This window comes from Mastacembelus armatus, chromosome 13, assembly GCF_900324485.2.
Source record: "Mastacembelus armatus chromosome 13, fMasArm1.2, whole genome shotgun sequence".
Classification (NCBI taxonomy): Eukaryota; Metazoa; Chordata; class Actinopteri; order Synbranchiformes; family Mastacembelidae; genus Mastacembelus; species Mastacembelus armatus.
In genome coordinates, this window is record NC_046645.1 from 6,415,238 (window position 1) to 6,555,532 (window position 140,295).

General features: G+C 39.2%; 12 protein-coding genes across 20 annotated transcripts in view; 6 read left to right on the forward strand and 6 right to left on the reverse strand.

The window, feature by feature from the left end:
* Window positions 1–378: 378 nt before the first annotated feature.
* Window positions 379–4,287, reverse strand: folr (folate receptor). 2 transcript variants are annotated; one of them, XM_026315734.2, is made up of 5 exons: window positions 4,143–4,287; window positions 2,389–2,524; window positions 2,073–2,261; window positions 1,621–1,756; window positions 379–1,422 (listed from the first exon to the last, which is right to left on the reverse strand). In XM_026315734.2, the coding sequence occupies exons 2-5, from the start codon at window positions 2,518–2,520 to the stop codon at window positions 1,154–1,156; spliced, it is 726 nt and encodes a 241-aa protein (XP_026171519.1). In that variant the 5' UTR covers window positions 2,521–2,524; window positions 4,143–4,287; the 3' UTR covers window positions 379–1,153. The 2 variants fall into 2 exon arrangements, with proteins under 2 accessions (XP_026171519.1, XP_026171512.1); XM_026315727.2 differs by having other exon boundaries at window positions 2,389–2,656; window positions 4,143–4,180.
* Window positions 4,288–4,970: 683 nt separating this feature from the next.
* Window positions 4,971–7,328, forward strand: anapc15 (anaphase promoting complex subunit 15). Its single transcript, XM_026333293.1, has 5 exons — window positions 4,971–5,061; window positions 5,338–5,459; window positions 5,642–5,701; window positions 6,011–6,151; window positions 6,295–7,328. The coding sequence occupies exons 2-5, from the start codon at window positions 5,340–5,342 to the stop codon at window positions 6,340–6,342; spliced, it is 369 nt and encodes a 122-aa protein (XP_026189078.1). The 5' UTR covers window positions 4,971–5,061; window positions 5,338–5,339; the 3' UTR covers window positions 6,343–7,328.
* A 191-nt stretch (window positions 7,329–7,519) lies between these two features.
* Window positions 7,520–8,942, reverse strand: tomt (transmembrane O-methyltransferase). The gene is made up of 4 exons (XM_026298661.1): window positions 8,681–8,942; window positions 8,390–8,586; window positions 8,124–8,246; window positions 7,520–7,944 (listed from the first exon to the last, which is right to left on the reverse strand). The coding sequence occupies exons 1-4, from the start codon at window positions 8,940–8,942 to the stop codon at window positions 7,747–7,749; spliced, it is 780 nt and encodes a 259-aa protein (XP_026154446.1). The 3' UTR covers window positions 7,520–7,746.
* Window positions 8,943–10,230: 1,288 nt separating this feature from the next.
* Window positions 10,231–13,061, reverse strand: sfrp2l (secreted frizzled-related protein 2 like). The gene is made up of 3 exons (XM_026294873.2): window positions 12,434–13,061; window positions 11,638–11,718; window positions 10,231–11,437 (listed from the first exon to the last, which is right to left on the reverse strand). Exons 1-3 carry the CDS (start codon window positions 12,957–12,959, stop codon window positions 11,019–11,021), a joined length of 1,026 nt encoding a protein of 341 aa, XP_026150658.2. The 5' UTR covers window positions 12,960–13,061; the 3' UTR covers window positions 10,231–11,018.
* Window positions 13,062–14,367: 1,306 nt separating this feature from the next.
* On the forward strand, window positions 14,368–18,974 carry lamtor1 (late endosomal/lysosomal adaptor, MAPK and MTOR activator 1). The gene is made up of 5 exons (XM_026298851.1): window positions 14,368–14,621; window positions 16,198–16,343; window positions 16,461–16,538; window positions 17,036–17,159; window positions 17,296–18,974. Exons 1-5 carry the CDS (start codon window positions 14,580–14,582, stop codon window positions 17,386–17,388), a joined length of 483 nt encoding a protein of 160 aa, XP_026154636.1. The 5' UTR covers window positions 14,368–14,579; the 3' UTR covers window positions 17,389–18,974.
* Window positions 18,975–19,126: 152 nt separating this feature from the next.
* lrrc51 (leucine rich repeat containing 51) lies at window positions 19,127–21,474 on the reverse strand. 2 transcript variants are annotated; one of them, XM_026298849.1, is made up of 5 exons: window positions 21,200–21,474; window positions 20,957–21,031; window positions 20,559–20,764; window positions 20,130–20,278; window positions 19,127–19,784 (listed from the first exon to the last, which is right to left on the reverse strand). In XM_026298849.1, exons 2-5 carry the CDS (start codon window positions 21,006–21,008, stop codon window positions 19,649–19,651), a joined length of 543 nt encoding a protein of 180 aa, XP_026154634.1. In that variant the 5' UTR covers window positions 21,009–21,031; window positions 21,200–21,474; the 3' UTR covers window positions 19,127–19,648. The 2 variants fall into 2 exon arrangements, with proteins under 2 accessions (XP_026154634.1, XP_026154635.1); XM_026298850.1 differs by having other exon boundaries at window positions 20,957–21,081.
* Window positions 21,475–21,580: 106 nt separating this feature from the next.
* numa1 (nuclear mitotic apparatus protein 1) lies at window positions 21,581–36,281 on the forward strand. 6 transcript variants are annotated; one of them, XM_026327249.2, is made up of 25 exons: window positions 21,581–21,706; window positions 22,025–22,093; window positions 22,174–22,259; window positions 22,395–22,468; window positions 23,089–23,177; window positions 23,257–23,331; window positions 23,452–23,545; window positions 23,655–23,814; window positions 24,183–24,322; window positions 24,530–24,641; window positions 25,820–25,937; window positions 26,100–26,240; window positions 26,570–26,683; window positions 26,782–31,251; window positions 31,464–31,673; window positions 31,844–32,028; window positions 32,505–32,645; window positions 33,150–33,255; window positions 33,571–33,766; window positions 34,104–34,240; window positions 34,472–34,741; window positions 34,895–34,969; window positions 35,056–35,289; window positions 35,829–35,862; window positions 36,101–36,281. In XM_026327249.2, the coding sequence occupies exons 2-24, from the start codon at window positions 22,055–22,057 to the stop codon at window positions 35,838–35,840; spliced, it is 7,278 nt and encodes a 2,425-aa protein (XP_026183034.1). In that variant the 5' UTR covers window positions 21,581–21,706; window positions 22,025–22,054; the 3' UTR covers window positions 35,841–35,862; window positions 36,101–36,281. The 6 variants fall into 6 exon arrangements, 5 of the variants coding, with proteins under 5 accessions (XP_026183034.1, XP_026183042.1, XP_026183049.1 ...); XM_026327257.2 differs by lacking the exon at window positions 35,829–35,862 and having other exon boundaries at window positions 26,782–30,108; window positions 30,946–31,251; XM_026327264.2 differs by lacking the exon at window positions 35,829–35,862 and having other exon boundaries at window positions 26,782–28,473; window positions 29,311–31,251.
* A 1,073-nt stretch (window positions 36,282–37,354) lies between these two features.
* On the forward strand, window positions 37,355–46,535 carry nlrc3l (NLR family, CARD domain containing 3-like). Its single transcript, XM_026299212.1, has 12 exons — window positions 37,355–37,720; window positions 38,249–38,407; window positions 39,053–39,145; window positions 39,587–39,764; window positions 39,972–40,119; window positions 40,457–40,549; window positions 41,217–41,569; window positions 43,437–43,646; window positions 44,215–44,390; window positions 44,655–44,928; window positions 45,330–45,542; window positions 45,695–46,535. The coding sequence occupies exons 1-12, from the start codon at window positions 37,695–37,697 to the stop codon at window positions 46,061–46,063; spliced, it is 2,292 nt and encodes a 763-aa protein (XP_026154997.1). The 5' UTR covers window positions 37,355–37,694; the 3' UTR covers window positions 46,064–46,535.
* A 3,753-nt stretch (window positions 46,536–50,288) lies between these two features.
* naalad2 (N-acetylated alpha-linked acidic dipeptidase 2) lies at window positions 50,289–61,191 on the reverse strand. Of its 2 annotated transcripts, XM_026299311.1 has the most exons (20): window positions 60,964–61,188; window positions 60,357–60,468; window positions 59,174–59,360; window positions 58,134–58,235; window positions 57,456–57,581; window positions 57,223–57,303; window positions 55,870–55,975; window positions 55,683–55,776; window positions 55,384–55,479; window positions 53,916–54,001; window positions 53,580–53,699; window positions 53,420–53,502; window positions 53,270–53,333; window positions 53,124–53,191; window positions 52,921–53,012; window positions 52,634–52,724; window positions 52,033–52,297; window positions 51,846–51,927; window positions 51,622–51,714; window positions 50,289–50,750 (listed from the first exon to the last, which is right to left on the reverse strand). In XM_026299311.1, exons 1-20 carry the CDS (start codon window positions 61,043–61,045, stop codon window positions 50,561–50,563), a joined length of 2,220 nt encoding a protein of 739 aa, XP_026155096.1. In that variant the 5' UTR covers window positions 61,046–61,188; the 3' UTR covers window positions 50,289–50,560. The 2 variants fall into 2 exon arrangements, with proteins under 2 accessions (XP_026155096.1, XP_026155097.1); XM_026299312.1 differs by lacking the exon at window positions 60,357–60,468 and having other exon boundaries at window positions 60,964–61,191.
* Window positions 61,192–63,804: 2,613 nt separating this feature from the next.
* On the forward strand, window positions 63,805–80,532 carry nox4 (NADPH oxidase 4). The gene is made up of 18 exons (XM_026333565.1): window positions 63,805–64,001; window positions 64,394–64,489; window positions 68,052–68,162; window positions 68,359–68,443; window positions 69,744–69,841; window positions 70,079–70,106; window positions 70,553–70,625; window positions 71,931–72,011; window positions 72,546–72,705; window positions 73,456–73,620; window positions 73,872–73,934; window positions 74,542–74,602; window positions 75,932–76,013; window positions 76,737–76,856; window positions 76,948–77,056; window positions 77,472–77,540; window positions 78,863–78,963; window positions 79,048–80,532. Exons 1-18 carry the CDS (start codon window positions 63,945–63,947, stop codon window positions 79,166–79,168), a joined length of 1,680 nt encoding a protein of 559 aa, XP_026189350.1. The 5' UTR covers window positions 63,805–63,944; the 3' UTR covers window positions 79,169–80,532.
* Window positions 80,533–82,225: 1,693 nt separating this feature from the next.
* tyr (tyrosinase) lies at window positions 82,226–86,319 on the reverse strand. Its single transcript, XM_026333480.1, has 5 exons — window positions 85,492–86,319; window positions 84,599–84,815; window positions 83,664–83,811; window positions 83,198–83,379; window positions 82,226–83,112 (listed from the first exon to the last, which is right to left on the reverse strand). The coding sequence occupies exons 1-5, from the start codon at window positions 86,317–86,319 to the stop codon at window positions 82,865–82,867; spliced, it is 1,623 nt and encodes a 540-aa protein (XP_026189265.1). The 3' UTR covers window positions 82,226–82,864.
* A 13,291-nt stretch (window positions 86,320–99,610) lies between these two features.
* grm5b (glutamate receptor, metabotropic 5b) overlaps window positions 99,611–140,295 on the forward strand; it is a 45,280-nt gene continuing 4,595 nt past the window's right edge. Inside the window, exons 1-16 of the mRNA XM_026328649.1 lie at window positions 99,611–99,769; window positions 100,390–100,827; window positions 101,042–101,156; window positions 107,613–107,687; window positions 108,140–108,314; window positions 131,487–131,722; window positions 132,590–132,711; window positions 132,827–132,951; window positions 133,108–133,276; window positions 133,573–133,699; window positions 136,694–136,811; window positions 137,003–137,189; window positions 137,515–137,673; window positions 138,001–138,126; window positions 138,849–139,031; window positions 139,805–139,971. Of these exons, the coding sequence (XP_026184434.1) occupies window positions 99,611–99,769; window positions 100,390–100,827; window positions 101,042–101,156; window positions 107,613–107,687; window positions 108,140–108,314; window positions 131,487–131,722; window positions 132,590–132,711; window positions 132,827–132,951; window positions 133,108–133,276; window positions 133,573–133,699; window positions 136,694–136,811; window positions 137,003–137,189; window positions 137,515–137,673; window positions 138,001–138,126; window positions 138,849–139,031; window positions 139,805–139,971 (2,681 nt within the window). The remainder of the gene's footprint in view (window positions 99,770–100,389; window positions 100,828–101,041; window positions 101,157–107,612; window positions 107,688–108,139; window positions 108,315–131,486; window positions 131,723–132,589; window positions 132,712–132,826; window positions 132,952–133,107; window positions 133,277–133,572; window positions 133,700–136,693; window positions 136,812–137,002; window positions 137,190–137,514; window positions 137,674–138,000; window positions 138,127–138,848; window positions 139,032–139,804; window positions 139,972–140,295) is intronic.

Genomic DNA, 140,295 nt, shown 5'->3' on the forward strand with positions numbered 1-140,295 from the left:
TTAGTTTGTCTACTTTTACACTGACACTTTTACACACAGTCTGGCATTTTATGTTTATTCTGTTTATCAAACTATTTTCTTTTTATCATCAGATAGGAGTTTATTAGTCCATCACCTTTTAATATTTCTTCAGGTTGAATTTAATTTCCTATACATTTACACATTTGATGACTGAGTGGAAAAGAAATTAAGAAAATAAGAGGAAAAGAATAAACTATAAAAAACACCAAAACTAGAAAACATAAAAAGCACAGGAATCATTTAACTGGTAACTTGTTTTCCACCCTTGTGGTGGTATGCACCCAGTCCACAAACAAAAGAAAACATAATCAGTGTAGTCAACACAGGCCTGGAGAGGAAACTATGACAAATTCACACTTAGAATGTAATAGTTTCTTTTTATTATGTCATGCTCATTGAAGGCTCAGTATAAGCTGAGATACAAACAACAAAAGGACAGGGCAGTGGTTTCACTTAGGGTGCAGGTAAAAATAAATGGACAAAATTAACTGCAGCACAGGGTGAAATAACAACCATATACACACAACAAAAGCAAAATGGCTGAACAATGTGAAGTTGAACAATAGGAGCAGTCAAGCACAGTTTCTATCTTTGGAGCATGCTGGGAAATCTCAGCAGTCCAACACCCCAACACACAGTAATAACGTGTTGAATGCTGTAAATGAGCTTATAGTTACTAGCTACACCTTTGCCAGACCAATGGGAACTAAAAGAGCAGTCATTAGTCATTTCACAAGTCCAGTGTTTCAGCCAATGATTTATATATTAATAGACTTGCTGATTCTGCTACTATTGGTTCATTTCCACCCATGTACTATTTACTCTAAACTATTCCACCCCAAACTACAAGGGAGATACTTGGGCACATATATATAGATCAAAAGATTCAGCACAATTTAGACTACTAAGATACTTCATTTCTGTATTCTTGTGAGCATAAGTATACGTGGGTATAATTTGAGTATTCCATCCTATTTTAAGTTTAAAAGAATACTAATAGTACACTTGAAAAAACATTTTTTTAGGGTTTGGAAACTTCATGACTGAAAAGGGGACAGGAAAGGAGAAGCAACATAAGTGTATTTGAACTGTTTACTTGGTGCTCCTAAGGTGATACAGATTAGGTGAAGAATTAGAACATCATTACAGAGAAAAATGAGACAGCCAGGGAAATTGTCATGGCAAAGCTTTGGCGTCGCTGTGCATTGTTAAGGTAGTACTCAGCTACCTTCTTGTTGGGGTTTGGTCCAGTGAACCAGAGCTGCATGCAGTGTCCAGAGGTTTTGGAGTGAGTAGTATAAAGATAAGAATTGGACCAGATTTGTTCACACATGGACTTGGGTGTGGGGTAAACTTCGGTCCACTTTCTGCACTTGCTGCCTTCAGGACATTTGTTAATACCTGTGAGAGTGAAAGATTGGGATTTAGACAGAGCTGTTTTAGTAAAAAACAGTACAGTTATGAGTGAATGTTGCATTGTGTTTCTCATAAATTTTAGGGTTTTTTTGTGTATACATATAGATGTAAATGTGTTATTTCTTTCTGTAGTTATATACGAAAATGTGAAAAAAGTTTCTGTTTGCATGTTTTTACAGTCACCTGAGCTCCAGTCCCATCCCTTGTGCCAATTAGTCTTGCAGGTGTAATCATTCTTGCAGTCTTCCCACCAGTTGTGGCAGTCTTCCACACAAAGAGGCACATCCAAGATACGCTCCTTGCGCCAGTTCTGATCCACCTATACACAAACAATTAACTAGTTTGCACAAGTAACATACACAAGTAATTTAAACTCTTCTCTCTCACAATTGCAAATATTTCCACAAATTGGATTGAGGTATTGGATTGGAGTCTTTTTATGAAAATCTCTAAAATTACATATAAGGTGAATTTTTAATAATTAAAATTACATGTAATAATGGCAATATACTATACATGTGGATTTAACTATCCTGACAAGCCCATTAAGTCCTTTTAACTTCTCATGCTGCCATCTAGTGTTGTAAGAACACACATACAACAGAGACAGAGTAGTACTTGTGCACAGTACAAACCTTTTGTATCCATGGTCCCAAGTGTGGCGAGCACTCATAGAAGCAAGTGTCCTGGATGAAATGTTTTTTGCATTCAGGGCTCATAACACCACAGTGGTTCCAGTTGAAGCTGTACAGGTAGGAGTTATCGTTGTGGGCTTCTTCAGTGGTGTTGGCTGTGCAACATGCATTGTCACGCCAAGGAGCACACTGGAAATAGGGCAGGGAAAGATGAATTATTTTATGCTGTTAAACCAAGAATATGTTTTTCCTCACCCCTTCTTATATTTGCGAATGTCGGGATCAGATGTGGTAAAATTATACTTGTATTCATCACCTGAGAATAAAGCTGTCCTTCAGGGCCAGGCTCTGTTTTGTGGTGTTTGGCATCCATACACATGTTGAGTTTGTCCAGAGACAGAGCTCCACTCATGCTGAAGACTAGCAGCAAGGAAAGGACAACCCACATGGTTCTACAGGAGGGAGGCATCAACATACATCATCCATCCATCCATTTTCTATACCCGCTTCTTCCTGAATCAGGGTCACGGGGATCTGCTGGAGCCTATCCCAGCTCTCTCTCGGGTGGAAGGCAGGGGTACACCCTGGACAGGTCACCAGTCCATCGCAGGGCCACATATAGACACACAAAGACAGACAACCTCACACTCACTCCTACAGAGTCACCAATCAACCTAACATGTTTTTGGTCTGTGGGAGGAAACCGGAGTACCCGGAGTAAACCCACGCAAGCACAGGGAGAACATGCAGGGAAGACACAGAAAGGTTACGAGGTTACGAACCCACGACCATCTTGCAACCACTCAGCCACCATGCTGCCCCTCAACATTCATCAATTTGTTATAAATAAATATTTAGGAAAACAGGAAAAACAATGGCATGATAGTCCACATAGACAGTTAAAAACTTTATGCTGCCATTGTGTTTGCCCTGAAACCTCTAATCTAATCTGAGTAAAACTCTCACACTCCTTTGTCCACCTCAAGTACTTTTGTGCAGTCTAGTCACCAGGTGTCTATGTTGTTTCATAATAAATGATAACTGATAAATGATGATTGAGGCTTGTTAACAGTATTTGGTTTGTTGTTTGTGTATTGTCAGCAGAGCTCTTTTAGTAACACTACATAGATATTATATTTTCATATATTTAGGGGGTTTCTTACGTTTCCATTTGACTTGGAAAGACTGTTTTGGACCAAGAGACTAGCAAACATATCCAAATCCATGTGAACTCCTTTTATATTCAGGTTTCTGAGAGAACATGCCAATTATGGTACAAATGTAGAACATGATGACTTTTGGGATTAACTACTGATTTTTTTTACCAATATTAAGACTTCTTTACTGCTATTATATTTACCAGTAAATTATAAATTAATCACTGCTATAAATGTTAATTGTTATTTCCTTGAGTAAAAGGAGCAGCAGGTGAACAATAACGTTCTTTTGGTGTTTTTCTCTAGTCAACTGTTGTACAGTTTAAACAAAACTTAGTGACAGTAATTGCCAGTCAACCTATGATTGCAGTTATGGTTCACTCACTATCATGTGATAACATCTGATGAGCTTTGACCCAATGAGCCATTAAAATATGTCTGAATTAAGTTCTGATATACATACATATTGATAGACAAGACACACTGAAATACTGTAATCACTATGTAAACTGAAACAACAAAACTTTATAAACTCATAAAATCTTTTTTTTTTTTCATTTTAATGTGAAAAAAGAGAACAAACATGTATCATGTATTACTACAAACACACAATTCTACTACTAATGACTACACAACTACTGCTTCTGAATGCAGGCTAAAAAACACAATAGAAAGCAATTAAACTGCAAATGTAACACAACTAGTTGTCATTATCATTGTATATTACAGCTATATATTAAAGATCACTTTACTGTGTTAAATTCATGATGTTTCCTTCGTGAAAGGAATATCCTACAAGAGGTGCCTCCTGTCAACTCTTACCCACTTCTCAAGACTAAACAATATTTAGAAAATAGACATTACTGTGGAAAAAATAAGGTTACTTCTTTAAAAGTAAAATGTGAAAGCTTACCGTACTCTCAAGTAATATGTTTCCAAAGTCCAAAGTCTGCTTCACCTGCGCATGTGTTTTTGAGAGAGAGAAAAAACAAGAAAGATAGAGTGTGTGTGTGTGTGTGAATTTGTTCTTCAATGTGTGTGTGCGTGTGTGATAATCTGAGCTTTATTGCATCTTACTGTGAGGGTGGTTGGCCTTATCTCAAGGTCTATCCTAGTCTTTCACCCACCCACACACACACACACTTGGTGCTAAATGGCAGTGTGACCTGGGATGGCAATGAAAGGAGTAAAAGTGTGGCAGTTGTGATAGATTTCTGCTGCATGTGTGTTGCTGGTCTCCTGATTCAAATGAAACACTGCAAATACATTAAAGAAAGGGGGTTGTTTTGTGTGAGTTCAAATGAGTGTGTATTTCAGAAGTTACAGTTCCTGTAATGTTACAAAAGCTTTGATGAAGATTTGATGAAACATCTAAAAATTTGAGCTAGACAGTTAATTTCATCTCATGGCTTCTCATGAAAACAATAAAGGACATATTAGCAGGTTTAACTGCTTTCTAATGTTTAGAGAGCAGATTGTGAGAATGTACTCTTTGATTTTGTCAATAAGTAATTAAATAGGAGTTGACCTTTTATTACAAAATACACACTTATTCTTACAGCCTCCTATGAGGCTTATACAAAAGTCTTTGCGTTATTATAATTACTAGCAAATCTTTGCATTACTTCATACACAGATAATTTATATCACTATCGCACATCGTGAATCAAGCTCCGGTCTTGCTTTTTTGTTTATTTGTTTGTTTTTTTCACCACCCAGGCGGACACTTTGTAAAGTGACCCCGGAAAAGGGGACTCTATATAGATGAACACCATCTATTTCCGGTCTAGTTTTGTTTTGAATTTTTTAAAGCCGGAGCGAGAGATCCTCAGGTATTTACACTGTGTGTACTTTCAATGTGGGTTAGGAGTGAAATGTTATGTTATTTTACGTTTTTTTAATCTTTGTATAATTTAACGTTTGCTTGTATAACAGTTGACGTTAAGCGCCTCCATCAGTCCTGTGTTGTTTTAGCTGCTGTTTGATGCTATAACTCTGACAGAGTATGGATCAGTTTTCTTTGTTAAAGGGCTTTGATTTTTTCATGGGCTAAAGAAAGCCCCCAGCTTTGCTGCTTCACAGTGTGCGTTGTTGTCCCCGTGTGACAGACATGTCCACGCTGTTCCCGTCTCTCCTCCCCCGGATCACCGAGTCCCTGTGGTTCAACCTGGACCGACCGTGTGTGGATGAGACGGAGCTGCACCAGCAGGAGCAGCAGCACCAGACCTGGGTAAACACCTCAGCTGAAACGTTATGTTACGATAAACGTGTGAAGATGTAGACAGGTAAACCTGTGTTCTCGTTTAACTGGGACGGTGCCTTTACCTTTTCTTACACCTTTACTTTACCTTTGCAGCAGTTACTTATTGTCCACATACGAATAAATAGGGTGATTTTTTTTTCTTACCTCAGTTGCAGAGCATTGCTGAGAAGGACAACAACTTGATGCCTATTGGGAAACCTATTTTTGAGGTACTGTGTTTTTGTAACCTCTGCTCCTATCATCCTATCACCTTCCTAACACTGCACAGATGCATTTTTAACTAAAAGAGTAGCTCTGATTTTTTTTTTTTCCTTCAGTATGAAAGAGACACTGGTTATATAATTCTGTATGCTGTACCAATAAATAAGAGTTTCATCTTGTCAGTCCTGTATTTGATAGTTACATACAATACTAGTGTATAGTAGTAACCTATGCAAAAAAATTACTAGTTACTCCTAAAACCTACTTCTTTTAGAGACTGTTTAAATAACTATGTTGTCTGCTTTGACTGGGTGCAGGCAGGATATGAGGAGGAGGATGAGGAGGATGATGAGGATGAGGAGGATAGCGAGGAAGACTCGGAAGATGAAGAAGACATGCAGGACATGGACGAGATGAATGATTACAACGAGTCACCTGATGACGGCGAGATCAACGAGGTGCTTTAATTGCTTTTACTGTTGAAGGCACAGTTACTACATATCTACAATAAGTAGAATTACTATTAATCTGATCAGTTTTAGCTTCCTTTCCTCAAACAGAAAAGATCTGGTTTTAATCTGGATGTGCTTCCGCTTGTCAGGTGGACATGGAGGGACCAGACCAAGACCAGGACCAGTGGATGATTTAGAACAGCAGACAATTTTAATCTCTAGCTGACATTGGATTTCTACTCCCCATTTAAAACACCACTGCCACTCCCTTTAGTTTGTGACACACATTTAGTGTGTAAAGAGGAAAATAATCAAACCATGTACCATGATCCCTATGGAGGGAGGGTGGGTAAATCCAGCACTCGTGTCTCCTTTCAAGGTGCAGTCAGCCTTGAAGGCCCTGGACATTGTTGGACATAGCTGTGAGTTTTGCTGTGTGGCACACATCCACATTGTTTGAGAGCAAAAATAATGCATGGATGTATGTTTAAGCATCTGTGCACATGTCAGGTTTTCTTTTTTTTTTTAATGGCAATCTGTGAACCTGTTACACAAAATTAACTATTCAATCCTTTCAAAGCAGTTTATACCATTTCCAATGCTCTACAACACACAAGGTCACAAGATACTGCTGATTGGTGATCATTCAGGCAAACAGTGGCAGTATGCATCGGTCCAGTGATCTTTGTCATTTGAACTCTGACCTCGTCATACCTTGAGTCATGTGCCACTTCTCAGAGATTCTGCAAACAGCTGACTGAGCACTAACATTTCAGTCAGCTAAATAATTTGTTACCTATGAAGTAAACAAATACTTTACCATAGAGTCCGATTCAGTTTCATAGCAGTGTTGTGTATATTGATAATCTTTTGTTATCCTTCAAAGGAATTTACATAAAAGCTTGTGAAATAGTATATTCAGACATTCTAATTATTTTAATATGTTTTAAAATGTAAAAGCATCTATTACCACTGAATACTTTTAGCTGAAATGTGAATACACCGTGTTCATCCCAATCGCCTTGTGTTATCTTAAAGGATTGCTTACAAAGTTTTCATTATTTTTACTGAGATAAAAGAGGCCTTGACAGTTTGTATTAAATTAAATTATTTTGATGAAAACGTGCTTTGTACATTTTAGTTTCTTATTCTTATTAATAATAAAGAGCAGAATTAAAATGTGTGTGTTGGATTTAGCTTGACTTTCTGTTCAGTGAGATAAAAATTTATGCAAAGTTCAGCACTGATAGTCTTCTGAATTTAGTGTAAAATTTATATTGTGTGAGCTTACTAAATTGCTACATGGTGGTTTATTTTCCTGAATCCTCTTTTTTTTTTTTATCCAGCGGAGGGCACTGGCAGTGAGATCTGCTGGAAGACATTGTGCAGTTCCTTGAGTTGAGATCTCCTAAAAACTAGATACTGAGTTTTCAGAAGAATTTCACTTTTTAGAAAAGATCTTAGCTTTGAAATTTGTTTTAACCTAGAGTATCGCATCATCAGCTCATCCCTTTCGACCCCTAAAATGTACATTTGTGTAATAGTGTGTATGATAATTGTAGTCTGCATAATATGTAACAGTATGTCACAGTCTGCATAATCTATTTGATTCCCTGGTACACCAGCTCAGCCATCCCATCCCTGATGCCCTTGCTGTACTCCAGTGTGGCCCGGTGGATTTTCCATTCATACAGACCACTCTTGCGAATGTGCCTGAGGAACTTTGGAGCCCCTGGAAAGAGCACATTGTCGGCCACAATCACAGATCCTTTTCCCAGAAGACCAGAGCCCTCCAACATCTGTAACACAGAAGCTGTGTTTACGTCACATTTAAATGCAGCTGATATTTCACTCAGGCTTCACGCATTCTCACCACACCAACTGCTTATACAGTCATGGTTCTGTCAGACAGGACTATAATCTATCAAACAGGATTTTTCATTATATGTAAATGATTAATAATGTATTCTCTATGCACCTGCAGATCAGGAAGGTAGCATTTCTTCCAGTGGTCCATGAAGACAAAATCCAGCCTTTCCAATCCATAGTCAGATTGCAGCCGAGGGATCACCTCATCAGATGGGTTCACGATGAGCTCCACCTGGAAAACACACAGCATGAACATATTTAAGTTATAAGGCTCTCTATATTTGATACATTAAATAAGAATGTCGCACATTTATAAAAAATAACTGTGATGTCCTGTAGGATGGTATTTAGATCAGTGCATTTCCACTCTCTCACCGTGTCATCATCAAAACCTGCCAGGCGGATGATTTTCTCAGTGATGGCAGCGTTCCTCTGATCCATCTCGACACTGTAGAGCCTGGCACCCAGGGGCAAAGCCCGAGCAATGCGCACAGTGCTGTACCCACAGTGGGCACCCAGCTCCAGCACCACCAAGGGACTCTGCTCCATCAGCAACCGGTCCAAGATCTTCCCTACAAACACAAAAATCACATATATAGGTACAGTATATATATATATGGTAAATTTTAAAGGTCATTTAGTTTGTTATGTAAATGATGTCTTTACCTTTCTTAGGTCCAATGTTGCTGATGAACTCCACTTTGCTGCACCAGTTATCAAAAGTGTCCAGGATGCTGTCAGGGTCTCCAGGGGTGGCATGAGTGAGAACATACTGGTAGGCACGCTCCTCTCTACTCAAACCACTAACACAGTCCTTCCATATCCTCACCAGCACCGCCCGGTACAACAGCACAAAGTAGAAGCGATACCTTATAATTACTGTTAGCAGGAGGGGGACAAAGGCCAAAGCAATAGCAGGAGACACCATCCTAGCTCACACAGTGAGAAATGCACAGACAAAAGTAAATTCGTTAGTCACTTACACTCAGTTATGAAGAAAGAGAGAGACTTTTTTCAGTTACTTGTACTTCATCAAAGGTGGATGCCATATGGGTTTGTCATTTTTATCAATCTGTGTTGAGGCTGCAAGAATTTGATACTTAAAACAAAGTTTAAAAATAGGCAAACCTATTTATTGTTAGTTTCTGATTAGGGTGAATAGTGCCTCCACACTTTTTCCTTGGCATCAAGACTCTTGCCAATTTGGTTAGGTTTGAACTAAATGAACAAAGCTCAAAATAATTACTGCAAAACTAGAGAAAATAAATACAAATTTTACTTTTGGCAATACGAATAAAGATGAATAAATATGTATGATTGTAAAACAAATCAGTGAATAGTACTGGCTGTAACTGTTATAAGACAAATAATAGTGACATTTTTATTAATGGAATCATTCACTTAAAAGGTTAAAGACATTTTGAGATGAATGTTCTCCTAGTTTCTAATAATATAAACAGGGATCAAACAGGGATCTACACGGGGACAGTGGTTCATGCGTTTCTCATGGATGTTTCTATTCCCTCAGGTAACTGTAGACTCCACTGACTTTCTACACCACACAAAACAGATGCTATAACCTATTTACGTCAACAGAAAGTCTCCCTTGCTGTTAGCAAAAAGCAAACAAACTCACCTGTTTTCTAAAATTGTTTGGGGAAAGCGGAGCAGCAGGTCTGATGCTGACAGAGATGACAGTGGCTGAGCTGAGTACAAAGGTGTGTTTGTGTAAGAGAAGGTAAGAGACCTGGGGGTATAAATAATGTATGTATCACGCGCATGGCAATATATGTCCTGTAATTATTTCCAATTAACAGACACTGACAGCAACATAACTACCTCTGTAGCTGTTAAATATCAGTTTTGATTAGACGCAGGTAGTGTCGTGTCCATATATTTAATATAGGACCCACACTGTGAAAAGGAGCAGACACACACAGAGAAAGGCAGCGTGAAGCTGACATTTGATATGTCAAGTAAACATCAACAGGTGTGTGTCTGTGCTTGGGCGTTCCAATTTCACAGAGTCATGATGGAAAGATCAAGAAAAACATAACACCAAGTTATTTTCTAAATTATTACCTAATGCAATTCAATACAACATAATAGACAAGAACTTACAAAAAGCTTATTTGAATTTTTAAAAAAAGCAACAAAATATTTGAAACCTACAACAGAATCACTTTATGTATTGAAATGCCACAATAGAGAACAAACCCAAATCTAAGTGAGTTATTGTTTACATCAAGTTTCATGTCTTTTTTTTTTTTCAGTGCTAAAATATGAATCACTCCCTTGTTTTCACTCATCCAACTCCCAAAGACCCTGGCTGCTGTAAAAGAAGATAAAATAAGAGACAAAAACATGCATGCTTCAGTAGTGTAAATCTACAACACACTGTGATATTAGGAACAAATAGTAAACAATAGAAAACACCTGTCTAACACCAAAGCTATGACCAAAACCATTGTCTCTTTTATACACAAATATACACAATAATTCAAAAAGTACACAAATATCACCCCATTTAGAATTACATTGACCTTTGCAGAGCATGTTTAGTAGTAACTGTAAAACTGCCTTAAGTGATAACTTTACAGTAACATACATAAATACCAGGTCTCTGTCTTTATACTAAAGATCTAAATCCACTGTGAGTAAAACTGTTTTGGTAAAATGATGCTGTATATTATTCAAGCAAAGGCACACATGGTGAATAATAGTAATCATATGATGATGATCATGATATAAAACTAAATAAAACTAAATATGACGCACTACTTTACTTAGATGCACGTTAATATTTTCTGTATAACAAAGCTTTGAAAGGTTATTGATTATGTGGCATTTAGCTTATTATTACATTTAATGAAGAGCAATTCATCAGGGAAGTGGCCAGTATGCTGATTTACAGATGAATCTTTAAACACTAGTTCATTTACACAGTATCTAACAATCTCTACCCAAGTGATTTATTCAGTGGTACTTGGGAACTGTTTACTGTTTATTTCTCTGGACATGGCTGTTTAAGAAGAGCTCTGATGAACCTCTTGAGCTCCTTGTCCACTCTGGTCCATCTCATCAGGCGAGTCAGCACCAGTCTTCCCTCTTCAGCCTGAGCCAGGGCCAAGTACCAGTCACCCTGTAAACCATTTCCCAGCTTTCCTCCTTCTCCTGCTTGTCTCTTAGCTTTGCGTTCCTCCTCGAACCCCCGCTCTTCATTTGTCTCTGTAGGGTCTAATCCAGGGCAAGTACAAGTGCCTCCGTCCTGCAACCACAAAGCGCTGTGGGCCATCGCACCACCAACCCCTTCTGCCCTTTCTGCATCTCCCCCTGCCCACCTCAGGATACGGCTGCGGGCCACAGGCACCAGCTGACGGTCCCCTCCCACTGTCGACACACTGCCCAGGCGCATCTTGAATGCTGCGACAGAGACGGATACCATTTAACAGGTGTCATTTCAGACACAATGTAAGGAAACATCTCTATCTGCATATCTGTCCTGTGGCCTAGCATGAGAGAATCACAAGTCTTTCATTTAAGCAATAATGCAAAAGGTCATGGTGTGCACAGCTCTATATTGTAGCCGCCATAGTCTACAGTCACTATCAGTTTGTTCTCACCATATGGACTGTGGCAGAAGTTTTCCTGAATGTCAGTTTCTCCTTCAGCAGCCAGACTGCAGGCATCACAGATAACACTCCCTGGGGGAGGAAAATGAGAAGGGATTAGGTGACTGCAAGTGTCAAAAAGGTGTATTAGTGTTAGTGGGACTTTCGTCTTTGAGCTGAAGCTCTAGGGTGAGGCAAACAACTTTAAGATAAGACTTAAAGAGAAGAGAAGGTCAGTTGTTACAATGGCCTAACAAACAGGCTAAAGATTTTTAGGAACAGATTAACAGTTTCAAATTAAATACATAGAACACAATAAAACAAAGAAGTTACTTTCAAAGCTATATACGTTACATACATCCCAATATTATGACCTGTTGAATATGACACCAAGACTAAAATCTTACATATTGATAAACCATACTGACTTTTCTTATTATCAGCAGAAATAAGCACTAATGACTATTGTTAATGTTGATATCAGTGCCAAAATATACAGTACATATTACTGATATTATAGTGATGTGCCACTGGAGAGTCTGAGGAAGGTACTTTTTTCTAGTTTACGTTTTTGCCACAAGCCAAAAAGTGAATAAACCACCTGTTTAATCTTGCATTCTGCATGGTATTTTAATAATTGTATTTTGTAAAGCTTCAATCAGAAAAGTGCTGTCAGGTAAATGCAGTGGAGCAAACTGAATATTTACCTGTCACTCTTTAAAAAAAGAGTTTGATGGCTGAAAAGGTAACAGTTCATCTGCCTAACTTCACTTTATTATGCGTGAATTTTTAATCACTGTCCACTGACCTTTCAGCGCCTCCTCCTGCCTCACCTCCTCTGCCGTCCCCCCCTCCTGCTCTCCGGTTGCCGGGATACAAAGCCCGGTCCCGCTCGGGAACCGGGTACAGTTGAACATCTCCGGCCAGGGGAACCCGAAGGCGCTCATCACGGGCACGCAGCCGTCCCGCACGGCCTCGCACAGGCTCCTGCAGGGGCTGATGGGCCCGCTGAGCTCCGGCAAACACACCGGGGCGAACAACGAGCACAGGAACTTCTTGGTGTCCCGGTGGCAGAGCTTGGAGACGAGGGGCAGCCAGGCCGCCGACTGCTGCTGGGCCTCCTTCAGTGAATCGTGGCCGAGCAAGTTGGGGATCCGCATTTGTCTGTACCCGATCCCGTGGCACAGAGACAGGGTGCTCGGGATGGGTTTACACACCGACCGGACCGGGGAGCTGAACCCGAGAGACGGTGGGCCGAGCTGGGCCGGAGCCGCGGTGTCAGACGCATGTGAAGGTCCGAACAGCACCATGAGGCCGAGCAGAAAAACAGGCATTGTGTTGAGTCCAACAAGCACAGAGTGAAGTCCACAGCGCTGCCGCACCTCTGCCTGGACTTGACCGGCCTGTAGGTGTAAACAAAGAGGTGTGCAGGAAACGGGGGGTAAATTAGAGGAAAGGCGCCTCCCAGTCATTATCCCAGCCCATCACACCGCTGCGTGCCCGCACATTTAACGCCAAACTGTTTGTCATTCAGAGCTGACACGCTGATGCAGTGAAGTGCATCATTATCATTCACACTAAAGCCAGACTCTTGGCTTCAATTTCTTTATTTACAGCCCAAAGAGATTCAGTAAGTTAAATAATCATTTCCAAGAACATTTGCTCAGTACAACTTACAAACACAATGTTGTTGCTGCCTGGATAAGTTGTCTTGTGTTATATTAATACAGTCTCTGAAATAAGTACATGTTTTTGAATAGGATATGCTTGAGGTCTGTACAAAGCTTTGAGAAACATTTGCTGTCATTATTGTGAGTTTACTAGAACTGAAATAAGCTGTATTGTGTGAGGGAAGCAGAGGGCCTGGTACTCTGTAATCATACAGAGCCAGAGGGTGTCCATGACTCTTTCATCTTCTTCCAGGGAGACTGCCTTATGTGCACCAACAAGCCCCGTCCTGTTCTCTTCTCCTGTTGCTGCTCTTTGTTTTGCTCAGTTATAGCTTATTATGAAGTAAGATGGCTTAACGATATTTTTTATTAAAGGCATGGAAAGAGGAGCTATTGTTAAACATATGTAATGTTATGTCTGCAGTGAGAGGCCCACCAGTCTTTTTTGTTATAATGATTCAGGGACCGGGACCACTATGAAAATATGTTAACAAGTTAGTTTTACTACTCTACTGTAAATCTTAAAGTGCATCTTTCATGTTATATTGACTCTTTTTATCTCTTTGTGCTTTTTGGAATTTCCATCCATTTATTATTTATACCAGCTTATTCCTTAACCAGGGTCACAGGGATCTGTTGGAGCCTATCCCAGCTCTCTTTGGGTGAACGACAGGGGTACACCCTGGACAGGTCACCAGTCCATCACAGGGCGCTTTTTTGAATATTTAAAGTATATTATGTGTGGGTTGGCTTATGACAAAATAACACCAAAGCAAACCTCTCAAATGTTAAAGTTAATAATAATCATTATAAATAAATTACATTTGCTAATATTGCAGTGTTTGGGTTATTCTGTATCACACACATGAAAACCAAACAGCACATGTTTAAAATACAAATGAACTCAATGAAGACTTTGTCTATTTTCAACTTTATTGTGTGTCAGGTGTTTATGAGGTAAGCTCCAGGTTTTGTCTGTATTAATTACGCTAATTAATACATTTTTTAGAAAGCTCATGTTGCCTCCACTCTTATCACGTGACGGAGGCCTCTCAAATACCGGACGTGATCGTTATGTTGTTGCACCACAGCTGTTGTCATGTGATAGCTCGTCGAGGAGCTGCTGTTGCTGCTGACAGTGGCTTCTTAGATTTAGATGAAGCTCGGGTAAACCACCACGCAGGAGAAGAAGTTGTATGTTTGCCGGAGAAGATCAACACGGCTGGTTTCTGACGGAGAACAAGGGACCCCGGGGTTGTGTAGCTTCGCCCCTCGGACGCTGCCATGGGTTGTTGTTACAGCAGCGAGAACGAGACCCCAGAGGAGGTGAGTTAGCTGCTAGCTGGCTAAAATGTCCCGATAAATACAGGATGTTACGTTAACATACACAATACGAGTCATTGTTTAGGTCTTCCAGGGTGTTTTGGTACATAAAATGCATTTATGTGTTGCCTGACGACGCGGACGGAGATGATATGAGTTTAACACAGGAGCTTGAAGCTAACAGGTTAGCCTCAGGCTTCGGGGTCAGGCCTGGCCCAGAGCTCTGCTGTTATCACTTAGCTGGAGTCGAGCTGTGCAGATGTGAAGCCAACGACACACATTTGGCAGATTACTGTGTATTGTCTATTTGAATAGGTGCATGAAGAGGACACACTGCATCCAGCGGTGTTCACATTCTTATGTTTTGTCATATGACCCTTAGCTATCTTTAGCTTACGGAAATAAGTCTGTTCTTGTATGAAGAGTTTCTTTACTCATACACAGCTGTCCTTAGATTAATAATAGCGAAAGGACTCGCGTAGAAACAAATACTTAACATTGTGTTATGACCATGTAGTACCAGGGGCCATTGTAAGATCAGACTATTAGAGGTGATCATCCTTTAAGGAAAATGTGCATTTATACTTGGCCTTATGCCCTCTCCCCTTGTGTCCATCACTGTCCTCTCTCCTTCTCTGTGCTGTCAACCAAATAACGAACTTAACATCCAGTCACAGAATCTATAATCTTATAATAGACACAAATTGAAACATACAGATTTATACTACTCTTAATTGAAGACTGGGTTGTTTTGGATAATGGAGTCGGGTAATTTCATTTTGACCTCACTTGCTCATCTGAACCTGGGTGTTTTCTTTAAAAAAAAAAAAAAAAAAAATCTACCTACCCTTAATGTAAACATAAAACTGAATTTTAAGAACTGAAAGAATGAAATGCATCAGTTACAGTGGCTTAGCAAGTGCACAGCTAAGTTGGCTAATAACAATATAAACACCATGGAGCTGTAACCACACGCTTTCTAATTCACAGTGGTAACAACCCAATGTTCAGTCAGAACAGTTCATCTTAATCTTAATCTCCATCATGAAATGCATTGCTACATCCTTCTTCTCCTACATTGATTATGTGTGGAGGAATAACATATTTGTGAAATCTAACATTAGTCAATAATAGCCCCAATGATTAATTATTATTTTTAAGGGTGCTGAGATTAAATTTAGGTGAGCTTAAGCGCCTCTAAAAGGGTCTAAAATTGCCCCTGTATTGTACATATTATTTGAGAAGTGTAAGGTTTCTCAATACAGTGTGTGCTGTTGGTTCAAGTCTGTGTAATAAGAGTAAACTAGTAAAAAATTTGATTGAAGCTTCTGAGGTCATTTAAAAAAAAAAAAAAAAAAAAAGCCAAACTGAGCTTAGCACAGTGTAAGGCTTCTAAAAATGTCCTATTACTGGATGCTCTAAACTATTAGGATATATAATCATATTTAATGTCATGCTGAATTAAAACACCAGCTCCATCCTGCTTTTATTAAATTGCTGCACACGTGTCATTGTTTGTTAAATGTTATACGCTAAAAATGTCTATCATTCAGTTTTTATTCTGATTGACCTGTTCTAGGGGAGTGACGATTGTAAGCCGCTCATCACCCATTCAAACCCTGTCAGCAAACCCCCAAATGGGACAGACTGGGTTAATACCAGTGTCTCCTCAGCACGGGCGGATGAACAGGCGCTTCTTACATCCATCCTCACCAAGACAGCACAGTAAGACACTACTTCATGCAGTCATAGATGAGTCAGATTCAGCATGTGTGCTTCTGATAGTAGTACAGCAAAATATGTGATCTTATAATAAACCTACCCTTATTTCCTGTGTGTCAGGAACATCATTGATGTCGCAGCAGCTGAGTCTGTCATGATGGAGCAGCATGAATACATGGACAAAGCTCGGCAGTACAGGTATGGTGGGTTAGCAGTTATGTATGCTGCTTTGAGATGTGCTGTCTGGTTGTGAATTTAAAGCATGTAGAAAAGTAAGTAATTTAAACTAGTGGGCTGTACAGAAGACTTAAAATACTATTAAAATGTGACCCAGCTGCATATTCTCATTAGTGTGGGGCACCTATGGATGATGTTGACTATAATGTAATTGGGAAGAATAAAAGAGTTGAAAATGTGTTGAGATTTCTAAACCCAGTGGCTTGAGAAGGTGGTGGGGGAAGTGACTTAACCAAACAATTGCAACAGTTTTGCCTTTTCCCTTAGATTTTTACTCTGAACTTAGATGCAGTGACACCTAGTGGAAATTTAGTGATTACTACCGGGCCCACACAAGTTGTATGTGGTTCTCAGGGCACAGCAATCCTCCTTAGGGAGCAAGTCTAATGTGTTGAGGACAGACTGTGATTTAAACCTAAACTTTAAACTCAACCCATTTTGGTTTTGTGTTGTTTCAGTACAAAGCTGGCTGTATTAAGCAACAGTTTGCCCCAGAAGAAAGCCCTTGCTCTCCCTTCCCTCACCAGCCAGCCCCACCAAGTGCTTGCCAGTGACCTGGTGCCATACTCAGATGTTCAGCAGGTAATCATGCAATAGCAAATTGCTACTTCTTTTCTGTTGTACCTTTTTTGTCCACCTGGTTGTCTGATCATACACAGTGGATTAGTTATGGATTTTAATTATTTTGCACACTTGAACTGTTCTTTTTTCTTTGCAGGTGTCCAAAATAGCAGCTTATGCTTACAGTGCAATCTCTCAAATCAAGGTGGATCCTAAAGAAGAACTGGTGGTCCAGTTTGCTATCCCCTGATTCTGCGACTCTGGCCTGCATATTGTTCCTCCCATCTCGCTCTCTGTGTCTCTCTTGCATCCTCACTCTCTAGCCCACCATTTATTACAGCATCTTGGTCCTTGTGCTTCTTAGCTATCCCGCTGCCAAGACAGAGACGATGTAGAATTGCACCCTGTGGCAATCCTTTGTCCTTTATTTATCCTTTTCAGTAATCTCTCAAATCTTTAAATGGTTTGTCTCAGTATCCTTTTGGGCAGCATTCACCTGGGACAGGGCTGTAAAATTTTTGGATACACTCTGTACTGGAAAAGAAGAAATGAGGAGCCTTTGGGTCCAAATGCAGTGGTTGAGTCCTTTAAACATTTACCAGCATAAAAAAACTAGCAACTTGGCTTAGTTTGCACTTCATATATATTCAATTCCTCTGTCATCCTTGACACTGCCAACTCAGTCTTTCTCCATGCACAGCAAAAAATACAAGAATTTTTTTTTTTTTTTTAAGTTTAGGTCATTATACTGTAGTCCTGACATGATGGAAAAAATTGGATATCAAACATCCCACAGTAATCTGGTGTAACCCTGCCTCAAGAACCATGGCTCACTAAAGACTAAAAATGCACCAATAAACCAGCTGGACCTGAGTAGGTTTCATTGACTTTTCACCGTAGTGATGATTAAAAACCAACAGTGAAACAGGTTGGGTTTGTAATTTGTTGAGAAATTGGTTATTTTAGTTGAGGCCAAATCATAAGTGATTGGTGTTCTCTGGTGGGTGAGGATGCAAAATTAAGCAGCAGAGGTGCTGGGTGGGTCTAGCATTGGCGCTGGAGGTGAGAACGGGTGGAGCTTTCTTGGGGCACAGGTTCTCAAGTTTACAGACAGTAATATGTCCTCTGCAGTTTCTGTAATAATGAACTGGCATACTCTTTAAATCAAATCCCAGAACTTCACATATTTAATAGCAGTTGAGGACTAGAGAGTTGAAGTGGATGTGTGTATGGTGGGAGAGATCTCGTGTATTCATGCCTTTTTTGTACAGTTTTCTGATTGAATATAAAAACAGATCTTGGATTGTACGAAGTTGCTCTTTTTGTGACGAGTTCATTGGTCAGGATTGGCTAAAAACTTGTGATGAACGTTTTTATGAAACACAAGAACACTTTGAAGGCCTGCATTTGTTAGCTGTTAAAGCTTATTGCTGCAGACTCTAATATGATTGAGATGTTCATATTCGTCAGACTAACTAACCATTGTAGCAGCGTGGGGGTGTTAACAATTTCTGTACCATTGCAGATAAAATGACATGAGACCTTTTTTTGTGATTATTTATTTGTGTTTTAAAATGTACATTTGCTCCTCAGAGGAGAGCACGGCCGTATGGTTGCTCTGGAGTTTCTAAAGGGATAATCGACAAGGCTGTGATTATTTCAACCACACAACTGATTTGAGCTTTTTGCAATGGGTTCTTGGCATTTTTGTCTGTTTTGAGTTGTTGCTCAGATGTGTAATACTACCTGAAATGTTTGTAATATCTTAGGCTAGTACCAAAAAGTTTTAAGTTTTTCTTTTTGTTTTAATTACTTTATTAAATACTTTAAACATAACCCCTCATGTCTGATTAAATAAATATTCCACATGCTCATATCATGGAAGTAGTTAATTCAGCAGAGACAGTCAAACATTACTAACTCGTGCACAGCCAACACAAATGTCTGCAACAACATGCTTCAGAATCAGTTTTAGTTCATATGTTGGACAAACAAAGAATTTAACTCCTGCAATCTCACAGAGCTAATATCTTATGATCATTCAGTGTCACTTTACATTGATTAATCAGTCAAACGAAATAAATGAATAAATTGTTCATATCCATCCATAATCTATACTACTTGTGTTGGGAGTTGCAGGGTAGCTTGAGCCAATCCCAGCTCACTTGGGCAAGAGGAGGGGTACATCCTAGACAAATCACCAGTCTATCACATGGTTGACAGAGACTAGAGAACCACTCACGTTCACAATCACACCTACGAGCAATGTCTTTGGACTGTGGGAGATAGCTGGAGTAGCCAGAGAAAACCCACAATGAGATGGGGAGAACATGCAAACTCCATACACAGGCCCATGAGTGGACTGGGATTTGGACACAACCTTCTTGCCCAGAGGTGACAGGTTCATCTCAGCAGATAAATATTAAAAACAACGATTTCACTACAACTGCACAGCATATTCCATATTTCCAACAGTATATGATTTCAACATGATGGTGTTGAGCCAACAGTCACTGGAGAATCCTCTTGGCAGTTCTGCTGTGGTTATAGCTGTGATGCCAGATCTTTGCCATGACTCGCTCCTGCTGTGTCACAACATTGAAGTCCATCGTCTTTATCTGAGGCAGAACAGAAATCACACGATTCCTAAAAACATTTAAAAAAAACACATTTATCCATGTGCACTGAATTGTTCATGTACTTTTTGTACTGCATTTTTATATACACAGAAAAATCCAAACTGAATGTTTATAGGGTCTCTTGCTGTGCCAACTCTGAAAAATACACCTTATCTCTACTGGTGCTATACATAAAGTATACTATAAATCGATGTATATTTCAATGAAATAGTTTAATTGATCATGAGAAATAAGTAAATTAAAACAATAGCTGAGAACGAAGGGTATTGCATATCCAAACATATTTCAGCTATGCAGCTTATCAATGTGATGTGTGTTTTAGATAGAGTTAAGATTGAAAGAAAGTCTTCACCTGTAAGCCTTATTGATTTCTATGGCATTTCCATGAAGAGTGATGGAGTGTAGATGTGGTAACACTCCAAGCCTGTCCACCTCTGACAGAATAAAAATGCTGTTGCCATGAAGATACAAAACACGCAGTTCATGGAGTTCGCACAAAACCTAAAACACAAATACACATACTCATCTATGTTAGATGTTAGATGTACTTTAAGACACATTTAATCTAATAACAGGCATTCCTCATTAACAATGTGATTTGCTGCCTATATGCAGAAATCTCTTTAACAAACAATAAAACATCTGTATGCTTGCGGCCTAAATAAGAGCATGCAACAGAAATATCCTGTTACAACTGATTTAACCAATGTTGAAGACCTTGTGTGTAAATATATTTGTGCACAAGTTAGAAAGAAAACAACTAAGCAAAAAAAAATCTCACTTGATCTATATGTGTGATATTGTTGAATGAAAGGTCCAGCCATCTTAGCTGGGATGGCTCAGCGAGGAAGTGGCTAACAGTCTTCTGGAGATCAGAAAGTTCACTGATATTGTTATTGTTGAGACGCAGGGACTGGCTTAGGTACTTCGTCTGTGAATTTCTCTTTAAAGGCCGTAGACCACTATTGGGTTCCTCTGTCCATGCATCTGAGACCACAAAGAAAATAAATACAGAGAATACAAAAGACTAGGTTGTTGACTGGTTTGAGTTTGTGTAACATTACATTAGTGGTGCATTCTGTTTCAAGGGCATCTATCAATATATTAGTATATTAGTGTAAAATACCATAAAAATAGACAAAGTGAAAACCTTTAGTTTAATATAGTGTTGTAGTCTACCTGCCAAACTGCTGATGTCTTTAAAGGATAAATCCACTGGAGCGCCATACATATTCACACCAAAGATTTACTCACCTGTGGGAGGGAAGTGACGTCAATACAGGTGAATCATGATAGCCAGTAATCTTCAAACACCAGAAATGTGATTAGTTAGTTTCTTTATGAAAAACGTAATTATTTACATAAATCACCATACACATATGCACAATATTAAGAAACATTTATTAGAAACACTTTACTTACTTCTATTTTATGTTGTTTAAACCAGCCCCGGAGTATTTAGCTAGTTAAACTTTTAACTAGCTAACGCTTCCTGTCGAAGAGACAACAACCCGTTTCCAAGGAAACAAACAGATACATCATGGGATTTGCAGTTTGTAGTCTTCAAAATGCCCCACCCCACAGGATTCAATCAGTATTAACAGAATTGGGAAGTAAAAGTAAAAAGTTATATAAAAATAAAGTACTGAACAACTGTGAAAACTGGATTCACATTCGTACATTATTTCAGCCGCCTGAATAACAAACGCAACATTTGTACTTCCGGCCTATAAACCAATCAACTTCGCCTGTTTTAGGAATCATTGATGTCTGGAAGCGGATTGGTTGGTTCAATCTTTAGCCACAGGTTTGAATTGTACAGTGTCAGAGTCGGGCTTGTTTGTTTATTTAACGCTAGCGTTAACTGACTACACTTCTGTTAACAGTAACGGAGATACAGGAGGGCGTCGAAAGTCGTTGTCTTTTAAGGTAAGCCACCGCTCCTTACTGGGATTTAAGAATAACACATGCTTAGTTACTGTTAGCTAACGCTAAATATATTAACGGTAACGTAAGCGAGGTTAGCAATGGTTTGACCTCACTAACGCTAAACTTGCTAACTGAGTTTGTGTTATCCAGGCAGCTCACCATGGTTATTGTTATCTTTAATTTATTCCCTAGCTAGCTGGGGATAAAATGTGTAAACATTAGTGAACAGAGCTAAGTCGACGCGCTCATTTGTAAATTTAACGAGGCTAATGTTAGCTGCCTCCATTTGTTTAGACTGTTTTTTGTTTTCGTTCGCAGAAATAATCTTGCGATTGATGGTCAGCCAAGATGGCCATCAATCTGGGCGTTAAAGCTCTCCTTGTATGGGTAAGTATTCAGTAATATTGTTTATTATGTTCAGTTAGCGTTTGATGGCCATGTTTAAGCATTAAAATATCTCTTTACAGGTCAACAGCATTAAACTGTCTGACCGTGAACTGGCTGTCGACGATTTACAAGATGGAACAGTCTTGTTAAAAGTTGTGTACATGCTGTAAGTAGGAGCAAAATGAAATGTTTTGTTTGTGTAAGCATGGGCAGGTCATTACATTTAATTTGTGATTCATAGGGTTAAATGATTTTTGATAGTTATAGCTTAATTTTGTTCTTTTTGTTTCTGTCATCTCAGAAAAAAGCAGCCTGGCCCTGGTTTTAGCAGTTCAACTGAAGATCGACACCAGCTTATTGCAGACTTTCTGGAGAGTGAGTTTATATAACTTCAAAAAGCCACAGACCTTTTAAACTATGGTTTGGTTATGTTTACTAAACAGGTGTGTTAAAGTTTCTTCTTTTATCTAAGATGCCCTGTTCAAAAATACTGCTCCATGTACTAGTCAGGTGTCAAAAGGGGAGGTTTCCACACTGTGAAAGCCTTCACAGCACAGACAGACGTTTTGCCTTCTTTGGCATAAACAACTCACAGTACATTTGACTTATTTAAGGTGATCAACAGAGATGAGATGAGATCTTGATCTTTTTATGTGACTATCATTATGATAGCAAGAAAGCATGCAGTATTTGTGAAGATGATAGTGTTGGGTTCCTAGTTTAGAGTAAATTAATTTCCATATTAAAGACAGTTTTCTGCAACATCTTTGCTTGAAAAATTCTAATCTTTTCCAACTTTGACCACACTTTGCATCACTGTTTGGTGTGGTCTGTGCTCTGGAGCACCTGTAATTTTGCCAGGCAGTTGTTAGAGGATAAAGAACACGCCTTGCCAACACACTTTTCTGATTTGTGTTATCAGTACTCTTTTGAATTACTAACAGTTGAGTATTGCTGTCCTTTGAGAATTATCTTGCCTCTGTTTTGCTCATTAGAGGATTGCAGATTTAGTGTAGCCAATGGCACTAAAGTATCATGGGACAACATAAGAGATGACATCAACTTAACAGTGGAAATTGCAAAGGTACAAAACAAAGACAAAAAAAATATTAAGACAATAAATTCAGACCTTCTCTGACTTATTATTTGTGGTATTTTACCAGGTGCTTTTATTGCTTGTGTACCATGACATGATGAATGACCGCTTAACTCTAAACACGTTGGACTGTGACGTGGAGGTAAGCAGAGAGCTATTTGTGAAAGCGGTGCATGCCCACTACTGATTATTGTGCTGCCATTTTGTTTATTCATTTATACATGTATATATATATATATCCCTTTCTTTTTTTTTTTATTAGCAAGAGATAGCAAACCTAACTAGTAACTTTGTGATGGAGAGCCAGGGCTACGTTCATCTGAGCAATGATGTTGATGCCTATTTGACAAGACGATGTAAGTTACAAATTTTCTTTATGATGCCATATTAAGAGGCGTTAGTGTCTGTAGATAATACTGTTGTGGCAAGCTGTAAACCTATTCAAAATATCTTCATAAATTACAGATTTGCCTGTCTCCCGTGAAATATTTGAGCGAACAGCAACCACCTCTTCATCCAGTGTGTTGACTTCCTCCTCAGTTTCAGATGATGAGTCCCCAATTTTCTGTCGCACACAGAAAGTCAAGTTTGTGGACATGCACACTGTTGCTTCTTCCTCAGTGAGGTATCTGCATAAATTTGAATGTGACCTTAATGTAGTCATCAAAAATTAACAGAACCATATTATGGACCATGTTAATTCAAATTTCACTTTCTTCAATTGTAATATTAAGTAGCAATAAGATACTTTCCTGTGGCATGATGGGATATTGCTCCATCATATTTGAGTTATGTGGTCTGACAGACATTTTTCAGCTTGTGAAGCTGCTTGTCTCAATTAAAAGGCTTGCAAGAATTAATCGGTGTTACTTTGTTTGTTACTTTAAATGAAAACTTGTAGTTTGGTATTAGAGTAGTTTAATACATATGCCATATATGCATCAATGCAAATCTATTAAATTATGTACACCTGGTCTGCTTTTTCTCCCACAGCAAGTCTCCTCTACAGGAGATTATGAACACCCCAAAATTTCAGCTGAGGAAGATGCAGCGACAGATGATAAAGGAGAGAGACTACAGAGATAGCTTGGAGAGGGAGCTGGCCAGCAAGCTTGCAGTCATTGCACAGAGAGGTATAACACGTATACTATACGTGAATACACAAGATCGCGAGTATTCGCATGTGCATGAGGAAGTATCATTTCTTAAGCGCAATGGTTAAAATAATTTTAAATGTAACTAAATTTTAAGAAACCTGAAAGCATTTGGTCTGAAAAGTGTTTCAAATTTAATGTCTGTTTTATACAAATCTGAGTTTCCTCTCTACCTGTTTTCTTTAGAGTCCTACATTAACCAGTTGAAGTACCACCTGGAAAAGCTGAAAGAAGAGCACAGTGATCAGGAGCAGGTTACCAGGGACCAACTCAATGAACTTGAGACAAAGAACAACACGTAAGTAACCAAAGGCAGAGTTAAACGAAATTTAACATTAACAGGTCTGTTTATTAATGAATGAAAACGCCATTTATAACAACGACATGCTTAAACTGAGTTTGTCAATAGAATTTACTTTGACAGATCATCAATCAATAGATTGACCTTATATAGCTGTAAATTAGTCATTCATTTAATTGCCCTATAATCTGGTTCCTGCATTCTTCAAGCCGCTGCATATTTATCTATAACAAGTCTCACATTTTTTATGGAGAAGAAAACATTACCTAATACATACCTAAATATTGCAGAAAACATTGCGTAAAAATAGCAGATTTCCACCATGGGAAGTTAATAATCCATAACCTGTAATTTCCCATACTCTTAACCTGACTGAACTTGAAGGGCTGATGTGTTTGGCTGCACTTTGATTTTCTACTGTATTTGTCCCTGTGTTGGTTATTATTTACCTGAGAGCACCACAAACACACACACACAAACCTTTCTTTATTTTATGTATTCTTTATCATTATTATTTTTATATACCATGTGGACATTACACTGACTTACATTTGTTTCCCAGTGGTTTACCCTAACTTTACTTGCCTAACCCTTACGTTAACCTAAACTGAACCTTGAACTAAGTCTCCACCTTAGGATTTAATGATCTACATGGCATTCAGCGTCTGGTCCCCATGAGGAAAGCTGAAATTTCACAAGTGTAAGTGGGACCAGGCACATACTCAGTGCTGAGCAGAGGATGTCGGGTCATGGATTATGATGATGTTGTACATAAATTTGCAAAACTGTGATTATGTTGTCACTTTACCTGTTTCAGTTTACTGTAGTTCCCATTTTGTCTGTAATCCATCATGAGTATATGTTTACACTGTGCTTGTTCTGCTAAAACTTCAGACATGATGGCACTGACATTTAACCGATCAGGGGAAACAGCCCTGTAAAAACCTACTTGGTCCTTCTCAAGTCCCTGAAACCTGATTTAGTACTATATCTTATGGGGTGCCAAAATGTACCTCGAGGAAGTTGTCTCCACAGCAGGTGGCGGACAAAAACAGTACTTGGGACAAGGGGTAAAAGTTCAGTGTTCAGTTATGGCTTATTGAGTTCCTGTTGTGGAGAAGACCAAAAAGTGATTGAATAAACTTTGATTTTTTTAAATTTTTTTTTTGTCTTAGATTACAAATGCGTCTTGATGAGATCTTAAAGAAAAATAAAGATCTCAAGAGCCTGTCCTTGCTTATGGAGCACAAAGTGGATGAGTTGACAGAAGAGAATGGAGTACTCTCTTCCCAGGTAATGATACATGTGCAAAGTTTCTCTATTAAAAACTGACTGAAATAAATATCTTTGTGTTCTGTCCTATCAGGGTATTGGCTATCATTAACATGGGTATGCTACTCCTGAAGCCTGGCGTCTCAGTGTTTTTTTTTTTTTTCTGACTTTTCTTTTTCGCAGGTGAGAGCCGTTTCTTTGCAACTAGCCACATTTGAGGCGGAAATCGTCCAGCTGACAGAAAGTCAAGGTACAGCTCAGGTGGAGTGGAGGAGCAAAACAAGCTACCTCCAGTCTGAACTCAACCAAGCTACTGCCGAAAAGGTAAGTTATGTCCTTAAAACATAAGTTGTATAACAAATGTTTTTGATTTTAGTCTTTAAGATACAAGGCAGTGCTATGTTGTATGGCAATGTTAATGATTTAAATGTTGCCGCTGGTGTTGAAATACTATCAAATGTGTCACTTCTGTTATGGAATAATTAAAACGTTTTTTTTTTTTACCCTGGAAAAAAAATATTCATGGGCAAGGACAGACTGGTACCCTTCATGTTTAACAGGCATGTCAGGTTGACACTGTCACTCCAACAGGCGAACAAAGAAAAGGGACTTTACAGAAAGGGTTGTAATGTACCCTATGCTGTGTTTCTCAGGACCTCCTTTCTGAGGAAATTCAGATTCTCCAAGGAAAGATTTCCATTTTGGAGGATGAAATAAGCAGGGCTGCAAATGAAGAAATAGGAGAGAATATGGGGCCTGTAATGGAGGTAAAGTACTTAAGTAAATACTTACTGAAGTAAAAAAAAAAAAAAACAACATTATTATCAAACTGAGTACTAAATGACATCTCTTCTTTAATTGCCAGAGAGAAAATTTTGAGGCTGAAATTAGTGGTTTGAGGAATGAACTGGTGACCACATCTGGCCATCTGAAAAGGGCTGAGGTGGAAATTGAGGCCAAAACACAACAGCTGGCAGAGTACCAACAAGAAATTCATGATCTCAAGCTTCAACTTGAGCAAGCTGAGGAACAGAAAATTGAGCAGATGACCAGGCTACAAGAACATATTACTGCTTGTGAACAAGAAATCAAAAAACTTAAAGAAATTAAAAAAGCGAAGGAAGATCTTCTCAACCAGACTGAAGAAAGAGTCAAAGAGCTTGAGACAAAGTTATTGGCTGCTTATTCTGTCTTAGGTGATAAAGACCAACAAATTAATAGTCTTAAAGAAGAAGTTGACCTACTTATAGATGAAACTAAGAAACATAAAGAGGATGTTCAGGCTAAAGAGGAAATGCTTGCCACATTACGTCTTCAGAAGTCTAATGAGCAGGATGTTCTTCACAATCAAATCCAAATGCTAACAGTCCAAATGGAAGAGCTTAGCTCGTCTCTCAAGGAGGCTGAACAGCATATTCAGCTTAAGCAAGACTTGTTGGCTAAGACCCAACAAGAGAATATCCAACAAAAGGAGGTACTCCAGCAACAAATTTTAACCCATCAAGAAGAGGTTCGAAAGCTTAATGCAGAGATGCAAGTCAAAAATGAACAGCTTGTTAAACTGAGGAATGACAGCGTTCAACACTCTGAATTTCTGGAGCAAGAAATTAAAGATCTAAAAGATCATATAGAAAGTCTGAAAGACTCTTTCAAAAAAGCTGAGGAACAAGTTCAAGCTCAGCAGGTTATACTTACAAACCAGGAGCAGGAGAGTGGTCATCAGATAAAGCTACTGCAGCAACAACTGTCAGCTTCTGAAGAGAGGGTAAGGAGCCTGGAGGAGGAGATCCAGACTAAAGAGAAACAGATGGAGACACTGACAAATCAAAGTTCAGAGCAGGCAGAACTACTAGAGCAAGAGATCCAAAAATTAAAGAAACAGGCTGAGTGTCTTGGTATGTCACTGAAGTCAGCTGAGGAGAATTTAAAATCTAAGGAAAGTCTGTTTGTTGAACAGCAACTACAGAGCAAACAATGCATAGAAGGGCTCCAGGCACAAATGGTAGTATCTCAAGATGAGGTGACAAGGCTAAATGCAGAGATTAATTCCAAGGAGGAGCTGTTGGTTCACTTAAAAACTGAGAATTCTAGGCACTCAGAATCACTGCATCAGGAGATTGAAAGTCTGAATAAACAAATACTAAGCATGCACAATATTCTTGAGATTACCAAAGTCCAGGTTCAAACCAAAGAAGATTTGATAGTCAAGCACAAACAGGAGAGCACTTTGCAGATCGAGGCTCTTAAAAAGGACAGTGCAGTCCTCGAGGAAGTGGTTAATCAACTGAAGTCTGATATCCAAACTAAAGAGCGAGATCTCAATATGGTAAAGGCTGAGAGCTGCAAAAATTTAGAAGTGCTTCAGAATGAAATCCAAACTCTCAGAGATCAGGTGCAGACTTTGAGTGAGTCACTTAAGATTGCATCTGAGCAGATTCAGACTAAAGAAAACCTGCTGGCTCAGAAGGAATTGGAGATTTTTCTGGAAAAAGATGCATTTAAAAACATGATGACAACCACTGAAGAGGAAATACGAAAGCTCAAGGAACAGCTTCAGGCTAAAGATGAACATCTGATCACACTAAAAGAAGAGCACTCTAAACATTCTGACATGCAACAGCAAGACATCAGATGTCTAAAGAATCAACTCGATAATATGGGTCATTCTCTCACAAAGGCTGAGGAAGAAGTTAAGGCACAGCAGGTTATGCTCAACAAACAGGAAACAGAGAGCACTCTACAGAAGGAGCTTTTGCAGCAACAACTGTTTGCCGCTGAGCAAGAGGTGAGGAAGATTAAAGAGGAGATCCAAACTAAAGAGGAACAAATGACACTGCTGAAGGCTAACAACAAGGAACAGTCAGATTTGCTAAGTCAGGAGATCCAATGTTTAAAGCAACAGGTAGAGACACTTGGCTCTTCACTGAAGAAGGCTGAGGAAGAAATGAAATCTAAGGAAGCTCTTTTGACTCAACAACAGCAAGAAAACGCTCACCAAAGGGAGGCCCTGCAAAGCTTAGGGGAGAAAGCCAAACAAGTAGAGATTCTACAGCAGCAGATTTATTCACATGAAGAAGAGTTTGAAAAGCTAAAACGGTCCCATGATGAGAAAGAGAGCCTCCTCCTGAAAGCTGAAGAGGAGCTTCAAAAGGAGGTTGAAACCATTTCTTTGAAACTTAAGGCTAAGGAGCAGTTGTTGTTTGAAGCTAAACAAGAATCTGCTGAGCAGATGGATCACCTTCAGCAGCAGTTACACTCAGTAAATTCAGAACTGACCCAACACAAAGAAGCTGCAGTCTTCAGAGAACAACAAGTAGTACAGGAGTTGCAGGATGCCGCTTTAAGAGAAAAGGAGGCTCTTCAGGAAAAAGAAGCACTAAAGGAACAGCTTCAGGCTAAAGATGAACATCTGATCACACTAAAAGAAGAGCACTCTAAACATTCTGACATGCAACAGCAAGACATCAGATGTCTAAAGAATCAACTCGATAATATGGGTCATTCTCTCACAAAGGCTGAGGAAGAAGTTAAGGCACAGCAGGTTATGCTCAAAAAACAGGAAACAGAGAGCACTCTACAGAAGGAGCTTTTGCAGCAACAACTGTTTGCCGCTGAGCAGGAGGTGAGGAAGATTAAAGAGGAGATCCAAACTAAAGAGGAACAAATGACACTGCTGAAGGCTAACAACAAGGAACAGTCAGATTTGCTAAGTCAGGAGATCCAATGTTTAAAGCAACAGGTAGAGACACTTGGCTCTTCACTGAAGAAGGCTGAGGAAGAAATGAAATCTAAGGAAGCTCTTTTGACTCAACAACAGCAAGAAAACGCTCACCAAAGGGAGGCCCTGCAAAGCTTAGGGGAGAAAGCCAAACAAGTAGAGATTCTACAGCAGCAGATTTATTCACATGAAGAAGAGTTTGAAAATCTAAAACGGTCCCATGATGAGAAAGAGAGCCTCCTCCTGAAAGCTGAAGAGGAGCTTCAAAAGGAGGTTGAAACCATTTCTTTGAAACTTAAGGCTAAGGAGCAGTTGTTGTTTGAAGCTAAACAAGAATCTGCTGAGCAGATGGATCACCTTCAGCAGCAGTTACACTCAGTAAATTCAGAACTGACCCAACACAAAGAAGCTGCAGTCTTCAGAGAACAACAAGTAGTACAGGAGTTGCAGGATGCCGCTTTAAGAGAAAAGGAGGCTCTTCAGGAAAAAGAAGCACTAAAGGAACAGCTTCAGGCTAAAGATGAACATCTGATCACACTAAAAGAAGAGCACTCTAAACATTCTGACATGCAACAGCAAGACATCAGATGTCTAAAGAATCAACTCGATAATATGGGTCATTCTCTCACAAAGGCTGAGGAAGAAGTTAAGGCACAGCAGGTTATGCTCAAAAAACAGGAAACAGAGAGCACTCTACAGAAGGAGCTTTTGCAGCAACAACTGTTTGCCGCTGAGCAGGAGGTGAGGAAGATTAAAGAGGAGATCCAAACTAAAGAGGAACAAATGACACTGCTGAAGGCTAACAACAAGGAACAGTCAGATTTGCTAAGTCAGGAGATCCAATGTTTAAAGCAACAGGTAGAGACACTTGGCTCTTCACTGAAGAAGGCTGAGGAAGAAATGAAATCTAAGGAAGCTCTTTTGACTCAACAACAGCAAGAAAACGCTCACCAAAGGGAGGCCCTGCAAAGCTTAGGGGAGAAAGCCAAACAAGTAGAGATTCTACAGCAGCAGATTTATTCACATGAAGAAGAGTTTGAAAATCTAAAACGGTCCCATGATGAGAAAGAGAGCCTCCTCCTGAAAGCTGAAGAGGAGCTTCAAAAGGAGGTTGAAACCATTTCTTTGAAACTTAAGGCTAAGGAGCAGTTGTTGTTTGAAGCTAAACAAGAATCTGCTGAGCAGATGGATCACCTTCAGCAGCAGTTACACTCAGTAAATTCAGAACTGACCCAACACAAAGAAGCTGCAGTCTTCAGAGAACAACAAGTAGTACAGGAGTTGCAGGATGCCGCTTTAAGAGAAAAGGAGGCTCTTCAGGAAAAAGAAACACTCATTGCTAGAATACTTCATGCAGAAAATGATTGCAAGGCTCTGAAGAAACAAGTTGAAGCCATGGTCTTGGAGAAGGAGGGACTTACTGAAGCCAAACAGGCCATAGAAAGAGAAAATGCAGCCTCACGTAAACTGGGATCGGTGCTACAGCATGAGTTGGACAGTTTGAAAACAGACAATGACAAACTCATGAAAGAGAGACAAACAAGTGAGGCGACAAGGAGAGAACTCCAGGAACAGCTCTCAGCTAAATCAGAGGCTGCAGAACACTACAAGGCACAGGTCAGTGTGACCTCAGTCATCAAAAGCATAATCTAATTCACTTTTAGTGCTTGTTTCTGTGTGCCTATCAAATTTTTCAGTCAAAAATACTTCTGTCAGTTTTATTGACCACTAATATCAGTTGATTTGTTGCTGTGCAACACTTCCATATGAGTATAATGTAGTCTGGACAAGGGGATTGATAAGGTATTTGTTTTATCTCAATTCTGTAGATGGAGAAAGCAGTAAGTCATTATAACAGCAAGAAGCAGCTCCTACAGAAAAGCCAAGAGGAGATGACTCAGCTCCAGTGCTCCCTAGAGGTTAAAGAGTGTGAACTAAAGACTATTACCATGGATAACAAGCGACTTCAGTTGGATTTGGACAAAGCCCAAACCAATATGAACAAACTCAAGACAAAGGTGGCCACTCTGGAAGCAAAGGTTGGTATGGCTTTTTAAAACATGAGGGGAGGGATTCGCACATGCTCACCAAGATGAAAATGAAAAAGCTGCGTTTTTGCTGTTAAAAAGAAGAACATGAGTTCAAGGATTTTGATAGCACATTTCCCCTCATTTCAGTCTGAACTCTTACTCTGTCTGCTTACCTTTAGCTGGCCTTTGTTAACCAAAACCTCCAGGCACAGAATAAGATAAATGGTAACGAAGACAGAACAACGGAGTTGCATTACTTGAAGATTCCTAATGCAAATGCTGACACTAGAGCGCTGGTGAAGAGGAGTATAAGCTCTGACAGCCTGGACCAGAGCTCCCTGGAAGACTCTTTGAACACCAGAAGGTAAAGTTCTCCAAATATAAAAGTAATGCAATCTTTTAAGGATCTACCATTATATATATGTTGCTTGCCAATCTAAAGAAATGGACTCATACAGAGTTTTTTTTGAGTGTTTACCATTTGTATTTTCCTTAGGTATGCTAGCTGTCAAAAGCTCTACACATCGTCCGCAAGTTAACATAAAAATGTGCAAAATGACTGCAATCTGTAGTATGTTATAGTGGTACAGGTGAGAAGAGCAGCAGTGGGTTAAATGTATCATTTGTTTTTATCAGTTTAAAACACATTTTGCAGGTCCAGTACTCAGATCTCTATAATTTTCACTCAACCTAATTCTGAACAAATTGAGTGAAGCTGTGTTTTGCACCAAACCAGCTGCTTTTTATTAGTGAATTATATGAAAAAATAATATTTGGGTAATATTTGAGAAAAGCATAAATCTTTCAGCAGAGAAGTAGTGGAAGTAATGTTTTTCTTAGCAGGAAATTTTCAGCTCCTGGTGAATCAAGCACACCGCTTGTTCGCAGTTCAGAACGTCTGGCAGCAAAACGCCGGGGTCTACAGGCTGAGTCGCTGGAAACCTTGTACTTTACACCTATAAACACCAGGCAAATCAGCAGGTATGACACTGAGTTGTGACAATTATACCATAGTATTTACAGGACAGGCACCTTTGAGGAGGTTTTACAAAGTAGTGTGGACAGTTTTCTTTTAAGTACATGTTGAATGTTTACTTAAAGTATTTTAGGTTTTTTATTTATTTATTTGTTTTCCCAGCAAGAAGATGTTAAAATCACTCGGCTGTCATCTAAAGTAAATAACATTTGTTACTGCAAAGAGAAATAAATGTGGAACTTTTATAATGTATAATTCATAGAAATACAAATGTAATAATGCTAGAAACAGTAGTCTGGACTTCAGGCATATTATGGTTAACCATGCAGGACCTATTACTGAGTTACCTACCATGCAGATTCTCTAAAGGTATTGTGACTTGTGGTATCTGTTTTCAATTATTTTTTCAATTGCTAGCCAGTTCTTCCTTCCCTATAGACACACAAATAATTTCTCTTCATACTCTATTGATATCCATGTTTTTTGTTTGTTTGTTTGTTTTTGCCCAGGACCAGCACAGAGCAACAAATGGAACTGGATTCAGCCTGTAAAAATCCAACTTCATCTGTCAAACGCCGGAGAACCACACAAGTAATAAACATCACGATGACCAAGGTGGCGGACACTCACCTGAGCACTTACAGCCTTTTTGCACATTTTGCATATCACACAGAAGTGCGATGACGTAATCATCATAATAGTGACACTTTAGAATTTGTGCATTTTAAGTTCAGATAAGCATATTTTGGGGTTCTTTTAACTTGGTTCTTAATTTATTTACTAATACTTTAATTAGGACTTCGTTGCCATAGTTTTAACTACCACAAAGATGGTTAGTACATTCCAATAATGTAAAGATGCATTTAAATGGCTCACCACACTGACTGCAGTTGTTTTAACCATTAGTGATTGTTGAACTCTGATCTGTAGAAAACCCCACAATGCACTGAAGGTGATGAGACTTTTTACAGTCTGGCCTCAGCTCGCTCTCAACCAAACCTTACAAGTGGCGATTCTGCAAGACCCATGTCCATGGACCTGTGTGATACACCTGCTAGAACTGGTGCTGCCAGTGATCAACTCATTGGTCTTCCAGGGTTCAGGCGGAAAACACTACATTCACAGAGTAAGTAGATACCTGGATGAGTCAAAGGAGGTTGTATTAATGGTGAGGTGTCAAGCTATGACATGCATACCTGGGTCCTACAATAATAAAGTTTTTTTTTTTTTTTTTTCCCCTGCAAGTCTTTGTATTTGTGTGTTGATATATAGAAATGTGGCCTCTGTCCACTTAACAATCCCCATAGGCTAGTGGTTATTTACTGGGCAGCCCGACATATTAGATATTGATAAATGCTGTCTGAACACACATGAATATCACACTTTAACCGTTACAAATAACTGAAACATTTTTAAAGGATTGTGATAAATTTTTTTTTTTTCCTGCATGTCTTTATCTTCAGCCACTAGTACATTCTGTGTGGGGGCAGAAAATGAACCAGAGGTTGCTCCTGAAGACTGGATGAGGATTGCTGAGCTCCAGGCCAGGAACAAGGCCTGTCTCCCACACCTAAAGAGCAGCTACCCTGTTGAGTCTGAGGTGAGATTGATCAGATTCATGCTTTCATATAACATCTTATTCACTGACACACACCAGTGGTACTACCATAGCAGATGCTGTTCTAATCATTGGGAGCAATTTGCAGTTCAATGTATTGCCTAAAGCATTTTGCTGAAATTTTATGACTGTAGCCTCAAAAAATAGTTTGACTGTTAATTTGTTACAATTGTTTTCTCACCAATAGTATGAAATCCCTCTGTGTTCCTCTAGACTGGCCGTAGTAGTACTTTCATGTTCACAGATGAAGAACTACGTACAGGTGACCCATCTGAAACGATCCGTCGGGCGTCCATGATGCCCTGCCAGTTACGGGACTCTCTCGCCTCCCGTCGCCACTCCCTCATGATGGGACAAACCCATACTCTCCCCTTGATGTCTGGTCAGTTGCCATCAAGAACTGTCAGCTCCACTCAACCAAAAAGCCCAAAAGGCACAAAGCGTCCTTCAGCTACGTTGTCAGTACATCCAACTTCACCCGAGGTTGGTCTTCATTTATGCATTAACTGTATATACACAGGACTGTTTGTTACATCTTATTTAATTTTTGATCCTGACTTGCGTACAGCTTGACTTGTCATAACCCTGTGACCACTAACCATTTTTTCCTGACCTTTTGTTCCCTTACTTTGACAGAAAAAGGTGAAGGCCAGCTGCTTCCCCCGTCCCCTGACTCCCAAAAATAAGAATGACAACAGTGGACCTTTACCGGTTGGTTTAAAAACTGACAAAAATGTTTATTAAGCTGTAGATGTTTGTGAGCTTGTTCAACAGTTTACACTGTACTATTCTTTCAGGCTGAGCGGAGGGAGTCTTTCATGTTTGTCATTGAAAACACCCCTAAAAGTAACAATTACTTAAAAAAGGGGCTGAACAAACCACGCAGTGCCAGGAAAAAATCCCCAGGAAAAAGTCTAAAGAAGTCGCCTGCTCAGACAACTGCACGCAAGTGCCAGGAAAACCTCCCCCCTGGATCGGGACAAGCTGGTAGAGCTGCCAAATCTCCTGGGATAATGGCCAAGACTCGCAAGGTAAAGACATTACTTGTATAACTCAGCCAATTGTTCATGCAGTCCTTCTGAAAGTTGTACAGGCTAGAGCTGATAAAACTGAAGCCATATCCTCAGCAAGGACTGCAACCCAAACCATTTTGTCTTGCCCATTAGATTTAACAGTGGCATGTTTTGCTTTTGACACTTCTTTGAAAGTTGTTGTAGTCACCATGATAACGTTTGAGTCCACGGCTAGATTAGGCTCCCACTGTCACATTGCAGTGTTTTTGTATGATTTTATTAGGTTTTACTTCCCATTTGCACATGAAGGGGACAGAGCAATATTCAGTCTAACATACCACCTTAACTGCAGCCACAAAAATGATTGTAGAGCTCAATCAGCATGTCTGTGACAAAAACTAAACATAAGCTATGATTTGTAGCTTGACCAGTGTATTCATTTGTTTTGGATTATTAATGAATTAATAAATTTGTTTATATTGGTACAAACATTTTGCTTAGAATATGTGTTCAATCAGTGCAGCATTTTAACTACTACATTTGAACACTGTTTTCAGAAGCATCAATGAACTTCGCTGGAAGTCTTAAAAGGTCAATAGTAATTGTAATTTGGTTATTTTTATTGTAAAGGCTCTTTTAAAGACTAGCGGTTGGTTCACCTATTACAACAAAACTCCGGGTGTCTTTGTTTCTTTTTTATACAGAGTAAGGGGTGTCTCAGTAACACTTAAGATTTCAGCTTTTACCTAATTTTTATTCATAATGTGTTTAAATGTGTTTCTCTGTGCTTTGGATTAATCAACTTTTTTTTTTTTTCTTTGTCCCACAGATGATGAGAAAGATAAATGGTTGACTGGTCTCCACAATCAAATGATGTCCACTTATGCTTAATTTTTTTTTATTTTTTTATATATATACAAAATTTTAATTTTGTTATCCCTCAGCACATTGTAAAATCTTATTTCAATCTTCCTTTTTTGTCTTAAATAAAAGTATTTTAATGAAAAGTCCGATGTTTACTGCAACTCATTGATGCTCGAAGTGTTCGTGACAATGTCTTGTGTCATGTTAAGGCTGGTGTATTGATTGATAAGGAGCCAACTAACAATGGTTTGAAGAAGGGCATTCCTCTTGACATGGGTTTCAGTCCTTTTTTGCCTACTTATTAGCATGACCAAATCTAGATCTAACTTTTTAAAAGTAAAGGCACTGAATATTATTGTTTCTAAGAATATACCATTCCAGTTTTAGTGATTATTCATCATTTTATTTACAGTTCATTATCTTGTCATTAACTTGCCTAATTACACCTGCGTGACTAGGATTTTTGATGATACCACAAAACAACAAACGCTGCCTCTTGGCACCATATGAAACTGTCTAAAATAAATCAGTCTAATACAGCAGTCCTGCAACAGAAGCCTTTCAGTTATTTAGCCTGGCGTCATTGTCACAATGTGGTGGTCAAATTAGAGACATAAGTAATATAATTCAGTAGGGTTAAGCAGCACCATGCTGTATTAATGGCTGAATTAGATCACCTGATAAACTGCCCACTGAATCATTGTATGTACCTGACCTAACCTGTTTTCTCAGTGCACTTCCAAGCTTGTACCTGTGTGCAGACACCTAGACTCTTATAGTAAACCTGGTGGTAAAATGTAACTTTAAATAATAGCAATAGAGACAGTAATCATACATACATTTATGTATGTAGTGAAACAATTATGATTGTACAATCTGATTTTGAGGGTCTAAAGTTGTTTCTTTTTTTGTCACCACATGGCTCCAGGACGTAGGTTACAGGCCAAGAGAAGTGTTTAGTTTGTTTTCACAGGAATATTTGGTGGACAGTGAAGGCTTTAACTATTTCAGTCCTACATGAGGCTTACTGTGAGAACATATTTTCCCCATACACACCTACAAATGAAATGCTGACGTGAGGGTAAAATATTTGCTAAAATGAGCATCTGATACATAATCTGTGCACTTAGCGCCGGCTGGCTGTGGATGCTTTAACATGTGCTGCTGTGCTTTTATTCTGAAGGATGTAGTCCGGAAGTATTACTGCTGTCATTGGCAGAAAAGTGGAAACTGAAAGTTACAGCTGTCCACACGAAGCTAAGAGCTAAAAGCAGGCGGCAGTTGATATATACTTTTATTTTCAAGTCTTTTTTTAGTCGTAGGGATAATTTCCTCATAAATATTAGTTTGTAGCGCCTCTCTGGACTCACACGAGCTTTATTTACCTTAGTTTAACGAGCGAGAGTTACAAGTTAGCTTCCGTGCGAGCTAACGTTAGCTCAGATGAGCTTGTAAGTTTTAACAAGGAAGATTTAGTTTTCTATGAAGTTTTAACAAGGGAGATTTAGTTTTCTAAAGCTGTGTGAGCTACCATTTGTGAGCCTGGTACAGCCAGAGAAATGGACCCGGACAGTGAAGTAGAAAGGTGGGTGATGTTTACATTCCTAATGTCTCCACAGCTGTATTTTAGACCTTTTGACCATTTTAGTTATTACTAGTCTGTTAACATTCAGGTATAATGGCTTTTTAAGTCCTTCGTTGTATTGTAGTCAACGCTAGCATTGGTTTACCAGTGGATTATGGCTGTAAATGTTCGACGTGTTTCACAATATTTCAGACAGGAATGTTGACATATTTGTTAAACTAGGTACAGACATTATATGAAGAGTTATAAATTATACTACCCAACAGTAAGCATAAATACGTCTGAAACTATAAGTCAGTAATAGAAGAGAAATTGGTAATTTAATTTTGCGCTTATTTTTACTTGGACAACTGGGTCAAAAAAAATGGAGGAAGTGCAAGGCCACACCATGATTTGGATGACAGAGAATCTCCACAGACATTAGCTGCATTTATACACACACTAGTTAGTAGTTATTAGTTAACAATTTAACTGACTTAATATGGTTTCACACCTATTTGTGTACTAACACTCTTTTTGTGGACTTAGAATCTTTAGGCCAGAGATTGAGGATGAGGAGGAGGAGACGAAAAAGTGGAAGAGGCCACCATCAAGCTATGGTTCAATGAAGAGTGATGAGAAAGAGGATGAAGAGGAGGAAAATAATGGCGATGTGATCATGGTGTTACCTGAGACAGCAGGGACCAGGTACCATGTCTTGGTTTAATATTTAAGTTTAACCCTGCACCTGAGGTGGTGGTGTTTTTTTGTTTGTTTGTTTGTTTGTTTGTTTTTTAAAGTTCTGGCAGTGAAAATATTCTCACAAAATTCCACTGCACCACTTTGATTTTTCTAGTGTGTAGGTCATTTAGCAGAGATGGGCATTTGTTAGGAAGTAGTCAACTAGTTTTACTTACAGTAAAATTTGCCAAAATTATACCCACGATAAAATAGCCAAACACCCTACCTGTGTCCAGTATAGTTGCATAAATGCTAGGGATGTTAGGCCATAGTGTGAAGTAGTAATTAAGGCAGAGGTCAGTTCATAATCAAGGATTCATCATTAGGGTTGTAGAAACATCAGGCAGCTTTGTTAACAGTCCCTTCTAGTAGTGATGTTTGTTTTTTTTATTTAAGCCAGCATTATAAGGGCAAGAGGACATACTTTAAAAGACGGTGTTTTACTTTATGATTTTTTTGTTGTTAGTGGTTTGAATGGTGTTCTGTAAATGACAACACAGGTTTGACTCTTTATTGTACCAGACATCAAAGTGCACTGTGTTGCACAGCAGTGGGTCTTTAATTACTATGGAATGACTGACGAAGGTAAACACTCTTGTTAATTTTGGCCAGGTTGCAGCTGAATCGCCCCGAGTCTCCAGAGACCCTCTACACCGCAACCACAGAGCAGACTAAACCGCCAGGAGCTCTTGTCATTGAAACCGGGTATCATGTTTGTTTTCTTTGTTTATGATCTGTTCGTGTCAGTGGAGATTTTTCTGTTGCTTAAAAAATTGCCAGTACAATTCATGTCTAGTAATGGTTGTGCTGCTTTTCCTTTTCTGTCATCAAAATTCTTTCTCTTAGAGAAACAGACAAACCACAAGGCTATAGTTTGTCATATGTATTCAACTTAAAAGTAGAAAATAAGGAAGTATTGTAGTTTAACTTAATATTTTTCATCTTTTTCTAGCAAACATTTGATATCTGAACAGAGTATCTTTTATTGTATGTAGACAAATGATTGATGTCTTGATGTCTGATTGATAGCTCTGACCACAAACAGTTGTCTAGTTGTATGCTGTATCTATATGTGTTAACTGGTAATTGACAGTTGGACTGTATTGGCAATGCAGTTTCTGAGTGTGGTTTCTTGTTGTCTCTCAGGTCTTGTGAACTTGAAGATCTTTTAGAAGAAGCCGAGGAGGATATTGATGACGATAATTTAGTAACTAACTCCCCAGAACCACCCGAGCCTGTTGAACCAGAAGACGAAATGCAGGCTGATGAAAACAGCCAGCCAGGCAGACTACATCCTGAACAGGACCTGCCACATATATTCAGGGTGAGTTAACCAGAGCAGGATCAGAGTCTCAGGACTTTCACCTGTTATAATATAGAGAAGGTAGACATAATATAAAGAATATATAGAAGTTTTGTTGCTGAATTTCTCTCATTTCTTAAATTTTTTTTAACATTTTAATTGGTTTGTTGCACACACTTTGCCAGCATAATTTTTTGCTAGGGAATGTTATTTGATCTTTGTTTGTAGACTATCCAGAATATTCTGACAGGCCTCACCAAGGAGGAGCTTTTGAAATTTAAGATGATGTTTTACCAATGGCAACCAGGCATAACGTTTATGCAAGTGATGGAGGGAGACATTCTTGATTTTGTGGACAAGATCATGGAGATTCTCGGTAAGAAAACACAGCTATAATGTAATATATGCAATGTGAGTGCAAGATTTAAAGAGTTTTACTATTGGCCTCTTGGACATTAGGGTGACATATTGTGAACTTGATTGTTGCATATTATAATGTTTAGCCAAAAGACAGATATTAGAATCTCAGGACTTTGACCTGTTATAATACAGAGAAGTGCAAATGTTAAATTTGCAACTGGAGCAACAATTGTTTTATTACCTGTAAAGTGCTTTGTTATTTATAAAAATAAGTGTACTACTGTAGTGCTCCTGGACTGATATAATATCAATAATAGCTTATTTCTATTCTTTTTTTTAATCCTATACTGCAGGCCAAGATCGTTGCATCTTACATACAATAACTACCCTTCAAAATGTCAACATGAAAGATAAAGCAGATGAATTAGAAGAACAGTGCAAAAGAGGTAAGTGAATATTTGTCTGGTTTCCTGTTAATGCTGATGAAATTAGCTTGTTTTAATTGTCAGTATTATTGCTGTTATTATTATTATTGTTGTTTTTCCTAAGAGATAACTTGGTTGTTCACAATTTATTTGAAGCCTTTATCAGAGAATCATCATTTTTCATTAAAGGTCATAGTACAGAAAATTCTGCATCATGGCCTTCAAAATATGAATGACAAGTTATTTAAGCAGGCATAGACTGCTTTCTCTATGGATTTGTTCATGATATCAAAATCCCTAAGGAAAGGTGCAACTATAAAAAAAGTACAAATAGTATCAAGAAGGGAGGATTTTATTTTTTATATATATATTTTTTAATTTTTCAAGTTGAGGTTGACTTTATGATGGGAAGGGTATTGGTAGATAGATGCTGCATCCTAGATGGATTTATTATTCTGGACCAGATACTAGTGATGTTTTCATTTCAACAGGAATAATATTTTGAGCTCCCTGCATTAGACAACAAGCAGCTGAACTGTGGTGTGTCTTTTCTGGCGAGAATGTGTGCAGCATCATGACACTATAGTTTGCAGGCAGAGAGGTGGAAAGCTTATTCTTTAAAACCCCATGTGTGGAGTGATATACATCCAGCTTTCTTCATTTTTTTTGTATTTTTCTCCACTACCAGCATGGATCCGTTATTATCTGAAGCAGTATGCAATCAGATATCATCAAGTCATCCGTGAAGGTGTTCCTAGACCCGGAAAGCAGCATCTTCTAGGAACTATCTATGTTGAGCCCCAGATTTCCACCTGTCCTTATGGAGGAGTTGACCCCTCTCATGAGTTCCGACCATACCCTTCATTACCATCCCAGGTCCCCAGTGCCAGCACCTTTGTCAGTGTGAACGATCTGTTTCGAATGCAGACGTGTGATGGCAAACCGGTGAGAACGGTGCTGACCACTGGTATCCCAGGAATTGGTTTGACTGTCTCTGTAGCAAAATTCTCCATGGACTGGGCAGAGCTGCATGCCAATAGGGTAAGAATCAATAAAAAATTCATTTTCAGTGAAAAATCTCATTTAACATCCTATGCTACTTGCTAGGTACCAAACAGCAGACAGACAAATTCTGTTTGTGATTGTGATATCATGAGAAACATGACTCCAAAAGAATATTGTTGCTCAGTATCTGGTTGATGTGTAAGCAGGCAACTGAACACATTATTCATTTTAACTGCAGCACAAACCAGAGTGGTCCTTTCTAGGGATGGGATCACAGGACAGCACTTCAACTCACTTTGAGTAGTCGGCTAAACTCGTTGAGTTTAGTGGTTTGTGTCTCAAAAGTTCCCATACCACTTTGTCTTTCCACACAATGACCAGTATTGCGCTAAGCTCTGCTTCAGAATCACTAATATGTCACTTAAATCTCACTTTAGGTAGAATAAAGGATATGTTCCACTATCTGTGTGATATCTTATTAGATAACTCCGTAAAACCATATATCTGTATGTTGATTGTTTTATAACCACCAGATTCAGTGCACTAAGACTTGAATAAAATATTTTAAAACATATAAGGATTAAGGCTCCAGCCATCCCTGCTTATATACCTCTTTAACTTTTCACCGTTAGCTAGAATGTTTGTGATTCGGCCTGTGCAATGTGCAATCCTGTGCTGTCTGAGTTAAATATAGGTTACACATAATAGATTTGCATTACCAGCCAAACAAAGAAATCCCTTACTCCCTACATTTTCAAGCCAGACTTAAGGACCTCATCATATCATATAATTTTTAGTTGTACTGTTTCACTCTGTTTTTGGTCATATTGGGTTTCACGATCTATCTGTACTTTAAAGAAACACTTCATTGATAAATTAAAAGCTATTTTCACCTTATTGCCTGAAGAAACATCAAATAGCTACAATATCACAGATCCCTGCAGTGGATCAACACCTGCCTCATGACAGCACATCACGGACTGACTAGACCTGCTCTCAGAAATGGCTGTAAGGTGATGATCAGCATATGTGCAGGCTGTGTCTTGTTTATCATGGCTCATGATAAATATTCATATTCCACCTCTGTTGAGATAGACCGCAAACTACAAGTGAAACTTCGAGTCGTCTTCAGTGCTGGACAAACTGGTCCCTGTGCAAGTGGCAATACAAGTGTGCTGGCGCTCTCTCCAGCTGGTTCTGATGAAAACGTGGCTTGTAGCTTGTCTGCCTTATGGCAGATGCAGTAGGCAATGTGTGTGTTTTAACTGAGTTGCACTAATGACTTATTGATCCATGAACTCAAACTTCACCAATATCTCGGCAGCATCTTGTCATCACCCCTCTGTCCCTTGGGGGATGATGTAATTTGCAGCCTGGGTAGTAACATTAGGCTTTCAAAAGAGTGCTTGTTTATGACAATTTATAAACATTCCTGTCAGGTTTACGCTACACTGACATGGTTCTTTTCCCTGAAGGCAATGAAACACACGACAACTTTGTACCGAGTATATGCCTGCAAGTGAAAAAGGCCTCAGTTGCAGACGGAGAGAAGAGACTTTCTTCTCTCCCCCATGCGACCTTGACTCCCTCTTCACTGAGCAGTCTTTTATTTCTATAGTGAGGAACAAACAAGGCACAGTGTGCGTGGGTGCAGTTAGAGTTTTCAGTTACATAGTTCATAAGGTTGTGTGGTTTATCTGGTAAAACAGACACCTGCTAAAACATCTTACACAAACATGGTATTGTCTTCAAATCTTGTTACACAATGACAACAATTGAACTATTGACCCCATGACCCCAACAATTCCCATCATTAGTTCTTTCCTATACGTAACATTCATAACTGAAGTTGTCCTTTTAATTTCCTCTGTCTGATACAATTTTCTTGTCTATTTTCACTTAGGATGTGCAGTTTGTCATTGGACTTTCATTCAGCAACCTCTGGTATCTGCGAAACAAAGGCGATTCCGATCTTGAGACGGTGTCCATCATGGATGTGATAGAATATTATTATCCTGAGTGCAAAGACATGAAGTACCTGGAGGAAGAGGACTGTAAATTTGTCATTATAATGGACTCATTTGATTGTTACCAAGCTCCTCTGGAATGGGAGGTATGCATCAGCACAGTTCACATTTTGTAAACTGTAAAAAAAACATACTTTTTTTAGTTAATTTGGAATACTAATCTAGTAATAATAATCTCACAGTTCTTAATTATTAGACTCATGCGTGCTTGTTTATCCAATGATTTGGGTGAAATTTTAAATCAAAATATCTAGTGGCCTCACTGATCAAAACGAGCATTTTTATTTTGTTTTTAAAGTTTTCACATGGAACAATTGGCAATTAATGACAGCAAAAAATGAAAATAAAAAAAAATCTTAAATTGTCGGTTTTTGAGCCAAAACAAACAGAACATATTGCATGCACTTCAGGGAAAACAGGTGGAGTGCTAAAAAGAAAATTAAAGGCAAGAAACTGACAGAAGAGCCTCAGAGCATAATGGGCTCTCAGGAATTTGAGATCATACTAGGAACGTCTCTCCGTGTTGAGACGTTGTGGTTTCGATATTGAATTCGATATTGCTGTGAAAGCAATCTGACCATTTCAATCTTTCAGTGTAACACGTGATGACCAGAACCTGATACATGTCTCTTTCTCTTTCATTTGACTCTCCAGAAGGCTCCAGTCATAAATGACAATTACACCAAAACACATATGGATAATCTGGTTGTGAATATCATCCGAGGCACTGTGCTTCGTGGTGCCCGTGTCTGGATACTGGGGAGAGCAGCTGCTGTGTCACAAATCCCATCTCAGTTCATAGACGCCTTCACAGAAGCACTTGGCTTTAGGTGTGTGTGTGTGTGTGTGTGTGTGTGTGTGTGTGTAGATGTGCTATGTGTCTGTCCTGTCTAATTTTGTGTTTTCAGGTTTTTGCATATCTAATTATTGGATTTAGTTCCTTGTGCACTTTGTGTATGTTCCATCCTGTAGACATATTTGATCATTTACAATAATAAAGCTCAAATGGATTGGCAACAGAATTAAATAAGTCAAATTCCTTTTAAAAATGTATTTTAGTCTATTTTTATTGTTCTTGCTCAATTTTTCTCCAGTGATGAGATGAAAGATAACTTCCTGACGAGACGCTTTGATCAGGCAGTTCTAGCAGCGAACATTGTGGCCCATTCTAAGCGCCTGCCGACACTCAGACAGCTCACTCGCCACCCCTTTATCTGCTGGATGGTGGCCACAGTGTTTGAGCGCTGCTACTCTTATGAGGGCTACGGTGTGCACCCCCCCAGGCTGACACCATTCTATGCCTTTTTTGTGATCGTCCAGATCAATCGCAGGCTGCAGTTCTACTACGGAAAGAACGATAATGACTTGGTAACATCCGTCATTTTGTGACTTTTTGTCTTTTTCTTCCTTAATCTCATAGAAAGGCTGCTCCTAGTCTGCCAGGTGTTTGTGGATAGTTTTCCTAAACATTCAACTAGAAAACTTTAAATTTGGCTTTGGATAAAACTGTACTTGTACTATCTGATGCAGTCTGATAAAGATAACTTGAGAATAATATATTTATGGAGCTAATACATTTTACAATTCCAATGCAGCAATTGAACAAACTACTGAAAATGCAGAGTTGAATCAACACTTTTCATATGTCAACAAGAATGAGAATTCTTCTGATGCCTTTTATTTTTAAAAGACTAGCTGCGTCATCTGAGTAAATGGACAATTTAACTCATTGTCAGAGTTAAATTTTTTGATTTCTTTTTTCCACTTAGAAATGGTCCAGTAATGAAAAACACCTGCTGTTAAAGTTGGGGAAGATGGCCTTCAAGTTGCTAGAGAGGAATACCTTCGAATTCTTCGAAGAAGACATGAAAGAATATGATCTGAACTTGATGGATGTGACAGTGTTTTCTGGCCTGTGTACTGAGCTCCCTAGCACACAGGCCAGAAAGAGGATATTCTGCTTTCTTCATGTCACATTTCAGGTAAAACTTTCCATCTCGCCATACTCACAGTACAGTGCTCCGTGACATGTTGTTATACTGCTGTACTGTAATTATATAATGATGCTTTTCCTGGAAATGTAATAGGATGTCCTACAAGGATGTCTAATCTAAAAATCACTTCTTTCTCCCAGGAGTTCATGGCTGCTCTATACGTCTTCACTATGTTCCGTGCCGAGTCTAATAACGTTCTGGACTCAAGGGTGCTGCCCAAGCTCTCCAAATCCAAGTCACCGGTAGACCTGATCCAGTGTGCCGTGACACGAACCTTAAAGTCCCCATTCGGCCAGTACGATATTTTCCTGCGCTTTCTCTGTGGCCTGCTTAACGAAGACGGCTTTGAGAATCAGCTGGGTGGGTGCCTCTACCAGCGCAGAGCCCCGAAGCTGAGTGGTCTGGATGAAGTGCAGCATCTACTGGAGCAGGCAATCCAGAGTGCCAAAGAAGAGCGGGTGGAAAACTTAAAGGAGTGCCTTAGAGAGATGATGCAGGAAGATGAGTAAGTTGGAGGGACATTAATGATAAAGGACACTTATAGTTGTCTTCAAGTTCCTGTCTCGTCAGAGAAATTATGAGTGATCGACATGTGTTGCTCAACATGCTATAAACAACAGAACCTGTTCATGTATGTGTCATTTTAGCTTTGATGACATTAAGTTTCATACATTATTAGACTTTGTTTTTTTTTTTTTTAAATTATGACACCAAAGAGTCTGTTGGTGACGTTACTACATTAACAGACAAATTCAAAAATGCATTTTTGTACAGTGGACATTATGCAGTGCTATGTTAATGTCTGTCATGTCTTACAACAAGCACTAATCAAAATGCATGGACACAACCCAGGTGTCATTTTTTTAGACATGTGATATTTATTCCTTAAATGAATGCGCTGTTGATTTAGAGATTTTGGAAATGTCGTTGGTAAAACTGACGCTTGATAAGGTGGGAATGAATTATGTATTAGTATTTTCAGAGGACTGTCACTTTTTTTTTTTTTTTTCTCAAAAAATCTATTGTGTTTTACACTTCAGACCATTATGTGCTTACAACCAACAGTGTTTGCAGTTAGTTTCTGTAATTTCCTTGGTTGAGTTTGTGTTTCTGAGTCATGTCATCGTCAAATCTTCTTAGGTATTTATGTTGTTGACAAACCATTATTATTAAATGCATATAAACCAAAATTGGTGAAATAGGTGAAGTACTGCACGTTGTTTTTAGTGGACGACTGATAAAGAGCAAGAATCTGCATCATGTTAGTTAAATGACAATCTATTGGAAATAAAATCAGAACCATTAGAAACAATACAAGGGCAGTAAAGGTTGAAGGATCAGGTTTACATTTGGGGCCATGTTCAACAAAGCTAGAACAGTATTGCAAATGTTAAAATGCAAGTCCCCACACATACACTGTAGTTGTGAAGACACTTGTCCCTTACCCTGCTCAAGAATGAACCTTGAATCCAGATGTAGTAACGCTAGATGTTGTTTTATGCTGATTCAAACTCTTACAAATATTTAGTCAAGCTAGGTGTTTCTAATCAAGCTTTTTTTCAGTCCCCAGTGGTAACATGGCAACTTTACCAGAGCCATATTCATGGCCCTAACAGTTAACATAAGAAGGTGACAAGTAGTTATCACTTTCTAAAGTGACAATGTAAATATAATAGGTTCCATTGTCCTCTTATCCATCCCGGCCTGTCGGGCTCGACTCTGCGCGAAACTTGTCGAAAGCCTCTTTGGGTATTTCCGGGTGCACACAGATGCCTGCACCTTCCATCCAGGTGTACCTGTGCTTCATGATGCGCTCAAGGTAAATTAGGTGGAGCTGCAGATGATATGATGCTGTCCTGTTCCCTGTGTTATTGTAAATCTTTAGTTTAAATAGGTTTGGGTATGATGCAGGGTTTCTGTCATGGGGATATGTTAGGTAAATTCTTTTAACAAATAGACTCAGAGGAACTTCGGTAAGATTATATAGAGTTTTTACTTGCAAGGAGTAACAGTCACACAGCACCTTGGTACAGCATGAGGGTCACTGGCTGTTTGCAGCCCAACACGTCAGTTTTCATGGTAACACAAAAGGGAGGTGGTTTCACACAGAAAGACATCTGGGCCCTTATCAAATAGTCAAGGTTAGAGCAAACTGTGCTCACTGAGAGCAACAATTATATTTCCACAATACACAATAGGCCTTATTCAGAAGAGTTTCAGTTCTACTAAAGTAAGGTGGATCAGGTCACAGGGAGGGTAAACATTTTAATTTCTATAACAACGACCATCGGTTATTTTGAATGAAGTGGATTTTTCTTCTGTGGTTTTTTAAGGCTTCAGGCAGAATTTTGACGTCCCCAATGATGTCATGACATCGTACTAGAAACGTCTCAATAGAATTTCTATCTTTGTTTGGTATTGTCGATCAGTACAAAAGAAGACAAGCATGGAAGAGAGGAGTGATTGTTAAAATGCTGGTACGCTCCACAGTGTGCAAACTCCTGAAAGCAGATAAACGCTGTCCTGCCTGCTTGGAGGATTCCTCTAAGGCTAGAATAAGGCTAGAGTAAGGCTAGAGCAAGGCTAGAGTAAGGCTAGAGTAAGGCTAGAGTAAGGCTAGAGCAAGGCTAGAGTAAGGCTAGAGTAAGGCTAGAGTAAGGCTAGAGCAAGGCTAGAGTAAGGCTAGAGTAAGGCTAGAGCAAGGCTAGAGCAAGGCTAGAGCAAGGCTAGAGTAAGGCTAGAGCAAGGCTAGAGTAAGGCTAGAGCAAGGCTAGAGTAAGGCTAGAGCAAGGCTAGAGCAAGGCTAGAGCAAGGCTAGAGTAAGGCATTTAGCAGAAGCTGTTTGGGATGTGGTAAAAGCTACTTCGTTCGACATCAACGATGATCGTCTCCTGGACTACGAGCACGCTGTGATCAGGGAGCTTGTAAAAATGTTTGGCAGCACACATGTGGCCTTTAATCACATCCTATCTCGGCAGCCTAACAACGAATTTGTCCTTGCAAAGAATTTGGTTAGACCAAAGCGCCTCAGCTGGATGGAGAGAATGAGACGCGGATTTAGGGAGAACTGGCCCACGTTGCTGACGGCCGCTTTAGTCAGCTTTGGATTATGGGTGAAAGGAGAGTTAGATGAGACGAGCGTCCATATATATATGTGTTGTTAAAACAGCTCATTAAAACCTTAATCTGGTTTTCCTCCAGATGACTACATCTCCCCACATCAGAGCTAGAGCTGAAGTCCTGGTGACCTTCACATCCAGGTGACCTTCTGTCTAAAGCAGGAAATCACCTGGATGTGGACTTTACCAGGACTTCAGCTCTCCAGGCCGCCACATGTTCAACACAGCTGCATGATGGGTTTACTCCGGGTGCTCTGGTTTCCTCCCACACTTCAATTAACTGGCATCAGTAAAATAATGAAATTAAATTTCTGTTTTCTTCTATTTTGCTGTGTAGCTGCATATTTACCTCATTCTGAAATTCTGCTGGTTAAATTTCACACAGTACATATAACATACCAATATGTTACAGCCTACAGTCCTGCTCAGTGATATTTCTGTCCATATATGCACTCAGCCAGGAGCTGGAAACGAACTTCACTGTCCCCAAGGCAGAGACAGACAGCTGAAGCTGCCAATCAGTCAGTAAAGTGCTGCGCTGATGAACAACAGAACAAAACTATAGTTTCCATCGATGTTGAGCATTGAGCTAGAAAAACAATGTGTTTAACATTTGTGATAACAGGATCAAATGACTCAAACTGCAGTCTCCCCCGTTCGTGCCCTTGGCTGACACAGACCTTAAGTAGCTATCGATGAAGAGAGAATTTCTTCTGGCGTTTGCTTCAGCAAAACATGTGAGAACTGCCCACGCTATCGGTCCATGAGTCCTAACATCTGTTCTCTCAAAGCAGCACCTTGCTCACTGGCTGGGTGCTGACTGGACCCAGTCCTGCTCTCGCTTGATGTTTCATCTAAGCCTAAAAAGGCGTAAAATGATTTCGAAAATCCTGGTATTTGGAATGATCATTAGCAAGTAGTCACCGGAGAGCACTGCGAAAAATTTTTTAGACCACAGAGAGAGAAGAGGAACATAACCAGGCAACCAACCTGTGATATGCTGCCACCATGTGGTGAGGCTGCAGCGTCTTCAACAGGTTGTTCTCAGTCAGGGCCTCACTCAGCTGCTGCTGCAGATCCCATACCTGGCTCAGGTTAAGTGTAATCCTGCCCTAGTCCTGGTTTAATATCGCTAACATGAGTCGTAGGTTAGACCTGATTTTAATTAATGTGTGGCCAGTGTTAATTTTGGCACCTGATTTTGATTTATTTACTCTTTTAATAAAAATGTATATAAGTTTTGGTTAAAATTAGTTTTTTGTTAGTTTTAGTTTTAATAGTAGTAAAATTCTAGCTAAAACATATCTATAAACATATATATATATATTCTTATTAAAAGACTATAACTTAGACTATAACTTCTAGACTATAACTTATATTCTTATTTTCAGGTCTTTATAGCATCATTAGCTCATGCTGACATTATCTATCATGGCTCAAACAATTCACCCAAACATGTTACAGATTAAAGCTGCTTTTACCTTTCCTTCTACAGAAATCTGGTTTTCATTTAGGTTTATTATTGAATTGTTGTGCAAAAACATCTATATTGAAATTTAAAAACACATTTAAAAAATATTAACATAGATACAAATAAAAATACATTTTATCATCATAATTTTTCAGCCCAATTTTAATCCTACAATTCCTACAAAACCACAAACAATATTAAAAGCTTAAATTATTAACATTACTGCAACAAACTGATCAGGAACCAAGAATAAGAAAGGTTTTGCAAATTGCATTGTGGTAATGGTGCTTGGAGATTTAGTGTACTGAGGCTCGTCCATCACCATATGTGATGTAGATAGTGTATTGCCGCTCTTCACTTAATGAAGAGAAAAAAATAATTATCGTCTGACTGATCACGTGGCTTCAGACTGTGCTTCATGCAGGTGGTGTCAGGGTCATGGCAGCAGCATGAACAGTGAATGCTGCTATGCTGATTTGCCGCTTCACTTCCTCCCAGGACTTCTCTGGGTCAGCTGAGTTCTCAATGTCAAACAAGGCATCATAGATCCCCGGGAAAGATTCCCCTGCATATTTATTATGACTGCTGGGAGCAAAGATCACATGTCTGAAAAAGGAGAGAAGAGGGATAATGTTACATTCAGGAATTATTGGCAGATTTGCAAACACTGCAGCAGCTTTCTTGTAATAATTTCACTTAATATGTAATTAATAAACAGGGTGAGAACAGTCTGTTAGAACCAAACATCTGTGAAAAGTATGTTAACCCCAAATAATAAGAAAGGGTGAAAAATATGGTTAAAATGTGTTAGATGAAGATAACAGATGTAATTTAGTGCTACTTTTATTGTGGAATGACAGGTTGAATGATATGATGTAAACCTGACTTTTTGTAAACAGTTGGATAAATTGTGGATTTTCTTTTTAATGCAAAGCTCAGATTTACTGCAGCAGTGAATTGTGGCACGTAATGGCACTTTAAGAGCTTATAGCAGCACACAATTTGAAAGACAATGCTCCACCCTCTGAGCTATGCACCTCTCCCAGCTAAACAAACCCATCACACAGTCATTCTTGTGCCAGCTGCAAAAACTATTTCTTACTAAGACAGTTAGACATGTCAGGGTAAGAAAATTACAGGGTTGTGGTGCATCTTACTAGTAACACTTGTGCTTTTTTGACAAACCAAAATGTCTGCTTTAACCAACCTGTAGTATGAATTATTATTATAGTGGTTGTGTGATCATCAGTGAGATAGAAACCAGAAATAAAACAAATGTCTACTATATTAAATTAAGGTTATGTTTCTAATTCTTCTTGGATTTTTCTCAGTGGGTGACTTCTAACCTCTAAAAGTGTTTTACAACTTGCCTAATGTCCACACTGTCAGCTAGTGGTTGCAGAAGCTAACTTGTTTGTGAAACTCCAAGCTGGTACAGATCAAACCAAATGTGTGTGTGAGTGTATGTGAGACTAACCTGTAGAAGGGCCTGCCCGGTAGGCCCAGGGGGTCTATAAAGGCTCTCTCCAAGTACATGAGCTGATCGTTCACAATACGAACCTGGAGAGAACTGACACACACACACACTCTTATCTTTTGAAAGCCTAAACATTTAGCTGCAGACAGAAATCAGAACTACTCCACACATGTAAACTTTAGTTTGGATGCCAAAAATGTACGACATGCTGAACAAACTCTTACTCTTCTCTGTTATGAGTCTTCAGGCGCTCATGGAAATCCCTGGCTGCAACAGTGAAGTTCTGCACTGCAGACAAGAGGGAATCTGGAGACACAACGTTTAATGCAGAGAAATTCACAAGGTTGGTGGAGTCTTTAAAGGTTCATATATTAGCAATATTTATACTAATTGTAATCACAATCGACTCACCAAATGACACCTTATAAATCTCCATCTTATCCTGATGCCTCTGTGCCAGCTGTTTGATGCTCTGTGTGTACTTCCTCAGTGAGTCTGCGTACTCATTAGCATCAAGAGGGAGGAGAGGGGAATCAGCCAGCTGGAAGATGAGCCCACCTCTCACCTGAGCCACCGCCCAAAGCCTCCTGAAGGAGGGGTCATAAAATTTCTCCACGATCTCAAAGGTTTCGTACACACTGTGATATACTGGATAGCTGCTGTATCGCTCTGTTTTCTGAGTACACACACACAAACACGGGACATTTCAATGAATTCATTCTTCACAGTAACCTTTGCTACAGTCAAACTGGCCTCAGCCTAACTGGACTTAACTTGACCTTAACTCCCTCAGTTAAAACATACAGTGACTAATGGTTATAGGCAGATAGGTTATAAACTCAACATGTAACATTGCAGATAATATCCAGAAGCAAATATTGCCACTACACCACTGTATATAAATGCACATTCATTACAGGGAATTTCAGATACATTTAAATTTCTAAATGGTAAAAATAACTAAATAGAACAGCTATTCACTGAGTAGGCGCATAATCTGCATGAAACTTACTTTGTTCTTGGTGTATCTTGCTCTGCCTGCAGCAATGCCCAGGCGGATGAAATAAGCCTCAAAATCACTGCCTGAGCCAAGTTTACTGATCCTACAGATCACCACAGTGAACAACATAAGGGATGCAGTTGATTCTTTTCATGAGTTTTTGATTGAACAACAAATTTTACATGATACACTGGTTTTACACACTCAACACTTTTCTCCATTCTGATATCAGTGCTACTATCATGGCTGCTGAAGTTTTGTTCTGACTTGGACAAACATCTGCTTGTAAAGCTTTGTACCTGGGTGCGTCACGGTCATCTGTCCAGTTGTCCTTCTTATGCCAGCTCTCATACAGAGAAACTTCCTCTTCTCCATCTTCTGGACTGGCTATCTACACATGAACGCCAACAGAGACAAGGTGCATAAAAAAGTGCAGAGATTGAAATAAGTTATCTACATAGACTAATTTTCTATTTCTTTGCATGTGTATAAATATGCTCACCTGCTTGGTGATGTTGTACACCAAAGTGTGTAGAGATGGAGTGCAGTCAACCCTCAGTGTGTACATGCCTGGAAGCCAAACACACATTAGTCATATCAAGCTGGTTCAGCATTAACATGTTTTTCTTTTAGAACAAAGCCATTCACCTTCTATAGAAGAGTCTGCATTGATGTAGGCAACAGCTCTCTCCTGCAGCAGCTTGGCATTATCCTGTTGAGAAGGAGGAAGTATGGACAGTATGCATGTACGTGTGTGTATGTCTGTACACTGTGTGTATGAGTGTATGCATGTGGTACCTCTGCCCATTCTGTAGATCCCAGGAGTCCAAACTCCTCTGCATCCCAACTGGCAAATATTATAGTCCTTCGAGGTCTCCAACCTGCACATACATGCATGTTCTAACCACACTGTCTACTAATGTAATTATTCACTATAATTTGTGGGGACAAATTATACCTTTACTGAGCAGCTTGCCAGCACTTCTGACAATTTCATGGACGACAGCAGCACCAGACATAGGATCGATTCCTCCGAACACCCAGGCATCCCGGTGCCCTCCGAGAATCACATACCTGTCTTATCAAACACACACATTCCTCTTTTTAGTTTTTCTTTGTCTTACATTAAGTTCCAGGAGATTTAGTAATAAAGATTACATATCTAACCCTAACCCTAACCTTAACCTACAATTATGATTTCATCATGGCTAGCATGCATTGCCATTACTTGCATGTGTTGATTGCGTGTAAATTGTTGTGGAAAGCTTTGATGAAGGGTTAGAGCAGGTTGTACCTGGCTCCTGAGCTCCTCTAATCCTTCCAATGACGTTGTAGATCCTGGTTACCTGGTTGTTAGTGTGGATGTTCATACGCACCTTCCTGAGACAGACAGATTGTGAGAGTGACTCACCCAAGACAGAGATGCAAATATAAAGAGATGGAGGAGAAACAGCTCGACAGAGCTACATTAACAGGAAATCTGTGATGTGAGCAGAATGAAAGTGGGAAAAGATTAGAACAGTTTCATGTTTTTGTATTTATTTTTAGCCTCTGGGACATCTTCATAGTGGTTATATGATGTATTTAAACAGACAAAAGAAAAGAGAGAAAAAGAGAAATATCCAACTCTCCCAAAGTTATTTATGAAGCATGTTTTATAACTCAAAATTCAGTCCTGCAGAAAACACATCGATATATTTATGGGGTGTCTTTGCTCCAAAACACCCCCATACCCTAGTCAATACTACTTGTGCATTGTTAGTGTGAATGTGTATGTCCATCTCTCACACAAGGACCCCCATTGTACTTGAACTGGCTACTTTCCACTGAGTCATTAAAGCTGAACAAGAGAAGGAGAGCAACAAAAGGGGAGAGACAATTCAAACACTGAAACACAGAGTGAAGCCGCAGTGAAGCTGGAGGAGAGACTATCATCAGGAGAGGAAAGAGGCTGGGAGATATGAAACACCACAGTAGGACATTATGAAATACCCTATTATTTGAATAAGAATACACATTTTTTTAAAATAAATATATGAAATTGGGCTCTGTGATGGACTGGTGACCTGTCCTGGGTGTACCCCTGCCTTTCACCCAAAGAGAGCTGGGATAGTCTCCAGGTGAATCCTGTGACCCTGGTTAGCAACCACCAGGCATAGATAATGGATAGATGTATGATGAAATTGTAAAGTAATGCAACATATATTTTTAAAATTCTGTGCTCCTTGTTCTGAAATATAATTTCATTATGCTTGTTTCACAATATTTATTGCAAAACTTGCAAAAAAAAATGGCAGCATCTTTTTTTTTCAAAATGTCATTTTTTGAATGTCAGCTTTTATTTCACAATGCTGTTAAAAATGCCTTTTTATTTTATAATGCTGTTTTCAACAGAATGACTTTGCCTGTAATCAAGGCCTTGAGTGTTGGAACCGTTATGTGATTGGCTGCTCGTTTGTTTCAGCCACAAGCAACAGCACATAGTAACGGTGGACAGACTGTGTATGCGCCCGCGGAGGAAAATTATTTCCTATTAATAAGCTGAACTTTAAAGATGTGTTGCAGTATTTTACAATTTCATGGTCATTTTATAAAATCGTGTATATTTATTTAAATAATGTGTATTTTTATTCAAGTACAAATAATTAGTTCTTTCATAATGTCCTATTTATTTATTTAATTTTGAACACTTTGGGATTCCATAGGGAGAATCACATTATGAGGCTCACCTTGGCATGACTGGACATGATGGTAGCACTTACTGGCTCTTGAAGTCATTGGTAAAGCCTGGACCAATCCTGTAGGAGACGTTTAGAGCTCCTTTCCAGTTGTTGGGTGGGATCTCTCCTCCCATGTTCCTGTTAATAATTCATATATTCTATAGATAATACAAATAAGCTGCTCATTTTATTTAGGGACACCAATAAAAATTTGAATGTCTTGCCCTGAATTCCCAATGCAGCATTTGCAGCTTTTAATATTGTATTTCCCTGCGTGAAAACTGAACCCTGTTATTGTGATGAACTTTGTGTAAAGAAAAGAAAAAAAGAAATATTTTCACTTCAGTAGGTGAATTGCATCATGGAAACCAATTGGATGCACAGGAATCTTGGGAAGTCCCACTCCATCTTCAAGCCCGAATCTGTAGGTATATTCTGTAACAGAGGCGACAGGACTATATGAGAAACTCACACATGTATACATGCATATAGGCTCTAAGTCATGTGCAAGCACACAAACATATGCACCTTTAGCGGGGTAGCCTGGTGTCAGAGGGTCTCCTGCTCCATTAAGGTTGAGGACATTTCCTCTTTGAGCTCCTCCACCAGGCAGGTTCCAGCCATCAGGGTAGGGCTGCATACAGAGAAACACACTGATCAATGCTTGATTTTTAATCCACCAACCTCATTTGAATACTGGATTCAAATAGTTGCAATGGTAGTTTACGTTCTATACCGTCTGCTGCTGGTTTCAATCATGTGGTAAGTGGCCAAAGACAAACAATGATGTCTAATGGAGCATATGAATCATTTATAGTTGTTCCTGTTAGATTCTGACACTGATCACAGCTCCTAAAGGTCAGTCATGATGACAGTACTTTAAACCCAGTCCGTCCTAGCGTCCCACCTGACCATGCTGGCTTTTTTAAAATCATATTTCATCAATAAAATAGACTTTAGTTAGAAATTCTATCACCTCAATGCCAGTGACAGGTAAATACTGCCACCTGTCACTGAGCACCTTCATTCTGTTCTTATCTCTTTACCTGAGTTACTAAAAACTGTAAAAATCCCAGCTAAGTTTTTAGTCAGAGTTATTGCAATTCTTGCACCTTACTGGCTTTTGCGTTTTAACTGTTTTTATACTGCTTGTGCCTTGGTTGTTCTAAAACCTGTTAAAAAGCTTGAGCTACATTTTTCCTGAGTACAACATACCTATTTCAAACTTACATTTTTTAAGTAACAATATGTTTTTATGGACCTACTTTTACCAGTTAAGGATGATATTTTTGTAAGTTTCACTCTGGTTTTTGCAAGCATCATAGCTTGCATCATGCCATCCTCAAGCTGGCGAACAACATTTTTATGGCTTCTGAGTTTGAGAAGTTTATGGTTTTCTGAATTTCAGTGCTGCTTTTGACACAGTCAGTCACAGGCTGAAGTATTGGGCAGGAATAACAGGTAATCCATTAAAATGGTTTTCCTCATACCTGTTGAATAGGAAGTTTTGTGTCTTGATGAATAATTACATGTCATCTTTTTCCACGATCAAGAATGGGGTCCTTCAGGGGTCAATGCCAGGACCAGTTTTGTTCTCTTTGTACAGAATTAGCCTTGAACATATTATCCATAGACATGATAATAGATAATAGATAGACTCCATGGTATTTCTTTTCACTGTTATGCTGATGACAGAGAACTGTATCAGCCCATTAGGGGCTCTCTGGTCATGATATGAAGAACTGCATGATTGCCTGTGTTATATTAAGTTTTGAACACCATGTCAAAAAGCCACAAAGTACATAGACACATGCACATTCAGATCACAATCCACAAATTAACACAAAAATATTGTGGCCAAAGTTATGCACAATACGCTACCTGGACATCAGCAGCCCAGTAATCTGCTGGGTCTGAGAACATGATGATCCCCTGTGCTCCAGCTAACATGGCGTTCTTCACCTGGTGGAGAGACACACCAAGTACTGTTTTGATGATATTCAAATTTTTTTTATTGCTGTCTACTGTGTGGACATCATGACAGACAGTCAAAGTATGTGGGAATTTGAAAATATTTTTCAAATGCCCCAGTGTGGTGAATTAAAAACCCCCACCTTATTCCCTCTGAATATTTTCCCATATCTAACGATGACAATCTTCCCAGTTACATTGATGCCCATCTCCCTCTGCAACTGAAAGAAATCTTCTGTACGGCCATAGTTCACATACACCAAATCCCCCTAGAGAGAAAAACAGAAAGAGGAGGCATGTGTTTTTTTTTTGTTTTTTTTAACAATCAAGGATAAGGTTGTCTGAAGTCTGTAATCCAGTTTAACTTCAATTCAATTTTTAAATTCGACTTTTATTCCAGACTAATAGTCCAATAACAAGGATAAACACAGACAGCACATGGACAACAATCCAATATTCAAATAGACTTACTAAAAAGACAACAGGTACCAGTGTTTCCACAACATTAGACTGGTAATGTATTGAACTGAACCCAGCATTAGTCAGGCACAAAATAATACTGTTGTCATATTCATTCAACCTACAGATAGATTTATACATGAGATTATGTAATAGAGCTTGCAAGGTGTTTATTCTTGCTGTCACAAACATTTCACTTGCACTAGTCCATCTAGGTTTCCTCAATAGCACCTGCAAAGCATCATTGTATACCATTTGTAACTTCCATGAACTAGCTTTCTTGTAATTAGTCACTTATTTGACTCCTATAGTGTAAAGTGTCACATCATTTTGTATCACATGGATGCTTGTGTGTACATCACCTCAGGTTGTCCTTTGGCAGAGAAGGCACTGTATGGAGGCACAATGTCAGAAATATTTTCATAACCATCAGGAATCGGCTCAGCCAAAGAGGTGTTAAAAACCTGAGAAAGAGACAATGAGGTGAGATACATTCATAGGAAATAGAAAATTACTTTAGAAATGAAAATTATACATATGAATAGCTTCTAAAGTGTGAAGTGAAGATGGCTCTGGCTAATTGCAACAGGGACCTTTGACTATTTTTAACAAATCAATTAATTAAATGAGAACATAATCAGCAGATTAATACATAATGAAAATCGCCATTGATTGCTGTTTACTGAAAGGTGACCAGAGGAAACCTATTACTGAATAGTGGAAATGTAAATTCTAAGTACTGCATTGCATGCCTGCAGTATTCTTTAACAGTAAACCCTGATCTGTTTTCCTTCTATGCTGTACAGAGGTTTATCTCAAGGCTATAAAAGGACCTTGGACTTGAATGAGCTATCTTGCAGTTTTGTGGTGAAGACTAACACTAGGGAGGTGGAGAGGAGGCCCGAGCCGTATGTGGCACTGTTTTTAATGTAGGTGTCAGCTCCACATGCGCACTGCAACTTTATTATTTCTCCAAATAGGCCGTGAAGCAGTGCAGAGGTTGTCTTCACTTAGTGTTGTTGTTTTAATGTGTGTGAGAAAATCACAGTCCCTTTGAAAGTTTAGTCAGCAGGGTGTGAGGAATGGAGTGCAGAACAGAGGGCTTAAAGGGGTAAAATTGATTAATATTACAAAATGTAAACTAAAGTATATATTAAAGTTAGTTTCTCACTGTGAAGACAAGACATGCATGTGGTAATATTAAACAAATCAATAGGTACAGTAGGAACAGGCATCTATTTTATATTATGGTTGAAATACATGTGCAAAAACTAATTTACTTGCCAGTTAATGTTTTTTCCTGCATTCATCCCTTTTCAGTAGGTATGTGTTTGACTGTATTGAACTCCATGCTCTCTTTACAAATTTGATCGTCTTGATTTTTGTCTTTGATGAACTGTACCTCATTGCCGAGATGATCGACTATAGAGATATAATTTGGCTGTGATTTGTTGGGGTAGGATAACAGGACATCATAGGGGACCATCTCCACTGAGTCCAAGCCAAACTCCTGCCACTCTTTCTTGATCTGCTCTGCATATTTCAGGTTCTGCTCTGTACCAGCCAGATGGGGGAGTTGTGTAAATTTCCTGTGGAGAGGAACAGTTAGTAATGAAGCGTAAAGAATGAACATTTTGTTTTGTGGCCAGACAGTTTGAAAGCTGTGGGAAAATAACAAACACTATTTGGGAGTTTGCAACCCTTGTGAGGCTTGTTTGTTCCTAATTGTTTCTTTATCTTGGATTTTATTTTTTGATATTATATATATATTTTTAGATTTTTTGAGAAATAAATGCATTCATGATATCTAAAGTAAAAAAATGAAATGCATGCATTTGAAGCTGTTGGTCTTGATTCTTGACTTCAACTGAGCAGAAAATTAAAATGTCATCATGGTCCATCATAATGACATTATGCTTGGACACAAATGATTATAGTGTATGTCAGGTAAACCTGACAGCATGACATTATCTTACACTGACATCATGTCTTTCACAAATTCAGCAAAATTGTTGGATGAATGAAAATGCTGACATTTAGCTTGTAACATTTAGCTTCTAACATTTAGCATCGTAGCATATGAGTAGTGTTTGCAAATTTTATGACATATAGCTTTATAGCATGTTATGGACATGAGTGCAGTTAGATGACACCCATTTGTCCTCTTTTATTTCCCCATAAGCTGCTTTAAAGTGGGTGTCTCATCCCTTGTGCTGTGACAGCAGCACTAAAATATAAGTATGTGTGTGAACAATGTTTGGTCAGTGTTCGCTGACGAGTCGGGGGCTTTAAGAGGCTTAAGGATGATGGGGGTTGGTGTCATTTGTTTAGAGGCAAGAACTGTGTTGCTGCACAAGCAAAACATTTGGTCTGTTGAACTATGAACATTTGCACCACTTTCATTGCAACCATCCAGCAATATATTGTAGTGAACAATAAAACATTTGTCACCATGACCTTTCTTCATTGATTGCAAACCAACACCAATTTAAAGCTATTTTATTTCCTTGCTGAAATAAAAAAAAAAAACACCTTCCACTCATATAAATAATTATAACAGCTTGCTTATTGGTAGTAACTTTTACCTTAGGTGCTCTCTGATCTGGTCTGACTGCATTTCATCCAGAAACTCCCTGAGATTCTTGCTTGAAACATTGTTATTTGCAGTGTTTGGCTCTGTAGGCTTTGCAAACCAGCCTATGGCACACATCAAACAAACAGTGTGATTTGGTAGGGAAGTTATCAGCATATGACATTATAATGCAACAAAATGACTTTTTCCACTAACCATTTTCATAGTACAGTTCAAACACAGTAGGAGGAAACATACAGAAAGTATGTCATAACATTCACTGCACTGTCTGGTTACAAGCTTCTCATTATTTTAGAAGAGATCTATTAAAGGGGATTGTAGCTATGGACAACGTGTATTAATCTGCTATAAGCACAAAGCCATGAAATGTTTCAGAGTAGTGACAAACTAACACTCACACACAACAACACTCCTTCAAGATTCAGCAACTCTGAGTAGATTTGATCATTTCTGAGATTCATTTTTCAGGAATGAACTAAAAAAAGGTTTTATTTCATTATACAATTTTAGCAAGTGCCTTAGTATTAATTCAGTGTTTTTTGCTTTACTCAGTAGAGTATTGATTTAGATTGGTGCCCTGTTTAAAGTGTCTGTCTTACCTATAATGAAACCCAGGAAAAACAAAGCAGCCACAACAACAATATAGAAGATCCACCGAATTAACCTGGCCTCCTTTCTCATTGTAAAGCTGTCCCAGAAGCGTCCACACTCTCATGCAACTGACTGCAGAACACACTCACAGAGATAGAGAGTAATTTGTTTAAGTAGTGCTCAGTGGGGAAGCACATGTCAAGCGTGGCAGAGAGAGGGAGGAGGGTAGTTCACTCTGTGAACTGCAAAGAAAACAGCAGTGAATGAGAAGTTGCAGGGAAATGCTTTACCAGGAGATAGATAGTCATTATGGCTATGCTTGGTTAATAGACTGACAAGTGTGTTGTGCAACTTGTACATTTCAGTGCTGACTCAGTATTTCTCAAATACTGGTAGTGTTTCCCAAAGCACATTAAAGTTGAGGTTATATTTGAGAGCAGATAAGCTCCTGCAGTTGTTGCAGACTGATTCATGAGCAGCAGATACTGTACTCAGCTCATAGGGAAAAGCTGCCTTGCAGTTACAAGCTAGAGATAAAATAAAATAAATGTGTAGCCTTGATATATCTTATATAATGTTCAAGAAGCTGTACATGTGATAAGGTAGAAAATATGAATTTAGTTCTTTTCCCTAGCCTCGTTCTCTCTTTTCTTTTGTGATTAAATCCTATTTACAGACAAAATAAAAAATACCTTGAATAAATGAGTGATAAATAATAAAGAACCATATGCTGTCACAGGCAGCACCTGGATTACTGTAGAGTTTGAACCAGCTTAACCATCTATAACCATTGTTTAAACACCAAAGTCAGTTCATTGAAGCTTCTCTCTCAGTTTAAGCTTAAATTAGAGCACTAGCATGTACTGCCATAGATAGTCCAGTGATACTCAGATTTATTTTCCCACAATGTAAGACATGTAGGCCTTGGTTGTGCTTGAACCCTCCTGGTTCTGTGAACAGCTGTGTGGACCAGAGGACACTCTTTGATGTGGTGGGCTGGAGCGTGAAGCGGAGAGGAGACGACTCTCAGGAATTTGGGGAGGACAGAGACCACAACACTGCCTCGTCCTCAACACAACGTGTATCTATCTATTTTTAATCAAATTGCTGTGACTGGCTTTTCTTTAGCATTTAAGGTCTAGCTAGCTGGGTAACTAAGGGTGTCTTTAGACTTGAGATAGACCATATGACTTTTCCAGGTAAGAGGAATATAACAGTGCTGTGAAATACACCCATGAATTGATTAGGAGGCAGTGGATGTTTTTGTCTCTTTAATGGCAACTTTTACTCATTTTCCTAGTTGTAGTCATTTCCTACTTATTTTAGTAGTGTTATGTTTTGTTTGGCTGCTTTGCATATTTCTGCAGTCATTTTTCTGTCTTTAGTGGTGTTATCTTTTCCTTTAAAAGTCACTTTGTATAGATTTACATGTATTTTTTCTCATTTTGTGGCTTTTTGCAGTCATTTGTTTGATTTTCCAACAGAAAGGTTACCACTTCCCCTTGTCTCTTGTCTAGAGGCCCCCTAACCCCTTGAGCCCCTAGGCCTTGCCCAGTAGTCCCATTCAGTAATACATCCATGAATAAACCAATCCACTAACATTTGCTAAGATGAATAATACCATGATTCAACTTTCCACACCTAACTTTTCTGTGATAATATTCCATAAATGTTTTCTCACTGAGTGTAAACAAAAATACAACATGATGTCACAAATCTGAAATGACATAAGACACAAGATGTCTTAAGACACAAGACGGCCCAGAGACGACATGTGTTATCCTACATGGTGCACTTCTTAACCAAAATGTGAGTTGCTCTAGCTTACCCCTACCCCCCCTTTTATACTTTTAATTAAAGCATCAATGTGTAATATTTAGAGCAATCTATCAGCAGAAATGTAATATAGTGTTCATAAATATGTTGTCATTAGTGTGTAATCACCAGAAAATACCAACATCTGCATTTTTTAAATCTTAGAATGAGCCTTTTGAACCTACATAGGGAGCAGGTCATGTTTCTACAGTAGCCCAGAATGGACAAACCTAGACAGAGAATCACGTTTGGTTTTAAAGGCGATGGCCACCGTACCCTCCCTTGCACCTGAGATGTGGTGCGGTGTTTATAAGCCTGCAGTTAGAAATCTCACCACTAGACGTCGCTAAATGTTTCACATTAAAACAAAATTAAAAATCTGAATTAATTTTCTGTAAAAAAAATCCCGGTGTGTATCTTGGCGTCTATTTGTGATATGTTTTCATATATCTTATCTACTGTATAATCTCCTGTTATTTCTTTGAAAATGAAAAAATGATAAGCAGCACTATAAATACTAATTTCATCAGGTTTCTTACTGTAACACACTGAATCCAACTAATTTATAGGAAATGACAAGAAAAGTTAAAGCAAATTAAATGGAAAATATTGGATCGAGAAAAACAAAAGAGCTGTGGAAGTGTCTTCAAACATTTTCTAGAAAAAAATGGTCGAATAGTCCAACCAGCCAAAGGAGGATTTTACAACCTGGCAACCCACGAGACCTGTTGAAGAAAGGTGGGTCTATGGCGCCCTCTAGTGCCAAACAGGGGGTAGCTTGTTTAGTTTAGTTTAGTTCTATCTATAGTTGGGTATCTGTTTGGCCTAAAGTTGTTTTTATCTAAAATGTTTTGGCTACGTTGGTAGTTCGGACCCGCAGCACAGTGAAGCGAAAGGAGACAGGAGGTGCAGCGGGCGCATCAGACCGAGCTGCTCTGCTGAAACTTTGTTGCCTTTTTTTTTTTTTTTTTTTTTTTTTTGGAGGGGGATGAAAAGCCCAAATGTGCTGAGAGCCACGGAGGAGTGCAGGGAGGACGGAGCAGAGCAGAGACCGGCCGGTGTGGTTGCTGCCCACAGACAGACGGAGACAGACGGAGCTGCAGGGAGGACGGGGCTGCTGGTCTCTGTCGCACCGAAGCTTTGGAGAAAAAGCTGCTGGGCCGGTGAAGGGACCATGTTTGTGTCGGTGAGGAGCTGGGTCGCCAACGAGGGAGGAAAGCACTTGGTCCTGGTGAGGAGTTGGAAAAAAAAAACTTTGTTGGATATTTTAAACTGTTCGGTTCATATCCTCGCATGTTTTTAATAGATTCATTTCTTTTATCGGAGAATGAGCCGCTTTTTCAAGAAACCTGCAAATATTTTGACAAAGTTCCGTAAGAAAAACCATAAACTTTAATACAAACAACTGTTACTGCTTAACAGTGACTTTATTCTGTTATAACCTGCAACATGAAGTTTACATGTAAATGTAGTCAAAGGATCATTAGGAGGCACTTAACCCACATTAATCCACCAAAAAGCATCAGAGATGCTGTTTTATTTCAGACTGCAGCTCAGACTGTATATATATATATATACATCCTGTGTGCTGTTTGTGGATGATGTGTGTTTTTGTGTGTGTAGGTGCTGTGGCTGGGAGCCAACACCTGGCTGTTCACAAACACCTTCCTGCTCTACTGCACTGGACAGCAGTATTCCTACCTCTACAAGATGCTCGGGGTAAGAATACACATTAACATGCAGCCCAGCCTACATTTATTATGGTCCTCAATACTGAGCTCATGCACAATGTGATATCACTGTTGCATAATGAGCTGCTTGGCAGGGTGGATTGTTTTTATTACTACAATCTGTGATCCAAATCTAAACAAAAGCTTAGTTTTACCCTCAAAGTTTTATTTTGAATTTGCAAAGTCTGTATATAAGTGGATATGATTTGCTTTTCATGGTAATTAAAGAACAACATGTGATGCAGCTCATTCATAGATAATATATATGCTCATATAAAGGACCAGGCTCAGTGCTGGCTAACACAATAAGAGATTTAGCTTGAATACCTTTGGTGACTATATAATGTGTCAGATAAGTGCTCATACACTGTGGATATTTGTGTGCTGCTGCTTAATAAAAAGAAAAGTTGAGCAACAAATTTGATATATTTGTAGTTAAAATCATTCCACTAAGCTTTGGTTAATGCATTGGTTAAGTTGCAACCTACACAGGACTCTAGATACACACTTTTAAAATCAGGATTTTGCTGCAGAGGTCTAACTGTTCTAATCTAATCAGCATCTGTAGCTTGGTACATGCTCTCCCATGCACCATATTAACACTGAAACTTTTACTGTATTGAAAATTAAACAAATCAGCAGATTGCAAGGATTTCTTGGCGTTACAAACTGTCTGAGGCACCAAGACATAATGAAATGCTGATATTGATACTGATATATGATGGCATATCATTTTCTGGATTTGGACGACAACAGTCAGACAAGTTTTCATCAGCACAGACTAATAATGTTGACACAACCTGCTGCTGTATTTGGGTCAAAAAGATTTCTGTCACTAAATGTTTTTTGATGGATGGTCATCGGTCCTGTGCAGTTTTAATGAGCCTGAGTTATGACTATAAACTGCATGATCACAGTGTGTGTGTGTGTGTGTGTGTGTGTGTGTTCACTGGTTGGCAAGGCTGTGCTGACTCCGAGTCCAGACAATAGTGACATAAACCTGAGCACACACATCCACGCACAGGATCAGGAATTTGATGACTGCTGAATCATGTAATTGTTGTCACAAGTCCATATTTATGTGTGTGTGTTGTTTGATACATGTTATTGTCAGTGGAAAACATTCCTACATCATTGTCCATTGTAAAATAGGAACATCTAACATCTGCTAGAGGGTAAAACTGTGAAAAAGTCATGCCCAGCTGTGGAACAAAATTCCCTATATTGCAATATTTTAAGGCTGAGTACTGATAAATATTTTTTTAAATGGACAAAAAATAAGAAATATAGAAAACAAATCCAAAATATGAAAATCCAAAAATCAAACAGAAAAATTTAGAATTCAGTTAGTGGAAAAGATTTGTGCAGTATGAAATAAGTGGACAAATGAGATGTGGCAGTGAGCAGCACATGTGAGCTATTCATGCGCTGCCTGTACAGCAGGAGGCACAGGGGGAAGAGGGGCGAGTGTGGGCATGTCACTGACTTTGACTGAATGCCTTACCAGAGGGTGTTATGTGTGTGTACGTGTGTATATCTGCCTCTGTGTGTCTTTGTGTGTGTGCAATTGTAAAAGACAGATGTATTTAAAAGTTTAATGCTTCTGAAGGAAATTTACAGACTTCAGAAAGTGTTTTACCATCCCATTGACCTGTGTGTGTATGTGTGTGTGTGCGCGCGCGCGCGTGTGTGTGTGTGTGTGTGTGTGTTTTAATGTGTGTGGTTTGGTTATTCAGGGTGTTGGGGATGTACAGAAAGCAGGATATCAGATCTCCTCCTGCTGTGGTTTTGCCGTCAGCTGCTTTTCTTTGAGAAGCTGTGTTGAGTGAATGTATGTGGGAAGTTTTAAAGGGTGTGGGCTGTTGTTAACCTTTACTTGCTAAATGTAACTTTGACATTTGTCCATGCTCCATTCTTATAGCTCAGAAACCCTGCAGTATATCTTGCATACACTTCCATCTTTTTTAGTTTAGCTGAGCTGGTGGATTGACACTTTACTTGTGTAATGCCTTACAACTGGCATTTATCCAACCTAATTAGATCAGTGGTGGAAGAGCATCAATTCTACTTTTTCAGATTACATCTTGGATTAGGTTGTATCTCTTACAGACCCCATGAAACCGTACCAGCATTTCAATCCACCGATTTTGGATGGGTGTAACTCCTCAAAGGTTGGGCGACAGTTTCACACATGAACTGTCTGTCTCATCCCCTATATTCTTCTGATCCGCACACTCACAGACCTTCACTGTTTCAGTTTCTTGGGGATAATCAGAAGAGACAGCACCAGCAGTGCTCACTGTAACTGCCAAGAAAGTGTTTAAATGTGGTGAGAGACCAGTCCAGTGTGGCTTTGATTACTGAGCTCTAGCTTGAGATTTGTAAAAACAAATTGCACACGTACATGTGACATCTGCATCATGTTACTTCAGGTAAACTATGTTGTCCTATTGTTACATGCTGCATCAGAGAGGATGTTTTGAGATGCATTTTCTTCTCTTGATTTGGTACACTCACATCCTTTTCTTGACTTAACCTGATCTGCAGTGAACAGACAACAAAATCTGTATGTGCCGACCAGACGCTGTCGTGATATCTGACCTTTGGCTGTGCAAACATCACCATTCTTAGTTCATTGCAGAGATTTTAGAACTGGGAAGGCAAAGGATCAGTGTGACAGATGGGAGGCAAAGACGCTCTATGTGGTGAAAGGGAAAGTAGTATTTGTAGTTAAACTCTCTGATTTGGCCTGCTTGACGACACAGCCAGTAGTTGCAGCTTATGTGAATAATTGGGGTACTTTATGGATGAGTCACAACTCAGTCAAGTTTGAACACAGACATAATACCCATATTTGTGAATTCACTTTGGCCTACCTTTCCCAAGAATGTCATAATCTCCAATCTCTGTCCATTGTGAATAAACACCCATAATTCCACCTAGAATTAAAGATCTTGTAAGGTCTCTTGTCAGGAGAATCATTGCATTTTTATGTTTTTCTTCATCTTTAAATTGTGTCTTTGGAAGTAGTGTCTGATTTATTGGAGTAGGAAAACACCAAATTACATGGACATACATCCATGGATTTATCTTTGCACACAACAGTCCAGCTGCTTGTGTAGGAGGCAGTAATAAAAAGAAACTAATATTTCAAACCATCTTTTGAAACCGATTTTTTCAAATAAATTAGCTCTGGTCATTTTAGATTTTTTATGTTTCAAAGCTTCTCTTAAATAATAGGTGACCGAAAAAGTTTTCATCTTAGCAAAACTAAAAAGTTAAATTTAAATGTAAAGCCTCAAGAAACAGATGCTGAAAGAGAATGGTTCTGAGCTCTCCATACTGAGAAGGACAAAGATGGTTTTAAATAACCCTGTGTGGTGGGAAGTCCTCCCTCGGCCCTTTGTCTACACATTGAATAGTCCAAATCTGAATAGGAAAAGCTCCAAATTGTGTATTTTAATCCAGCAGACCATTATCACTTTATCCTCTGAATCACGCCTCATTTCAGCAACTTTCTAAACAGTGTATGTGTGTATGTGTCTTTCCAGCTTGGGCTGTGCATCAGCAGGGCGGCCGCGTCTGTGCTGAACTTTAATTGCAGCTTGGTGCTGCTGCCCATGTGTCGCTCCCTGCTCACCTTTGTCCGAGGAACATGTATGGTAAGTGTAAAGGGGAGATGTGATCGAGGGATGGGGTAAGGAAAGAGGGAAGGAGTACACATAGAGGGATGGGAAGATGATTTGTTTGGTGCACAGTGGAGGGAGTTAATAGGATAAGTTGAAAATGAGTTACATGTGTGTTATGGCTCCCTTGAAAATAACTCTATAGTCTTCTCTACAATACACACTCATGCAGGTATCAAGCAGAAAGACACGCAGACTGCTGGACAAGAGCAAAACCTTCCATGTGACCTGTGGAGTTGCCATCTGCATCTTCTCTGGTAAAATATTTGACTTATCACCACAGCTCATATATTCATGTATCTGTGTATGTGGCTGAGCATGTGTCACTGTGAAGTGTAGATAAATGGACCCAGGCTAACTCAGCATTCCTGGAGTAAAGGCTGTGACATTCTTCCAACCAGCCATGCGTGTTTTTATTGGTGGTTGGTGCGTCTGTTGTTGTTCTTGTGAGTCTCCTCTCATGACATCATGGGAGCTTGCTTGTTGCAGCTGTGTGTCTACTGCATGTCCGGTTCAGAAACTTCTTCCTCTTATTCATTCATGTTGGTGTTTTTGGCTCATATTTCGTGTTTTTTGTAGAGTGCCAGTTAAGTCTTAGGGAAAAAGATGCAAACTGCAAGTAAAGTCAACACAGACAACCACAGATCACCAGGAGTTCTTCCTCAGCACTGATCCAAGTGTTGTTTAGATGTCACAGTCTGTTCAGTGTTAATGTGATGGTGGCTGAGGGCTTTTGGAATGCAATATACTTTGTAGTCTGTATACAGATTGATTCTATTTTTTTGTTATTTATTTAGTGGTTTATGTAACAATGGACACTTCATGACGGTCCCAGAATTAGCTTCAAAGCTAAACTGAACAGAAAGATCATTTTTACATGATCAAAAGTCTTTCAATTTAACCCCGGGACCTTTGAAATGAAGCATTTGTTAACTTGAAACATTTCTATTTTAAGATAGAACAGGGTTGTCATGAATCTAGAAAGCCTGCACATCTGTTCTTTACTATTACATCATGAGTAAGCTTAAGCCTCTCTCATCATTACCATTCACTTCTTGTGAAAACGCACGCACACACACACACACACACACACACACATACTGCTTAGGTGAAGTTCTCGCGCACTAATAACTGTGTGCCAAAGTTCTGAGACAACAAATGACAATGAAGACGAAGCAGCAGCAGGGGTGGAAGTGAGACACTGACCAAGAGAAGAAAGATTAAGGGAGAGGGGGATTGAGGGGTGGGAGTGAGAAAGGATGTGAGTGAGAAAAAAGGACCCTTGTGTGTCATGATTATTCCCTCTAATTCCATCAGCTGTCATTGGCTGCGTGGTTAGCTTATGATGTCAGGGGGTGTGTGGGTGCGCGTGAGTCAGGAGGATGTTTTGCTGACTTTCTGCTGAACAGACAAAGAGATGTTTATATGAGTGTCTGCTCACAGTTCATTCTGATCTTTGTAATTGTGAAGCAGGAGATCTTCTCTATGTTTGTTGCTGTCTATGACCAAAAATCTGTCTTTTAATTCTCACTTTTTATGACCCTCTCTCTTCTGTAGTTGTGCATGTGTCTGCCCACCTGGTCAATGTTGTTAACTTCAGTGTTCGCTACTCGGACGACTTCCCAGCTCTCAATTTGGCCCACTACAGAGGAGAGGTGAGGCACGAACACTTGGAGACTGAGCCCATCACAATTACGTATCTAACCCAAACACTTTCCTGGTCTAAAACCTTAATGTAACTCTAACCTTAACTCTAAAAACATTTCTTAATTCTTAAGTGAGGAAAATCTGCAAACATGGGCAACCATGTTAGAGTAGGCAACGATGCCTTCTGTGTGACACAAAAGTAGATTTAGAAAATCACACACATTTTTTTTGTGTTTCATTCCCAGGACCCCAAACTGATCATTTTGACCACAAGTAAGATGGACTACTCTTTCTCATGCATTGTTACGTATAGATCAGAGGTGCATAGAGAAGTCTTTATAGGCATGTATGTGCTAGTATGAATATAAACATAAAATGTACATACATGTATATACAAGTACCAATTCAAGTGGTTAATGCAATAGAGCAACTACATGCCAAGAATAAAGTAGAAAGTCTTGCTGTGTTTGCATTTAGTGTTGATTTTTCTTTTTCTTTTTAGTATTGTCTGTCTTTAATATTTGTGCTGTTTTAGTGTGTAAAATAATTCCTTTTAGAAAAACAAGATTGTTTAATAATTTTTTTTTGTTACATAAAATGATGTGGGGGGGTAAACTTGTGAGCATGCATCTCTCTTTGATATGTGCATGGCTGCTTCCAGTGATATTAACTTGGGTGTTGACTTTGTGCCTGATATCTTATTGGCTGTTTCTCTTCAGTCCCAGGAGTCACTGGCATCCTGTTGGTTCTCATCCTCTTCCTGATGTTCACATCCTCCTCCAGCTGCATACGGTAGGCCAACTAAACCACTATCCTCCATCATACTCATAGTTTGTGTGTGTTTGTTATGTGTTGTCATGGATTGCATTAAAGAGAAGTTAACACGGTTTAATGAATACAGCCGTATTCTACCAACAGACAACTATAAGAGACAAGCCTGCAAAACTGTTGACAGGACACCTTGAACTGCTTCATGGTTAATAAATTATGACACACCAGCCTTTGGTTTTTGTGCTTACATACGTGTGCCTCTGCCTCTGTCTGTATCTGACTTCATGATTCATGTCGTGTGTGTGTGTGTGTGTGTGTGAGGTGAGGTGAAGCGAAGCGAGAAATGAAAGATGGAGACCATAAGGAGACATGTTAACAGGGGTCTGTTACAGAGCAAATCCTCACTAAGTGTTCCACTCTCAGCTCTGTTATTACTCAGGTCACAGTGGGTCATGCCCCTCTACATGTGTGTGTTAACTACAAGGTGTGTTAAAATAAGTGTGTATATGTGCTCTCCTTGCTTTCTTGAGTAATTGAACAGAGGATAAGTGGCTCTTCCAGACCACCAAAGGCTTTAGATAAGAGTTTGGGTAAGTGGCTGACACCAGAGGAATATCTATATAATGAGTCACAGTGATCAGTACGAATTAAAACACATACCTGGTAGTTCTTCTTTTTATTTGGCAGCCATCTGAAATCTTTTTATTTCCTTGCTTATTTTATGATACTGTTATTACCTTTAACATTGCTACAATTTTTAAAATATCCACACTCCTCTGTCCTAAAATGCTGGAAATTATTTCAGCAAAACACAATGTGGCTCCCATTCTGAGTGTTGAAGAATATAGGCTGGTTATAAAAACGGTCAATTAAGTTCATGAATTCATTGTAGACAAAATAAAAACAGGAGTTTGATTTGGCTTCTGATTTGATTTTCCGAGGTTACATCACTGTAATATGAGACAATGGCCACCCTAATGGGTAAACAAAGATCTAGTTGATTTGAATGAACCGTGAACACAGGGTTGAAGAACATCATCTGCAGTGTTAATGGGCTGGGGTCACTAGTGTAATGACCCTTTAAATATTTACCCTCTTAGCGCTTTGTGTCTGGTCCTGAACAAACTCTTAACCTCGCTCACTACTTTTGTTGACTTTGCTTTTTTTCTCTCTCTTCTTCTTGTTTCCTTATGTCATTTTATATCAAATTCCTCACTGATCATTATCTTATACATTATCTGTCTTTTAAAATATTCTTGGTCTGTCTTAGAAGTAATGATGTTTTTGAAAATAATAATCTATGTGTCATTTAAAAAAATTTTCCAGGGTGTCCAACTATGAGATCTTCTGGTATACACACAACCTCTTCATTGTCTTCTACATCATCCTCATGGTTCACATGGCTGGGTAGGTCTCTGTACTGTCTGCACTAAATCTGTGTGTGTGTGTGTGTGCATGCACTGTTGGCACAGTTTGTCTCATTCTTAAGCAAAGGAAACACAGTTGACGACATCTCAATACATATTATCATTTATTTATCAGCAAAATAAACCAGACTTATAAAACCTTAATGCATTTCTCCTTTTTTCTTTGGGTTTAATACTGGCAGAAAATTGTGGTGGATTTATGTTGCAGATACAATCACCCTCAAATGTTTCAGGCTTTTTTGCAGTTTGACTGGAAGTGCATTATGAAATAAATATGACATTACTGTCATCCCAGCATACGTTCCAAACTGCCTGGGTTTGCTTTGTTACACATTTGTTTTTTTCCAAGTGTTTTTATATCACAAATTCTGAATAACAGTGTAAACATTCATACAGTAAATGTAAAGATTTGTCTTTATGGTCTTTTTCACTACCAGTGGAAGCCTTGATAAGCAGTTATAAGAATTACTCTCTAATAACCAAAGTGACATCTTGATTGTGGTGTGTTGACCAGTGGAGCTCTGAAGTATCAGACCAACATAGAGGCGCACCCCCCTGGCTGCCTCAGAGCCAATCAGAGCAGTACAGAGCAGCAGGGCGAGGAGCTGGAGCAGAGTGAAGATGAAGAAAGGAGATGCAGAGAGGAGGCTCATTTCCAGCCACACTACCCCCAGGTCTGTGTATCTATGTGGGGCTGCAAGCCCTTTCACATGCATCTTTGAGTTTGAGCTGAAGGAAGTGTTCGTTCCTGCAAGTGTCTGCCAGTGTTATTGTCGGTGTGTAAGTGTTGGGCACTTGTGCTGAGTATTTTGAAGTGTTTGAGGGAGTTGGTTGTGTTTATTAGAAATGTAGTGCTGTTAGGGAGGGACTGGCATTGGCTTTCTACATCAAGGCCTGTGTTTGTGTGCGTTTCTTCCTGCGTGTGTGATTAGGTGTTCGCACATGGTTGTTAAGCTGCAAGCTGGTTCCATAAAATCCTGCTTAAACCTGATTGTTCTTCCTTGGCTTTAGAGGAGCTGTGAGCAATTAGTCTGTGATAGGTAACTGCCAATAGCAAGAAACAGAAACACCACCTACCGCGACAGAGAGGGATATGGTCATGTATTCCTCTCTTTGGCTGCAGGGTCAGAGCTTTTGTTTTATTGTAATAGGAGCACGTTGGGAGAATTAGGAAACCTTGATAAGTAACTATAAGGCAAGCAACAGGAATAATCTGTAAATGCTGCCAATGTGAATAAAGAGAGGAAAGAATGGACCAGCCAACGAGAGCAGGGCAGGAGTATTGACAGTGAGCCATCACATCTGTATTTATGAGCTGCTTCCATGAATTTTTTGTGTGGTTTACTATTAATGATGCAGAAAGTGGGATTTGTGAGATAGTTTAGGGGTAATCTGTGTTGCATTGTTTCTTTGTGTGTGTTCAGACGTGGATGTGGGTGTCCGGTCCTCTCTGTCTGTACTGTGCGGAGCGTTTCTACCGCTACATCTGGAGCAGTGACCCCGTTACCATAGTGACGGTCATCAGACACCCCTGTGATGTCACTGAGGTGCGAATGCTGAAGAAGAATTTCAAAGCTCGACCTGGACAGGTGAGAAGACATGACGTATACTTCTCTCCAAACATGCTGGATGTATTTTTCTGTTTATTTAATGATATGATGTTAATCCACTGTGCTACTATAGTTTTTCTTTACTTGAAATGTTCATGTGATGAGTTCTTTCTTTCACATCCTTCCCTTTGTTTCTCCCCTTATTTTCTTACCACATGTCCCCTGTCTGCTACTCTTCCTTCTCTCTGTCATCCTGCTCTCTCTCCATCTCGTCCTCCTCATTTTCTCAGTATATTGTTCTAAACTGTCCAGGTGTCTCTTCGTTTGAGAACCATCCCTTCACACTAACTATGGTGAGACATTATGTAACTCCAATTCACTCACATTCCACACGCATGACACAATGCATACACACACAATGTGTGTATACTCACACATATGTTTTTATAGTTTCTTCCCGCTGGTAGAGAACATTGAGTTCTGTCTCTCTCAACCCGCCCCCTACTGCCGATATGATTGACAAATGGGTTTTCCGCTCGTTTTCAGTTTCACCTTGTTTATTGAAAATTTTAGATTGAACCCTGATTGTATAAGTGAAAAGCAGAAGATAAATAAAAGTATCTGATTAGACAACATGCTGGGATGCACTTAGATTCACACAGATACACACTGTGCATGCCTGTGCCTGGTGTGTTATGGATCTTTGAGGAGGATGGCAGAGAATCACAGACAAACCCCTGAGGCTTGTAATGCGGTCTACCAACAGGAAGACAGTGTGTGTGTGTGTGTGTGTGTGTGTGTGTGTGTGTGTGTGTGTGTGTGTGTGTGTGTGTGTGTGCATTGTTAAATTTAATGAAAAAATAGTTCTACGTTGTGTATGTGCTCTGTATTGTGTGTCAGTTACACATGTATGTGTATCTGTGTGTGTTTCATCATGACTCACTGTCTGCTCTCTTACAGTGTCCCACTGAGAACAAGGAAACTTTTGGCATCCATCTGCGAGTCGTGGGAGACTGGACTGGTAAATTCATGCACACACGCACACACACACACACACACACACAGATACACATAAACAAACAAACAAATATGTTCTCCCTCTCAGAGTGGACAGGAAAGAAACTATTTTGTTTTGCCCTCCTTTTCTCTCTCTTCTCTCTGGGGAGGATGCATTTCCGAAAAACTGCATTTTTTTGTGTGTGTCTCTGCTTGTTATGTTAGTTCTTATGCATGGGCATGTTTGTGTGAAACCACTTCTTCACCTTGAAGTTATTATGTCATACTATCATACAGTTTCTGTAGGAGCCATTTTTGAGTACAGAGAACCTGAGAATATTTACCTGAAAGAATATTTATTTACATTGTAGTAACTTGAAACAGTTTATCTTGCTAAGATATTTATGTTAACTTATGTGTGATGTGTCTCCGTAACCACTCCTCCTTGATGTGCCTTGGTGACGCAAGGCAATGGGTGCTAATTAGTCCTTTCATTGCAGACTGAGGGAAGTTCGATGGCAGAAGGGAAATAGTTTTACGACCTCATACAAAATTGCATTTTGTTTAGCCTTTGTTTAACTTTATTGTTTAGCTTATCCGTATTTTGCATCCTTTGTTTTCACTTTTAGAAAGTCAACTGGACTGTTGGAATAAATAAGATTTCATTCCACTCTCCGTGCGTGCTTATATGGAATGTGTGTTGGAACTCCGCATCTATCTCACGTGGCTTTGAAAAGTTTGTTAGGATAGCCACGTCAGTTTCATTGTCTGGTTGGAAATCTTGTGCATGCGTGCGCGGGCACACACACACACATTTGTACAGCTGTCGTTGTGAGGACACTCATTGTAATGTATTCCCTAGCCCCAAACCCTAAACTTAAACATCACAACTAAATACCCAAGCCCAACCCTTATCCTAACCTAAACCAGAACCTGTAACCAAGCTTTATCCTTCAAACAGGCCTTTGAAGGTGAGTCAGAAAGTTTTTGAAAATGTCCTTGCTTTCATGATCTTAACTCAAACTGGTCCTAACAATGTTTAGCCATACACAGACACTCACAATCACACGCAACATAGTTTATTTATCTTGCAGTGTTAAATGCAGAAGAACTTTATATGGACATCCAGTATCTTAGAGGAAAGAATAGCTCAGAACACAGGAATGGAAGCTGGTTGGTTTGTGTTGGCCATGACCTTATGTTTTGAGGAAACCTTAAATTAGGATGTGTAGAAAAAAAAAATCAGTAAGTATGGCAATGTTTTAACAGAACTGTGTTTACATTATTTATAACACTCTTTTTGAGAGTTAAACCAGTGGATGAAGTACTGTCTCTTCTCCTTACCAATCCTCAGAGCACTTCACACAGCTGTTAATTCCTCAACCAAGGACAGACTTGAAGATCCTTCCCATGGTACAGCAGAGGAGATACCCAAAGTATGTTCCTGTATCTGTGAGTGTGTGTGTGTGTGTGTTATTTACTGTGTGAGCAATGTGCCTGATGTGATTTTATTTTCATGAAGGCTCAGAATCACAGAGAGGTCAGAGGTTTGAGGAATTTTTTAAAATATATTTACAAAATGTTTAGTCTGGATTAGCACATAAACCTTAATGGAGAACCTGTTAACCAAGCTACATATAAAATTATAAAAGAAAAAGTTGTCAAACCGATATTTTATTTTTGGTGAGAAATAAATAGGTTTCTGAGCCTTGTACATGTAACAGTAAATGCTGAGGGGGAGACTTGGCCTTCCTCATGGGGACCAGATACGGGTCGCCACCATGTAAATAATGAATTTTAGAATAACAGTTTGGTTTAAAGTTAGGCCGAGGTTGATGGTAAGTTAAGTAGGTTATGAGTAAGGCTTGGGTAAGTCTCCAGGAAATTAATGTAAGTCAATGCAAAGACCCCATGAGAGATTAACGTGTGAAATGTGTCTGTGTTTTTAATGACACAAATGTTTAAGCAGCTGTTAGAGATATGTCACACACACGCGTGTGTGTGTGTGTGTGTTTGAAAAGACCCCATACTGAGATAGTGGGAATTCAAATGAAGGATTTTTTTTTTTTTTTTTAAACCTGAGGGGAAAATTCAAAATATAAGTGTGTATATTTGGCAAGTTCTTGACTAAATAGTGTTTTGTCTACGTTATTATTCAGGCTATACGTGGATGGTCCGTTTGGAAGTCCATCAGAGGAAGTGTTTAACTACGATGTCAGTCTTTGTGTTGCGGGTGGAATAGGCGTTACGCCGTTTGCCTGTGTGCTCCATGCTCTGCTGTGAGTTAATTGCAAATGTCATTTCCTAACAAGTAATGAATATTTTGAGCAAGTATTTAATGTTTCCTCCTTTCTGTGTCTTTTTTCCCAGTGATGGTTGGACAGGTTTCAGGTTGCAGAGGTTGTATTTTGTTTGGGTCTGCAGGGAGCTCCAGTCCTTCCACTGGTTTGCTGAGCTGCTTTGTGCCCTTCATCAAAAGGTCAGGACAAAACCTGCTCGCTGTAGATTATCTACTGTCTCTTTTAAAGTCTCATTACAGTAAAACAAAGTTTATGTAGAATTATGAAATAAAAGCACATTAGGTCATGGTTTTCAGAGTCTACTTTAACCCAATTTAGTGTTCATGTTTAAACAGTTAAAGACACAATCTCAGGGTTTTGCATTGATACAAATAAAATGAGAAACATTGTCCAGAACCTGGACAAAGTCCTTTATTGGTGTATTAAAGTGTTATGTTTGTTGTATTTAGCGCCACCTTGTGGCTGTTAATGTTACCTCTTTTATTTCAAAGAAATAGATAAACGTTGCACTTTATCTTAATGTGCCTTTGCTAAGTTAGAACAATCATATCTCAGCACAGCACTGAAGTTTTCTTGTTTGTGTTTGTCATTTAGCTTTGGGAGGCAAACAGACCAGACTACTTTAATCTGAAACTGTACGTCAGTCAGGCAGACAACATGCAGGTTGGTGTGTCACATTCACACACAAATCTTTCTGTGTTTATCTTTTTGTTTCAATGTATTTTGTTGACTGTTTACCCTTTGATCTCTTCATTCATTCAGACTGACTTGAAAACTTTGCCCTCTAGAGGGCAGCATGCTCTAATGTCTAGAGTCTACCCTTGATTTGAACGTGAGTTGGTGCTAGTTCTTTTCCTGAAGACCATAACCTGTACCAGTAGTTGTTTTTTGAATGACTTAATTTTTCTGTTATCTATACAAACATTATAATAATTCAAGACAAAGCAGACTGAACATTAACGTTGTGTTAATAGAAATACAATAACTCATGTCTTGGGAATGAATCTCAAACTCTTGATAACCATTTAAATGTTAAACCTACCTGTAGATCACGTGGGAAATCAGTCCAAGGTGTTCTTTTTTTGTTTAATCCTCTCCTTGATTTGACAAGTATTGTTGAGTTACTATTTTTACAGTTTTGAGTTCATTTGAGTTCAGCTCCTCGTTAGTATAGTGGTAAGTATCCCCGCCTGTCACGCGGGAGACCGGGGTTCGATTCCCCGAAGGGGAGTATCAACCTTTTTTTTTTTTTTAACTACATGTTCATTACCAAGGTTAAGACGTGTAAAACCACAGCCTCCTGTCACAGGAAACTGAACAACTGTTAGTGAACTGTGCTGAGCACTCTGTGGAGCATGTTTACTTTTGTCATTGTTTTGGGCGGGTTCCAGCTCTTACTCTGCACAGTCATCCAACCTCATTGATCTTGCTTCGTGAGGGAGGCTCTGTTAAAGACAGGAAATAAGATAACACTATGACTGCTGTTTTATACCCTGATTATTGAAAGATCTTGACCCATACCAGGAGGTCAGAGTTGCACTGTGGAGGAAAAAAAGGATCAAAAGGAGATCCTCCATATTCTGTGTGAATGATATGACACAGGTGAAGTTAAAGTGTCCTGTCAGTCTCTAACACGAACCAGCAAGATAAAAAGCTTGTACTGTTTTTGTAAAATCTCAGTTTACAGGACAGGGGAAGAGAAGGGAAGGGAGGGGAGAGGAGAGGAGAGCTCAGCGCACCAATGGGGAGTCCTCAGGAAGTCTAGGCCTATACCAGACTAACTAAGGGATGGTTCAGGGTCACCTGGTTCCACAGGAGAGGAGCTTGATAGCTAAAGGCTCTGCCTCCCATTCTACTTTTGGACACTGGGACCCACAAGTAGACATGTATTCTGAGAATGAATCATGTAGTCCCATTCAGATGCGAATCTGATGATTCTTGTTTTAGTAAATCATGATGGTTGTCTTGTGTATTTTCTTATTCAGAGCATGTCTGAGGAGAAGTACCAGCCTCTCACCTCGAGGTTGCTGGTTGGTCGACCCAGGTGGAAGTTGCTCTTTGATGAAATTGGGAAAACTAATAAATGGTGAGTAGAGATGAAACATGAAACATGATATGAATTCTGGTTAACATCCCACAATATTGCTGTTTTCTTGGCATGTGATTTCAGTAAGCGAGTCGGGGTTTTCTGCTGTGGACCAAAAGGAATATCCAGGACGGTCCACAGACTGTGTAATTCAGCCCGATCCTCTGGAACAACCTTTGAATTCAACAAGGAGTCGTTCAGCTGATTGAACATCAGAGCTGGTTCTACAATTTCAGGTCAACCTCAGCAAATTTGGGAGGATGGATTTTCAAACATTTTGGGGCAGATGTTACTCATTTGAAGTACATTTCCAAATATCTTTGGTCAATTTTGCTTGCTTAAAATATTTTAAACATAAGAATCTGTAATCAAATTGTCAGATGAGAGTGGAGATCTATGAAATTGACCAAAAGAACTTCTAATCCAATCAACCTTTGTGAAAAACTAAAAATGCCAACTCACTGCATGGATTATCTGCCCTATCCAAACTTGCTATTGGATTTCATCTTTTTCCTGATGCACCCCTCTGAAAAGTAACTCTGCCTTATGTTTCAGTGTAATGTGAGAAATGGTTTGACAAAACCTGTTATTCCACAACAAGATAATTATATTGCACAATGGAGAATTGATGTTTCGGTGGACCAGGGCCAAAACATCACGCAGGGATCGTATAAACTGATACACGAACATTGGACTGAAATAGAAGGAAATGTGGGAAAAAAAGTGGACAAATATGTTACTCTCAACGCCAGTTTTACTCTTAAGTGCCAGTTTTAGTGTCAGTGGTTTACAGTCAACTCGCTTGACACTAAACTGGCACCTAAACAAGCTCTGTAACCAAAGATTTTAGGTTAGGGAGAACCAGGTTATCCACCATTTTCGTATTAGCTTTTGTTCCATCAAATTTTTCTACACACCCGAACACAGGGCATTTAAAATTAAGCACCCTGCCACTGTCAGTGTGATAAAACAACATTCATTTTGTTTATATTAAAAAACTTTAGCTATGAGGCGCCATGGGAACTGTATGCAGTATGACTAAAAGATCTAGATTAAAATTAGTTTGAGTTTCATGATCTTTTAGATTAGTACAGAACCACTACAAATATGGGTTGGAAATCCACACAATGTTTTGGGTTTTAGAAAGTGAAAATAGAAACCTTCTATTGGAAAAAAAAATGTGATCGAGCCTGCTGGAACAAACACTAGCTAGAAAAGGGAACCTGGACTTTGGGTCTTCATAGATGAGACTGGGACTGTCACTCATCAGCATCTGGGCTCTTTCAACACAGGAACAGGGTAGAACCACAGTGGACATACAATGGACTACCGTCTTTGCTTTCACATAACTGAACATTGTCACTGTTCAACATATCTACAACAGACTGTCTTCATACAAAGCAAACCTATACTTCACCTCATGTCATCATTTTTAGTTAGTTGGGTTTTTAAAGTTAATTTTTAGGTGAGTCAGACTTGTTTCTGGTGCATGTTTGATACCACCAGGGTTGCCTTTCGTCACTGATTCTATTCATTATTTTAATGGACAGAATTTCTAGGTGCAGTGGGGGTCGGAGGGGGTCCGGTTCAGTAGACACAGGAACTCATCTCTGCTCTTTGCGGATGATGTGGTTCTGTTGGCGTCATCGATCCAGGACCTGCAGCGTGCACTGGGGTGGTTTGCAGTTGAGTGTTAAGCAGCCAGGATGAGAATCAGCACCTCCAAGTCCAAGGCCATGGTTCTTAGTCAGAAAAGGGTGGATTTCCCCCTCCACGTCAGGGTAGAGCTCCTGTCTCAAATGGAAGAGTTTTAAGTATCTCCGGGGCTTGTTTCATGAGTAAGGGAAGGATGGAGTGTGAGCTTGATAGATGGATCAATGCGGCATCTGCAGTCGCTGTACTGCAACTGGGACTGCTCCCCCTGCTTCACCACAATGGAGACCGAAAGAATCAGGTCTTAGATACAAGTCACTGAAATGAGTTTCCTCCTCAGGGTGGCTGGGCACTTCCTTAGAGATAGGGTGAGGAGCTCAGTCATTTTTTGAGGAGCTCAGAGAGATCCAGTTGAGGTTGTTCAAACATCTGTCTCGGATACCTCCTGGGCGCCTCCCTGGGGAGGTGTTCTGGGCAAGTCCCACTGGGAGGAGACCTCGGGAAAGAGTCAGGACAGGCTGGAGGGATTACATCTCCCAGCTGGCCTGGGAATGCCTCAGCGTCCCTCCAGAAGAACTAGTGGAGGTATCTGTGGAGGGGGAGGTCTGAGTATCTTTGCTTAGACTGCTGCCTCTGCAACCCGGCCTTGAATAAGCGAAAGAGGATGGATGGATGGATGTTTAATTGTATATTGTCAGGATTATCTGCTTTTTTAACAAAAAAAGTAAAATCTTACAGATTTTCTTTATTTATTATATCTTGATCAGTTGCATGTAGTTAGAAATGATCCTATCCTAGCTCTATTTATGTTATTACTGTAATATATTTAATTCATTGTCACAGGCACATATTTGAGAAGCATTGTTATTCTGACAACATTGACTGTTTACAGTGGTTTTAACTAGACGTGCAATGGTATTATAATTTGATCACTGTCACTCAAGTGAAAGTTATTTAAACTGGCTTTAAAACAAGAATTTGATGTTCGACAGCCAAGTCAACACTCTTCGATAACCAACAGAGAATAAACTGAGAAAATCACAGTCAAGTCTCACCTTAATGCAACATGTACAAAGTCATGAGTCATTTTGTTCTCATTAATACCACCTACATTTTTTTGCTTGTGAAAAAGCACCACCATTATACAATATCCCACTGTGGTGCTTTATCACCAGTGCTAACACACAAGTGTGTGTTGCAGATTTAGTCAGTGTTTTCATTTCTGCTTTTTTTTTTTTTTTTGGAAAACTCATTCTCTTATTCTCTTAAATAGGTTTGGTGTTTAGGAATTCACAAATAATGCAGTTTTCTTAAGGATGAGAAAAGTGATTAGGGAGCAAGATTTTTATGATAATGGTTCATTTTAGTATCAAAGAAAAATGTGACATTGACAATTTTCACACTATAATTATTTTCAATTACCTTTTCATTACTTTTACATTTTCTTGTGTTGTGCAATCATTTCAGTTTCACCTCAGTTTCATTTTTAATTTATATTCTGTGTATAGAATCACCATTAAATAAAGTACCCAATAATGGAACAATAAATCACATAAAATGTGGCTCTGTTCAAGGTAAGCCAAGGACTAAGATATGCATATTTGGCTGATTCAGTTGCTGTTGAGTTGCTTGTATAAGTAACCAGTAAATGTACTCCAAGGTGAACTCTTGGCACAGTTTGGCACAAGTCACAGTTCAAATATCAACAGAATAGTTTGTTTAGTGTACATTTGAACTTAAATAGTTATATTAATTAACACGTACCACCATGTCAAATATTTCCTCTATGTATCTACTGAATGTATAAAATATCAGGGACAGCTTTTCCTTTTGCATAATCTCCATTTAAAATGTCTCAGTCCTTAAAGGGTTACTTCACCCAAATCTTCAACATTCCCCTCTTTCTACTAATGATCATTAGCAGTGGCCAGAGGTAGGGAGATATGCTCAGATATCTACCACTGTGTCTGTTCTGTCACTACCTAAAAATGTCATCAATAGATACCAAAGGCAGAGACAATACACACAACTGTCTGAGTTGACAATATGTTTTCAGTGGTTTGGGTGAACTGCCTTTTTAAAGATGTGTTACTAACTCAGCTATAATTTAAATTTTAAATATATTTATTAGGAGAAAGCAACAACAAATGTAGTCTTGCAGATCCACATCATTAGATTCATGAGATTCATTAGATTCATGTCCCTAATAGTTTGTACATTCATATACTGCTGTCAGTACAGTATTGTGTTACAGAGGAGTCTGATATGAGGCTGAACCTTCCTCTGAGCTGCTCTGCAGTAGTGGCTGTCTCTCTCCGTAGCTTGGTGATCTGCTTCTCCTCTGTTGACGCTTCCACTTCCGTCTTGCAACAATAAGCAGCACTGCAATGACTGCAGCAATCAGAGCCCCGAGGATCCCGGCTCCCAGAAGCCACTGCCAGATCTGCCGAGCCTGCTGGAGGTAGGGGGTCAGGAACTCCTGGACAAACCTTTGACCTTGGGTGCCAATAGAGTACACAGGATGAGAAAACTTTACATATGGAAAGTTGTACAAGCATTAGTTTATTTGACATGCACTGACCAGGGTCCAACAGGTATGCATACTCATATCCTAGAGCCTTATTAGAGAGGAAATAGTCTCCGTTTCTATAGAGAGGCAGGAAGGGCACCATGTAGTACCCGTCGTTGTGGCCAATAGGGGCATTAGCACGTGGGTAATTGGTCCGGAGAGGCTGGTGGGTTCTTAGCCAGCGCTCATAGATGCTGCAGAGGAAAAAGGAACAGAGAAATAAAAGAGAGTGAAGATAAATCAAAAACAGAGAAGGTGGTAGATGGTATATGGAACTTTATCATATGGAATATGATAAAAGTTACAAAAGGAATTGAAAACACATAATGTTGGCAACAAGAAAGGTGTACTTTTATAAATCCTGTTTCTTTTTCCTCTTTTTTAAATCTATTTATTACTGTCTCCTGTAGTTCCTCCCTTTATTTCGCTCTGTTTCTGTGTACCATTACTGTACAGGTTCATGAGGGTGTTATCATACCTGTCAATGAATGTGTGGTGCAGCAGGAAAATGGGGTCGTTTGCTGAACCCTGCACTGCGGACATGGAACCATTCATGAAGACATGCAAGGCGTTATGCATGGTGCTCTGGCCAGGCACTGCCATACCTGTGACTGGACTAGCAAAACCTGCAGGACGGAGGGAGATCCAAAACAGGTACGTGAGAAAAGAGTAAAACAAGAATGCGGGTTAGAAGGTGTAAAAAAAAAAAGAAGGGATACGAGGGTAACAGAAGGAGAGGAACCAGGTTTGCAAGAGAGAAGGGGTTGATGTAGAGATTAATGTAGAAACAAATTCTACAAAGTTATTTGAGCCACTAGGCAATCATGTTACATTTAAAACAGAGCTGAGTACATTGGCTGAACTTATGTCTAGTGTTTCTAGTGATCTTTTACAAATATTTGAGAAGCTTTTGATATAAATAAAATTGATTTTTTTTTCAAGCACACTGACATTCGATCCATTGAGCTTATCACTAAATGAAGGCCTCTGACTGTAAAAGTAATTTTTTACAGTAGAAATGAATTATCTGACCGATCCTCATGGAAAATAGTTCATGGCATTTAATGCTAAGTGACATGCATATATTTAATACTTTACATGGGTTTACATGTGTGTGTGCCTCTGTGTAATATTTACAGCAATCGACAGTATTAACACGAGCGGGTCTCCTTTCACGAAGGCAGCCATGTTGCACCGGTATGTTTCTACAGTAGCCCAGAATGGACAAACCAAACACTGGCTCTGGAAAGGGAATCGTGTTTTGTTTTAAAGGTGAAGGCCACCGTACCCTGCCTCACGTCTGGGAACAGGGTTTGAAGGTTGCATTTGAGTGTTCACTAGATCAGACTAATTAGATCAAGAATTGTTTGAAAGTACAGTGTGTGTGTGTGTGTGTATGTGTACCACTCCTACCCTCTAGGACATTTCTAAAGCTCATGTTGGCGAATCGGTCCATGGGTCCTGTCTCATACTCAGGGAGGCCCACAGTGAACTCCACATCAGCTGTTGTGGGGATTCGTGGCACGCGATTTGTATCATGATTGCCAGGATTACGCAACAGCGGACCCTCCCCAGTAGCGTTACATAGTGCTTCTCGGCTGTTGTACTCCTCTGGCTGAGTGCAAATCACCTACACACACATTTGGTGAGCGACTGTAGTTAAAAAGCCTTTAGACCTTCATAAAGCTCTATCCATCTGTATGAGTTTAGTGAAACTGCTCTCATACAGCAATGTTTACCTTTATTATCTGTACCCAAGGGACTCAAATAAACAGAGGTAAAAGACTAAACATTATATGGGAATAGACTGTGACATTGTAAAGCCCATAATACCCTGCTGTTTGTGTGATTTATTGTGGCAAATACCCAAAAGGGCCTTATATTTGTTCTTTGCTAATTTTTGGAGCATATGAATAAATATTAGTGAATGCATGGATGAAACAAACTTAAACACACAAAGAAAGAGACTACTACTACAATAACTCAGCATACAATTGATGTATTAGATACATGTTCTTAGCTGTGGAGATAAAGCCTCTGATTTCATATTGGCAGGATCACATTTTAATTCTTAAAAAAATTGTGTTCCAACTAGATCACTCTTTTGGATTAACAGGATAAAACAACTTTTAGACAAAAGGTCTGCAACATGAAGTCAAAACAAAACAACAATACTTTGGGTGAGAAGGAATTTTGAGTTTACTAAGGAGTATTTGCTGATATATCTCCATACACTCACAATTTTATGTTTTCACTCACAGACATACATACTCGAGAGCCAGAGAGGGACAATCAAATTTTCTTACCTTCCATGATGAGAAGATAGAAGAAGGACTGATGAGGTTAGGATTGAGGGAGCTACGTCCTCCCATCAGAGAATCGGTGCACACCTCACAGGACTGGGCATCCCTCCAATCCCAGTATGGGATGGTGAAGTTAAAATCTCCCGTCAGCTTCCTTATCTCATTCTCCCAGTGAAGCAGGAAGACTCTGTGCCAGGGCAGAAATGCTGCAGATTCATGGGCAAAGTCAATGTCTCTCCATACATTTCCTGGTCCTCCCAGAAAAGTGTCCCGGGACACATAGTAGTGCATCCAGACAAACAGGTCATAGGTGTTGATGTCAGAAAACATGGGGTTCTCACCATTTTCACCCATCTCTGCTCTTGTTGCTGTGGAGATAACATAGTCACGGTTGATGGTGTTTTTAGCTAGGTTCAGATAAGAGATGAACTTCTGTTGCTCAGCAGTTGACAGGGTCAAGATGTTCCTGCGCACTGATTCCCTGTACTCAGCACAGTTTGGACCCCAGTAACCAAACCTGCATTCTCCACAGTTAAAACCTCCATAGTTTGCAGCACAACGACACGTCCGGTTAAAGAAAGCTAAAGGCCAGCGCTCTCTGTCATCAATCCCACTGTGTGGGTATTGGGGACCATGGGGTTCATCAGAGACCAACACTTCAGTGCAGAAACCACGGCCTGACAGGGCACCGCAGGCTGAGCTGTCTCCATCCCACACGGGGCAGCACTCTTTGGTCCGTAGTCCTTCTGAGTTTGCACATAGACGAGGGAATTGACATAAACAAGTCCCAAGGAGCTGCAACAGAACTACATACATACAGAAGATCTTCATGGTAAAAAGTCAGAGCAACTTGAGTCTTAACCACAGTGGGAATGTATACCCAGTTAAAATGATGGTTAAAAGAGATACCCAGAGAGAAGAGGAGTAGATTTACAGCTGAAAAGTTATATATAGTTAATAAGCTGAAAGCAGTAAAATACAATCGATTTTGATCTAGAAATGGCTCTTAATGAATTTATCCAAAAGCAACTAATTACTAACTTACTTTTAAAGGCTTTATAATTTGCTACCCCACTACACTACCATCTAACCCTCTACCAGGCCGCTCCCACCATCTCGCTCTTACACCCAGCCACCAGTCCCCTGTTGGATCCCTAGTCAATGAGCAGTTTTAGGGGCTGTCCTCTGACAGAGTGTGTGAGATCACACACTCATGCACAAGAATGTGCACTCACACAACCGTCACATGCTCAGGATAATATCCCTGATTCGTCTTTCATTTTGTCTTAAGACCAGCTGACCTATGCTCCACTGCACCGCAGGCAGAATGTGAGTTAGTGTGAGACACTTTAATAAACCCTGCTTGTAGCATTTAATTACAGCTGAGGTTCACTTAAACAGCAGGGTGTATGTTACAGCTCTTCATATTTGACCCTTTGGTTTTTATATTCTACTTTTTGAGGACCACATCACATCATGGTGCTTTGTTACTGTAACATATGCACACACAGGTTTGCATTAATGCAACCAAGGTAATAAATAAGGACAGCTATGATGATATTATTATTATTAATAAATACAACACATAATGATTCAAATTGTCATATCAGATGTTTTATTTGAGTAAAAATAAAATGTCCATCCATTATCTATACCCACTTAGTCCTATTTAGGGTCTACTGTAGGATCTGCTGGAGCCTATCCCAGCTCTCTTTAGGTGAAAGGCAGGGGTACACCCTGGACAGGTCACCAGAGACAAACATAGAGACAAACAACCTCACACACTCACACTCACTCCTATGGGCAATTTAGAGTCACCAATCAACCTGACATGCATGTTTTTGGACTGTGGGAGGAAACCGGAGTACATGGAGAAAACCCACACAAGCACAGAGAGAACATGCAAATTCCAGACAGAAAGGTCCCTGCTGGGCTTCGAACCAGAAACCTTCTTGCTTTGAGGCAACAGTGCTAACCACTAACTCCACAGGCATAAATGTCACTTTGTAAAACTGAAAAGAATGAAAAAGCTATACAACTGATGAGAAACATTACACACATAGACTACACTATGTCATTGTTCATCATCAGCACCTCATGGTAGAGCGTGCGATCACCCGCACAGTGCAAGAATGTACCAAATGTGGAAACTACGAGAAAGGGAGACAAGGGGTGTGAGGGACGTATTTTTCTATAGGCTGTGCTTTGTCTCCTCAGCTTCAGCAGACTAGTCCAGTACTGCTTTGGGCTCAGAGCAGAAAATCATCTGCGCACACACCGACATCATAAGCCGGTCACATGCTGCCCCAGCCAGGCACGGGGTGCAGCTTATCCCACTACAGGAATGCAGTAGAGCGCACAGGAATGACCATCACAGGATAAACGTGTCCGCAGGGCTCCTCTGCGGAGACAGACACACTGTCTGTGAGTATGCGTGTGAGAGTGAGTTTTTTTCTTCGAACTTACTAAGAATTTCACCTTATGTGCAACTCTCAACTTACAGCAGTTACACTATCATAACCACAAGACATCAAGTAGTCAACAGACTTCTGAGTGGTGCCTGACCTTTTTCAGGAAATCTCTTCTTTTTCTTTGATTTGCTAACCAGACACCAGGGGGCAGTATAAGCTGTTTGTTCCATGAACACCACAGGGCCCAGCAACTTTACTTTGTTGCACATAGCGTAATGTAATGTAATGACCGGGGGAAGAACATTGATGGTCTGAGTGTTTCATAATGTTTATCTTTTTCATTTGAGAACATATAGTCATACTGGAATCCACACTGCTGCACTGCAGATTAAAGATAAATCTTGATTTCTAATAGGCCTACAAGGTGCAAATGTAATGTGTGACATAATATGTCTCAGACCTGGAAGATCTGAAGTCTTGCTGAAAATCAGAGCATTGTTTTAAGTCCATTACTGAAAACATGTGGATTCATAAGAGGCTTTGTACAATATGAAAAGTATTTTAAAGTTTAGAGTGGATTCAAAACCATGATAGATAGATGGATAGATGTTTCCTATTTTAAATGTGATTTTGCAGATGTTGTTTCACATCTACAGGCTAAAATTCGCATACTGCTACAGCATTCCAGGTTGTGTGCCATCCTTGTTATCAGGGCATCCTGGTAGACAGAGACACCATGACAGCTTGTCAGCCTGTGCTGACAGTTAACATTGACACTGAGGCTGCTTTTAGTTGATATGCACCCAGACTCTGGAACAGCCTGCCAGTGGATCTGAATTCAGTTTTTTGTTTAATATGCATCACATTTGCATTCTTCAACATAGAATGTGATAAATACACACAGTGTTATGTTACATTACACACATATATTAGGGAGATTTATGTATTTTTTTCACACATTATTTTTTAATTAGGTACAAAGCTGTCATGAGGGAACACTTATCCACCTGCATTTTAACTTGTGTCAACATATCAAGTCAGAACACTGCCATATTGAAGTAGGTGGACAGATTTGCCCTTTGTGTTGAAGTTTCACATTGAAATCAATTGGTTCCTAGTACCAAGTGACATTATTTAGACTAATTGTGAAAGAATATCCATGAGACATTAGGCATGTTAGTAAGAGAAAACAAGAGGGTGAATGTTTACCACATATCATAGGCCTGTTCTTTTGTTTAGTCCACTCTAACAAACATAACATAAAAATCAAATCTTCACTTGGTCAATGAAGCAGGAATCACATTACGTGAGAGTGAATGTTTCATAACTGACGTCCTCATTTCTCTGTTGGCATTATGTGGTAGTAGTTTTTTCACCCCCTCTATTTGTCCTACTTACAGTGGGAATATCACAGACAAGTGACAACCCGGTAAATCAGCTATGTGTCTATGGCAACCACGGGTATCCACTGTTATTTTGAAATGCCATTAAATAATTGATTTGCCGACTGTGACAGTGACTCTGATCTGCTTGTGATTTGTGGAGGAGTGTGTGAAAATTAGCTTTTTATCCTGGAGATTTTTATACGCATGTGATGCATGCACATCGTTATGCTTAAAACACAGTGTGGGTATATTTCATAGGGTCCTTGTCTGCGATTGTTTTGTCACTGTAATCTTATTTTGTCCTAACCAGGGGACCTGTCGCTATGTGATGTACTGTGTACTATAGCCCACAGATTTTGCTGAACAATGTTGGCATCAGCTTATGTACATTGCACCTTTCCGTCCAATTCTCTGCGATTACACACACACACTCTGCAGTACCACATCATGAATTTGTCTCATTACCATTAATATTCATTCATGTATTAATCCAAATCTGCATCAGAATGGACTGAGTTAAATTTATGTATGTGTGTATGAGAAAAAGAGTTTGACATCAAATGAGACTTGTTGATTTGTAAAGAGCATTGCCACAGAGACATGACCCCCAATCATTTTGGCATTTCATCTGCAGCTCTACTTAGAAAATAAAAGACAAGATGTGGTATGACAGGAGAAATGCATTTATGACTGAACAAAGAGATTTTAGTCTCAAGGGAGGTACCCCGAATGACAATTTACCTGTCATCAAATAAACAGCTGTAAGGCTAAATCTAACCTCTAAGATTATAACGACTCTTATTTTAGGTTTAAAGCTGGGACAAATGAGCAGATGAAGGATTATGAGCGATATCACTTTAGGTACCGGAGTCTCGAAAGTCTGCATTTTAAGACCAAATGTGTCACAATGTGTCAACAAAGCTGTCCCATTTAAAAAAATGGCAACTTCTTTGCTTGAACCTGACTGCATTACAGGATACTGATGGCTGCAATGATTCACCAGATGCAAAAGTCACTGCAAGGTGTAAGTATATGAAATTACAGTTTTCTTGTTAGCAGTCTGATTATAATGTCAATGAAAGAACAGACAAGTGGAAATTACATGAATATAGCTGTATTTATATAGATACATTCACCAGTTTCAGTGGAACGAAAACCTTAGACGGGGATGGTTCATTTCTTACTATGTGGGAAAATGAAACATTACAGCTCATATTGTCAGCTCAGGTAATGTGCCATGGAACAGCCATATAATTTATCTGATTCAAGCAATATGTACAAGTAATGTATCACTGTGTTGGCTATTTGAATATGTGACTTTATGATCCTAAGACAGTTTCTGGAAGGCATTATTGGGTTAATCTCTGTGAGATTACCCAGTCTGAAGAGGAAGCACAGCTACAGTCTGCCTATTAGGTCCCTTGCAGCTCTCTCATTTGTGGACTGTGTCCTTTAAAGGATCCAGCTCATGATTCTGGCCAGTTTTAATATTCTTTCTTTATTTATACCATAGCTATATACCTTATATAGTCTTTTTACTGTTGGCATTATAAATCCACTGGTGGTCTCTGATGGAGAAAGCGGGCCAGTTGATCAAAAGCAAGAAACTGGGGTCTTTGGAACTTTTTTTATGCTTGTTGAAAACCTAAAGGTGGGATACACTGTACAGTGACTTCAGAAAATATTGGGAACCCTTAACACTTGACTGGAGTGAACCAGATTCTTTAATTTATACTGCATGTCAGAGTCTCAGTCATGGTGAAACACAGATTAGGACAGAGGTATAAAATCGTTTCCAAAGCTTTGAGTGTTCAGTGGCCTCAACTATTTGTGCAGAGGAAGAGGTTTAGAAACAACAGGTGCCTCCCTAGAGTTCAATGTTTTGGCAAACTGAGCGACGAAAAAGAAAGACTTTAGTGAATGACGTGACTAAGACTCCAAAAGTCATTGTAACAGTCCTTTGAAGAGATCAAGGAACCTGTGAAAAAGATGACCATCTCAGCAGCCCTCCACCAAACCAGCCTTTACGACAGTGTCCAGACAAAGCCACCGTGAGTGAAAGGAATATGACAGTTTGCTGGGAGTTTCAAGGAACTTTAAGGACTGCAGTGAGTATCAGGTAAAAAAGATTCTTTAGTCTGATAAGACAAAAAATGAACTCCAGCCACTTTCTTGAAAACATCAGGTCTGATCATCAGCTGGTGAATATCATCTCTACAGTGAAGCATGGTGGTGACTGGATCGTGCTGTGGTGGGGCTTCTCTGCAGCAGGGAAAGGAAGGCTGGACAAAAATGAGGGAAGGATGAATGCAACCAAATACAGAGAGGACCTTGAAGAAACGCAGCTTCAAAGTAACTGCAACCTGAAAACTGAAAATCTTTATGCAAAGTTTTGATAGATTCTGTAATTGCTATCAAAGATGATCCTAAATCTTGAATTAAGGGTCTAATAGATCTATAAATTACAGATCTCAGTTTTGAATCTTTTATCAATTTGCAAACATTTCTAAAAACAGATTTTCACTTTGTCATTAAGGCTTATTGAATGTAGGTTGATGTGCAGAAATAGAAATTGTATGTTTATAGTTATTTAATTTCAACAGCTCATGCACATCACACCCGTTTATAAAAATGTGAAAGAGGAGTGTCTCTTTTTGTGCGCAGACACGCTGTTAGCCCATTTGTTGGTGTCAAAAAAGATCAGAAAACTGATACTGAGTGAGGGAGACATAGGTCAAGGTTAGGGAGGATATCATTGCATCGGCTAAAGCTCCATCCACCCTGCATGTGTGTATGGAAAGACAGTGGGCGAATAGATGTAGTTGTGTGTGTTATGGGCTTTTAATGGTCTACTAATCCCAAATGCATTTGGCTGGCAAATTAATCCAAGCCTTGTCATAGCCAATCTCTAAACCTCTTCTATCCCACACTCCTCCTCTTCCTCTCTCTCTATATCTCTCATCTTCCTCTCGGGCTACTCTCCATCATTATCTATCTCCAGATGGTATCTTGGAGGTATGTGTGATATCGAGGGAGAGAGAGAGAGGGGTTGGCTGACCTGTGACGTGAAAGGAGCCTCCTCATTGGAGCACGTGGAACAGCAGAGAGAGAGGACAGGGGGTTCATTTGTTGCCATAGTGAAAAAGTAGATTAACCACCGCAAGCATGATGCCCTGATGGACGCGTGAGCGATGCTGTGTTTCTCCAAGAACACTCACCTGGCCTGCAAGCAAAGGTAGGCTGTGGGACTCCAACTTGTCTTGTTTTACAAGTCCATCTCAAAGCTATTGTATGTAGTATAGCCCTATTCAGGGATAAAACCATTTAAAAAACAATAGCTTCTATAACATGTCCATGATAATCTGTGTTTTGGGTTGTGCTGTAGCTAACAGAGACCTACAGAAATATATGGCAGGCTATATTTAACTCCTGTAATTACTTCTATTGCATGTAATGTCAGCATCAAACTATCACTGAACTTATACAACTTGCTCAACTTGTAGGTTATATTGTACTGCCAATACAGTACAATATATCAAACAATACAATAAAGCAAAACGTACAAAAATAAAGCCTATAGACTCAACTAGAAAGAAAGTTATAAAACATAAATGACATTACATTAGAAATAGATTTTAGAAATAGAACAAGCCTTTTTTTCTATAATAGCCTTTCCTTTCTGGCAGTCGCGGTTTTATATGGTTGAAGACATTTGAAGGGGAACCGGATGCTTCGATTAGATTGGTATTGATTTTTTAAACATTTGATCTCTGTGCATCTTTTAGGTGGATGCCAAGCCAAGCTGTATAGGTTAATGGCTCTTTACTCCTGTAACTGCTATGAAACTTCAAACATTATCGATCCTCTCAGCTGCATCATTATCCCAGCCCACTGTGTCACCTGTGTGCTTGGTCAGAGAGGAGCCTGTCCGTCAGATAAAGGCTATACACACCTCCACCGTCCCACACATCAGGCCAGGCTATAACTTATGGAGCAGAACCCCTGATAGAGTAGCATATTTGCTGTTTATAGCCTTATAGCTTAGCATCCATTTCTCTTCCCTATGTTGGATTGAAAATTAAAGCAGCATGTGAGCGCAAGTTATAAAGATAAAACAAAAGCATGAGTGAAAATGGAAAAAAGGACATTTGTGCCAGAGACAAAGTGAATGAAGACAAAAATTTAGAGCAACTATTTACTCCACAGTTTTTCGCTGACTTTGTAATATGTCTATGCTGTGACAATATAAATAGGCTACATTGAAAAAATCTCCAACACTAAATACTTAATCATGGGCATGAGAATAAGGTTCATTCAAGTTTAAGAACTGGAGAGAAGGGAGAGAAGGTGCCAAATCTTGAGCTCTGATTGGCTGAAGCACCATGAACAGGTGAAATATATGCCCACGTTCTTTAAGCTACGTAGCCCGGTGTTACTGTTGGTTGGGCGTCCTGTTGTAGCAGAATATGAGAGTGGGTCGAAGCTTTGGGGGGTTTAAGGTGGACAGAGGATGGTTCAAGACACGGGGAAACAAACTTCTGCATAACACCTGTTTTGGACACCTGTTCGTTGCTAGGTGACGCAACGTGTACCTAGGCTAAGCTAACTAGATACTGCATTAGTGTTGTTGTCAAATGTACAAATCATTAACGACAATAGCCTAATCTCAGTAGCTGAACATATGGGAAAGTAAATATAGTTCTATATAAACTCCAGCGGTTTATGATAAGAAGCTAAAATGGCTAGCTACTAGCTAAAGCTAAAGATAACGGGTTAGCCTAGCTAGTTAGCCAAGCAGCAGCCCTTTAAGAGAAACGCGTGCTCTTTCACGTTTTAGCCAGCGTTAGCAGTCTACAGACCAGCCGCCTGTTCCAGCAAGGTCTTTCAGTTTTTTTCCTCACTTCTCACCACAGCAGGTGGGTAGGAGGAAAGACAGAGGATAAGACAAGATAGATGCCATTAAAGAAATGCTCCCAAAACGAACTGAATGACCAATAGGTAACTAACCTTATATTCTCCAGAGTGCAAACACTACGACTAAGTACAAGGGAAGGAGAGGAGGTAAAATAGAAAAGGCAGGTGTTCGAGTGCAAAGAGACACGGAAAAGGCTGAGGAGAGTGGTGTAGGGCTGGGGGATGAATTTGTAAGGATTTAAATTGTAGGAGAAGAGCAGAAGAGAAGGGGAAAGTAGCTGAGAGGAGGGGTGGGATGCGGGGTTAGGAGATAAGCGCAGGGAGAGGAGGGGCAGTAAAAGGGGTGGGATGATGGGGAGAGGTGTTTGGAGAAAGGCTCAGGTGTGCGTGACTGGAAAACGGAGGAAGCTCGCAAGCCGCACAGCAAACAGAGGCAGCTGTGGTGTGTTTGACATTGGACTACATTGTACAGGCAGTATCTTATTTTCTGTGATAGTAACTTGTAGCCTAATTTTCCAGTAGGACCGTGTTGGTGGAGTCGGGAGACAAATAGGTTCCTGTAAGGTAAGTCTTATTGATAAGATCATACAGACACATCACCGTGATTCATTCAGTATTTCAACTGAGTCTTATCCTGTCTGTCCTATTCTATATTCTGCCCAGAGTGTTTTATCTATCTTTGTTATTCTCTGCTGTTTTTGCAGAGACTTGGGCTACTTGCGGTTAGTTCTCCTTGAATTGTATTGTAAGGTTATATCTTGTAACAGTGTAATCTAGTTTAACGAAAGCATGCAGATGCACAGATGCAGTGTAGGAGATACAGCCATGCCAATTATACAGAGTGGGATCAGAAAACCGGTTTTCACTGGTACATACTATAGCCAGGCTCATTTTATACAGTGTCTCTGTCATGCCATTCGCTTGTAATGAAATGGTATGTGTGTGTGTGTGTGTGTGTTTATGGGTGTGTGCGTGCGTGCGTGCGTGCGTGCGTGTGTGTGTGTGTGTGTGTGTGTGTGTGTGTGTGTGTGTGTGTGTGTGTGGTAGTGTTTGGTTCGGTGCAAAGGACGGACGGACTCTGATTTCCCATTGCGGTTGACGGGTGCAGTGCTGCGCCAGTCGTTGTCTCTGGATTTTATTTTTCCTTAGAGAGAAGCAGTTCGAACACACGATGGACGCGTAAAAGAGTGATTAGTTAAGGGTAGCCCATACAAAATAGCACATCAGTCAATGAGTTCCTTTATAGATAGGGGCGCTCTGAAGCAGCGAGGGATACAAATGCTAAGGACAGTGAGCACAAACACCTCTGTAGGCTCTGAGTCCCTGTTGAAACATTGCGGGATAAAGTGATTTAAGGTCAGAGCGTGTTTGGGGGAGTTGTGCAGGCACCGCGTTGTCACACCTTGTCTAATGTCGCTTCTTCTGCAGCAGGTGAAGACGTTACTGTGACGGGACTGCCTGTCGGCTTTGACTGTACATCTGTCATTTCCAGAAAAAATATAAATAAATAAATAAATAAAAGTGGATGTAGAAATCTGAATGTTATGAGCGTTGGCGTCTCCTGGCATAGTGATGTTTATGGTCAGAACATCAGTGGCTCTTATATAATTCTCCAAACAAGCCAGCAATTAGGAAACATGAAAATAAACCTTTAAACTTTCCACAACACGCCGGAACATGTTGTTTCCTGCGGCTCAGGTGCAAAAAACGGCACCTCTGTCCACTCGGGAACAAGAGGCACATGGAGACACATTGTCATATGCCCACTCAGCAGAAGCCTTCCCTGAGTAACTGAATCTTCCCAAAATATTGCTGCTGCCTTAGATTGTGTACACAACTGAAAAAGCAGTATGACCTATTTTAGTTGCCAGCAACTAATTTGAGCAACACACTAATATGATATTGGTTGATGGCGCCCATTTTCTCTGTATTTGTGTTGAGCATTCATGTCTCTATAGTTTCTTCTGTAACCAGAAGGTGCTGTGGCTTATATTCACAGAAAGACATGGACAGATTATATTATGTAAAGAAGTTTATAGCCTCTTATAGGTGTGTGTATCAGATCAAGAGGCTGATAGAAGTAAGATCCTCTTCACTTTTAAAATGATGTGGGTGAATGCACATCTGTTAACATGTGGTATACAAGGTGCCTGCATTTTCCATTAGCCTGTGTATATCTCTGTGACCACATGTGTGTTGTGAATAATTGCAGAGTAGCACACTTTCTTTCCCCCTCATTTAACCTGTCAAAATATGAAGTCAGTAAAGTCAAGCTCCTCTAATGATGAAAAGAGCAGCTACACTATTTTCAAAGCTCCAGACGTTCCCTCCTGCCCCATCATTTCTAACAAAAACAAATGTCCATGCGTCATGTGGAACAAGATAGAGAACATAAATGTGTTTGCGTCAGCAGGATGCTTTTAAATAAATTGCAGTTGTTAATGCCCCCATTTAATGTGCAGTAAATTAAATCTTTTCTTAACACATAAAACAGTGTCAGCACTAATCAAACTCATTGAAATAAAGTAAGACAGAGAGGAATGGGCAATGTTTGTGTTTATGTCTGTGTAAAAGTTGATTTGGAAGGTTTTATAACGCCCTTGTGCATAGTTTGAATAGGACTAGAGATATAAATGCCTAATGGCGTGTGCTCGATGTTTGTTTAGGGAATGAGGATTTGATTTTCTTTTCCTTTGAGCTACGGTTAGGCCTACGCAACAAGATTGAGACATGGGGAGCGTGATGGGAAGACACAGCATGTCTGTGGCAGGAGTGCAGATTGCAAATGAAACAGTAACTTGTCTTAGTGAAAGAGAAACTAAGGTTTTTGGTGTGAGGGGATGTGTCTGAATACAGTTAAGAGTGAAATTTTAAGTCAGGAGAGTTTGAAAATCTTCAAATCTTTAGATGAATGTGTCCATATATAGAATGAGAGACGAGACAACATTGTGTTATTGGTTGAGACTGTGTGTGTCTGTGAGGGAGAGCTGAGCTTTGTTTGATGTGTTCATTATTGGAGCAGCAGTTAGTCCTATTGCCATCCTGACACTGTCATGTTAATTACGATCAGTGAGACTCTCTGTCCCCTGATGCCTCTTTTTATCACCTGCTCTCTTTTCTTCTGGTTCTTTTCTTATCTTCGTCTGTCTCAGTTTATCTTCCTTTACCTAGACTATTTCACAATACACTTGCCCTTTCTCTTTCTTCTCTGCACCTTTCTTACCTTTTCTTGCTCTGTGTTTGCAGCTCTTCCTTCACGTCTCTCCTGTCCTCTTTCTGTAGTCTACCTAACTCCACCTTCATTTCTCTCCCTCCCCCCTTCCCATTCAGCTAACAACCAACATCCCTGCCATGACCTTGATCCTGTTTTGCATAAGCAGTAGATGCCTTCGTCTGCTGTCTAAACTTTCCCAGCTCCCCTGCTGTTTATGGTCAATTAAACTCCTCCATTTGAATGAAGTATTTGTGTAACTGAGAGGTTAAGACAATGATAAGACTTGCCCATTTATTCGCAGTGATCACTATTTGAATGTTTACATGGGGGAAGAAACTGATGCCCCCTTTATTTGGCTAACATTTAAACACCGTGTGGCTGGTATATATATTATTAGCTTGATGTGTCCTGTTTATCTCTTAGAATTATCTGCTTAGTGGTTGTCTTGCTCACATTTCACAAAGGGATTCGTTACTGTTACCTAAAACCTGTTTCTGCTTCATTAAATGGATGAATTCTATAATTTATAGTAAAGAAACACATGTAATAATGTACCTTCTTTTCTGGAACAATGCCTACCTCAGAATGCACAGTTTTTGCTAAAGGATGAGTCTTTGTTTCAGTCTGGAAAATAATTGAAAGTGTAATGATAATGATGCAGTGGGGCTTCATTTGGAAAGAACACCCAAGAGCTAGTATTAAAGTAATACCATTAAAGCAGCAGGCAAATAGGGTATAATATATTAGATTTGATTTGGTTAGAGTTGAGGGGCAAACATTTGACATGGAACAACAGGGAATGCAGGTGTACTCATCTTGGCTTTTTGTCAGTGTAATTACTATTCAAAGATTAAAACTTTTCATGGTTTTCTGCGACATTTGAGATCATAATTTTGTACGTATAGAACTTATCAAACAACCAAATATTCTTCAGGCCACCTGTGAGATGTGATGTGATAGTGTGGTGGTGTTGATATTTTGTTGGCATAGTGGTGAATATGATCACACTACTCAGTCACAGTAATTCAGAGCTGTTGTCTAGGAAGAACAGTGCAAGGCCAGAAAGCTGGCTTTGTGCTTGCAAAACCTCTCTCTCTCTCTCTCTCTCTCTCTCTCTCTCTCTCTCTCTCTCTATATATATATATATCAAGAATACTGGTCTACAGCTAGTACACAAGTCATTCACATTAAGCTTCATTAAAAAGAATAACTGCTATTATGGTACAGCATTATACTATGGCTATATAACTATAATGGTCAATGTAACAGTCATTGTATCGATTTCATTTGCATCCACATTTTAATTAAACAGTATGATGAGATTGACATTTGCTGTGAAATGGATAAATATAAACATGGTGTCAAGTGAGGGTAAAAGATATGAGCAAATTTAAGATGCAGTTTTCATCTTAAATTTGGTTGCAGTTCTGAATTACTTAAACTGCTTATATTTTTCAAGTATTGAAAGATTTGAATGTTCACCTGAGATTTTTTTATACAAACCCTCCATTGTAGTTCTTATTGTATTGCCCAAACTTGTCACTGTACAATAAAACAGGGTAAACATATTTTAGTAAATCTACAATAATTGGATGGTACTTGCACTGAGTGCCCATATTAAACTGAGTGCTGATGAAAAAATAAAAGCATGTATATCTAACGTTTATAAATTCACGTGTTTAAAAATGTTACTTTGAATATCTGTCAAGCTTAAGTAAAGATTGGAAAGTGTGTCTGCAGATCACTTAAAAGTAAATAGATCAAACTTTTGAACCTCACAAAAGCCTGTGGAAATTGTGAAATCCAACCAACTAAGATGTTCTAACAAAGTGATTTCTGCTCACAGGTTTATGTGAACATGTCTGTCACCTGTTACTGTGGAGACCAACTCTGCCCTATAATTGGGGGAGCCTGGAGTTATTTCAGCAAATGAGACTTAGTGCAGATTTTCTTCTGACTTTCACAGGTTGCACTGCTTCTACTGTCTCAGCTGTCGCAATGATGCTCCCACCTTAAAATCTGAAAGAAAAGGAGACAACTCAGAAAAAAGACATATTGAAATCATCCATTTCAAAAACTCTTTTGTGCCAGAACCTCTTGCCATGGCCAGAAAAAGTGTTTCCCAGACACCTAGTTACCTGTGACGGCACTACTCTACAAATTTGAGATCTGCTTCTCCCTTGAGACCTCAACAAACCATGATGATGTTTTGGCTGCTGATAGCCCTATCCATCTGGGTAGGGCCTGATGAAGGTCACTCTGCCCAGTCCAATGAACGTCGAGTTGTAGCCCACATACCTGGTGACATTATCATTGGAGCATTGTTCTCTGTCCATCATCAGCCTCCTGCTGACAAGGTAATTTTATGTTTTTGTGTCTGTGTATATCTGCAGGATTGTTTATGTTTATTATATAAATCCAAGTTTTCGTGACTGTAAATCATCACATTCCAATCCCAGTGACCTTTATGGGTACTTTTTCCTGCATTTGAGATAAGTACTTTGACAATGTTATGGGAGTTAAGACAGAAAACATATAAAAGGATGGCCAGAAAAATTATTTAAGGTATTTTATTGATTGTGCAGAAAATCATAATGTTGCTCTGCCTATTAGACACACTAGAACACACTAAATGAGTATCTCTGTGTGAGTCCATGAGCATTCAACTTCCATTAGCTGCCCCAGGATCCTGTAGTCACCCACAGAATTTTAAGCTTTTTTCCATCTCATTATGGTCAATTGCAAACCAGAAAAAATAACACTTGTAACACAGCAGACACGTAAATTTAAAACCAATATTAATCGAGCAATAACATATCTCTGTGTGAAAAGTAATTTTTAAAATGTGTCCTATTGTTCACCCATTCTGCAAACAACTGAAAGGCTGAATTATTAATGGTTGCATCAGAAATGTTATTATTGTTGTCAGTGCATTTTGAGTTGCATGTTGTGCATGTTGTCTTACCTGTCTGCACAGGTACATGAGCGTAAGTGTGGCGCAGTGCGAGAGCAGTATGGCATCCAGAGGGTGGAGGCCATGATGCACACGTTGGATCGCATCAACGATGACCTCCACATCCTTCCCAACATCACTCTGGGGTGTGAGATCAGGGACTCCTGTTGGCACTCAGCTGTGGCTCTGGAGCAGAGCATTGAGTTCATACGGGATTCTCTTGTCTCGTCTGATGAGGCCGAGGAGTGGGGTGGAGGAGGCTCTTGGGGAGGGGGAGGAGGTGGTGGAGCTACAATGAAGTGTGCAGACCCTTCAGCCACTCCAATGCGGGGGAAGAAACCCATTGTGGGTTTAATTGGACCAGGCTCAAGCTCAGTGGCCATCCAGGTCCAGAACCTCCTACAACTGTTCAACATACCACAAATTGCCTACTCTGCCACCAGTATGGACCTCAGCGATAAGGTGAACCCAATTACCTGTAAATAGATTGTATGTGCTTTTGCAGCTTTACAGATGTAGGCACGTAAAGATTAAAGGAAATCAAACTAAGAATGTATTACTGCTATTTTAATGTAACTTTAATTTCATCAAATAGTTACTACTCGCTTTACTAAATGTTCTTAATGCTCCTGGATAACTCTGCTTGTCATTTGATTTTTTAATTCCATTGATTCAGAGCCTTTATAAGTACTTTATGCGGGTGGTGCCTTCAGATGCCCAGCAGGCAAGAGCTATGGTGGACATTGTCAAGAGGTACAACTGGAGCTACGTGTCTGCTATACACACTGAAGGTACAACCACACACTATCTCAGTCTCTGTCCTAAACTCATTGACTCATTAGTCATAGGTATAAAGTTATCTCATAGCAGTGTTGCTAATTCCAGTCTCACTCACTCACTGGCTCACTCACTGACTCGCTCACTTACTCACTCAGATATTGCAGATGGTATGACAATGAAGTAACTGTACATGTGTCCATTGAGAGAAGTTGTTTTAAACACACACATGCACAAAAGCACTTGAGGATTGTAGTTACTGGCCTCTGGCATAGCCTGAGGGCATTACAACAGCTTTTGACTTGAGGTACTAAATAGGAAATGTGTATGCATGTATTTGAGTGTATACCACATTTGCATATAGAGTAGGCTGCATGCATACATGTGTGCGTGTTTGTGCGTGGGAAACCCACTACCCGTTATTGTGTGTTGTGAGTACTTTGGAGGAGCAGGACTGTACGGCAGCTGATTTATAAAACATAATGCATATATGTGCAGGTTGAAAATAGTAAACTACTGTTTAAAGTAGTAAAGAAAACTGTATTGACACTTTTTCAGACTGACTGACAAACTTAATATAATTAATCAGTCACTACGTTTTGTGTGTATGAGTTTTATAATGATTTTACTGCATCAGTGCATTCCCTGCACACAATAACATGCAGTACATAATGTATATGCATGTATTTAAAAATGTATGGGAGAAATTAGAAATAAAAGATCCCAACTTGTAGAAACTAATGTGATTGATGGTAATTAAACCCTGTGGAATTATATCATTTACTTTAATTCTCCCAAATGAAAATTTAAAGAGCTTTCTTTGCAGATGTTTGAAAATCTGTCTGCATTTGTTTATCTAAATGATGGGTTCCAGCCACATCACCCAGCTTGTTTGTAACAATGTGGTTTCAGAAATAACATTTGTCTTTTGTGTGACATTTATTTTTGCCTTGTCATCAGACCAATTTCCATGTGTGTGTGAGAGTTTGTGTGTTTGAGATTACTGCTATTCATCTTAGTGACAAGGCAAGACTGTGTATTCATATATGCATTTGTGTTTGATAATGCTTGTGGTTGTGTGTGCAACAGTACATGTTTCGCAGGAAAATATTGGTCTTTGTATTACCTTAGACAGGCAGGTTTGACCTTGGAACTGGTCTTCAAGGTGGGCCAGTGGCTTCTCAAACACAGTCACTCTCAGACATGTTGAGTAAGAGAGGGAGATTGAAGAAAGAAGACAAAGAATTAGGAATGGATAGATGAACAAAGGAAGAGAGATTACATGAGAAAGAGGAGAGGCGAGAGACTGGGAAGACATTAGAGGAATGAAGCTATAAGACAAGGAGTGGAAGATTGAAAGGAATAGGGATACAAAACAAAGAAAACCACTGGCAAGATTAAAGAAAAATGGGTTGAGGGGCTGGAGCAAGAGAAAAAGAAGAAAACCACAGAAGATAGACTGTACAAGGTGTGTACATGTGTCTCACAGGATTAACATTTTGCATCTGGTGGCAAGAGATGATGCAAACTGATATGTAGGAAACTGATGAATATCAAGACAGTAATTATAGTGAGCTAATAAAATAATACTGTTGCAGGGAGAAATACTTTAGTATTACTTTCTCTTTGGGAGATGGTAAACAGTAAATCCTTGCACGGAATGTGTGGGTTTATAGCCATTTCTTTTCCGCTGGGTTCGCAATGCAAAGATGTTTCTCTGGGCAAGACAGTACTTCTTTCTAGTTGTGGCTGGAATGCTAAAACTGCTGGCATACCCAGTGCTGTTGTTGCAGGTATGTGATGGTCATGTTTTTGTTTTTATTTAGTTTTGTCTTAATATGATGCTACTGCTTCAGCCTGAACATTTTCAGTCAATATTGTTATTTATTTTCATGTGCATAGATATTGTATAATTGTTAATACAATAAAAAAAAAACAAAAAAAAAACATGTAGGAACTGTCCAGCTTGCGAGAGCTTTTATAGCCCATTCTACAAATTAACAGAGTCATTCTGTAACTCGGGTTGAATGAGAGCATGTCCTTTTGTGAATAGGTCAATGTCCAGTCCAGTAGAGGATACCCACCTTTAAAAATGTCCAGAGATGAACATTATCTTATGGACACTACACTGTGTTTACATGTGTGTATGTGGTTGTGACTTTCACCAATAGTTAAGTTCATTGAACAATCCATAATAGTATAGACATAGCAGTAATATTAGTAGTGTAAGTAGTAGAAATACTAAGTAAGTAGTAAGTAATTACAACACACCGGAAATAAGATAATTCCATAATCATCATCAGTTCCTTTTGTTATTTTTGCCTCATTATTTTGTTTCCTGAGTAAAAGATCAATTAACACAGAAAATGGAGGTGAGACAGATAGAAATAGGCAGCTGCAAAGACGCATTTATTCCAACACACTAATGTCTTTGCTTTACCAGACAGAGAAGATGTAAAGTCTAACAGTTCCTGGAATAAAGGCTTTGTAATGTTAGGGAGAATAAGTTGTAGGTTAATGCGCACGTCTGCTTCAGAAGCCAAAGACAGGTTGTTCTTTTTAATCTGACTGATCAGAAACCGAACTGATAATTCATAAATGCAATTGAATTTCATTGTTCGTTATGTATTCACCAAAGACATTCGGCATTACTATCTTCCACTACATTGAGTTTAGTACTGCTTTTTCACTATTTCTCTGCCTCCTGCTCTCATTTCTCTCTGCGTTGCTTGTTCAGCTCAATGGGTTTTATTGACATGAAATTTAGCATGTCACCCAAGCATGCTCCAACAGAAACTGATCATTCTCTCCCCATCCTCTCTCTCATTCTTTCTCTGTAGCACCACATGCTCTCTATCTATTTAACTGTGATAGTCTTCACAGGCTGGAGAAAGATGAAAGTGGGATGGCTTTGGAAGGACTGTGTATATGTAATGATATTATGAATAAGAAAAGGGGAAAGACAGAATCAGCCCACATTTTTACCATTGTCTCTGGCAGTGTTGCCCAAATGTGAAGATTTAAAATGGGTTATGGGCCAGTTTTGTGGTGGGTCCTCATATAACAAAAGATCTTCTGTGTTTCTTGAGTCTGGGTCACAACAGGACAATATCTACTCAAATTGGCTTGGACACAGGTTTCAGATGTCATATTCTGGGAATCTATATATATATATATATATATATATATATATATATATATATATATATATATATATATATATATATATATATATATATATATATATATATATATACACATACATACATATGGTATATGGTATGGTATGTGCAAGTTTATATTTGTGAGTTTATGTATGTGTATAGAAATTTAAATCTCAAAATTCAAATTTCAAATCAACACTGAAGTAGGAGGGATTTTAGGGTCTTTTGGTGCACTGTTACAAAACTAAACTGTCAAAAAGATATTTTTTTTCTATCAACTCTTATATTACTTTCTTTTGGATGAATCTAAACTGAAGTCAAGTGTGGGTGTTAGGGTAACCTAGAAGGAAAAGTTCTGGTTGGAGTCATTGATTGTTGAAAGTGACTGTGATGTAGAATTTCTACTTGGCTGTTAAAAACTGTGGAAGTGAGCTTTCTAGGCTCAGACATGGTATATTTTTAGATTCTGAGTTTGTTCGCTAGAATAAAAATATGGTGCAAAAAGGGAAAGGGAAAACTACAGCTGTGGCTGGGGTGGGGGGAAGGGGCTGTTGGCTGTCTGTAGCCTGAAACTATTTTCATTGCAAAAAACTCTGTAACATAGACATGTAAATTTAATTTGAATTTCATGAAATCATAGTACATGATTGTTAACAAGACTAAGAATCTAAAAGTCCTAATAGTTTGTAATTCTGTAATCATGTTTAGCTCTGTATTTAGCAAACACAGGAGTATCAGTAGGCCAATCTGGCCCAGGGTTTTAATTTCACATTTTCCTGTACTCCAAATGTGACATTGGTCATTGGTGGCATTGGTGAGGATTGAGGAGAACTGGGGAGAGAGAGAAACAATAAGGATGAATCATGAGTAGAAGGATACTCTTGTACTTAATGATGTTTATGTTTTTACCACATGCTGTTTTTCTCTGAGTGAAACCGCCACAGGAGAGTATAAGGCTTGAAGAAAGAAAACAAAGGAGGGGAAGAGGGGAAGGGAGGGAACGTGTGGATGCATGAAACAGACCTGATTAGAGTGACTCGAGGATGAGGATGGTAATTGAGAAGGAATAATGGAGGAAGGGTTAACGAGAGAGGGGAGGGGATGAAACGAAAGAAGAAATAACACAAAATGAACTGTCTCTTTAACTTAAATTTTACTGTGTATTTTGCTGCTGCTGAGAAAGTGGGACTAAAAGAGGCACATAGCTGTATAGGATGAGGAGAGAGTGTTCTGCAGAGGACAAAGAGAAACTCCTTGAGTTTTGCATTTTGTGCATGTTGTAATGTATTGTAATATATCAGTGTGAAAAAAGATAAGGAGAGATCAAAGAAGAAGAGGGTAGTGTAGCAAAAATCTGAGGATCATACGGTGAGAAGGGGTTTGCCGTTTTTTTAATCTTTCATGTTTTCTGCCACAATTTTACTTCTTCTTTTTTGTTCATAATTTAAAAAAATAAACATAAGTATAAGGATGGAAGCGAGATGAGGCTTTACATAGGAGAGTAGAAAGAGAAAGCAGAGACAAAAGAGGTTATAAGCAAAACAGAGGAAATGTGAACCTGTGATCTCTGTGTTCGAGGTCCCAGTGGATTTTTTTTCAGTGGCAGGTGATGAAACCAAGGAAGTTACATGAGGTAAACGTACTGAAGTGGATTTGATCCAGAATGTGATTGGCTGCCACTAAGCTACACAAAAGGTGATAACTTCTAGTGGTGTACAAGTGAACTTAAGTGGAAGGTGTGGCCAGTGTCTGTACTTAGGATAAATTGAATTGAAATAAAATCAAAGAGCAGCAGGACACAACATGTAAATTGAGTGAATGAAAGGCATTACTGAGGCAGTAGGAGGGAAAGGTGATTCAAAACAAACGCGTTGCAAATATCTTGCAGAACTGTACTTGGAGAACTGAAATTGAAGGGAATTTTGTGTTGTTTGCTTTTGATGCAGTAAAAGCCTGTTAGAATTATTTTTTTCATTTTCCCTGCTATGCATTTATGTGTACTCTATTTGATCACAGTCAAATATAGATGATGAAGCTATTCAGTGAGTGTTTCCTTAATGAAGTTAGGTTGTGATGCATTAGAGGAGGAGAGAGGCTGGAATGGTGGTGACTATTGTTTTATCTTTGGTTGTAACTGTCGGAAACTGGTGAGTAAGTGTATAAATTTTTGTACAGTAGGAATAGAAGCATAAGTGTAGCCTGAAGAAAATGAATGTGTGTTGAAGAGATTCAGTGACAGCAACAGCGTGATAAAGAGACACATGACAGGCTTACTGAGTGAGAGAGAGAAATGTCTCACACATAAATCCCTGTTGAGACCTGAATGAAGTAGGTTACAAGCTTTATCGATTCTGATTATGGGAACTGTGTTTGTGTGTCTGTGTATGTGTACGCGCAGGGGAAGGATGGTATGTACCATCTGTCTCCCACTCCTCTCACTGAGACACTAATTACAGGACTTTACACTACGCTCCACCACATTCATCAACACTGACTACACACACACACACACACACACACGCAGAAACCTTCTAAGAGACTTCTTTCTCTTACTAACTTTATATTTCTCATATATTTCATCTCCCATTTTTCTTTCTCTCTGTGTTTTCTAGTCCTGCAATGATTTGCCATCCATTTTCACTTTATCCTGCTTGTTGTCCTCCTCTCTCGCCGTTCTCCTAGCAGTAGTCTTCTTCCTCTATAAATCTAAGTAGAGCACAGATCAATAGCACATATTTAGGCTGTATTCTCTTACTGATAATGGACAGAGTAAAGAGGAGGAAACATTAACGATAGCAATCAGATTGAGTGAGAAACGACGACAAATGCTGGTGGAAAGGGTCAGAAACAGGGATTTTCGATCTTCTCTTCAATCAACACAGAGAAGGGAGACAGATAAAAAGGGAGAGGAGCAGAAAATAAGGAGGGGAATCCTATCTTATTCTTTGCCAGTGTGTACAACCGTTCATTAGCATAAATTCCAGGTCACCCACTTTCTCTGGCAAAGAAATGGGTTGCACATTGGGGAGATGCTTTCTCTGACATAAATTTGAGTTTTTATGAGTAATACAGTAGCATGGGAGTTACTGCAGTGGACATGCTTTTGAAAATCAGAGGAGGAGATCAGGACCTCTTAATTGTTATATTTCCCACCAAATATGACTGTCTTAATTACATAATTCATGATAGCAGATTTCCTTTTAGTTTACTGATTCAATAGTGAATCATTACGGTTTATTATTACCTTTTACCAAATAAATACATGTTATAACACTGCTCACCATCACTGTTTCTGGGATTTTCTAGGCAACTATGGTGAAAGTGGAATGGAAGCATTCAAGGATATGGCAGCCAAGGAGGGCATTTGTATCGCCCACTCCGGTAAGACACTCTGGTCAAAACCCCCATACTAAACAGTAAGCAATGTGAATGTGAATCCAATGTGAATCCTAAAATTTATACTCATTGACCAAAAAACACAGAGTTTTATTGGCTGTAGGGCTTAGTGTTCATTAGGATTTTTCCACAAACAGCAATAAGCAGCACTTAGATAATTTGGTATTAGCAACTAAAATTAATTTTACTGGAGTCTCATCTTACAGACATCCAATAAATAAGAAAAATATAAAAAAATATTTTTGCAATTATGGTCTGGCCTGTTGTTTTACCTCATGTCTTATATTTCACACAATCAGATTCTTGTGGTTGACAGTTGAGTACAAAGAAATATAAAAATTCTGACACAAAAAAGTACTTCACAGCACATGCAACAAAGATTCTAACACAGACCTGTCACAGCATGCATTTTGCATTAACTGACATGCTCTCATCAGGCAAAATCTGGAGCAATGCTGGAGAGCAGAGCTTTGACCGGCTACTGGAGAGACTGAGGGCCCATCTGCCTAAGGCCAGGGTGGTGGCATGTTTCTGTGAAGGCATGACTGTTCGAAACATCCTCATGGCCATGAGACGCCAGGGACTTGTAGGAGAGTTCGTTCTCATCGGCAGGTGAGTTGAGCTACCGAATAAAATTTCAGTTGTTTCTTTTGGCTGTACAGGGTTCTCTTCCTGTGTGTCTTGCAAGTTAATATCCAAAATCACCGTATGTGATCGATGTGTATAAGTAGCCCCTTGATTTCCTCTGTTAGCCCTGATCTTGCGTAGTCTTCAGGGTTTGAATATGTTTGGATCAGTAAAAACTGCAACATTTAGTTGGAAAAAATCTTTTGTTACAAGCGTGTTTCATATTAAGTAACCAGGCAGTTATAAACTGTATGATCCAATGGGAATTTCAAACAGTGGCTCAATGCTCTTCTCTAAAATAACCCTCTCAGAGCCAATATCTACTTTAACCCTTAGATGCTCCTTCAAATAAGTTACATTAATATGCCTTCGACACAAAAAGGTGTGCGGAAAAAATCAAACTATAAAACTTAAAATGAAAAATGAAAAAAAAAAAAGTGCTAGAAATTAAAATCAAAATACACAAAAATGTACAAATGTGCATCAAAGGGTTAAACTAATTTCCATCCAGTTTGTTGTATAAAATATGAATCCAGCTGGTGATTATAAAACTTCAAAGTAACTTGAACCTAACGTGTGACCAGCCATGTTGCTTGTTTTTTGAGTTATTCCAAACATATCCCCAGATGACTGTGACTGATTGACCAGTTTGCCTCAAACATTTCCCAAATGAAAACATTTTAAGTATTATTTCCTTTTTTTTGACACATTGTTTTGTTCATTTCCATGAAGGAAAAGAATAAGCCCAATAGAACAGTCACTGTAATTAGCTGAACTGGGTTTGACAGATAAAGGTATTTCTTCTTTTGTGATCAATTATGTCATGAATCTGTGTTTATTTTTATTTATTTATGTATTTGATGCCAGAGGAAGAAGTTATTGATTCACTGGGGTGTGTTACTTCTGCTTAAAGGCCTGCAAAAAAAAGTTTGTCTAACTTAAGTATACTGTATATAGACATTAAAGTGGTAACCAGAGCTTGACATTACCTCTGAGCCATCAGCAAATTTTATTTTGTGGTTGTTTGTGTTAAATTCATTTGCTTTGCTTTAAAACTAATTTAGACTATTAAGTACCTAATTTTGAACCAAGAAACTTGTTAGTAGAAAAGGTATAGTTTTTTAGCCTGTTTATAGTAGTGGGGCAGTACTCACTGGATCACAAACAGAGAGGAGTACTGAATGGTGTTAAATACTGCCAAAATAGAATATACGTCTTTTCTTTACCTTCTTTACCTTTCTTTACCATCTTTACCAGACCTTCGTTATTTTCTCACTTAGATAAATTCCTCCTACAGTTCACGTAAAAATAACCTAGCAACTGCATCTGTGTACATGTATACAGTATGTGTATGTATACAAGAGTTGTTTTAGCCCTCTTTAGTTGTGGTTGCCATGCCAACTGTGCAATTAACATAAGATGAAAAATAAGTTCAGCACCTATGCCAGCCAATGTGCAGAACAAAATAGACTTTGAATAGATTGGAAATATTATCATGTGATTATCATTAAAATGCCAAAATTATAATTCTATTCAATTCAACTCCCCAGTGATCTGTGCTGTGTAACAGAATAGTAGCCAGCATCATTTTTGCTGTCATCACCACCTTGATGCTCATTATCATTGTACTCATTTTAGCATCATCTTCATCCTCATCTACATCATCATCCTCCTGCTCATCCTCATCATCATTATCACGGTTGTCCTGCTGAGACTGAGGTAAAGTCTTTCTATATTAAATATACTGTACCTCCTCTCAGTTAAACTTGTGAACAGAGAGAAGTCTTGTTGATAAAAGTTAGGCAGGAAAATAAGGAACACAGTTTTCCTCATTTCACACTGTAGGGTCACTTATCAAAATAACATTTCTTGAACTAAGCATTGAAAAAGCATTTAAAGCTGTGACACTTTTTTTCTTTTTACTTGAATTAAGTAGTTTTTAAGGCTGAATATACAATTTCATGTCTTGACCTGTGTCTTGCATTTTTCTGCTTCTGTCCAATCTGTTTTGATTTGGTTGGTTAAATGCCTTGGTCAGCAACAGTATCTTAAACTGACTGTAGCTGTAAATTGGAGATGGTCATGGGTGGGTGCCCTGTATGCTAGAGGTCCATGAAAGGAACTTTTGATAAAACCCATTTGGTCAGACAATCATTCAACATTTACAAGTGCACGAAGCTGATGATAGAGCCGATTATTAACTTACCTAGGACAGATATCTATGGTCATTAATATGATAGAAGAGAATACCACAATATCTCTGGATCCCAAGATGGTATGTTTACTGATTTTTTTTTTAATATGAAGACAGTGATTGTCTGGAATTTACTGTATGTTGTGTTACTGTCTTATTGTAACAGACATTGTCTGGCTCAGTGTTGGTCAACTCTCTTTTCGTAATCCTCAGTTTGTAAATAGATTTGTGTGATTGTGGTTGTGATATATCTACTCTCACATTATGAACATATTGTGAGAAACACACTAATAACCCTTTCAGGCTGTTGCAATCCCAGAGCAAAAACCTATTTATGCTTTTAGACTGAATAGATCCTCTCTGACTTGGCTTCATCACACTTATATACAAGATATACATATTGTAGACATGGGTAGCAGCTTCTTGCCTTTTCACCCTTAAATTCTTCCTTCTGAATCCAAGTCTGTTTTACTTGATGGCTGGCCTGCCACATGATAAACTGCATTGTGACAACTTTGTTTAGTAAATACATTTTTGTAGCGTGTTATGCAGCTTACGGGCAATGTATTGTATATTGACCTAGATTTAATCAGGTCATTTATTAAAATAATGATGAGCATAATAGCTAATATAATACTACATTAACATGAATATAGTACATACACCCATGATTCTGTAGTGTAGTAAAGGCTTTACAGTGACATAAGGGGTCTTGTCTATGCTAGCTATTCAACAAATTTACTCTGCATTTTGTTGATTTTACAAAGCCTCAGCAGTCACTCATTTTCAGTGTGTTTCTGTTTTTAGACTTTTAATGTTCTTCTTCTAGAAATAATCCTAAAAACCCATATCAGGTCCTGGGGCTAACTATCACATCACAAGAAAACTATGTCACTCTGTGTCTCTCTCTCACACACACACATACATGCACACAGTCTGGATTTGGAGCCTGAATATATTGATTGCTTCTGTCCTATAATTCCTCATGGTGCCAGCAGGCTACAGACCCATTAGTGGATAGCTGGGATGAGATAAATATCTGTAGCCACATGGGACACACAAACATACTCTCATGCACTTGCAAACACAAATGCACGTGCTTTTGTGTCATTCGTTTTTGTCTCATTCTGAAATAAATCTCTTTAATCTATGTAAGTGAAACATCGTCTCATTTCATAAATTCAGATGAGACCCTATTAATGACATACATAAATAAATGTGTTCATAAATGGCAGCAACGCTTTATGTTCCTTCCTTCCATATTCTGCAACCATACACCTCCAGCTAGCCAACTGTTTGTTTATGCATTGTACCAAAGAAATCTACGGTCTTACTCTATTAGTTTGAGTAGTGAATATGCTATAGATGTATGGGACAGGCAGATGCATTTAAAAGTGTATTTAGCCATCACTATATTTATAAATAGTTGGATTTCAGCATTTTCAGTATTGTGCATGGTGTTGATGAGGAGATCGGCAATGCTAAACAGCCAAAATATTGGTTAAAAAGTGCATATACAAATTCTAAAACTACATAATAGGTCAAAACCATTTTGTGGTGGTTTTGCATCCTTCAGTTCAAACAATGTAGTATTACTGTATTCTGGCTCTAGTGAAGAAAGAAATAGACTGTACTGTTCAATGAAGTGAAAGAGAATAGTTTGAATCAAAAGTCAAAAAGAACGCTCTCTGGAGATCATCCCGCACTCGTCTACACCCTTTCTGCCTTCTGTTGCCATGGAGATATTCTCTACCATATTTGGATGAATCTAGCATAGCAGCTGGGGTGATATGTGCTATATACATTCACTAAGAACAAGGGCTAATTGATGTTAATGGCCTTTTCAGTGAAATTCATATCTCAGCCTGAACATTTCTGTGCTAATATTCTGTGACCTCAGTGACCTCTTCTCTTGTTGATCACATTCTACTTTCCTGTGTGTCTTTCTTATTCTTTCATTATCAGTTTGTACTTCAACCCTATTTTCCTCTCATTTGTGATTTTATATTATCTTCTCTCACTTTTTCACTGTCTCTCTCTGAATCCAGCTGTATTATATTCTGTAATGTATGAACTGATCCTTTAACAGAGGGCAGACCCCTGCAGAGTCCCACTTCACACAACAGCTCTCTGATAAAGCTGCGCTTCTTGTGGTTTTAAATTGAGAGAACTATGAAAGAGGTTAAACTGAATCTCATGGCAAAATAACTTAGCGTCTCAAGCTGTCCCAAAGCAACTCTTCTTTAAAATAGATTTTTAGTGCCTTGTACACCTGCATCGTAGTAAGTGGAGATCAAAGACATGGTGAGGGCAGAGGATGGAAACAGAACAAAGAGGAAAAGGGACAATGTAGAACTAAAAGGAATGGAAAAGGGAGAAGAGGACTGAACACAGTAGAGATTAGCAGTTGAGGTAAGAGCATATAGCGGACAAAACAGGTATAGTGTGAGTGTGAGGCATTCATATAGCATGGTAATATGATTTCTTGTCGGACATGTAAATCAAATCACCCACAGGAGGAGTGCACTCACATTTACACAGGCACACACTGACACACAGAAGTACTGGTACTCACATTCAAATACTGCAAGGTCTGTTGCAGTCTGTGAAAGAATATGGGGTGTAATGTTTGTGTTAATTTACCTGTGATTAAAACAAATTGTTTAGTGTAATTGAATTGGGGAAATGATAGAAAATTAATTATATGTAATAATATGTACTGTGCAATAAAAGACTGGTAATTAAAGGGGAATATGTAGGAAAGAATGATAGATGAATAAGAGGGAGGGAGAAAGAAGGTGGGAGATGGAAGAGCTGATCATACAGTACAGTTGCTTTTGTGTAAAAGTGTGTGATTGTACATTGTCACAGTTTGCTGACAAGAGTTTGTGCAGCTTAGTTTATGCAAATGTGAGCCACTGTTTGTGCAGGTCTATGTAAGTGACTGACTGTACCTGTTTAAGTGTAGTGAGTCATCCTTCTTTGGTGAGGTCTCATTTGTAAGGGTTCTGTAAATGGTCTGTGGTTTCTCTCTGGATACTTTCTAAGACACACTTCAGCTGAAGACACGTGCATGTTCTTACTGCTGCTGAGATGTGAGTAAATATGATATGTTTAAACTGGGTTTTTAAATGTCATTGAAAATCTGTGGTAATAACTTAAATCTTATTTTAGTTCCCGGTACTCTGAACAGGGCAAATTGGCTTGTTGCTGAATTAAGCTCTGTCTTTTAAGGAAGTGTTTTGTTTTTGGTAAGCCTAAACATTTCTCTAACCTCTCCCACATCTTGAATTGTCAGATTCCACACAGAAAATACTGATGGAGCTCTATAGAGGTGATACTGATCTATAGAGGCTTTTTTTTGACACGTCACCAAGTCGTGATATTTTGTTTTAGTTGCCAGATTGCTTTTTCGGCTTGTGGTTTGAGTTTCCAAATGTATTTCCTGTGGTGTGGGAACTGTCACTCAGTAGACTGTTGAGTGCACTTATGGTTGCTCTCTGACTAACATGGCTAGCTAAGTGGTGCAGAAAGTTTTTCATGATGGCCAACATAACATGTTGGGCTCCTACCCTGTCTACTGAAATGTTCTCATCCCAGTGTGTAACATACTTGTTTGATGAAGTTTGGCATCAAACTGCCGTCTGTATGAAATGCAAAGGTACTTGACGCTGTGGGAAATACAAACATGCTGCTTGTGATGTTGCTCATCTGGATGGTGAAAGCAGGTAGAGACATGTGGACAAACACACACGGCTGGGGACAGAGGAACCTCATTTTCTGGCGTATTTGCTGACATTCTAAAGTGTGGTCCAACCGATGTACTGTACCAAATTTTGACAACACTGATTTGTATCATTACGTCTTGTTTATGGTTACGTCCATGTTTGTCTAATACATCATAGTCTTCTCTGGCACAATGCTGTGACACATCCAGTATGGTGGACATTCATGTGTCATGTGATCTGATGCCATCACATGAAAAGCCTCTATACACAGCCTTAACCATTGTAATGCCTTTTTCTAAAGTGATTTTTCCAACTTTTTGGCCGTTATCTCTGCTCTCCAAAAACATCTAAGCTGTTTGGTCTTCTTCTTTGGTGTTGTTTTGTTATTGCAGACATATTGAACTCACTGTGAACCCTTGCCTGAGGATGAGTTGTGATATGCTGTGTTTGCTGAAAGTTGCTGAAAGAGAAACATAGAATATACAGTGAAATAACACTGTTTTAAATACCTCCTTAATCTAGAAATATGGCATGAGCTACAGACATACTGTCGTTATTTCACAAGACTGGATTTAAGTTATTTACTACACATTTTAAATTCGTTTTTTTTAATTTACCTGGAACAAAATTCAGAGGTTCCAGTTTTACTTTGGCTGTCTATATTTGACTCCATTGGTTAAAATGTTGTATTTGTGGTGTGGACTGTGTATGCAGCAGAGTTTCCTCAGAAGGTCTGCATCAAGCTCTGTACGTCTCGAACTTCTCTCTTTTGTTCAAAATGGAATATTTATTAATATGTTCATTATGTGTATGTAAAATAACAGACCAAAAGTCAATGAGGTCTGTTTGTCATTAGATTTGATATTTTTTTTAGAAAACACTGTTTTTATCATTGTTATTGACAATCTTTTGTAGTGCAACATCAAACACGTTTTCCATGAATTGGACAAAAGAAAGGAATTATAAAATCAAAGTGTTGTGCCTTCGACCTCTTCCTTCCTTGGTGTCAAAAGTGTCAAGCACATCAAAGAACATTGTCAGCAAGTGTATGTCTTCACATTTTCAACCCCAGAAACTATCTTGACTTTCATTTTCTGTTGTCAGTTTGGGCAAAGTCCTCTAAGACAGCTGATCAAAAGGCTGGTGAACTGAAACTCCCCAGTATCAAAGAATTTTTTATTCAACTCACAGGTTCTTCCCATTCTTTGTCACCACCTGTCTCTTTCTTTTTCTGTCTCTTTCACTGTCTGCTCATTCTCCTGTCTATTTAAATCCTGAATTTTCTCTCAAATCAGAGATTTGAGATGAAAGATTTGCAGCAATAATCAGGATTGATATCATCAATATTTTTCCATAAGGAGGAGAAAGACTCAAATAGACAACTAAATATCAAATATAAACATGAAAGTAATGGAAACAGTGCAGTTAGCACATAAGGCAACATGCATCTCCTTCATAAGCTAAAGACTTCAGTTCCTTAAATCGTAACTGCTTTGAAAATGTGTAGTCTATTAAGGGATTTAACACAGTATAAAAGGACAGCAGCAAATCACATATTTCTTGTGTCTGAGCATTTTAGGCAAGTGCTTATATAGATGTACATGTCAGTGATTAAAACAATTACAGTAGCACCTGTTATACAATATTTTTACAATGTCAGTAGCAAATTAGTCTATGTAACATGGAAAAGTGAGACATACAGTGATTGTGGTTTTTACTTGTAGGAGGTTTTGCTGTTATTGTGAGCATTCCCTCTAGGTCAGTGCCTGGATTAGGATTTTAGCTGTGAATTTTTTATGAGCTGTTTAGGCCACTGAAACAGTATTACATCATACAAAACCTTGTGGTTAATTTAATTCTGTACTGACCTTGTACCAGTGGCAAACTGAGGGTGGGTATTTTTTTTAGTGACAGAATTAAAATCCATGCCCCACCAACACTCGGTTACAACAGGTAAAATGACAACTTATTTCAAATCTTTTACCCTCCAATGTGTTTGTCAACTTATTTATATCTGTTCTTGTCAGTTAATAATAGTGTTTCTGTTTTGACTGTCAGCCGATAGGAGAAGAAGAATTATGCCGCTCTGGTGAACACTTGTCAGTACCTTACCAATCTTATCAAGCTTTTACACAGAAAAAGATAACTAATTTAAAAATAATATATTACACATATATTTAAAGGGCACAATACCTATTTATAAAAATCACTTTTGGAATTAATTTTTATGGTTGCAAAACCATAACTGTCTGTCTATGGCAGCGGTTCCCGACCCATCTTCTTTCGCTGAGAAAGGCTTGGGCCTGGCGGGCCAGGGTATCTTAAAACATTTTAAAAAATCTTTAAAGTGGTATGTGTATCTTATACACTCCGCTGTTCAGTATTTCTGGTTTATATTTGAAAATTAAGGAAAAGGGGGTGAAGGAAGTGTTTGTCAGTCATGCAACTAAATGTGACATTAACATGCGATGTGCAGTTGCACATTGACCGAACAACATATGCATTTACCAAAAAATAAATGCATGTGCGTATACACACACACACACAGGCATGGGTACACAAAACACACCTATACACACACATATTCATCCTCTTATTTCTCTCCCAGGGAATGGTCTTATCCTCTTAGAGCACTCCATTGGGAGAAGTGTTGGGAATTAGATAGGATAGTGGCAGACAGACGAGAGAGAGAGAGAGAGAGACAGACGGAGAGGTAGAAATGCTATCCAGAGTAAAGATCTATTTGTTCCTGTGTGAATTTGTCTGTGTATATGAATCTGTGTGTTGGTACAAACAAACTATATTGTTTGCACGGTTATCCTGCCGTCAGCTCTCAGTTTGGCATTTTGCTGCTCATTTTCTGAGATTTACACTGTGGGATTAAACCGACTATTACGTCAGCCCAGTGGCTCAGCATGCTCAAACACACACACACACACACACACACACACATATGCATGCATACAAACAGACACTAATGCACCAAAAACAATCCTTTTTATAGCTGTTGTTGTAGTAATCAACACAGGAATCTAAAGGGTTCCCCCTTAGGTTTTCTGTTTTTTGCTAATGAATTGACTATTACATAACTGTTTTTTTCTTACACTGATATCAAAGTGACATAAATTCATGACCAAGATCTCATCAGGACACAAAAAACTGCTGATGTTTCCTCCCAGTTCTTTTCATTCCCTCCATTTCCAATTCAAGACTGGACATTCTGTCTCTGTACTTTATTTCCATAATCAGCAGCACCTCTTCAGCCTTGTTCTTTCACCTCCTCAGTACACTTGCATTTCATCCATCACACATTTGAAAGGCTGTCTGTAAAGAATTGCCCTGCTATCTCCTGAAGTGCCTGGACAGGAAATGAATTGGCCCTTAATTTAGCTCACGACTCTGAACCAGGCAAAGGTAATTAAGAGAAATATGAACTGTGATGCCTCTGAGAAATGGCAGACCCTTAGAGAAACAAAAGATGTGAATATGGAGGAATTAATGCTACCAAATATTATATTTTGAATGATACACAGACCAACTAATTAACTATTCTTTGTCTTAATGTTCAGCTTTTAAGAGCTCAGCTCTTCTTGACATGTTAAATAAAACAGATGAACTTGTACCAGTAGTAAAAGTATCTATAATTTAATCTATATATTTGCATGAAATGGGACATAACCATGTAAACCCAAACAATCATTGGTGGATCATAGGATAGGCAAACTGTATGACAGGCTCAACAGCCAAAATCGTGTTGGCCTTCCCTGTCATAGATTTTTAAATAAGCAATTGAAAATATACTTTTTTTTCTTTTTATGTCCTTTCTGTGTAAGACGAAACAGGTTCATGGCCTGTTAAAATCCTAGCTCATGCCATATTTCTAAAAATGTGCTAGATACGAAATGGATGAGCTGTAGGGAGACTGCATCGGAGTGACGATTGGGAGTTTGATTTTTATCTCAGACACTTGTCTGACTGATGTTATCACTGCTGAATAATGTTGGCAGTATGTTTCTCTGGTGTCTGCTGGGGAAGTCCTTCACAGAAGGGTGGAGGAAAAACCTGGGCCATTTTGAAAAATGGTATGCACTCTGGTATGCATCTGTACTGTTGTCTGATGAGCCACTGATTCTCCCTCAGAGATTGTTTAATGTTCCCAAGTGATCCACTGAAAACTTTATTACTTACACTTTATTTCATACCAGTGGCAATTGGTCTTCTAAATGAAACATAACAGTAGTTCTGGTTTAAAGTCTGACTATACTGTTATATGCCAACCCACAGTACCTGGTTATGCCCATGTTTAGAATATCACCAAGTACTGAGAGTTTGGACTCTTTGGTAAGACAAGGGCAACTTAACACACTCAGACAATATTTAAGACAGAACACTGACTCATGAATTATTACTCTATAATCAACAACTAAGCGTGTTGGGTGACCTTTTTCCCAGCCCATTCTAATTCCCATGGTGTCACATTCTGACACTTTGTCAGGTACCTCAAAAGGGTGCTTCTACCATCTGCATGAGTGTTAACATAGTCGCATCTGTGTCTAAATTTAATCATGTAGTTGTTTTTCCCAAAACCTACCCATGTCTTTTTCATGCCTAAACCTTACCACATAGTTTTTGTTCCTAAACCTAGTCATGTATAATTGTGCCTAAACCTATTTGTGATACTACTACCTGGATATTATTACAATGGCTTGTGTAGTACTGCTGTGTAAAACGAGGTGATGCATTCTTATACTGTGTTTGTTGGCCTGCATCCTGAGTCAAACTCCAGTGGTAGTTTTTATGTCCTTGTCCGCTCCTGCTGATGAGAGAGATACTGAAGCTACAACTTTAGGAAGGCAGCTGTAATCTTTTTACTGGCTTTTAAGCTTGAGAAAATTGTTTCAGTTGGCCGACGTTTCTTTAGCTGAATTTTAAATGACACCTACTTAGTGTATACTCTGCTGACTAGCAGACACATATACACACCAAGCCACATCACCCATTTGTCTCTGTCTCCCTCGCTTTTCTTTTCTTCCAGTGAGCTCGCTGACATGAGTGTGATGTGTGCCGGATCACAACCCCCACACAGCCTGTTACCATAGCAACAGAGACAGAACAAAAACTGATAGAAAGACAGAGAAAGAGTGAGAGAGAGAGTTTGCAAAAGGCACTTCTCACTTGTGTACTATATGCATGCCTCAATCTACACCCACTTACATTGATGGGGACATCCAAATTCTTTTCTTAGATCCTTTGAGTCATTGGGTTTGATTTTACAGTTCCTTTTCCATTTCCATTTTTTCCACCAAGAATCGGCTGGAAAACCCCTAACAATGAATGATCTACAGCTTTCTGCTCAAAGACAGTGTAGCCCTAGCTACTGCCACAATAAATGACTTTCAGAAGAATCCGAGATATCAATGTCATGCATCATCAGAGAGAGAAAACACAAATCAACAGAAATATGTTGAAAACAACAAAACAGACTTCATCCAGAGCTGGTGTTGTGTGAAATAAAAATATCTCTCTGCCACACGTTCAACATTTACTCTGCATCTGTGAATTGTCTTTATCATCTGTGGCCACTGGGACTCATAAATACAATGCCATCTTGATACAGGTGACCTTCTCATACTATGTCAGTGGCAGAAAGAACACAGCAAAAACTGTTCTCCTTCAACAATCACTGCAAGGCCAGGGAAGTCAACAGAAATAAACTTTACTCACAGACAAAAGAACGAGGAACATATCTGTTTCCAATACAAATCTAAAAGGATGCTTTTAAAGCATTTAATCACAAAATCCATCTACACCCATTTTCACCAGCCTCACTCATAAAACCCAACCACAAACAGCAAAAGATGTCCTCAAAGTGTATGGCAAAGAGTATGCCTACATTGTTAATTAGGATACACAGAGGCCAAGCAGATATTTCACTCAGATGATACACAGATAAGGAAAATACTGTATATTTCTCAAGGGTTAATAATCTATTTCCCATGAGCTGTGAGGAGCAGATCAGCACTCTGGGTGAAAATGCAGACAAATACACAAATAGATACAGATTGCATCATTCCCTGTCAACAGTTCAGACAGAAACATCTGTCTAATGATAACCTTCTAAGTCCATGCACATAGTACAGTGTGTAGCCTGTGTACGTGGATGTATATGTAAAATATACATTTACATATTCACAGCTATGTATGTATAGTTTCTATTTACCTTATTATTGTTACATAGTTTTAGGCTAATCACTATTGTCATATTGTCTTTATAGTGTGTCAGATTTGCAACAATGGCAACATCTATTAATGCAAATGTAGTGCATTTAAGAAAAGCAGGGAGGGAATGAGTGAGAGATAACTAATTGAGGCATTTGGTACCAATGAGATGTAAGAAAGTCATTGAAGTCCAGAATAACATGGGGATAATTTACTCTACATCAGTCTGGTACTCTCGCCCTCTCTCTCTCTCTCTCTCCCTCTCTTTTTCTCATTCTCTCACACAGACACACAGACACGATTCTGTGGGCGATAAGCTGGATGTCTCGTTACTGGGCATTAGCTGCACCTCTCCTTGCTAATCCCTGCTGTCAACCAGACATGCTCTCTGTGTGTGTGCGTGTGTGTGTGTGTGTGTGTAGGCCCAACCAGTATAATTATTGCCACTGTGTAAAGCACGGAATAGCTCTGACTACTGCTTCGAAGCCACTGGCCCATCATTATGTTACACAAGATTGTCCATTAATGACTGTGTGTTTGCATGTATGTAGAGAAGAGTGTGCATTGTCTGTGTAGTTTACATGTTAGTACATATACTGAAAGTTGTGAGTTGGCTGTCTCAAATGTTGATGGCCTGTGATTCAACTTAAACTGCATTTATGATAAAATCCAGACATATACCTATTTCAGTGTGTGTATATTGAAAGTCACAGGCCACTATCGTCATTACTTGCTTCGTATATGGCATGTGGAATTTTGTATTAAGATAGAATTGAAAGTGTTGAACCTTTAACTTTTAAACTTGTAACTGTCAGTTTATTTGGTTGGTTTCAAATTGAAATGGCTTTGCCAAATCATTGCACTACTTAACTTCAAACTCATCTCACGATTTGGTTTGAGGCTGAGACATTGCCTTTGAAAGCCAGTCAAATGAGTTGGCTTTGGCACAGAAGTCTTGTAATGTACAAACTGAGAACGTGAGGGAGTGCTAAGAAAAAGAAAATGATAGATGTTTGGGAAAGCATATATGCAGAGAGATGATCAGAGAGTGAGAGATCAAAAGGGCAGCATGGTGATAAAGATAAAGAAGAAATAAGAGAGACAGGGAGAGATAGTAATGTTACATTTGTGGTGCATTACCTCAGCAGGTGATATTACAATGTCCACTGTGCTGAATCTGAGAGATGACACTTTAATGTGTGAAGCAATAAAAAGTGATGAGGCCAGACCTAGAGGAATAGGCAGTGTGTACAGCCTCTATCTCTATCTCCCTCTATCTCCCTCCCCTTGACATCATTCTTCTGTCACGTTCTTAACTACTCAACTCACTTCTTCACCTCAAACATACTTGCTCTTCTTCTTTCTCAACCTTGCCAAGAAGAGACGCTTATCCTACCTTACAAAACACTGCTGTCTCCTTTCTGGTCCTCCTTTCTCTCCCTCTGTCAGCCATTCAATCTTGCCCCCCAGAGATCATATCTGTGTCACTTTATCCTCTCTCTGTTTCTTGCAATCCCGTCTTATCACTGTGGATTTTGACATCTTTACCATCTCTACCCTTGGTCTTTCTCTGTCTAATTGTTTCTTGCTGTTTTGCTCTTTTAGTCATTTTTTTAAACCATCTCGCACTGTTCAGTTTACCTTTTCTTTTGACCATATTCATTATTCCAATGTTTTGTTTTTATACTTTCTCTTCCTTTTGTAGACACTTAAAAGCTTTGCTTAACAGTGCCCTGCTTCAAGTCAGTCGTACTTAGAAAATACTGAAATGTAAGAAAATCAAAACCCAGATGATTTTTTTTTACAGTATGTGTATACTCATCTATATTTCTTCCTTTTTACTCTCTTTCTGTTTAGTTCTATATCCATGCCATCCCTCCATCTCAAGTGAGATGTAGAATGAGCTCTTGATCTCACTTTTTTCTCCTGCTTTATTGGAATGACATAACTCAAATTAAATTACAAATGGAAAATTCGTTGTTCTCACACAACATGCACAAAACTCCTAACATAATTTGCACTTACATTCAAAAGGCAAGCTGTGTTTCAGGCTCACAGTAGGTTTCATGACAGTCTGCCAATATTAAAATGGAAACGCAAGGTTCACTTCACAGTACTTTTTCATGCCCTCTACAACATAAACCTGTTATACTGTATTGAATTATATTTTCTATTCAGCAATTCTTTAAGCATTTTTTAAACATATTTTTTATCTTACGGAAGGAGTGTTACCAGTGGCATTGAGTGTGTGTACATGAAAATATGAGCTTATCTTGGGATTTCTATATTCGGCATCAGCAGTCCTTCATTCACAAACCCATAGTCAGCAAGAAAGTGCAAACTTTGTGCAAACAGTGTCGTGCTTTTTGTGCAGAGAATAATGTTTTAGAGCGTGAACTTGGGTTTGTGCTTCAGTTTTCACCAACTTTCACTGACTTTTTTGTTTCTTCTCTGGCTAATTACAACTTTTTATGGCCTTCTAACTTATCTCCTTCTGTCTTCATTCACTTTACCCTTCCACTAACTGAGTGGATCTATTCAGCAATGAAGTGTGTTTCATTGTGTTACCTCCACCACTGCAATAGTTCATATGAATGTACCTATACTCTAATGGTTGTTCTTGCAACATTAAATGCTGAATGTTTTCTTCTGTTACAAAACAATTCTTCTTCATTGCTTTTGATGGATTTTCTTGATGACAAGCACGATGCAGTTTTAACAGGCCTGGAAAGTCAACATGCATCGCCAAAGTTAGCATCCTAAAAATGAAACTTACAGAGAATTTGCTGTAATTTTCTCCATCAGGCCAGAGTTTTTGTTAGTTTCCACAATTATTCTTTCTGCTTCCTTCTCCCAGCCACAGGATATCTCTCAATTGTCTTAACCATGTCTATGATTCCTTCACTTGCATGTTTTCCTTTTTTCCTTCTACAGTATTTTTGTCACTCCTGTACTTCAATATAAAACTGCAGCAATGTTGTGACATGGTTTCAGATCATTTTAATAAGTTGCAGCATCTAATCCAAGATTCCTCAGAGCAGAAATATGAGCTTTGAGATAGCCTTTAAATATGGAGCACCAGAATAATTTGCATGTCAAACGTGTATGGTCAAATAAGAGATAGTTTGCTCCAGTGACTCATGGGAGAAGTTCTCTTTCTGATAATTTCTCTTTGGGCTGCTCCCGTTAAGGGTTGCCACAGCATATCAATTGATCTGCATGATTGATTTAGCAAGTTGTACACCAGATGCCCTTGCTGACACAACCCATTTACTCGATTTTGGGACCAACTCTAAGACCACACTGGCTTGTGGAACCACAGAGGTCTCCCATCCAAGTACTAACCAGGTCCGGCCCTGTTTAGCATCCAAGATCTGACAAGATTTGGCACCTGCAGGACAGTACTGGCACCTGACTCACACCATAATTAAAGGGCATTAATCAAATTGGTTGTCTGAACATTATTTTTTGGTATGTGTGTACAGTTAAAAAAGGGAGACAACATTAATCCATGAATAAATGTTTTACTTATTTGGATCTCTGCATGATATAATTTCCTCTTATTGCTTTGCTTTCCTTTTCCTAATTAGTTTCCTTTCCTCGCATCTCCCTTTCCTCCTCTGTCTCTTTTTGCCATTGTCTCTTTAATATCTTTATGCCTGTATCTATAACAGTTTTTGCATCCATGTATTTCTCTTTTTCCTTGACAGATTTCCTCCTGCCCCCCTGTCACATATCAAATCAAACATTTGTTGTCTGAAGCCCAAGGGAAATCAGCAAAGTTGCCAACATACTCTGTATGCCTAAACTAGCCTGAACAAAATGCTTGTGTGACTAAGAAATAGGGAGTATGTGTACTTCAATCTGACAGTTATTTGACATTTATTTAAAGTAAAAGTACAGAAAAAGAAAAAAAGAAAGTAAACTCAGTGCAATAATAGGAAAATAGATGTGAACAACCATGAACAACAATGAAATGGATGAAGGAAGAAAATATGGAATCAGTGATAGATCAGTGTTATAGTAAGAAAAACATGGTTGGAACTCAATGTGGGGAGGATTTATAGATAGGAGTACAGAGAATGCACAGCAACAAGATATAACAGTAGAAATAGGATGAGTAAAGGGGTAGGTGATCCAGAGGATCCAGACGTGGACAAAGAGAAACAGGACAAACATGAGGTGAGAGAATGTCAGAAAAAATAGACAGAATAATGAAGTTTAGCATCGATAGATGAGTGCAAGTGAACCTGCTGCCAAGGTAAGCAGGTGTGGGCTGTTCCAGTGTGAGTACGTGAGTGTGTTCGTGTGCGTGTGTGTGTGCGTGCGAGTGAGAGAGAGAGAGAGTGATTTTGAAGGACAGGCATGTAAAGTGGTCCGATCACTCACATAATTACACAGTTGGGTACACACATGGATACAGTCCTTGCATCAAACTTTCACACACATACACACTTTGAGTGCAGCGCCACTGTGTCTGAGTATGAGACAGTTCTGACATTTGGCTTAATGGGTTTTGCTGTTGTCATGGTGAACTTTGACCGTTTGAGTGAGACTGTTGATAGATTAGCTCTGTGGCTCAGGAGTGGTTGATACTTTCTGTTTAAATTACAATTTGCAAAAAACTGTCAGAGCTCATCATGCACTTCCTAAAGCCTCTCTTTAGCACATTCCATGGCTTTATGGATTACTGCATTTTTGTTTGTCTTTGTCACTAATATACCTTCATTGAACACTAACTAGACAGTTGCATTACTTACTGAAAAAGTAATGCCATTACTACTAAGTAACATGTTATATTACTCATTACTTTTGACTCCCAACCCCTCGACATCTACACGTTACATGTGTAAAAATCCCAAATAAGACTTTGTGGTTCCAAAAGGAGCCACATTTATAATTTCAAAGGATTTACTGACCATCAAGCAGCAGTCAGCTTATCGTCATTGACTGGACAGACCTCTCCACAAAACTCACTGGATGACTTCTAAACGAAGACAACACTGGAACTACCAGGAGTTACATGTCTCTATTTTTGGTGGAAGCTAATTACCTTCCCCCAAACCCCTGTGACAATCTAATATGTCCCAAACCAGTTTGTCCACTGAGCACAGAAAGATTAAAATGATATCAGCACTCCATCAAACTCTCACGATAAGAATGCAAACAAACTGATACCTAATGTCAAAGTAATATTATCTTACGAAGATGCTCAGTTACTTTAATATAATTACTGAATTTAAAATGGTCTCATTTTGTGTTTTCTTTCATAATTCTTAACAGTGCTGGCGAATAGCTGCCATCTTACAGCTGCCTTTGAGTTCCTCACTCTGAGCTCTGTACACAGTCGGACATAGCTGCTCATTTATGTTTGTCCTGTTTGATTGAAATGGTCCACTCTGTGAGTTGATGCAAATTGACACTTCATAATACATGACCCTTTTGACAACATCTGTTTGAATATTTGACTTCCTTGTTTATCAGGCTGCCATTACCTACTTTTTGGATGTTCACAGATATGCAGAATAGCTTACATTATCTTTTTCTTCAATATTGTAGTTTTTCTGCTCAGTCAGATTGTAACAGTCTGTCAGTGTGTATTCACTTTCATTCTTTGTGTTGTGTGTCCAGCTAATTAAGGCTGTCAGGTTTGGTTGGTGTATCACTAGTGTGTGTGTGTATGTGTATGCTGTATGTTTGGTTATAAGCAGCAGATGCTCATCTAGAAATCTCTGCCAGGTTGCCATGGCAGCCAGAGTGGGTGGGTTAGGGTCGGGTGGCATGTTATTATAGATCTCAGACATTAATTACTGAAGTGACCTATTGTCAGCAAAGATTCAGATCAGATCCAATATTTTGTCAATGCAAAATGTGTGACCATATTTTTCTGGGCTAAACCAATGTTACTACGATGATTACAGAACAATCCAAACTGCTATAGTAATCTAACAATGCTGAAATTGAAATGCATGCCTCCAGTTCCTTCTTTCTCATCAAACAGTGGCGAGAGTTTGTGTGCCAAAGATTCTACAACTGTTTAGCTGTGTGGGTGCAGTGTTACAGCCACATCTTGATTTCTTTGACATTCTTGACTTCAACAGTGTCCACATATTTATATACTGTACTTCCAGCACAAATGTGCCATTCTGAGGCATTTTTATATAAATAACAAAATTACCTAGTCTTCCATGTAGATCCTCATCTCCATAAACTATACTAAATATAGAGGTAAAAGTCAAAAAATTCTGGCTTGAGATGGATTTCATAACCAAGAGAGGACCTACTGAAAATTAATATCATTTGCAGATGAGTTCCAGATTCTATTAATACTCTGAATGAACAGAATGGAAAGGCAATTGCCCCAGGTCTCTGTATGCACAATTGGTTTGTTGAAGTTATGCTTAAGGTAGTGTTGTAACCTACAACACTGACATACTGTACTATTATGCAAATAACATTTCCAGTATTGGTAGAGACAGGCCGTCTAATGTTAATTGAATAGTGAATAGAAAAGTGCACATGTGTGTGTGACAGAGAGAGGGAAAGTGAGAGGGAGAGGGTGTATGTGTGTGTGTGTGTGTGTGTGTGTGTGTGTGTGTGTGTGTGTGCACACTTAAAATCCAGTGTGCTCTAATGAGACACAAAGTACAGACAGCAGTTTGAGCGTGGGCTGAAAACCATGGTAACGGCCTTGGGCTCCTAGACGTGGATAGCGACAGAGAGAGAAAACCAGGATGCCATTAAGAACAGTTATTTTGACCAAAAATAGAGTGAGTGATTGATCAGACTAATTTCTAATGGCACACATGGACAACCCTTACACATAGACACCCTTACAAACACATACACAATAATGCACACACACTCCTTCCATGCTCTATAGTGTATGTATATATAAACTCTGACTTTTTCTAAAGCTCTCTTCTTGTGGCAACATCGCCTACACAGTTATGGTACAATCTGAATAGAAGATTTGATTGAGTGTTCGGTAAACATCTGTGTATATTTCTCAGTGTTTGTTGTATTTGGTTCAAAATACATATAGTTCACAAGACACTTCTGAAATGGACACAGAGTGCGAAGCTCCCTGACATGCACAGCATGCAGAGGGCTCACCAGCGCTCTTAGGTATTTTTGTAGTCTGAGGCACATAGCTTGCCTGCAGTGCTCTTCAAAATGGGGTTGGACTGGGAGGAATCAATTATCATACATTATCTGTGGGTGCATTGAGGACTAGTGTTAATCATTACCAATCACATCATCTCCTCTCACCTTTTTTTTAAAAGCAGTCTACTGTGCCATGATTTACTGACACTTTGTCAGTCTTTTAAGAGGATACTAATATTGTTGTTCATGAGCTGAAGATTTGCAGTGGAATATACTGCATCTCATTAGGAAACTGTGGACATATAAATGAACATTTCTGTAGATACTGTAAGAGCTTTCCGTTCATCTTAAATATTTTGAGTTTGAATCATACTAATCAACATGTTAATGATACATGTACAGTAGCCACTGTGAAAGTTTTATGGTAGAATTTTTAAAAAGACCTGTTGAGAGAGTTGTGTTCAGCCTTGACACCTAAATCGTGGTTTGCTGTTTGAAAGACAGGAACATTCAGCCCCCACTGTGCCTTACTGCTACTTTGACACAAGCAAAGTCACCAAGATACCAGACAGGCTCAGGTGAAGACAAACCTCACTGTCTGTTAGAAAAATGGCACTGCTCCACTGCAAAACCTCTTTGTGTGCTGTTTCCATGCTGGAATAGTTGAAAATGATCTTGTATTGGTGATTCTTGCTTTCATCCAGATATAATTTATTTACACATTGATCAATTAAGGACAACAAATAAACATCAGACTGTGAGATTATTAAGTGATTTCCATGTAAACAAACAACAATCTTTCAATTATAAAATGAATGTCTGGGATTCAGATAAAAATCTATTATTGTTATTTATGTTGTTCCAGCATGTGTGGGAGTCATTGTGTAAAATTGGACATTAGTAAAATCACATTTCTTATGCTATTTGTGCAAGAGATGAGACAAATATATAAAACAAATATTTTATGGGGTTGTATTGGAGAGCTAACTAAACATTAATCCATCAATGGGTCATTAGAACTGAGTTGAAAAAACACTTCAGATTTTTGTCTCTATTTTGTTTGGCTGATATTTCATCACAGGGAGTAAAGCTGATTGGTGAGGTTGTGAGAAGATGAACAGCAAAACAAACAGGATATTTTAGGAAAATTGCAAAGGACTTTCTGGAAATATTTTTAATTTCAGCCTGTGATTGGTGCAAGTGTTGATGTGAGAGTGTTTGTGCGTATGTTTTCAGTGTTGGTTGTCATTCTGCCCTCTGAGGAGCTGCAGGTGTGACCTGCTGGGAAGCTTGCCAGACAGTTGACAAGCCAAATAAAGAAAGGGACAAGTGAGAGACAGAAAGCATAAAAAATAAAATGGTAAAATAAATGAACAATTCTAATAAAACATAAATGTCCAAAAAAATGCCCTTGTCTAAAAGAGAGAGAGCATGAGAATGACAAACCATATTGTGCTGTGTTGTGTCCATGAAAAAGAAAATGAGAAAAACAATAACAAAAGACAGACAGATGCAGTAGAATGTAACTGAGTTGGGGTGGAATTAAAAGGTAGAAAAACAGGATGAAGGGGCTCCAGGGAAAGATGATGATGTTAATGAGAAAGACTGAAAGAGAGAGAAGAGAGAGAGAGAAAACTTTAAAAAAGTAATCTATTGACAAGGCAAGAGTCTTGATTAATAATCGATTGTTTACTTCTAAATCTGTTTTCACTGCCTCTGTCAGTCTCTTTGATTTTTAATCCTTATTTTTTTCTACTTTCTCCTTTTCTCACTTTCTTTCGTACTTTCTCACTCTTCCACCCACTGTGTTTCATAATGTCAATACACTATTGTGTTAAGCACAGACTGGAAGCAAAAGCTCACATAAATATCCAAAATCCTATTCATTCTTCCCTCAGGGGAGCTACCGATCGATTCATCGTGAGGCCATGCAGAGTGATGATAGCACTTTGCTGCGCTGCGTGGGCCAAGGTCCTCTGCATGACACCAGAGACAAAAACAGTCAATGGTCTGAGCTGCCGTGTTCCTCCAAAAAGTTACAGTAGTGAACACTCAAAACGGTTTCAAGCTCCATATATTTACATTTTTATCCGCAGGACTCATTTTAAAGAGAGAAAGCTTTAAATAAAGAATACATATAATGTAGAACAATATGTGCTTAGGGTCATCCAACCGGTTAAATGAAAAGTAATCCCTAATTCAGTGTTTATTGAAATGGTGGTGAAAGCATCTGCAAACACGCTAATAGACTTTTCAAAGCAGCAGTGTATGAGACGTTTGTAGTGGCATTGGGATTGTGATATACATGCAACCTGGTTCCTTTTTGCACCTGACCACAGAAAATGAAGTGATGTGCACGTAACCCATTGATTATTAAAAAGTCTACTGATAAGTGTTTGTTCAGCTAATTTTAAAGACCCAAAGATAAGAGGAATGTTTGAAAAAACACTTTTATTTGTCCCTTCAGACCAGTCTGAGGGGTTGATGACAAAAAACTAAAGAAGCATTGGTAACAAAACCAGTGCTTGCCCCCTGATCCCCGTCCTCATCACACACCCCAATCCATTCCCATCATACAAATATGTCACGATACATTTACACACATACCCACATGTGTTTGCTTGAATGTTTACAGGCAGTGTGGTTTATGTAATGGATAGCCCTCCAGAAATGCTTCCACTGCAATTTATGACCACAGCTCAGTAGTAGATGGTGACAAGAAGAACGACAGACACAGAAAGAGGGACACAGAGACACATGGTGGCTGACGGCGAAGTCGGTTTACATACATACACACACACACACACACACACACACGCATGCACACAAACACTCTGGGTCTCAAGTCAGACTGAGGTTGAAAAAACTGCTGTAGGAGAAAATGAGTTTTTTTCTCTGGAGGCTCAAAGAGAGAAAGAAAGAAATGAAAATTTCCACTGGAAGAGCTGACGATCTTTGTCTAGCTTGAGGCCATGTTGGCAGTAGTTGTGTAAGCAGAGAAGATTTGTCATTCCCAGCCACTTCTCTCTCGTTCTTTCTCTCTTTATCTCTCTCAGACACACACAAACACACTTGCTGTGCCATCTGTGCTTCCTTGAGGAGCAGTAAACCCAAATCTTCTTCAAAAATGCAAACTACAGCAATGTGTCTCCGTAGTTAATGTGTGCATTATAAGGCAGTTATATTCATCTTGCTGCTGTCCGACTGGGCATAGGTGTTGAACTGAAGCCAACATGCTGTATTTGACCTAGATCATTTCAGCACCGGGGTGGTGTGAGTGTGTGTATGTCTTATGTTTTGTATATGCCTATTGGTCAGTGATACAATGAATTTTGGATATTGCCCATAATGATGTAAGAGCTTCCTCCCACATGTCCTCTGACTGCTAATCACTCTATTTGTGCCTCCTTTCTCTGTTTCTCTCTGATTTGCTATTTCTGTTTACTGTCTCTCGCTGCTCTTCCCTGTCTTTCTGTTTCTAATTCTTTGTCTCTTTCTGCAAAGAAACTGGAGCACTCACCAGAGGTCTTCATTAGTGTGTGTCTGTGTGAGACATATGTATGTTAAATATGGTTTTGACATATTGGTGACACTGTGCTTCATCTCTCAATCCAAACATGTATTTTCACCCAGTAACAACCAACTTACTTTCCTTCCTTTCTCTTTTGTAGCATCTGTCTGCTGACAGGCTCATATTAGACCTGCCATCTTGACATTGTACAATCAATCAGTGGGACAAATGACCACAGTGCCAGATTATCATTGATACAACACTATGCTATTTAGACATCCATTTATAATAGTTGGACCAAACAACACAATGAAAATTTACATACTTTTAACTCAGTCTGCTCCCAAATTGGAGTTTGCTAAACTTTTCTACCCATCTTTCCTTGTGTTTCCTTGCAGTGATGGATGGGCGGACCGGTATGATGTGACAGATGGCTATGTTAGGGAAGCAGCTGGTGGTATTACCATAAAGCTCCAGTCAGCTGATGTGAAATGGTTTGACGATTACTACCTTAAACTTCGTCCAGACAACAACCACAGGAATCCCTGGTTTCCTGAGTTCTGGCAGCACCGTTTTCACTGTCGACTTAAAGGCCACCCACAAGAGAACAACAAGTACAACCGCACCTGTAGCAGTGAGTATAGACAAAAACATACAATGATATTTAAAACTAAATATTCTGTAGCTTTATATTTTCTTTTATGACAGTGATTTTTGGCTACATTAGTTTGGTTAATTGATCGTGAAGCCCTTTGAGACATATTGAGATGAGACCTGAAATTTACTTCTTGAACACCTGTAGCAGTGTGTATAGGCATAAATAACACATGTCCTCTGAATTACAGCTGTACTTTATGATTGTTTTGACCATGACCATCTGGGCACTAAGGAAGAGAGATGCTGTATTGTTTTGGGTCAGCATAACAGGCTACAGTACCAATCTGCATTTTTATTAACAGGCTTTCAAAATGGCCCATATTAATGCAGTTAACATACACTCACAAAACATACAGTAGAAACAGACTGGCCACTGAAAATACACACCCACACACCTACACATGTAACATAAGGATAGACACAGCTTACAGGTTCATCTGGAGACATCCCTTGTGGCTGTGAGTGCAGTGTCTCTTTATTTCTTTCTATTCATCTCCGTCCATCTTTCTCTCTCTGTTTCGTTCCCTCCATTCATAGGCAAAACGGTGTGTGAGAGCTGCATCAAAGGGAGTCATGTCTCATGCATTCTAATGAAATGGGACGTGAAATAAAAATGAACAGGACAAAGAGAGAGAAAGAAAGAAATGAGCTGTGGAGGTGGGAAGTGGCCAGTGAGGAGAAACACGAGGAAAGAGAGTGGTCTTTGATGTTAGGGAAAAAAAGCACACTGTGTTTCATCAAACTAGAAGAGAAATGTCAAATGAAGAGTTGCTCTGATACACCTGCATTTCTCTATCCATCCTTCCTCCAACTCCTTCCCCCCGACTCATACTTACCCCTGCAGAACGAGAGTCACTTCGGCAGCAGTATGCACAGGACACTAAGATGGGGTTTGTTATTAATGCCATCTACTCGATGGCATATGGCCTACATAACATGCAACGGGCACTCTGCCCAGGTTATCAGGTGAGTACTGTTCTGATGGATTAATGGAAGCACACTAGGACAAACCAAGGAGGGAGATGAAGGGATGGCCATGAGATGCTTGTTTGATATGAGATGACTCTTGATATATTTTAAGGGCCTGTGTGATGCCATGCGACCTATAGATGGTGCTACACTGTTGGACTTCCTGATGAAAACCAACTTCACAGGTGTGTCTGGAGAAGAAATCTTATTTGATGAAAATGGGGACTCACCTGGCAGGTACGCACTCAAACTGAATACAGAAACGGACATCTTTACTTATTTGTTTGTGTGGGTCTTGCAGAGGTGAAATATGAAGAATGTGACAAGTATTTGTGACACAATCCTGTGTTGCATGTGTGTTGATGTATTTTCATGTGTGCCTTTTGTCTAAAGGTATGAAATAATGAACTTTAAAAAGATGGGGAAGGACTACTATGACTACATTAACATTGGCAGTTGGGACAACACTGGACTGAAGATAGATGATGATGAAATCTGGCCCAGCAAAGATGCCATCATCAAATCAGTCTGCAGTGACCCCTGTGACAAAGGGCAGATTAAGGTAAGATAACTAATGTATGTAAAATGTTTGGTTATGTCATTTTTCAAGTATTTGCAAGCTACATAAAATATATTAAGTGTCTGTATGATGAGTGTTTAATGTACATGAAACACTTTCATAGAATCAAAATTGATTAAAATGTCTTACAGGCCAATAAATTCTGTGTGAAATGAATGAGCTGAATAACAGTAAAATGTACATGCAGTGACTTGGGGACATGAGCTGGCATGTACACAGCAAGCATGTACACAAAAAGTATAGGGAAACACAGAGATCACACATTCTTGCCCTTCCAGGTGATCCGTAAAGGTGAAGTGAGCTGCTGCTGGACGTGCACACCCTGTAAAGAAAATGAGTTTGTGTTCGACGAGTACACCTGCCGAGCCTGTGAACTGGGCTCCTGGCCTACTGATGACCTCACAGGTCAGTGGCTGTTTGTGTACATGTTTATTTGTAACTGTAACATTTGTAACATTTTGAAACATCATGCTGAGCACATGAAACTACAGTTTTTGACCATGTCTGTGTGCATCTATGGACTTTTAGTTGAATGAGATTGTTGTTTTCCCAGATCCGCTGTGCCATTACAGCAAAGTGAGAAACCGAGAGATGATCCTTCTGTTCGCACCCCTCATTTTTCCTTCGCCTCCCCTCCTCTAGCTTTCCCTACACTCCCTCTCTCTCACCCCTTTAATTTGTTACAGACATGGTCACCAATGTTTTAATTATTCTGCATCGGGAGCAGCCTTCAATGCAAATAAATTTCAGTTGCAATGAAAATTTATTTCCCCTCCATTGCGTTCAAAGCAGTTGGATATTGCCTTGTTATGCTCTCAGCTGCTCATTATACTGCTTGCTAGCTCCTCACCATGTTCTATGATTAAAACATGAATTGAGCCCTGCTGAAAATCCAGACTAGGACTCTCTGCCAAAGACAGACGCCTCCATAGACTAACATGAGGAGCAAACCAGTGAGAAAATGACAATGAAAATGTTGACATTGAAAATAGAGGGTGATAAAGAGTTGATTTGGGTTACACGTGTTACTTTATATGTGTTCATCAATGTTCATGTGTCAGAGGGTGTGTAGGTGACTCATTTGATCAACAATAAGTGCTGTGTATCCCCCCGCTGAGCTATATGGAACATTAATAATGAGGTGTAAACAAACTGCTTGTCCTATTCCTCCAGCAGACATTTTGATCTCTCTCCCTCAGGCCAGAAAAGAGAGAAAGAGTTTGAGAGATGAAGAGAAAAAGAGGCAGAGAGAAAAGAGGAGCTAGAGCAGTGTCTCTGCTGGCAGATACAGTGGGTAGAGTGGGTATGAAACCCACAGAAAGCAACAGGAGAGTTTAAGTGACAGCAATAGAGCAAAAACAAGAAAAAAAGAGTAAGAGAAAAGTGACTTAGAAACATAAAGAGATGGAAAGAGTGAATCTGAGAGATAGAGAGAGAAAGATAAAGCTGAATAGAAGCTCTAACAGAAGCAGCAGCCAGGGCAAGAGAAAGAAGAAAAAAAAGGAGGATTAGCTTTGGGATTTGAGCCTGTCCACTGATCAGTAAAGTTCCACGGTAAAAGTTTGAGACTGTTTAAATGAGTTTGCCTCAAAACTTTATATTGACTGAACCTCCTGCCCTTAACGTGCTAGTTTGGCTCAGGGTCAGACACTGCACAATTTTCTGCAGGTTCCTGGAACTAATTAAGTATTAAATAGCAGACGTAGCCAGAGCTTTAGATTGCTGTGAAAACCCATGAGAAAAACACTGTTGTGGGGTTTTCAGCCCCAACATCTATATTTATGTGGGCAGGATTAATTGGAGCTATATGGTCAGCAAGTTCCTTAGTTTCTTCTCACTCCACCCCTCACAGCTGGGCAGGACAGTTACTGTCACAAACTACACAATGTTTTATCTTATGATTTACATAGATATTTATGCAGTTGTAACTGACTTGGCACTTGTCACTTGCAGAATGCTTGCACCTGATTTTTTTGTGTTTGTTACCACCCTGAGGCTCCCATTCAGCAATTAGGCTGTTGTTGATGCCCCTAGACTTAACCAAATCACTGATTTAATAAACTTTGACTGCTAAGAACAAAGTGATTAAATTACTAAAGTTCTTTTTAATGATTCCCCTCTCGCTCTGTGATTTGCAGTACTGTATGAACAGGTGTGTGTGTGTGCATGTGTGAAAATGCGACGCAACTCAATGATTATTCATTTACCAACAATCTGTATCTAATCTATTATTTAAAATATGAATTTTGTACCAATTACTTAGCCTGGCTCTTTAATTATCCATCATTGCTTTGCAAGTGAAGCTTTCATTTTTGCATTTTTGCTCTCATTCATGTTACTTTTGTCTCTTCATTCCTTGGTTTTCCACTCTTTCTTTCCTCTCCCTTCATCTGTGTCTCTATTCATCCTAGTCTTCTTCATTCCCCATCATTCAATCTTGGTCATGGTTTACTGTCACTCTTTTTCTTTGTAGTGCTCATCCATCACTGTGTCCCTGTAGCCAGTATCTGTCTATATCCTCACTCCTCCCATTTTTCTCTTAATCCTCTACCTTCTTTCCTCCCTCCATCTTTGTCATCTTCGTAGGCAAGTAGATAAAATGTCATTAATTAAAGGGACAGTTCTAATTATGATCCGTCTTAACACTTGCTGAAATTATCCGGCTGGTTGGTCTAGACAGACTGGAAGAGCAGTGATACATGAGGACCCTTTCTAAAACTTTCTGTCCCTGTACACCTTTACTTTCAGGTTTTTCATTCTCCTCTCTCTCTCTTCCTATTTTCCTTGTTCTTACAGTTTCTTGCTTTCAGTCACACACACTCACACACACAAACTTGTTTCCATTTCCTGAGGGGACATTACATTGACTTACATTCATTTCCTGAAGACTTGTCATAACTTTAACCAAAACCACTACTTGCCTAACCCTAATCCTGCCCTTAACCTAACCCTAACCACATCCTAACTTTACTTTAAGTCATCTCTTTAAAATTCAGTGTTTTACATGTTGGGGGCCTGGATTTTGTCCTCACAAGGAAGCAGAGTCACTGTATGAACATATTTCAGTCCCAACATTGTAACAAAAACATGGTACAAAATTTCACGCTTTGGCTGAAGACAATATTGGTCAGCTAGTTATTGCATAATTGAGACTTGCACAGAGCTGTGGGTCTGTGGGGCTCCAATCCTGACCCTTTCCTCGTTGATATCCTGTACCAGATGTGCGGTCAAAGCATGATGTAAAATGATCTAAAAAAAAATTGGAAAGTGAATGGGAGGTAAACTCAGAGGTAAATATTGGCAAAAGTTTGAAAGTTTTATGAAAAACTCATTGGACATTACCTTGTTCCTGTCCTTAATTTTATTTTTGTTTGAACAATTGCCTCTTTATATCCCCAGGCTGTGACCCCATCCCAGTGGAGTACCTGCATTGGGGAGACCCTGAACCTATTGCTGCCGTGGTCTTTGCATGCCTTGGTTTAATGGCCACATTCTTTGTGACTGCAGTCTTCATCAGGTAACAGCTCTATGCAAACAGCACTATGCTAGACATAGATATGCACTATACTTACCAACTTTGCACATTTTAAGTGTTTTTTGTAGTCACTGTGTGTTTCAATTCTTAAACATATACTTTAGTTTTGTGTGTATGTACAGTATGTTTCTATTTATTCTCACAATTGTTGGTCTAAATGTGTCTGTGTTTAGGTTCTGTGACACGCCAGTAGTAAAATCTTCTAGTAGAGAGCTGTGCTACATCATATTGGCAGGGATCTGCCTGGGTTATCTGTGTACCTTTAGCCTCATAGCCAAACCCCATGTTATCCACTGTTACCTCCAACGACTGGGAATAGGCCTGTCACCAGCCATGAGCTACTCTGCACTTGTTACCAAGGTAAGGACTGAGTGAAGAATAAATAAAAGTAAAATGTAGGGTGCAGCAGTTGTGAGAGATATAGGCTTAAAAGCCTTGTTATGCCCTTCACATTAGATCAATGTTAACCTGCTCTGGTCATCAGTGTCTGTGGGGCAGTAGACACTGACGGCCAAAGTCACCTAATACTGCATTACCTTAACCTTGTATATATCTGCGTAAGGACAGTGGCAGCAGTGTGGAAACAGAGAAACCAGATGTCCATAATACACTTATAGCATGTTCAACACATACTGTGCTTAAGTGGTGGTTAAGTGTCCTGATGGTGTTTGTGATCCAACACCAGACAAACCGCATCGCTCGGATCCTGGCAGGTAGCAAGAAGAAGATCTGTACAAAAAAACCTCGCTTCATGTCAGCGTGTGCACAGCTCATCATTGCCTTCCTCCTCATACTGCTGCAGCTGGCCATCATCGTGGCTCTCTTCCTCATGGAGCCACCTGAGGTAAGCTCTGTGTGAGAAGGTGCTTGTCTTTGTAACCTATTTTCATTGTAAGTAAAGAAATGGTGTAAAGCCACATAGTCAGTTACCTTGAAAAAATATGGTAAAAGGATAATCTGGTCTTTAATCACCGATTTTTTTATTACAGAACATACAGTAGTAGATCATTGAGTGGGTCAACCAGCATCATAAAATGTCAGTTTGTTCATTTGTACTGCCCCAATTGCCAGTTTTATTGAAGAAGCAACAAAAGGACACTTGTAGCAATAGTTTTGTCAGTCTTTGTATCATACTCATGCCATGTTCCCTTCTGTGTGTGCTGTCGTACAGGTGATCCATGACTACCCCAGCATCCGCCAGGTTAACCTCATTTGTAACACCACTAACCTAGGCGTGGTTGCTCCCCTGGGATATAATGGCCTGCTCATCCTCAGCTGCACATTCTATGCCTTCAAGGTACAGTACCAGCTGAAGTATTTGTACATTGCAGCTTTGAACCAGATTTAAATGACAAAACTGAAGTTTCTGAAGATATATATGACTTGAAAGTTAATGGGTGTTTTAAACCCAAACCTTCAAGGACACGTAGTTGAAGCAAGTTCAAAAGCATACATACTGTTGTTAGTATGTACAGTACACGTCTTATTACATCAGCTGGTCTCACCCTGAAACAATATGCAAACCAAAGATTGAGCTATTGTTTGTGTTTGCTGCTTTTAACAGCAGTAAATAAAATTCCATTACATCAAACACATTATAAAGTCAGTATTTGATTATCAGTGGCCTGAAGCAATCCATTTTCTGTGGAGTGTGAGAGCAGAAAGGTAAAAGGAGGCAAAAACTGAAATGCGCTGCACTCCAGGCCAATAAATTAAATGTGTTTATGAATACAGGAGCAGAAAACACAAATCTAACTCTGGTAGTGTAGTGTTATGACCCCACATTTCATCTAATTCACAAATTGGATAGTTTTAACATCAACATTACAGCTGTAATGCTAAGGGTTAGCAGTGTGTAGCAGTGTCTATTTTTGTTCTGTGGACACGTAATCAAACGCTAACACTGTCTTTTTGTTTACTTTCTTAATTTAAGGTAGAACACGCAGAATGACTGAGCAACAATAACGAAATGCACTCTTTTCTTTTTTTGTTCATTGTCTCTCTCTTGCTCTCTCCAAGACCCGCAACGTCCCAGCTAATTTCAACGAGGCTAAATACATAGCCTTTACTATGTACACCACCTGTATTATCTGGCTGGCCTTTGTACCCATCTACTTTGGTTCCAACTACAAAATTATCACCATGTGCTTCAGCGTCAGCCTCAGTGCCACTGTGGCTCTGTGCTGCATGTTTGTACCCAAGGTAAGGCTGAAGCTAAAATCCACAGCTTCTACTTCTTACCTGTTCACTTACCTGCTTTGATCTGTAGATTTCCACACACCTCTCAGTCTCCCTGAACAATAATCTCCCTGAACAGAGGCCACATTAAGCCTCTGGAAAATACTTCTATTCTGATTGCTTATCAGGTTTTCCATGAATTGTCCAATAGTGGTGTAATATAGAAAACCACTGACGTTGCAGATTAAAGAGTTGTGCTTTTGTTCATATGTCAGGAATATTCAACTTTAGCTACAATATATACAGTACTTCCTATACAGTAACTAGGAACAATGTGTTTATCTTTTGTTACCCTGCCACTCCAGTACAGGAGTCCAGTTCAGCCCTCACATTAAAGTGGTAACTACTAGCCCGCCTGAGGTTAACCCTTAACCAGGGTCACAGGCAGGCTCCAGGAACCTGACAGTAAAACATGTCATTAGAGTGGTTATGCAGAGGCAGAACTCCTAGTAGACACAATGTAATTGGAGTTTTTGAATAAATAAGTGGAAATTTAGAACTAAATTGTCACCAAATGTCTGTGTTGAAGTGGAAAAAAAAAATATTATAATGAATCATTGTTTCTCTCACTTAGGAGAAAGTTTATGCTTGAAGACCAGCAGAAAAAATGTTGAATAAAGACAATTAACTGCTGCTTAGAGAATTGTTTATATATTGGACTTTTTCATTGATGATAAAAGCATTCATCACTCTGAAAAGACTATAAATAACACATTTTGTGTTCCATTATATGTCAGGTGTACATCATTTTAGCCAAACCGGAGCGCAACGTGCGCAGTGCCTTTACCACTAGCACAGTGGTGCGCATGCACGTGGGTGATGGCAAATCGTCCTCAGCTGCCAGCCGTTCTTCTAGTCTGGTTAACCTTTGGAAACGCAGGGGCTCTACTGGAGAGACACTCAGGTACATACGTGTGTGTGTGTGTGTGTGTGTGTGTGTGTGTCTGTGTATACACTAGAGGCTTGTTGGCCAGGTTAATGCTGGGTTACTCTTCAGTTACAGTACAAGGCCCCATTTCTGTAATGGCCCTACTCGGAGACTATTTATGGTGCATGTGTGTGTTCAAGCTCTCTGAGAGATTGATTCTCCGAACCCCCCCTGAGTTTTCCTGGCTGCTCTTCTGACCCTAAAGTGAACTGAATGCAATTGCCTAATGGAGACATGGTAAAGAAGGAGAGAGAGAGATGAATGAACAGATGAAATGAGGGTAAGGAGAAAATTGGAACT

Bases quoted from the DNA above. Each gene is read 5' to 3' on its own strand.
- folr (XM_026315727.2), bottom strand. From the start codon at position 2,547: ATGTTGATGCCTCCCTCCTGTAGAACCATGTGGGTTGTCCTTTCCTTG. The intron at 2,262-2,388 runs GTGATGAATACA...CCCTATTTCCAG, and splicing joins AAGGACAGCTTTATTCTCAG to TGTGCTCCTTGGCGTGACAA. The intron at 1,757-2,072 runs GTTTGTACTGTG...GTTTGTGTATAG, and splicing joins TGGGACCATGGATACAAAAG to GTGGATCAGAACTGGCGCAA.
- anapc15 (XM_026333293.1), top strand. From the start codon at position 5,340: ATGTCCACGCTGTTCCCGTCTCTCCTCCCCCGGATCACCGAGTCCCTG. The intron at 5,460-5,641 runs GTAAACACCTCA...TTCTTACCTCAG, and splicing joins AGCAGCAGCACCAGACCTGG to TTGCAGAGCATTGCTGAGAA. The intron at 5,702-6,010 runs GTACTGTGTTTT...GACTGGGTGCAG, and splicing joins TTGGGAAACCTATTTTTGAG to GCAGGATATGAGGAGGAGGA.
- tomt (XM_026298661.1), bottom strand. From the start codon at position 8,942: ATGGTGTCTCCTGCTATTGCTTTGGCCTTTGTCCCCCTCCTGCTAACA. The intron at 8,587-8,680 runs GTAAAGACATCA...TTGTGTTTGTAG, and splicing joins CAACATTGGACCTAAGAAAG to GGAAGATCTTGGACCGGTTG. The intron at 7,945-8,123 runs GTGCATAGAGAA...TCTGTGTTACAG, and splicing joins GCTACCTTCCTGATCTGCAG to ATGTTGGAGGGCTCTGGTCT.
- sfrp2l (XM_026294873.2), bottom strand. From the start codon at position 12,959: ATGCCTGTTTTTCTGCTCGGCCTCATGGTGCTGTTCGGACCTTCACAT. The intron at 11,719-12,433 runs GTCAGTGGACAG...TTCCTCCCCCAG, and splicing joins GCAGGAGGAGGCGCTGAAAG to GGAGTGTTATCTGTGATGCC. The intron at 11,438-11,637 runs GTGAGAACAAAC...TCTCTGTCGCAG, and splicing joins CTTCTGCCACAGTCCATATG to CATTCAAGATGCGCCTGGGC.
- lamtor1 (XM_026298851.1), top strand. From the start codon at position 14,580: ATGGGTTGTTGTTACAGCAGCGAGAACGAGACCCCAGAGGAG. The intron at 16,539-17,035 runs GTATGGTGGGTT...GTGTTGTTTCAG, and splicing joins GACAAAGCTCGGCAGTACAG to TACAAAGCTGGCTGTATTAA. The intron at 17,160-17,295 runs GTAATCATGCAA...TTTTCTTTGCAG, and splicing joins CATACTCAGATGTTCAGCAG to GTGTCCAAAATAGCAGCTTA.
- lrrc51 (XM_026298849.1), bottom strand. From the start codon at position 21,008: ATGTATGGCGCTCCAGTGGATTTATCCTTTAAAGACATCAGCAGTTTG. The intron at 20,279-20,558 runs GTGAGATTTTTT...TTTGTGTTTTAG, and splicing joins ATATCACACATATAGATCAA to GTTTTGTGCGAACTCCATGA. The intron at 19,785-20,129 runs GTGAAGACTTTC...AAATGTTTTTAG, and splicing joins GAAATCAATAAGGCTTACAG to GAATCGTGTGATTTCTGTTC.
- numa1 (XM_026327225.2), top strand. From the start codon at position 22,055: ATGGCCATCAATCTGGGCGTTAAAGCTCTCCTTGTATGG. The intron at 23,546-23,654 runs GTAAGTTACAAA...CATAAATTACAG, and splicing joins TGCCTATTTGACAAGACGAT to ATTTGCCTGTCTCCCGTGAA. The intron at 24,323-24,529 runs GTATAACACGTA...TGTTTTCTTTAG, and splicing joins TGCAGTCATTGCACAGAGAG to AGTCCTACATTAACCAGTTG.
- nlrc3l (XM_026299212.1), top strand. From the start codon at position 37,695: ATGGACCCGGACAGTGAAGTAGAAAG. The intron at 37,721-38,248 runs GTGGGTGATGTT...TTGTGGACTTAG, and splicing joins CCGGACAGTGAAGTAGAAAG to AATCTTTAGGCCAGAGATTG. The intron at 45,543-45,694 runs GTAAAACTTTCC...TCTTTCTCCCAG, and splicing joins TTCTTCATGTCACATTTCAG to GAGTTCATGGCTGCTCTATA.
- naalad2 (XM_026299311.1), bottom strand. From the start codon at position 61,045: ATGAGAAAGGAGGCCAGGTTAATTCGGTGGATCTTCTATATTGTTGTT. The intron at 55,777-55,869 runs GTGCATATGTTT...CCTCTGTTACAG, and splicing joins ACCAGGCTACCCCGCTAAAG to AATATACCTACAGATTCGGG. The intron at 55,480-55,682 runs GTGAAAATATTT...AATTATTAACAG, and splicing joins GATGCAATTCACCTACTGAA to GAACATGGGAGGAGAGATCC.
- nox4 (XM_026333565.1), top strand. From the start codon at position 63,945: ATGTTTGTGTCGGTGAGGAGCTGGGTCGCCAACGAGGGAGGAAAGCAC. The intron at 64,490-68,051 runs GTAAGAATACAC...GTGTCTTTCCAG, and splicing joins ACCTCTACAAGATGCTCGGG to CTTGGGCTGTGCATCAGCAG. The intron at 69,842-70,078 runs GTGAGGCACGAA...TTTCATTCCCAG, and splicing joins TGGCCCACTACAGAGGAGAG to GACCCCAAACTGATCATTTT.
- tyr (XM_026333480.1), bottom strand. From the start codon at position 86,319: ATGAAGATCTTCTGTATGTATGTAGTTCTGTTGCAGCTCCTTGGGACT. The intron at 84,816-85,491 runs GTAAGAAAATTT...ATGTGTGTGTAG, and splicing joins CTATCTTCTCATCATGGAAG to GTGATTTGCACTCAGCCAGA. The intron at 83,380-83,663 runs GTATGATAACAC...TTTCCTCTGCAG, and splicing joins CACCACACATTCATTGACAG to CATCTATGAGCGCTGGCTAA.